At 37.9% G+C, this 144179-nt stretch overlaps 1 protein-coding gene across 1 annotated transcript; it reads left to right on the forward strand.

Annotated features, from left to right (window-relative positions):
- The first annotated feature begins 5148 nt into the window (after positions 1 to 5148).
- Positions 5149 to 101084, forward strand: KCTD8 (potassium channel tetramerization domain containing 8). Its single transcript, XM_051619409.1, has 2 exons — positions 5149 to 6039; positions 99772 to 101084. Exons 1-2 carry the CDS (start codon positions 5196 to 5198, stop codon positions 100230 to 100232), a joined length of 1305 nt encoding a protein of 434 aa, XP_051475369.1. The 5' UTR covers positions 5149 to 5195; the 3' UTR covers positions 100233 to 101084.
- Positions 101085 to 144179: the final 43095 nt, after the last annotated feature.

The following is a 144179-nucleotide window of genomic DNA, read 5'->3' on the forward strand; positions in this document are numbered from 1 at the left end:
TCTTGTATGTGTGTGCTTGTGTGTCTTTTTTTGGTCTGTTTTCCCTAATAGCTGTGAGAATCCTGATTTTTTGTTTGTTTGTTTTTATTATTATTTTCTTCACAGAAGTGGGAGGCAGCCCACTCTTAATAATTTTGGTCGGTCCACTACTACAAGTTTTACTTTATTGTCTTTCCTTTGTGGCTTTTATTAATAGTATTTTGATAGTGACAAATGTTTGGTTGGCTCAAAATCAAATGCATATTGTTATCAGTACTTAGTACTGACTTTTGCATTCACATGTGTTAATTTACTGTACTATTCCTTGGACCCTTGTCACTTTCATAGTTTTTCTTATAAAGCTACCAAAAATTTATCATTATAATAACTTCTGCAGCTTTCTTTTGGAAATACAGCCCCCTGCATGACAAAGAAATTCTATATTTATATTCTGATTTGGTTCTTCAGTGGAACATTAGGAAAAAAAGATCAAGTACACAAAGAAAGCAAAAAAAATATACAGAAGTTACAAACAAATATTAGTATTTCACTGTGCTATTTTATCTCTTGTAAAATGAATTACATAGGCAGTAAGGTCTGAAGCATGATGAATTATTGTTTTATGGTCTATATAAATACTGTTTCATACTAATGAAACATCAGTATAACTGACATGGAAGCAAAGACTTAGTATAATACTACCTCTGATTCTACATTGCATGTCAATATTTTTACACTGATCACTACTCTCATCATAGCCAATGGAGGTCTTCAAAGATTTCCAAAGTGTTTATACATCCAGTGCCAAAATGGTATTGAAACACCTCTTCTTTAGGCACTTCAATCTTATCTTGTGCAATTAAAAACTTAACTATAATCTTATACTGAAAGTATAAGTATTGTGTATTATATTTTCTCCCATAATGAAGAAGGAAAAAATCATTATGGTCGTCTCTTCCTATATTAGATAACTTACAGCAAACAGGAAAAATCTATACTGAGTTGAGTGGAGCCATAATTTGTAATACTGTAGGGAGTTCCTGAAACAAACAGTGCTGCATTAATTTCTGTGTGCTAGACTGCAGGTATATAACCACTCAGACATAAAGTGCCTACTTATCAGAACATCTGAATAACACAAACACAAGCTGAAGCCAAAGGGACCTGTGACTATGTAGACACGACCAAAATAGAGGAAAATCAAAATCCTTATTGACAAAACAGTTACAGTCAGACTGCAGCTGCTCCAGCACACGGATATGCTATTAGTACCTGATATTTCTGGATCTGATTCATAAAGCAGTAGTGGTGAGATAATATGAGATTCCTTGTTCTGGTGGCAGCAAAAAGGAGCATAGTTGCATAAAACCTGTTGCTATAGCAAGTGACCATATTATACGCTTAATGTTCAGGAGCCAGGTGTCCATGAAATATAACCTAATTTAACTCTAATGAAACAATATGGTACCAAATATATGTTTGTTCCAACAGGCTGTTCATTGTAGCAGGCTCTGGGAAATTTTTCCTTGAGAATAAGAAATGAGCAGCTGAGCGGAACATCAATATGCAGTGCTTCTATGGAGATCACTTCACATTGATCAACATTTAAAAGATGTTTTTTAAAAAAGATAAATGAGTGAAGAAGGAAAAAATAGTACATTCAAATGCTAAATACAGCCTACACTGAGAAAAGTTAGAAAAGTGTCATTGTTGTACTTGGGATACACTTGTATAACTGTTCAGGCTATTAGGCCTAATTAACAGGGAGCTAAGAGATCCTTGCTGTGGGGGTGTTTATATGCAGAGTATGCTAAATGTCAAATTTGATACATTGAAGTTAGAATTTTGTCACATTTAGGTTAGTGCAGATTCACAGAGAATACACATTTCTGCTCTGAAAAGGAACCATGAGCTTAAGTACATACCAATTCTGAGTGCTAATCTCAATGATGAAAAAGAAATTGTGCATTATTCATGGAAAAAATAAAATGATTATCATGTATGTTTGGATAAAATAATATAACTGAAATATTTTAATGAAGCTAGACTGTCTAAAAATTCCTGGGACTGTTCTTTTCCTTTTGCTTTGGTATTGTAACATAGCGTAGGTAATACTCCAGACAGCTTCTGTATGAAATAGCAGGCTTTATTTCAACTTTTGTATATGACTCTGGACCTAAAGAACTGGTCAGCTAAACCTAATGCAGCTGTTGCTGTGAATAATTCAAATAATTCACTTCAGCCACAGTATGACGGAGCTGACTTCACAGTGGTGAACTCCATAAATACTGCCAGAAAACAGATACATTAGCTATTAGCAACTGAAACTTCCAGGCCTTGAGAATAAAAACTTGCTAAATTCTTTCTTGATCAACCTGACTGACAAATCGTCTTACCAAAACGTTTTTTTTTTTCCTGAGACTGCATAGTTTTTGAAACCTTAATAACTACTAGCTATGTTTCAAAATGCAACTTAAATTGGAGCAATGAATTACTATGGACTGCAAAGAAGAAAGTTCCCTCGTTCTCAAAATCAAGTGTACTTGCTTCTTCTGATTTCAGTTCCATCAGTGCAACTAAATAACCTACAGTAATGTATGACTTCTGTGCAACCTGCCAAATTTGGGCACTCCTATGTGGTAAATGATCTCACTGTAACATTTGTCAAGCTACACATCCTTAAATATATATACCTTAAATATATATATACCCTTTCAGGTCACCAGAGAGGTTTAAGATACACTTCTGCTGCAGCCATGGGCTTCTGGAGATGAGAAAGAAATGCAATTGTCTCCTTGCTAATGGCACTGCACTGGGTACGGCAGTAGCTCAGAGCTGCTCAACAGTGCAATGCTGCAGTGTCACAGCTGGGCAGTGTTCTGGCATGAGTTGTCTTAAACATGAGCAAATTATTATTTCAAATTACACAGAAGAGAGTGGATGTGAAATGTCCTCTTATAAATCAAGAAAAATATTTCAGCTGAGTCCTCAGGAGAAACACTGTCCCCTGCAGACAAGAACAAGACTATGAATACTGTCTCATCTCATGCCTTAAGGATTTGACACTCAAGAAATACATGACAAAATGGTCAATAAACAACAATGCCCTGCTTTCTGGGTGCTCAGCAGTTTGAGTTATTTTTCTGACCTTTAAGAGTAATTTAAACAAAGTAACCAAGAAGAGAGAATTTTGCTTAGTTTCTTACAGTCATCCCCATTTCCAAAACTATTAATTGGTTTCAGTAAGTGGTCAAGATGGGTCACTGCAGAAATCTCTCCCGCACATTTGTTCTCTGCTACAAGCCCTTTAACTCCCACATAATTCTGTTTGAAGCACAACATCTCTTGTTTTCTAGGAGTCTTTGGTCACCCTTTCCAACACTCCTCATCCAATGGGTGGGTGGTAGGTATGCTCCCCACCCCTTGCCCACCACCCCTCCCCCCCCCCCCCCCAAGCATTAGCCATGCAAAAGCTAAGAGTTCTCTCTAAATACAGATTTAAGGTTTGTCTATAGCAAAAGGAGGGAGAAAGGTAGCACCATAGACTAACTCATCCCACCTGGAAAGAGGTATCTAAGATATGTGGGATGAAGTGTTGTAGGGACATTTATGTTACTGCTTTAAAAGTGATCAGTAGTTTAAAGAACATGACTAAGCTTTGGATGACTAGCGAAGGAAACTCGGTCTTTCTTGACCACTGCACAGTAGTGACAAGGTAACAGACTGAAACTCTATCTGCCTGAGAACTGACGACTTTTACCCCCAGGCCCGAAGTGACATTGTTTAAAGGAAGAACAAGTCAGGCTCCTGCCTCTGTGGAGCACAATTATGGGCTTAAACCTTAACTTTGAAGGGATCATAAAAAACAAAGCTTAAGTGTTCCCATGCACGAACCACCCAGCACAAGAACCACCCAGCACAAGAGTGACACTTAGATCTGGCACTGGTAGTCAGAGAAATGCAGTCAGGTTTAGGCCCCAAGTTCTGCTGGCAAGAGCAATTTTAAATCTCTCTTCCAACACATGGGCACAAGTCTGTACTCTGACACATTCCAGCCGCACAGCCGGAAAATGCATGCATCAGAAGTCTGCATGAAGGTGAATTGCAGCTCTGACTAAAATCAAATAAATAAATAATAATAAAAAAATACTGTTTAAATAGAGTATAGATTCAGTTGCTTCATGGCCAAGAATCCAGGCACTAATGTGTTCCAAACAAATATTTTTGTCTGGCATCTGGATCCTAATGGCAGCTGACTTTCTTTTCTGCTCTAAATCACCCCAATTCCCTTGTTAAGCTAGAGAACACATTAAGCTTCTCTGAATATCAAGATCCCAGTGTGCCATGCCCCAGCGAAGCAGCAGGACATAAACTACAGCATTTGTGTCCCACCAGGGCCTGTTAAATTTGTACCACCAGCACAGCTGACCGCTGCTTTCTTTTGTGCCCTCAATTAAATTCCCCTTCTCTCATGTTGAAAGCATGCTGGTATAGGGAAAACGGTGGAAAATGCTGTGACATGCGTCCTGTTGGATGCTACTTTTTGGACGGACGACAATCATTCTGGTAGCGCTCTGAAAGTGCCGACCGAAGCGGCACCATAAAGGAGGCGGAGAGATTGGGAGGAGACGGGGGGGACGGACGGGACTGTACTGGAAGTCTGTTAAGGGGGCGGGTGTGTGTGTGCGCGCGGGTGTGTGTATGTGTATCCGAAGCGAACCAAAAAAGCCACCTAGCCGAGGCGAGGGGAGGAGCCGGTGTAGGGGCTTGGCTCTTCCCTGCGCCGAGCCTGGCATAGCGGCAGTGGTTTGCCAAGTGACAGCTGGCTCTATCGGTTGCTCGGCCTCGGGGACAGCGCGGCTGCGGGACCTTGCGCCCCCGCCGCCGGGCGAGGCAGAGCAGGAGCCGGGGCAGCGCTCCGGTCGTGTCGGGTCGCGCCGGGGCAGCGCAGCCCAGCCCAGCCCGCCGCCAGGGCAGCGCGGGGGCGCCGCGGGGCAGGCGAGGGCCGGCGCCGCGCCCCGGGACCGTGCCGCCCGCCGCCGTGCCGGGGGGCGGTGAGAGCAGCGGCTCCGTCCAGGCGCTTCCGGGCTCGCCGGGCAGCAGGGGAAGGAGGAGGAGGAGAAGGAGGGGACGGGTGGGTGGAAGGGAGGGAGGGAGGGAGGGAGGCCGCCTTTTTTAGGAGGGAGACCCTCCTTCGCGGCCGCCCGCTCGCAGCCATGGCTTTGAAGGAGGCGGGCGGCAGCATTCTGCCCATCAGCGACATGGTTTCGGGGCCGTCGGGCTCATCGTTCCCCGAGGTGGTGGAGCTGAACGTGGGGGGACAGGTGTACGTGACAAGGCACTCCACGCTGCTCAGCGTCCCGGACAGCACGCTGGCCACCATGTTCTCCCCGTGCCGCGGTGGCTCAGCGGCGGCCCGGCAGCTGCCCAGGGACAGCCGGGCGCGCTTCTTCATCGACCGCGACGGCTTCCTCTTCAGGTACGTGCTGGATTACCTGCGGGACAAGCAGCTGGCGCTGCCTGAGCACTTCCCCGAGAAGGAGCGGCTCCTGCGGGAAGCCGAGTACTTCCAGCTGGGCGACCTGGTGAAGCTGCTCTCGCCCAAGGTCACCAAGCAGAGCTCGCTCAACGATGAGGGTTGTCAGAGCGACCTGGAGGACAGCAACTCGCAGGGCAGCAGCGACCGGCTGCAGCGGGCAGCCCTGGACAAGCGCTCGGGCTTCCTCACCGTAGGCTACCGCGGCTCCTACACCATGGTCCGGGACAACCACGCGGACGCCAAGTTCCGCCGCGTCGCCCGCATCATGGTGTGCGGCAGGATCGCCCTGGCCAAGGAGGTCTTCGGAGAGACCCTCAACGAGAGCCGCGACCCTGACCGCCCCCCCGAGAAGTATACCTCCCGCTTCTACCTCAAGTTCACCTACCTGGAGCAAGCCTTCGACCGGCTCTCAGAGGCGGGCTTCCACATGGTGGCTTGCAACTCCGCCGGCACCGCCGCCTTCATCAACCAGTATAGGGACGACAAGATCTGGAGCAGCTACACCGAGTACATCTTCTTCAGTAAGTGCTGCCCGTCCCCTATCGCCTCTATCTGCACTCCCCTGCTCCAACCCTTGCTGTCCGAAAGCAACACGTAGCTCGAGAGAAATTGGGGCTGCCCCCCACGTCCCCCTTAGGCGCTGTCACCGCCACAGTTCAAATTTTGTGCATTGGGGACGGCAGGACACGGCTGCCTAATGCCCCTTGCGGGGCGCAGCGAGGGAGCAGCTCCGCCAACTCCTTGTAGCAATCAGGGCTGCCCCCCGCCTTTTGGTGCCGAGGGTGCACTGAGCAGGACCAGCCCACCCCCCCGTTACCGTCTGCCCCCTCTTGGGTCTCCCAGAGGAGCGTCGCGCCGGTGCCGGCTCGGGGGGCTGCGGTGGCGGGGAGAGTGTCCCAGCCCCGCTGGCCATGCAGGGGGTGCGGGCGCAGCGCTGGCACCGCCGCGGAGGGCTGCGGCGCTCCCTCCCAGCGAGGCGGTGCAGAGATCGCAGCGGCGGAGCCCGGAGCAAGGAAAGGTTTTAATATTTTATCGCTGCGTCTTCTTCCCTAGTGAGCGCACTGCGCCTGGGCACGGTCTCCATGAGGGAAGGGGCAGCGAGGACACGGCCAACTTCCCGAGGAGCAAGAAAGAGTCTAGCTCCAAGGGATAAAAATTGGAAAAAAGAAAATAAGTCACTCCGTAGCCAGTACACAGATCCTAAGCAACTCCGCTAGTTGTCTGTGGGTAGCCCTAGAGGTTTCAGATCATTCGCAAATAGGAAAATCGAGTGATGATGAATGAGTTTCAGTCCGGCAACGTACGGAGTGCGATGGAGGGCACAGGCTGGGCAGTGGTTTCAGGTAATGAAGCCACACTGAATGGAGAACTCCTGCCTCCGGCAGAGATTTGTCTTTGAAAGGCAGAGGCAGCCTTAAACATTACAGATGTGTTTGAGTGTCGAGTAAGCCTGTGGAAGAGAGAAGTGTTCTCCATTCACATCTGTCTTCTGCCTCTGTGTGGTCTCACGCTCCCCGAGTGCAGGAGGGATGCTTGGGTGGAGCATCTGCCTGCCGCTGAGGGGAGGTGGGAGATGCTGCCCCTAACTTCACCAGTTGGGCAGCTGAACAGAAGCAACCTGTTTTGCATGCAAAACTGAACCTATGCATGGTATTTAATAGAGGGAAATGTGAATGGTTTTCTACTGGGAGGAGAAATTAATTAGTATGCATTTCTGTATGTTCTAGATGGTGACCACTCTGCTGAGCAGACTTAAGTACTTAATATCAGTCTTCAAAACTATATTAAAACAGTTTTTAAAGAATCATTTAATAACCTATCACCAGTCATACTTCATTAAGATGTGTAAAAATTTAGCTATAGTGGAGCTTTAGATTCTTCTGGGCATTATGAAGTATTTACATGATTATTAAATCTCCTTTCTGAGAAAAATGGATGTACTGATTTTCAGAATAGTAGAAATTCCTTATTGTTACTATCAATACACTGAAATAGCCTGTTTGCTCAGAAATAGATTAGTAGGTGCATAATTATGTGAATTTGTGATGCTCACAATGTTTGGGTTATTTTTTGTGTGTGTTATGATGAGGTTGCTGTATGGAACAGCGCTCTAATTCAGATCAGTGTTCCAAATTAATCCCTAGTGTAATACCACTGATTTGCATGGAATAATGCCAGGGATGAATTGAGTGTTGTACACCATGATTTTTGTTTTGGTTTCTAGTCTTCCTCCTTATGATGTTGTGAAAAATAAGTTAATTACTTAAATTGGTACAGTTAACTGAAAATTTATTTGCATAATGTTTATTTGTTTAATAACATTTACTTAATGTTTTGTCTTTTTTACTTCTGAGTGAAAAAAATGGCTGAGATAAAAGCAGGCTGAAAAGATGGGAAGCATACTTTAAGTTTGGTTTCTTGTTACACATTTAGCAACCTTTTTGTTACGCCTGAAGTTCTTTGCTTTAGGCTTGTGTTGGTGTTTTTTTGTGTTTGGTTGTTTTTTTGGGTTTTTTTTGTTAATTGACTAAATGTCCAATTGATGGAGCCTCTTGATATTATTATTATTATTATTATTATTATTATTATTATTATTATTATTATTATTATTATTATTATTATTATTATTATTATTATTATTATTATTATTAGCTCTGGATGGATTGGGTACTTGCTGTTGCTTTGCTGGACTGCTGCACAAGAATCCACTGAAGGGCAAGCAAACCTTGGAAGCCTTAGTGCTCCAAAGAGAAGAGCAGTCACTTTTCAATTTATTCCTTGCCACATGTCCCTGTTAACCACAGAAAAGAAGCAGTTTTGGTTGGGAGGTTGCTGGTTTCAAGAGCTCTCATGGAGAATGACCAACCCTGGACTGTGACTTACAGACAAAAATATCAAGAAGAAACACTTTGAGGTCCTTATTCTGAGTTTGGCTGGCACCTGAGACTTAATTTGGTGCTAGCAAAGAAGGAACCTAGTTTTATGTTCCACTGGAAAGAGCCCTAGCTGCATTTGCATTTGTTGCTCAAAGCAAAATTTAATTTGTGGTTTGTGGAACAGATTTCAAATCTGTTTCTAGTATCTCTCAAACTTCAGTAGGTGTTCTGAGTTGAAATTACCATCTATAACTTTTTCTTTTAAATGGAAATTACTTTTTATTTTTCAGCATTCCAGCAGATTAAATATATGTTGGATACTACACATATGTTTAATTAATTTATGGATTGGTATCTACAACGTGAATTAGTTGTTGCAGACTAGTTCTGATTGAAGAACCAGAGGTAGTGTGAAAGTGCTTACCAGGAAATAAGGTTTAAGTCTTTGGCAACATGTCCTGACAAGTACAGAGACAGACTTTCCTTCTTAGTATACTTAATTCCTGTAAAAAACATTATGTTCTTTGCCCCCAGTGTCATGCAAGCTATCACTCACTCAATGACAGCTTAATTTGTCTACACAACTACTACATGGCCAGAATTTATCTCGTGCCTTGCATTGGTGGCTTAGTTCAGAGAAGTGCTCACAGATCTATTCCATGTGTCCTTTACAAATCCTGCCTCTTAATGGTCAATAAAAGGAGCAAATTTTTGTGTGGTGGTGAAAAGGCTCTACCAGAATGTACCACAAACTTTTTCCTTTCTTTTCCCCCCGGTGATAACTTGGCTCGATGCTATTGAAGTTCTCACTCTAGTATAGGTGAAGATGACTTGGGTCAGTGAATATGACATGAAATGCATATGCAGTTTGGGAAAGAGACTCAAGCTCTTTTGCTTCTTAGTTTCAAGCTGTCATAGAGGACCACTGAATAATACCCGTTGATGTGCAATAGGTGATGGCCCTCACAAAAGTTGCTTCTAGCTGAAGACAGCAGACTGAAAGCCAGGTAACTTTGCTGCACATGGCTGCAGGCAACATAGCAGACCTGTTAGAGGGTCTCTTGTGAGGAAAGGGTACAGTTTACATTTTTAAGCTTTTTTCTCAGTATTGTTGTGTTGCCTCTGCGTGCTATTACTGTTTTTTTTCTTCTGTAGAATCTAATTGGTCTTAATGGATTTTATATTTTACATCTGCTATGCAATCTGACTTACTGGTGTTGAGAGTATTCTTTTTTGACATTCCTGTTTCACATGGGACAATTTATGTTTCCTTGTCTTTTTTAAAAAAATTATTTATTTATTTTTGTAACAGGTGACATTTTCATTAATTTACTGTGCTTATTTTCCACTTGAGATCACAGCTTTCTGAGATTGTATTTATTGCTGTGGAAATTGTCATAAACAAGTGATAATAATTTCATAATCAGTGGGGACTAAGTTGGAAGCAATTAACTTTAAAAAAAAAAAAAAAGGTATTTTGAAAAAAAACTGAGGCAAAACCCCCAAACCTGAACAAAACTACACCACTGAACCCCCCAAAACCTCACTACCACTACCAAAAAACCCCAGTCGATATTTATGTCTTTGCAATAGAAAGGAGAAGAAAACAGAAGGTGGTAACTTGAAAGATGGGGAACAAACATGTTATGTAAAACAATTTGAGGTGTTGCTCTGTGAATGATAACTCCAGTTCAACATCCCACTGGGATAGGAGAGGGATGGTGGGTCAGCATGTAACTCCAAACTGCTCTTCTAAGGGCAGAGCGGTGGGAGAGCCATGCTGCAAGAGATTTCTGTGACCTTGCTAAACTTCCATCACTGCTTGCTTGGTGGAGTTTTTGCCTTTGTGGAGTGTATCTGCTGTTTTTTAATTTTTAATTTGAAATGTGTTAGACTGAGGACAGACAGGAGACCAAGAAAAAAGTAAAATAAGGGTATTACTTCAATGTGTCACATTAAGGTAAAGTTGGACAATTAACCTGAACCAGAGCCTTAAAGATCTGAGTACAAATTTTTGGTAGTACAGGCAGACATGAAAAATTACATCAGTGTAACAAGCATAATGTAGAAAAGTTTTAGTTTTCTGACAGTATCAAGATCCAGGATGTGGTTTGTGGTAGGACTATTGAGCAAAACCCTTTAAAGAGAGTTTCTGTAGGCAGTCCTGTGACTTTGGAAAACAGACATAAAACTTCAGGATATTCTACCTAGAGTGGATTACCTGGGAACAAAGTGACAGTGTTGGAGAAGCTGACTTTGCTGGATCTGTAATAGTTTGCAGGAAAAGTGCTCTTGGTGTTAGATCACTTCATACATTTTCAAGGATTTATGATAGTAGTTGCAGGGAAATGTTTACTTTTCCACAGTAGGATGAGCAAATAGTATTTTATTTTTTCTTTATTGTCAGCATGAACTTCTAGTTATCTTCTGCTCAAGCACAAAATTTACATGTACAAAAGTTTCCTGTATAACATTGTGCCAGGCACATGATTAAAAGTTAAAACATTACTGCCAAAAAATATATATTTTGCAATATATTTGCTTTTTCAGTACGATATGGCTGGTATATCACTGCTGGTTTTCAGCGAATGCCACATTTATTATACTGTGATGAGGATTTGTGTGACAAACAAAAATTCACTAAGCATTGCATCAAGGGAGATTTTATAGATTCCCATATTATTCTCTTTCTGCCACAGTTCCACATTTAAAAGTAGGTCTCGAGAAATGAGACTCTCAGGCAGCTTTCACAGATGTAAGAAGTAGTACACTACAGGCATGAAGAGAGAAGTGGCAGAAGAAAGGCTCTCTTCTTGTTCCAGCTGAACCTCAGCATTGCCTGAACTAAGCAACCAGAAGTAATCAGTCATGTTTGTGTGTGTTTCTACTTTAAGGATGAGATCTTTGGTGAGCCAGATAACTTGATGGGCAAAGAAGGAAAGCATGTAAGGTGCTGTGCACCCGTCTCATGACTCTGGAGTCCTGGACTGTACAAGACTGGTGTGGTGCCCTGTGTAGCTTGCAGCCAGTCCTAGGTTTTCTCAGCAACGAGGCAGATCCTTGGTGTCACTGCAGGAGGAGTGAATAGCATGGCCATGCTCTGGATTTCTGCTCAGATTTTCTTTCTCCAGTTTTGGATTACTTAATTGCCAGTCACATATGATGTCTGTTACAGAGTTAAGTTGACCATGGTTATGTTTGTAAGGCTTTTTCCATGCCAGAGATGTTATTTGGTTGGTGACTGTTTGGCATGGTGTAATTGTTGAAAAAAGCTGGAGTGACTATGCCAGCTAACATCCTAACCTGGAAAGCACATGCTATTTTTATATTCAAGTATGATTTTATTTCATTTCTGCTTACAAGACCTTTCTTTCTTAAAGCAGGTGGGGAACTAATGGCACTCTCAAATCATGGCTCTTTTATAAATTGAACCACTGGAAGTCCAGTGGAAAATTCTTAAAAAACATTACCGGGCAAATTTCATTTTGGTTCAGCAAATCAAATGCTTCATGATGGATTTCCTAGGGAGGTTGTGCACTTTAGCTTGATAAAACTGCATGTTCTTTTTGATAAGAGGTAATTTATACTGTACTTTGAATTCATATATTGACTAAATGTTAGAGAAAAAGTGTCTGAAACAAAATTATCATTCTCAGTAGAATCTAAGTGCTTTTCTTTAAATGTTTTGTAAGTTTTTTTGTTTGATTGGGTTATATTTTTATTTTTAAACCAATAATGGCCATTGCATATTGGCTTTTGCCTTATATAAATTCAGGATTATTCTGTGAATTTGTTTCTTTTTTTTTTGTTTGGTCTAAATGGGATTTATCATATAAATAGGAACTAACTGAAGCAGCAAATAGTTTTGGGGTAGTCTTTCACATAAAAGTGAAATTCAAACTACATGAGTGATTATTTGGCTTCATAACTGTTTCTAGTACACATAATCCTGGTGAGAGGTAAGCAGTGATTTTTGTAATTTTCATGGCACTTGTAGAAACTAATGCCATTCTCTTTCGGTTGCATTTTATCAGGTTGTGGTAACAAAACTTGTCATGTCTGTTACATTTTGACAGTTTAGCTTCTGAAGACATAATTAAATTAAAGAGTGCCTCTTGCTGCAAGGTGTCTTTCCATTTATATTATCTCATCATTAAATATTTTCAGGACTTCACCACACGTATGTAAATATCACAGTGGTGATAATGAGAGTCTCATGTTTCTAGCAATGAGGTGAATGCAAGGTTTTGTAAATGTTTATGCAAATATTATTTTTTCTTTATGGAATAATTTCTATCTTGATACTGCCTTTCTCAAAGTTGCTCAAAACAGGAGTCAAAGATAGGGAGCAGTGTGTTTACCCCTTCTTTGTCCTATGGGGCCTGCTTGGCCATAAGCAGCATCAGAACTGCTCTCAGTTGCAGCTGGTGCAATGATTCCTTCTTCTACATTTTGCATCTGAGAATAGCTAGGTCAAAATATAGTTGTTCCCTTTCTCATTGCTCTCCATATGCCTGAAGCTTGTGGCAGGGCCTCTGAGCAAAGGAGTTGCAGAGACAGGGGCTACTGCCTCCAGGGGACTGCCACTGCCTCTGGCTGGCTGCCACCGCCTCGGGGCTGTGCACACCTCAGGCTTGCTCTGTCCTGCTCCTGTTGTGCTCCGTGTCCCTGACCTGTTTTCTGTTCCATTGACATGCACTTAGTGAATAAGAAAACTAGAAATCATTATAGAAGAAAACCTAATGGTACTTTTCTTTTGAAGGGAATACTACAACACTTTGAAAAGGTGTTGTCCATAGACAGTGTCCATAGACAGCAACACTAGTGCAAGTATACAGAACAACCATAACTAGTGCATCCAAGTAGATAAGCTACATGTTCTGTTTCAGGGACAAGGAGAGGATTGAGAAACTGAAGACAGGAGTCTTATCAATTTTTATTCATGAAATTAAATATTCCAGGACTTCACGTAGCGTATGTTCAGTTAGGTTATACATAATACACACAGAAATATGCTCTTTGCATTAGCACAAAGATGTAATTTGGAACCTAAATCAGTTTATTTTATTTTGTATATAAGTGAACAATAATAATCTTCAGATTCATTTTTATCTTTCATCTTTACTGGGTTTTAGCCTTCAGTAGTATTAACAAATATTCCCAAAGAGAGATGAGTTGGTGCTCAGGGACTCTTGTCACACATTGTTGTAAACAGCCTCCTGCAGTTTAAGTTAACAGCAAAATTACTTTACTGAACATAGAGGTTTGTAGGTTCCTGTAAGGATTACAACTATGTCAGTGTATTCCACACAAATTATTAAAAGTGTACTGTCATTCCAAAGGCTTTTTATCCGTGAATATTTTCTATATATCCCAGGTATCTCTGAAGCTCCTATTTGTTAAATGATAGGAAGAAAAAAGGCCTAGAATTGCATATATATACATGATTATATAAATTGTCTGCAAAACAGTTACTTCCATAACTTTGTACTAACAGTTTGATTAAACTAGATTTTTTTTTCCTGTCCGTTACTCAAATCCCCATTAAAACCACCATACCTGCAAAACTTCAACAGCAATGTCAATTGTTTATTTTGTGTATACAGAAGTATTACCTAACTCTTTTGCTTCTTAATCCAAGGTTCTTTCATTCGCATTGGAACTCATTAATACAAAATAAGAAAATCAACTACAAAGGGGTTAGAAGGCAGATAAAATAAGTCAGTAAAACAGAGTGCCAACAATTTAATCACTGTAATGTGTAGATAATACAGTGGAGAAAGACTAAAAATAAGCAACCCTTTTTGCTAGTTTTTCTTAATAAAATCATTTTATTTCCCTTTCTTCTCACAGTCATCCGTTTATAGCCCGTCACTTCTCACTATTGTTCTCTTCAGACAGCTGTTACTATTTCTGTTGTTATTGCCTACTGTGATTTTTGAGCTGATCTGAAACAAAGCAGAGGTATGGCTATTCTTGCCTTTCCACCTATTTTTGTCTCTTTCCAGTGCTTGGAAAGATCAAGATCACTCGTTCTGTCCTTCTAAAAATACCAGTATATAGCCTTATAAAAATGTGATCAATTTTGCTGAAGCTATATGGACCTTTGGGGGGAAAAACAACAGAACAATTCAGCTATTTATGATACAAGATAGAAGGGGACCATTGTTCAAGTAAGGTTGTCTGTCCTCTCTTACTTCCAAAATTTTGTCATCAAATCCCACTGTCTTTCTGAATGACTTACCCATTCAAAGTACTCCTTCTTTGAAGCAGGAGCTGCGAGCATCTGTATGTGTGGATAAACTGCATATTAAAAAGAGTAAACCAAAATTACGTAAACAATAGAACTAAGACCACTGTGATTTGCTGTCCTGCTTGTAATTTTTACTTTCCCAGTACTTGCAGACTTCAAATTTCTCTGTTAGCTGTCCCTGAAAAAGACGTGCATATTTATTTCTTTTAATGTTGTCATAGCACACAAACATAAATTTCTGATAATTTTATTTTTCCTATGGAATTTCTTCATGCTGTTTCTTTGTCTCTAGGGATGTAATAAATGAATATAACATTTCTAAACGTTACAGATACAGACAGACAAAGTCTATGTGTTTGTGTTAACCACTCCCCAAAATTCATCTGGAGTAACCAATAGGGATATCCTTTGGCTTCAAAATAATCCTGTAATTCTTTAAGATAGAAATAACAGATTTTTCAGAAATGTTTCGGTTACTCAGTGTGTGATACTTTGAGGACGTTGTTGACGTTTTTTAAGTTTTACCTCATAATCTGTGAAGTTTATATCTTCTATGACTTTTAGCTGCCTCATAGTGTAATCTCCACTCATAACAACACTCACATTTTTATTCCTTTAATCCTTTTGGTATTTACCTTTTCCACCTGCAGCTGAAATAGTTTGGTGTCTAAATTGGGGGAATTATGTCCCTAAATAATTGCATCTGTGATCACATTTAATTACAGGAAGAAAAAAGCACTCACGGTAGAGGAGATTAGGTTAAACACTGTCTGTCTAATCAGATCCCTCGTGACTGACTTCTGGCAGGGCTTTCTTCCTAAATCCTGTTGCTGTGGATGCAATGAATAAAAGCTGCATGGTCTGTCTAAGACCATGTCTTTAGAAGGTGGTTTTGCTTTTCTGTTTTGAGGGGTACAACATGATAAAGCCCAAATATACTTAATCCATGCCAAAAACCTGTGCAGGCCTCACGGTGCCTTTGGGTGGGCTGGGGGCCAGGCAGGGCTGTAGGGAGCTGGAGCCTTGGGGCTTGGGGACTGCCAGCCCCAGGGGCTGAAATGGTGGCCAGGGCAGGGTGTTGGGCACAATGGGGGTGGGTCAGGGCCACTATAGCCCAGCAGTGCCCCCTTAGAGCCTAGTACTGCGGTGGCCATGCCTGCTTTCTGTGAATACCAGCAAATAAGCCAAGAGCTGTGTCCTCCCAAGACCTCTGGCCCAGGCGCCATAATCACAGGTCAGCGTCAGAGCCTTAAAATACCAGGGTAATGATTCAGGGTGGGGTCTCTCACAGTTTCATGAATTTTTGTGTAACAAAAAATACATGAGAAATAGCTCATTGAGCTATTGTTATACAGGAAAAGCAAGGTGTTATTGGTCAAAGGCACCAGTAAGGCAAGAGTAGCGTCTAACTAATATTTATTCAGTGGCATGGCACACTGTGTTTCTGTGGCCATGCTGCTGAAGTGGAGTAAATTGAATAGTAATCTTCAGTTTAGTAAAGTTAATCTAAATATTCTTTGCCGTTGATTGTAAAACATGGAGGGAAACAGATGCCTGTTCTAGGCAATTGGTAACCTGGAAAAAAATACACAGGAAAAAAATGCATTTGCTTTTTATACTACATAAATATACAGAATTAATATTAATGATGTGACTGTATGCAAGTCTTTCTATACTGTCATGCTTATGATGCATAAAATATATGAAGGAGCTCGGGGGTTTGCTTAGCTGCACTTTTTGAAAACAGTAAAAATATTCTGAAATTAGACAACATGCACTATTTTTCTAAAAACTATTTTAATACATGTTTTTGGAATCAGAGGTATGCTCTGTCACCAATAGTGAGATTACTAGTAAAAAGTTATTATTTTTAATGAACCATATACCAAATCACACATGAAAGTAATATAAGTCTGAAACTGACCTCCAAATCAATGCTTGCAATCTTGAATATATTTCCAGAAAATCCAGCCGAGTTCAGTGAGACTTTCCATCTGCATTTTGAGTACCAGGCAAACAGCAGGGATGGACGATTTTAACTTTAGACTGCTCATTTGGAAAATTTAGTTCTTCTTATCATCTCTGTGACTGGCAATAAACTGCACTTGTTTCTCATCTTCCTTATCCTGTGGTTATATTGGAGACTTAGCAATACAGAGATTGATATTTTGCCAAAGTTCACTTTGATTTCTAGCAGTGGTTAGCTCGCAGTTATTAATTTGCTCAGTTAAATCAGTTTATAACAGTGAAAGCAATAGTGGTAAAAGCTATTTCATGTATTATCAACTAGTCATATTGCAAGAATATTGCAAGAATATTGCAAGTTACTGGATAAACCTGCTGGTTCAGAGAACTTCAAGAAGTTATGTGGTATTAGACTGTGGATCAGTAGATTGAGACTATTAAATGTTACATGTGGTAGCTCTATAACACTCTCAGCTTTCAAGCTTCCTAAGAGATTTTCAAGTTCCTAGATAAGAAGGAAAACATTTCCCCCATTAAGGCAGTCAGCATTGGAACAGGTTGTGCAGCGATGCTGTGCATGTTGTGCATCCTTGGAGATTTTCATGACTCATCTGGATAAGCCCTGATAACCTGGTCTGACCTCATAGCTCACCATGCTTTTGAGCAGGAGGTTGGACTAGAGACCTCCTAAATTGTCCTGTGAGTCTTTTCCTTGATGTGATCTAACTTGGCATTGGCTATTTGAACTCACTTCTCAGGAAAGGAAGAGTAAACTGCTGCAGGTAAATGAAGTAGATGCTAGAGAGCTATAAATTCTGATTATTCTGAAAATCACAAGCTTCAAAGCCTTAAATTTATGTTCTCTTTTTACTTCCTTTTGTGTCCTACTTGTAGTAAGAATTGAAACAAATGCATCTGGAGGAAGTTTCTTACAAGACTTCCTGGCCCAAATTCAAAACTATGGAACATTAAATAGGCCACAGATAAGAAAGTATCTGAAAACATGTTCAAAAACATTTTTTGATAGCACTGTGGTTGTTGATCACATGTTGCCTGAAGAAAGAAATCTCAAAAAATTAGCCAATCGCTATTACTTGAAACTCTAACAATTTTCATTTTCAGTCTTTAGATAGATTTTCCAGGTGCTGTCTGTCACAAAAGTGTCAGACCACCTTGGATTTCTTTGGATTTTTCCCCATTTGGATATTTTTCATCAATGTTGAGTTTCTTTAATGTGACTTATTTCTTTTGCTTGAGCTTTTCAGGCTCTGTATTTTTCCCCTAGCATAGCTTGAATCAATTTACATAGCAGCTGCAGAAATGCTGAACAAGAGTTTTTCTGTAGCCTGGAAAACTTAGAAAAATAAATCATAAAGCAAACATGAACAATGCTGAATTACATTTTAGTAATTCATTGCTGAATCAAAGCATAACATAATAGCAAGATAATTAATTATTAGGATATTTAAACATTAAACATATTAAATTGTTGGGTTTTTTTTCTTTTTGAAATTTTGATGTAAGAATGGAAAATGAGGCCCTAGTAACTAGTATTGTGCAAAAATGTTTCTCTTGCTTCCCCCATGTTACTGAAAAGATTACTGAAGTGATGTGTCTGGAGACTCTTTTTGTTAAAAATTCTGATACAACAGTGAACTAAAACAGAAGTATTGCTTGCACTGATTGACTCCTAATAGATAAATATATAAATATAGAGAAGAAGCATAATAAAAAGTTCTTGTGACAGCTCTTATGTCAGTTGTAGATTGTCAAAACACTTTTTATGTCAATGAAATTATGTCAGTTATGTTTGGTAATATGTTTTCTCCTCCAAAGTTATTCTCCTGGGCTGGGCATGTGTTGTTAAGGTGCAATGTATTCCATGGTGATGGAGGGATCAGGCAGATTGGTACTGATATGCTTCTTATCAGCTCACCTACATCTACTTATAGAAGGTTTCAATGTCTTGGTGATGTTAACTAGTCTGTCCCTTTATGTCCACATTAAAGATGACACAGAATTTATGTAACATTGTATTCAAAACCCAGTGCCTTGTCTGTATTTTGTTTCTGGGAGAGTGGTGGAGATGGCTTCCCTAGAGAGGGGAGGAGGATATCCTGGGGAACAGCAACCACATCCCTTCTCCTCCTCCTAAGATGGTGTGGTGACCTAGAAGCAGTGAATCATGGAGCTTAGCCACTCAGTTATTTGCATGGGCATCCCCATAATTTCAGGACTTCTATGTCTATGTCATAAGCTTTTCTTCACAACCTTGAGGGCCAGATAATTGCTTTATATTTTTAAAGTTAAAACCTGGTATTATGTATGAACATGTGAATCAGGAGCCTAATATCTACAGAGTGATGTTTCCACTATCTTTTCTGTGCCCTCTTTCCACCCTTATTTGAAGACCACCATTGGAACTACATTAGTAATTTAGCAACACACTTTTCCCAAATATTTCTGAAATCTAATATATCATAGTCTTAACTCTAAGCATCATAAATAATGTATATATATTTATTTATCTATATCTAGCAATCTAAATATTTAAAGAAAATGTATTAGGTAGATGGTGGTATCCTGGCTCTGCATTGTAACTGGGTCCTGTTATGGTGGCTTGGGTGGCACATAAGGTTCTTTATGAAAAGTGTTTTTTTCCTTACACTATTATAGAGATGCTTTGAATACTTGGCAAGATACTTTATGTTTTATAGCATCCAAAAAAAATAGACAGTTGTAGCAGTATAATTCAGAATTTTATATAATTGTCATTATTTTAAAAAAGTTAATCATATAGCTCCATGATCCTTGATAATTGTTACAATGTTTAGAATGCTGAAATTGTTTGTTTTGCAGTATGACTTGCAATACAAAAGAATTCCTAAATTATTTTACCCAAACTAAGAACTGTTTGTTTCATCTTGGTTCAAAGCTTTTTGAAGTCTTGGTATTCAGTTCAGTGATTTAATATGTATATGTAAAGATCCAGGGTATATACAGTTACCACAATAAAAATATTGATTTAGTAATCATTTGGTGTAGCGCTAAGTCCTACATCAAATACATAAGAATTATGTTATCAAGTATAGAAGATTATACTTAAGTAACTCTGCTTTTTGTATATTCTTTCTGAGTTCTGCTTTTTAAGTAGGATTTTTCCTCCACACACTTCCCTTTTAAGATTGTAATGTTCCAATCCTTATTGGATAGGAAAATAGTTTCACTGTCTCATAACTATTTTCTTTTTGCTCTCATTTTCCAGATTAGCAGTGTTTCGCCAGCATTATCGGAGACAAAAATGACCATATTTTTATCAGGATGCAGAATCTTGCTATACAGATTTTCAGAGTGATTGTTACAGCTTGTATTCTAAACAGGGGTTTTGTTGTGATGAGGGTGATAAGGAATATGCACTAGCCAAATAGCATGTAACACTTCCTTGCTATAGTTCTGGAAAGATGTGGGCTACTGTGTTACCTGAGTACTTAAAAGCCTTGACTGGCACAGTGGCAATATACAGCAAGTTACAGAAATAATAAGTAACTAAAAAATCGTAGAATCAGTGGTTTGAGTTGGAAGAGACCTTAAAGATCGTCTAGTTCCAACCCCTCTGCATGGGCAGAGACACCTACCACTCAGCCAGGTTGCTCAAAGCCCCATCCAACCTGGCCTTTAACACTTCCAGGGATGGAGCCTCCACAGATTCTCTGGGTAACCTCTTTTGGTGTCTTACCACCCTTATAGTGAAGATATTTGTAATAATTGGTCTTTATGACAACCAGGTACATTTTGTACAATTAACATATCTATGTTTCAGTGGCTTATGTCATGTGCCCTTAACCTCATCTGTACAAAGTTGGGGCAAGTGAAAAAAGTTTAGATTCTTTGTGTATTCATTGAACAGTTGTAGTTAAGTGGATAGGACACAAAACAATGAAACCTTTAGAGGGCTGTGTGGACAGGAATGTTCTTGCAGTCCAAGAGAAGATCTTCAAATAGTACAGATGCAAAACTCAAAAGTTCTGGATATTTTGGTCCTGTAGAGTGTTGTTGAAATGCTTTCCATGTAATGTGAATTAGAGAATAATGTCTTGAAATTGTAAATTTGCAATGAAATATGTGGTAGGTGAGAAAAAGCTCTTTTCTGCTAGTAAATACTTTCAAATTTTTGTTTTAGGTTCACAGAGTTACTCCAAATGAGGCTACCGGGGCTAAGGGCTCTGCTGAGCCTGTCTGACACGACACAGTTCAACGTAATTGAAGCCATTAAAGTTTATCAAGTCAGAGAGCTTCCTATAAAAGAGAGGGCTTCTGTGTGTTTTCATAAAGTAGAATGACTGATGTTCTGAATATGATGTGTAGGTGCTCAAACTCTTTGATGAAAGGCAATCAAATTTCATCTACCATGTTGCAAATACACTTTACCTTTTTTTTTTTCCTCCCCTTACTTTTTTTCCTTTTTCTTTGTTATATTGATTTTCCACACTAGATGGCAGTGCCTTAGCACTACTGCATGATAGGGGAATTGATTTAATTTGTCCAGGGGGGAAAAAATCCTTCCGTTTCATGTTTCCTTTACGTAGCTCAAAGAACTGCAGATAAGAGACTGGATTATGATTAGCCACATATAGGTTGGCAAAGGAAGATGCAAATTATTTCCCCTCATCCTTTATACAAATGAAAATCTCTTCAAGCTGATTGAACCAGGCTTGCATTGGCCGTAGGCAAGATGAACTGCGGCTTTCTCTCTGTGCTGTCCCCAAAGCATTGCGTTCATAGAAACTTCACATGAAACGCTACATTGAGTTAGAGCTGAGAGTGCATCTAGACTCTGAGCAGATTGCCTCACAGTTCTGAGCCATATGTTGTCTATACTGAGAAATCAGTGAGAGAAAAACACAGTTCCCTTCTCTTTCCAAGAAAACCTGGTGCTGGAGAGGTGGGGATGGACAGCTGAGAGATGATGGGGTGCACCTAGATAGTGTTGTGTTAGAGGTACAGGACAGCCAGGACACATACACACATCTATGAGCTGCAATGCATTCCTGGATTGTGTTTTAGGTGAAAGACTGGGAGTTTACTAACTTGAAGAATTTTAACTAACTGAAGTGCTGGTGAAACTCATAGTGAGGACTGAAGGGTGATCATGATTAGAAACAAACAGGCTCTGAAAGTGTATATGTGGCAGCAACAGGTGAAAGCTACCAGCTGGAAGCTTGGAGTTGAAATCCAACTTGAAATTAAGATACATGTTTGAAATGTATTAAAAGTATGGATGAAGTAATTAAAAACGCAGGGTTATTAATGCAAATGAACAACAATCCCTTTGTCATTTGTTTTTTGAGTCTGGAGTGCTCCTATTTTCAACCTTGTGTCCACAAAGTTGAAAAAAGCACTCCACCTAATCCTGTTTTAAACGGAGTTGGAAATGGAGCAAATATCAATAGGCTCTGCAGTTAAAATAAAATAGTCGCATAACATTACCAGGAGAAATTAAATACCTTAAAAGACAAGTAACAATAGGGGAAAGAAAGAGGCATGACATAGGAGTGACAGATTGTATGAAAAACAGCTGAAAGAAAGAAGGTTTAAAAAAAGCTTGAATAAAAATATGTCAGGAAGTCAAGAACTGCCAAAGAAATAACTTTCTCTATGTAAAATTCCTCAAGGGTCTCTTTATTGTAGGGTTTGCTCAAAAATAAGATCATTGTTTCACATTTAAGTCCAACTTATACATAACAGGAAGTAAATTTTATGCAGTGTCTTTATCTTGCTCACTGGAGCTAAACATTTTAAAATCAGGAAAGTTCTTGCCCAAGGCTGAGAAGAATACTGCCATGAATACATTTTCTTAAAATTCAGCTAAACTTTGTGTCTACTGGGACTTTTCTGCATGCAGCTTCTGCTTTATTTATATTCAGTTTTCTTGTCTTTTTTGCTACACCCTTACTGAATAATCTGGATAAAACCAAATGAAAATACAGGAAATTTTCTCTCACTGTTTTTTACTGGATCTGCTATAGTAGCTGAAATTTCATTAACACTTCTGGAAGGAAGGTAGCCCAATGGGTTGTTTACCTATCTTCTACTACAACATTCCCAGAAACTGAATCTTTTTCCAAAATACACTGCTGTTATTTGCTGGCGTTTTTTGCATGTCACATCATCCCCTGCATGATGTATTACATAATTCTGCCAGAGCAGAAGACACAGATGGCTTGCTATAAAAATGCAATGCAAATTATATTTGATAGTACCACTTAGGTGATTCCTTATTAGTTAGAGAAAGCAACAAATGGTGCTGAGTTGGAATTTGTCAGGAACATGGCCCTAGAGGTGAGTCTCATGCTTGGGGCAGTCATGTAGGAGATAGAAGTTGCCAGCTCTTTAAATCAGAGAGAACAAATGATTGAATGTAGACCACCCACTTCCCAGATTAATTTTCAAATCACCAGCTTAGGTTGTCAAGGGAAATACATGTGGACTTTTCAGTAATGGTTTTTTTTTTCTTTCTATATTAGAATATAAATATCTTTCCTTGAAGGTTTTATAAAACAGAAACTTGTTTTCCAGTTAGTCTTCTTCACGTCGGTAGGAACTGTGAGACAGAGTTGTTTGAGGAAAAAGGTATGTGGTGCCTTGAGAAAAAAAAAAAAAAAAAAAGAGTATTTATATGAAGAATACTATACAGAAATTTGAGCTTGGAGAGCTTTGTTGTTGCTTTCAGAGGGGCTGTTGTTATGTCTTGTCTTGGTGTAGTTCTTGTTCATCTTGTGGTTAGATGATAAACCAGGGTTTTCCCTTTATACACATCTTTGGGAAGTCTGAGGAAAGGAAGTCATATAGAGAGCAAGTGAATTTCTTCCAGAGTTTCAGTCTTCCTGAGCACACAGTTTCACAGACTGGATGATATATAGTATTTGGAAATATAGGGGTCCACTGGGTACCCCAGTGCTAGAGTTTCTGTATTATTAACATAATAGCATTTCCAGAGACTTTTCTGCGTAGTATGCAGATCAAATTCCAGTTAAAATTAAGAAAGGTAATTTGTACACTTTTAATATAAGTAGCAAAGGAACATGACATCTATATTTTAAAAATAATTGGAGAGTCTCATTAAAGTTTTATTATCTCATCAGTAGTTCTGTATCCATTTTCAATTTTTTTTTAACAGCCGTGCCCAACACTTTGGGAAGGAATAGGAACCCTCTCCTTTTTGTTCATGCAAGCCAAGAACACCTCACTCTAATAGATTTTCATCTTGTTCGCATGACAGTTTTGATTAAATCTGAAGAACAAATGAATGACAGGATGCTTCAAACCACCCAGATGACTTGTCTTTACTCATATCCACAATTTAATCATAAGAAGTAGGTTTGCCTTCAAGAATCAGGCTTTGTAAGCACAAGGACTACCCTTGTTTGTTAAATGTTAACACCTGTAATTCAGACTTTGTTTCCTCAAAAGGCAATGTGCCCTTCCAGACTACTTTCTTGGATTTACCTTGGGTGTGTTTTTGAAAAACAAAACCAAACAAAATGTAAAGTCTGTCCAGCTTTGATAATCTGTCCTTCATGAAGAAAACATTCAAGGTGTTTTCTTCAGACAGTGTTGCTTACAGGCAGTACTACTGATCCCCTTTCCCAATATTTTACTTGCCTCCTTCTGATTCTGAAATGTCAACTGCACAACAGGAACAACAGAGTTGCTACTCTTGCTAAATTAATCTTAGCATTCCTCTTTGCAGCTTTTATGCTGTCCAATCACTTCTTAGTCAAGTGATTGGACTTGCACTTGAATTATTCCAACCATCATCTGGAATATATCCTTCTGATTTATTTGACATGGGAAAAGTATCCTATCATAAATTCAATTTTTAATAGTTTCTCTCGTAGATAGACTTGCAAAGTATTCATTAAGAACTTCTGTTGTCCTCCAAATTATTTGCCTTTTTTTTCCTTACTTGGACCTATACAGCTTTTAAAATTTTGTTAACATCATTTTCCTGTTCAGAGGCTTATAAATGAATTCATTATCCATTCCACTGTGATACTATTTTATCTTTCTTTTCTCACTTTGATTTTTGTGTGCATTTAAAATTTTCTTTCTGTACTGTTAATTTCCACCAGTGTTTTGTCCTTGCTCTTTTTTTCTGTTTTGCTAATTACCTTTTACATTTGGTTTTTGTTTTGTTTGTTTGTTTTGTTTTTTACTTTAAAAATCTCTCTTTCCTCATACGTTTGTTTCTAAATGGAATACATGGTTCTACCAGCAAGTGAAAACTGCGTATTCATGGATTTTTTAACATGTGGTCCACTCTGTTGCTTTTGATTTTGTTTCTACCAAAGTTAAAACCTCTAAGAGACAGCAACTTGGTTATGTCTTGATTGTCTTCGTTTTCTTATCTCCATCCTGCCAGACATATGGAAAACTGCTGGTTCTCTTGTTTCCATTCCTGAACTAATCTTTCCTATGGTCACCTGCTATTCCTATGGTCACATGCAAGTCCTTTGAGTGGCATAATAGAGACAAGAGATTGGTATTTCCTCTATAAAATGCCATGCTTCCTTCTTTTTCTTTTTCTTTCAATTTATGTCTTTTAAAATAGGAGCTGAAATATGTGATTCCACTCTTTAATACTTCGTTATTTTACTGCCTTCACAAGTAAAATTCTGCAACATACTCAACATCTGTCACTTCATTTACTGCTCTTGGTTGCTGCCATAGACACAAATCCTCAGTCCAGCTGAAAAGCCACGTTGTCAGCTAGAGAGAAGGTTCAGATGCAAGTGGAGTGAGAAACTTCTGCTGTAGTCTGCAGAGCTTCTGTGAATAGATTCTGCTGGGAGATCTACAACAGCAAAATTAGCATTTTTCATCGTATAATTTTAACTTCACCAAATTAATCAGAGACAGTATGCTTAGTCAGCAATATGTGCTTATCCTTTGCTGTGTAATATGAGGACAATTCTCGTGGGATGCAGCCTTTTTTCCAAAAAAATTGAATAAAATACCTGATGTGCAGCAGGACCCCTTCGAATGTCTGTGTTCCCACAAACCCAGGCCTCCAGTGATGTTTTTCCCCCTGTACAGGCAGATGCCTGTACATGTTTGGCCTTCTGGTTTTCTGTGCTTGTTGTGGCTACTCCTGTAATCTGAAAATGCACATTTAGGTATCTCTCTCTTTTTTTTTAATTTAGCAAATGCCTATTTCCTTCAGAAGGAGAGCACGTACATCACCTTTCTGTATGAAGACCCAAGCACTGACAGGACATACTATTCAGAGGCTAGTACATGTGTTAAATTGTGGTTCCCTTAGAGCACACAAGTAGTAAAGCTTTATGCATTTTTATTTCTTAAGACAGACACACAAAAAAGGCAAAAGGATGAAATAATAGATAATAAGATTTTAGAGTCTATATTTTTGTCTATTTTGTTGTATGTTGCAGTTTTTGAACTTTCTGCCTCATTTCAGAGATTCACCACAATTGATGTAAATGTACTATACATTAATATCAGCAAAGTTAATGTGGTAGATTTATATCCTTCCCACTGTTAGAGGCAATAACTTATACAACAGAAATGCAATAATTTCTATGCTAATATTGCTACATAATTATGTAATGCATTTTTTTATCTTTAAAGATGTCACTAAGAAGTTACAGGGAAAATGGGTGATTTTACTCAACTTGCAAGTTATTTTATTTTTAAAATCATAAAAAGGCTATCCTAAAATTAATGTCCATCTGCTATTTTTATTCCCCGTCTTGTGTTCTGTGCGATTTTAGCATTGCCTCACTGTCATTTTAACTGTGAAATTGTAATATAAAGTTAGTGTTTATGGAAAATACTGTTTTCTACAAAGATGGCAAGAGAATCATGAAAGATTAAAATTCAAGGGGAATTGTTTGAGGGGGAGGGAACATCGTACTCAATCATGCCATTTCATTAGAAGTCAACAACAAAAGACATAGGATATTTATCTGGCATAATCACAGCACCATATACAGACAGCAGGCAAAACCAGATCTGGCAGTTTAATTTAAATATCCAAAATTGCTGGTTCTGAAGAACCCAGTTGCCACTATTAAAATTACTTATTTCTTACTTCGGAAGCTCATTACTGACAGTCTTCAGTTTGGGATGCTGAGTGTTGTCAGCTGCGTAGCTCACGTGTTACCACCACTCCTGCACTTCTGACATTTGGATACAGGGGATGGCTTGCAGTGGTGCTGTTTCTGCTGGGGCTGGCACAGGAAAAGTCAGCTGGTGTCTGCAGGAAGGGTGCAAGGTGCTTTTTGGAGACAAAAAAGTCAAAGCAGACATAGGAGACTGAAAACAAGAGCAGGGGTGAGAGAAAGCTTTTCCATTTTCAAAGTGGCTGAGGATTATTTAATTGATTAACTGGTATTGCAAACCCCAGGATACAATATATTAACACGTGCATTCCTGTTGAATTTGATGGACATGCCTGTTATTTTATCATCTTGGTTCCTAGTGTACTTGCTTCACTATTTGACATTTAAAGTAGCAGTTGAATTAAATCTTGTAAATGAAACATCCTCCCTAAAACATTCTGTTTCATTAGCTTCAATCCATACCTTTTAGTACTAATTGGTATTTATTTCCTTTATCAGAGACATTGACTGAAAAATCCCTCAAAACAGCTACCTGTTTTTGTGTGATACAATGAAGAAAGACAAAATCCTAATTTCCCCCGATTCTTTCCAGATCACATCACAAATTTCCCTCCATTTGCAAACCATGTATCATATCTTTTTCCTCCTTTCTCCTTACGTTTAAAATGAGTGGGGGCGTGATGTTAATTTTTATTTGAACTATTTGCCAAAAATCTTTAGGCAAATGTTGCAGGATCTCTAATCTGGTCAGAACTTTGATCTTGTAGTTGTGCATTCCCTGGCTGAAGGGTAGAACTTGTTTCCAAATATGATCGGTTTTGGCAATGGAAATCAGAAATGTTACCTCACTCCTCCTTCCTGCTTACAAAAGATTTTAAGTCTTCCTGACAGACTTAAAAATACAGTATTCTAGCAAATGAAAATAGGCTGTCTGAAAAGTAAATAGAATTGCTTGTTAGGTTCCCATAACAACATGTATGGAATATTTGCAAAGTTTGATTTCATTATGTGGTTCTGTTGTTTGGTATGAATAGATCAGTTTGGCATAATGAGTTTTGCTTCACATTTTACTGGGTTCTGAATTGACATGGCAATAGAAACAACAATCAGTGTGACGTGCAGATGAAGGCAATAGTGTTTGATAGGAATTTGCATAGACAGTTTAACTTCTCATTGTCATAGAAGTTTTATTCACCTTCTGTATTTATAGAATGGAAGATCCTAGTGAAGAAAGCTGCACCCATTAGCTTAATTTTGTTACACACCTCTTATGAAAAACAGCACAATATATAATGTTTGAAATCCTGTTTCCTTTCCATAGCTATTGCATGTCTTTGTGTTACAAAATTTCCAATCTATGTTGTGTGTTTGGCAAAATAAGGTACACCTTGTTATTCGGTTCTCTGGGAGTGAAATCTTGGAAAAATGATGTCTTGTGGAGCTGGCATTATTCCTGGAAATCCAGCAGTGGGCCCCAAACCTGCATATTCAGAATTGCTTAAGCCAGTTCTGTTGAGGAGTGTGAAGGATTGGATCCAGCTGAGGTCTGATGAGGAATCAGTCATAGTCTGATACATTTTTTACATGCTTAAAAGCCTGGCATTGTTTAGTTTGAGGAAGAGGAGGCTGAGGGGAGACCTCATTGATCTCTACAACTACCTGAAAGGAGGTTGTAGGGAGGTGGGAGTTGGCCTCTTCTCTCAAGTGAATAATGACAGGATGAGAGGAAATAGCATGAAGCTGCGCTAGGGGAGGCTTACACTGGATATTAGAAAGAATTTCTTTACTGAAAGAGTGGTTGGACTCTGGACAGTGGACAGTGGAACAGGCTGCCCAGGAAGGTGATGGAGTCACCCTGGAAGTGTTTTAAAGAAATGTAGATATAGTGCTTAGCAACATGATTTAAGTACTGAAGGGGTAAAATAGGTTATGGTAGGGGGTTTAGATTATGGTTAGACTTGATGGTCTTCAAGGTCCTTTCCGACAAGGATCATTCTATATGTAAATTAATGGGATACAGTAATAATTTTGTTTCTGTGAGCTAAAATCCAAATAATGACACTCATTATAATGTGGTCTTCAGAGTTTAGAGATTCTTGGTTCTTTCTAGTGCAGATGGATGGGAATGGAGTGACAAGCCCTTGATTCCTCTTACTGCAGAATCAGTCTTCTTTTTCTTTTTGTATATAATCCTGTATCTCCTTTTGTGGGAAAGGTAAGGTAAACCAAATATTACCCAAACATTTAATTAAAGAAAACAATATAATCAGCAATAAAGTATCACAGAGTATTAGATGAGGTGGATTATTTGCTCTCTCAATCTTAATTTAGGAATATATCCTGTATTTTAAGATGAAGGGTAAAAATAACACATTTTCTCAAGGGATCCAATGCGACATCTTTAGCTTTCTGTTTTCTTGCTCTCTGTGCAACTTCTAATTGTACTGTTTGGCTTGTAGAAAAGTAGGGTGCAAGCCTGGGAGTGACATTCCAGGCACTCAGATCCAGTCCTTTGCCTTAATAAGTAAATATACATAATTCTATTCATACATCTCTATCAATTAAAAACCACTCTCACTACTTTTTCTGGTTACAAACCACTTTAAAGTGTCCAGCCTTAGCTTTAATTGGAGTAATTTATTTATTTTTTATATGCCGATACTGCTTTAGTTTAAACAGGTATTCCTGTTCCATTATGAAGAGCAATAATTTTTTCTATGTGTTGGTTGCTAGGATGAACAAGATACCATTTTGTCATATACTATTATTGATAGTGTTGCCATTCCTCTGATCATTCTAGTGGCTTTATTTTCTGAATCTGATCCTGTTTAACTGTACATTTTCTTAAGAAAGAATTGTAAAGTGTGCATTTGATGAGATTTTATCATTGCTGTGGCATTTACACATTTTAGGATAACATTATTTTCAGAAAGCCATATGATATAGACATTAGATTACCAAATTAAGTTAGTCACATCTCTCTCTTCCTTTGTTATCTCCTAGAAATGTTTTGCCATTAGCCTTGCAATCAGTTCACTTAGTAGTATTACATTTCACCCCATTATATTTCACCCTACTTTAATTCTTCTTTTATGATATTCTGATCTTAGTTTATTGACTTCTCTGAACCTTCTACTGTCTGGAAGAGATTTCTTTATCTATTCTGTTTTATTTTATTGTGTTTTGTTGTGTTTTTTTTTCTTTAAGCTGTTGTGTCTTTTGCACCCATGTTGCAACTACACTGCAGCACTCCCAACCTAGACATCCAAGATTCTGCATCCAGAGATACAAGATAGTATGGCCAGAGTGAATGCAAAGCTGCCTTCAAAAAAAAAAAAAAAAAAATCCTTTCCATAAATTATAACTTTGACATATGGTTCTGGTGGTTACTTGAGTGGGTAGTCCAAATACTTTCAAATATTGCTTTAAATCCAATCTTGTTTGTCATACTGTGTAGATTCTTTGACAGTCAGTCTTCATTGATTTTTTGGGCATTATTTTTATAAGAATATAAATCATATAGATGTCTATATTTTTGAAAATGATAGGAAACATACTTGGGAATAGAAGCCTTTAACAGTAACTTTTGGACATCTTATATTAAGCTGATCCCAAGACCTGCTAAGATAACAAAATGAAATTCTGGGAGAAAGCATTCTATAAAAAGCAACACAAAATTACTGACTGTAGGTTGTTTTATTTTGTTGTTGTGCAGCAAAATATCAGTGTTACAATACACAAGCTTCACTTTCTGTAGTGTGTTTATTCCATCAGCAGATAATACTGTAACAGGCAGGACAGCTGACATTCTGATTAATCTCACTTTATTTTATGTACAGGTAACAGCAACTGTAGGTAAGAGCAGCTGACTGGGATTTCAGAAGTTTCTTTTTGACTGTTCTGGAGCATAAGTAGCTGAGCCACTCTGTAGCTATAAAATCTCCTTACTTTTTGAAATTGCCAAAACTACTTTAGAAACAATGTAAAAGGTGCTTTTAAAAATAAATCTAAATACTGTAAAACAAAATTCCTTACAACATGACCATCATAATCATCAGAGACAAAATCAGCAGTTTTTTAATTCTGAGTGCAATTTGTCTTTCCTCAGGAAACATCATTTTCCATTTTTAAAGTTTTTTGGAGCACTAAACCCCTGATCTTTTACTTCAGGCATTAGCAGAAGGGGAAGTGGAGCCATGATGAATGCCAAAAAGAGCTATGGTTAAAACTAGGCTGAGAATAAAAGAACAACATAACACTTACTGGCACTTATCACAGCTTGCTAATTGAAAATTGTTAGATATGGAAATCTCATCGTAAGTACAGTTTGTTGTTTCTTTCCAAGATAATTCCTTGGTTATACATTTTGGAATAATCTGGAAATTGGGCAGAGTGGCCTACTATGCGTCTGTTATATTTGGTTTTCACTCTATTACCCAATATTGTGCTTTGTCACAAAGAAAACTTCTCATCCTGTTGTGTACTAAAAGGTGTAGAGTGGTCATGTTGGGATCAGTGATGATCAGAAGTGGAAGAAGTAGCTGTGTTAGATGCCGTTTCCTATTCAAAACAGTGTTGTTTATTGTACTTAAAAAATCTAGAAAGTGCTTAATATTGTGAATGATATGTTTATTATAGAGGACTTCCTTGAAAAACAGTGGGTTATCTGTGAGACCATAATATGTAATGACATTTTACTTATAATCTCAGCATAAACTGAACTCATACAGAAGTGTTTCCCAAGTTTTTGTGGGTTTTTGTTGTTGTTGTTGTTTTTTCATTTCATTTTGTATATTCTTATTTGTGTATTACTGATAACTAAGAATCTTGCATCATGCTATTACATGTGGCTTGAATAATTTGTAACATTTATGCTTTTTGTGATTTATTATATCCTGCTCTGTGGATTGTTTTGTCCTTTAGCTTAATATAAAATTACGTTAATTATATCTTGAACTCTACTTGTTCCTCTTACTTGAAGCTAAAGATACCCATTAGAAACGAATGCTACATTTCCAACAATAATTGAGCAACAAATTCGATACCTGCTGTGAGTGTTCAGAGAACTGCTCCCAGCTGTGATATTAATATTGCATTGTTTATCAGGAAGGTAACTTGCTGAGTTATTTCAAGGTAAAGGACAGGGTTATCTCCCACTGAGATAATAGCAGCATTATTTCTTTGTACAGAAGTATTGGTCTAATTACATTTTTAATTCTGCTACTAACTATGGTAGCCGTACAGCTATATACATTAGGGTTTAAATGACTTTACATTGAGCATTTGATCCTAAATCATCCTGGTTTTCAAATATATTGGTAATTTCTTTCAATTTTTAGTCAATTATTTAAATTGAATAAGCAGCTAATGCACTGAAGGTCTGAACATTTGAACCCTGTTCAAGAGCAAGCATATGGCAAGGGAAAACTTTCCTTCACTGCTTGTAGCCACGGTTACAGGTGACATGTTTAATAAATGGACTCAGCTCATCCAGCTACAGTAAACTCTTGCTTATCTGAGGATGAATTATTCAGTCTCAAAGTTAACTGTGCCACTGATGCAGAGACATTGGAGCTGGCTCTGTATGAGCTGGTTTCATTTCAGGAAGACTGCAGGAGTGCCCAGGCTGAGCGCACAGTATGTTCTTGCCTGCTTGCCAGGTGCCAGCTAGGGGATCTCCTTGCTCCATACTTCCCAGAAACGCTGCCCTTTTCCTGCTGCATCCTTGCTTTTTGTTCTTAGGGCAAAATTTCACACGTGTATTGCATTACTTGTGGTTTTGGCTTACCCAGGTTATGCAGCCCTTTCAGAGTCTGAGAGTATATAATCGAGTGGATTGTTGCCTGCTGTTTCCTCTTTACATTTTTTTTATGTACCAATCCACTAGGAAACTATATTCAAGGTAAAATTAAAAATGCTAATTATAAATTTATAACTTATGTGTGATTTCAAAATTAGGCTTACTGCTGTGTTTTAGTAGTAGGATTCATTATCTCTTCTAGTGGCAAAAAGGCATTCCTAGTACTAACTTGGACATTTTGCTGGCCTTGAGCTTTTGACACAAAGTGAATTTAAACCATTCCTGCCATGTAATTCTGCACAAAATCGATAAGACCACACACTTCAAAACTTTGTGTGGAATAGATGCACTCTGCAATAAATAGGAAGCAGCATGAGATTTAAATTTCATAGGGTTTTATTTCAGATCCTTTTCACAACAAAGTATTGATTAAGTTCTATTTTATGATATTTTCACATCTCTGTTCAGAATTTAAAAATTCTTAGCTATTATTTTCAATGCTTTACCGTAACATGTTACGTGTTTTGAAGTGGCAATTACACACATATATCCACATATGTAATTTTTGGCTGAGAACCGTATTTTATTCTAACAGAAGGCACCATTGGCACTGTCAGACCCATTGATTCGTAACCACAAAGTCCAATCTGTGTCTTGTGATTTGGCTTCCTATTTATAGATTATATTTAGACACAGTCATTTGGGAATAGTATAATGGAAATCCATTTACAAGACGTACTCGTGTTGCTTTTAAATGAAAGTAAATGGTAAATTGTACTACTGGTAGTTTTTTAACTACCTTTTTTTTTTCTTTCTGAAATAAATTTTAAATACTTAGCATAGCCATTTATATTTGAGTTATATTTCACAATGTAAGATCTAACCAAGCTTCCATGTAATGGAAAAAGCTTTACATTTTTTGGTTACTTCCATGATGGAAATAACAATGTTTCAAACACTCTGCCCAGGATTATTCAACCTACCAGATTAAGCTTTGAAATCTTTCAGCTTCTCCCTCTGAAATGTCTATAATTGAATTATTGGTCTACCAATGGCATTACCCCTGTAATCATAAAATGTCATTTGTTTCATCAACATCATCAACTGCCTCACAGATAAAGATGACAATGTAATATTACACTCAGTGAAATTATGTGAAATAGATATCTGAAAGGTTAAAATCTACATTTTCAGCATTTCTGCCAGGGAGTATCTGAGTAAGAAAAAAAAAAAAAAAAAAAAAAAAAAAGCATTTTGAATAGTAATCTTTTCCTCTGGCCGTTAGTTCCACATGATATGCTAAAATGATAGTTGCTTTTAAAATGCCAAGCAAATTTTTCTTTGAAAGATTTCCAACTTTTTCATCTCGTATGTAGTATCAGGCTCCTGGTGAAATGGAAATAAACTGGTGCTAGTATTTTTGCCTATTAGTCCACCTGTAATTCAACCCACCTGTGCATGTCCCTGTGGACTTGGCTCTAATGTGCAGGCTGGTCTTTTTGTTACAAAGTCAGGGTATTTTTGTATTAATATATATGTGACTGTGCTTGTGATATGTTCCTAAAGGCTTTGAAGTGACTTCCTCTGTGTCTTTGAGCCAAATGGAAAATGTAAGACTTTTGACAAAAATTTCAAAAGCTTTGATGTTGCTAGTAAGACCATAGGCAGCATTTATTTTTTGAACATATGGCAATAAAGATAAGGTGGTGTTTTGTGCAAAAATCTTTAGTTTTCAGTATTCCTCAACCACTAGTAAAGGTACTAGAGTTTCTGCTATTTAAATGAACTATTTGTCTTCAATTTCCAAGACACTTTCATCATAACCTTTAGTATATTATTATATATAAAGGAAGAAATGAGGGAGGATATGTATACTTATCTCTGTTAAGAGAGCACTTCACTGGAAATTCACACTTATACATCTGCTCAGATTTTACAATTCTGACTCTTTGCCTCACAGAATGTGGCTCTGCTTGTTTTTCTTGTGCTCTTTTTGCTGTTCCAGTTGTGACCTATTTTCACACTTGTTTCAAGCAGCTTTTGTAAGAATAATAATTTTATTTGAGCTGTGTTTCCACAAAGAATGTGTCTTGCTGAGTAGCACTGTTGTTGCATCTTGTCTTTCACAACCGTAACCAGCTGCCTTTCACCTATGCCCATTTGTTTAATCTGCGTTTTCTCTTCCATCCCTACTTACAGCCTGTTAGCATTAGTCACTAATCTACCAACCTGACCCTTAGCATTCCCATACACTGTTGGTAGACAGAATTGTTTCAGTACATTTTGCACCTTTCTGTGCTCTTCCCTCCCATTAAATAGATTCCCTCCCAATCTACAATCACTGTTCTCAGCAATAACCATCCAACGTGTGTATTTGCAACTTCTTCTTGTCTGAATGTTGTAAGATTTTATCTATGTTGATATTTAAGAAGGTTTAAGTTGCTTCAGTCTGAACACAGAAAGTTGGGAAATTAGCTGTGTAAGATGTGATTAAAGACCTCACACAAGCTGCGTGCAACTGCTTCAAACCAGATGGGCTGAAGATGTACGGGAGAGCCCTAGGCATCCTTCTCAAGGAGTACTGTATCTTTCAGCATCACCAAGATGCATAAGCAGCCACAAGCATGTAAAGTATGCACACAAGACACAGAAAGCAGAGCTGCAGCTCTCTGTCTCAGCAGTTATGTGGTGAGGGTTGAACTGTGTTCTCAATGATCTCCTACACCTTATGGACACTGCCAGAGCAGATTGGTGAGCTCCACACCATGTCACCAGAAGTTTACAAGGCATGGCCAAGCTGACAGGAATAGGAGAAGCAGGGTGTGGAAAGAGGAGGGAAAAGGCAGAGGTGGACTAAGAGCTCTGGAGGACCCTGGATCATCATTCTCACTTTTTTCCTAGTCTTCAGAAGCAGCTCAAATAAAATTCCTTCTTTCTTGCACACACTTTCAATACTTGTATCTTCACCTTTAGCTGCAACTCGTTAAGCCTGCTACAAGGTTCTGTACAGGTATCTTGATTTGCTGTTAAGTCTGTTGTTTCTGTCTGCTTATTCCTGCCATGATCCTGTGCCTTTCAACAGCTAGTAAAGAGGCATGCATTGAACTCCACTCATCCCTCCTTGCTCGATAACTCTGAAATATGACTGAAATATGTGTATCTCTCAGCAGTCTCTCTCTAGTCTCTCATATCTTAGCCAGAATGTTGGCGATTGCTGACAGGAGTGGCTCTGCAGCAGATCCACAGATTTGCTTTATTAGAGCATCTTGGTGATTAACTCACATGCAGTGAAGCTCAAATAGCTGCACAGGGTAATTCCATTCATAGCCACCTTTAAATCACCACTGAGATGGCCAGTTCACGCAAAACTGTACATACTAGGTATCTATAACTTCCTATTTCCTGCTTCTGCTGCCTGGTCTGTTTGGGAGGTTTCAGGGACAATCTTTAAATCCAGTTTTACCTCTTCCATCTGTATTTTTATTGTCTCCCTACATGCTGTGTAAACTTTCATCTTGTCCACCAAAACTGTAGTCTCCCTTGCACATAAATATTAATTCCTTCTTATATGAAGTACCCATTTCAACAACAGGAGCATGTAGCACATACCTCTACCTCCCTTAGCTGTGCAGATTTCTTAGGAGACTGCACCTTCCCATATACCCCAGGCACAGCAGCAATTTTTCTTTCTTGAGTAATAACAATAAGGAGAGCCAGGCTGTGAATCAGGACAGCTCAGTGGTGGAGAAAAACTCATACATTCAACAGAGATGTAAGCTGAGTCTGTTGTAGCACTGCTCCTCAGAGATTGCCCTTGCCTATAAGTGGATATGACTTGCTGTGGGTGAGAGATCTGACAAGCCTTGATGGCCATTCTCCTTCAGGGTTTTTTTATAAGGCACTTTCAATTGCCTGCATTGTTTATTCAGCCTGATCATTTTATGGTTATAGCTTCCGTGAGTGAGTTTTTTGGCAAGGCCCTCAAATGAATTAGAAATTCAGGTCTGTTGCTGGATAAGACAGGGCCTGGTGACTCATTAGTCACACCTGACAAAGAGCAGAAACTGCTGCAGTAGGTGTTTGTGATCTTGACTCATTTCAAATATCTGCCACAGTCTGGGGGAAAAACACAGGGGCTCAAGACAACAGCTTCTTGGATGGCATCTCACATGTCACACAGAATAATCTGTCTGGTGATACATTCATTTATCACTTCCTTCTCGATATGCTTTCAAACTCCAAATATTTTTGCTATGCTGCAATGTGCCTGGTTGTTTAACAGTCTTCTTGTTTCTCTTCATAATGTTCAGGGAGAACATGTTCTGCTAGTGGTTACGTGGTGGTCTTTTCTGGAACTTGGTTGGCCAAGTTCTAGAATAACCAGACTTGCTACCAGTAAAATGGCACCATCTGGCAGTGTGTTCCAGTGGTGAATCATGAGGATGGTGAAGAAGTACTGCACAGATGAAGCACTGACCTCACAACATGTAGTTGAAGGAATGGCCAATGTAGCATTCAGTGATTCATCAGAGTGCAGTGGTGCTGGCAGCAGTACCCTCATTGGTTTGCTGAATTTGTGGAACTGAGATGCCTAGTCAATGACAGAAGACATAGGCAGAAATGTAACTGGCTATGAGATCATCTTATGTCTCGTTCTTCAGCACAGCAGGTGTAATAAGTGTCTGTAATGACACACATGAGCAGTTGAAAGAACAGCATGTTTTGGTTTGGGAATAATCTCTTTTGTTTCAAAATTATTATTGAATTCAGAGAATTCTGAATCCAAGTCCCACGATACAGAAGCACTTATATTAAGTTGCTCAATGCATCCCAGCTGTGCTGATCATAGAATCATAGAATCATAGAATCCTAGGGGTTGGAAGGGACCTCGAAAGATCATCTAGTCCAACCCTCCCTGCCAGAGCAGGGTCACCTAGAGTACATCACATAGGAACGCATCCAGGTGGGTTTTGAATGTCTCCAGAGAAGGAGACTCCACAACCTCCCTGGGCAGCCTGTTCCAGTGCTCTGTCACTCTTACAATAAAAATTTTTTTTCGGATATTCACCTTGAACCTCCTATGCTCCAATTTACACCCATTACCCCTTGTCCTATCACTGGTCATCACTGAGAAGAGCCTAACTCCATCTCCCTGACACTCACCCCTTACATATTTGTAAACATTGATGAGGTCACCCCTCAGCCTCCTTTTCTCCAAGCTAAAGAGACGCAGCTCCCTCAACCTTTCCTCATAAGGGAGATGTTCCACTCCCTTAATCATCCTTGTGGCTCTGCGCTGGACTCTTTCCAGCAGTTGCCTGTCCTTCTTGAACTGAGGGGCCCAGAACTGGACACAATACTCCAGATGCGGCCTCACCAATGCAGAATAGAGGGGGAGGAGAACCTCTCTTGACCGACTAACCACACCCTTTCTAATACACCCAGGATGCCATTGGCCTTCTTGGCCACAAGGGCACACTGCTGACTCATGGTCATCCTCCTGTCCACCAGGACCCCCAGGTCTCTTTCACCTACACTACTCTCCAGCAGGTCAGCCCCCAAATCTGATCTAATTTCCAGGCAAGCACGGTATTTCTGTGACTGTGGCAGCCCTTCATGCTGTGTTTGCTGCTTGTCCTTGGGACCACTGCTTCCTTCTCTGAGGAGCAGTGCCACCCTCCTGCTGGTCCTGCTTATTCTTCTGCGGGAATACACCCTTCCTGTCAGAGCCCCAGAGCTGGGTTTGTCGAGTGGGACACGTCTTGCAGATGAAGCTAGGGGCAAGCGTGACTTTTTTTGGTTAGCAATATGAACAAAGCCACACCAGCTGTACCTTCACATGGAGGAACTGTGCTTGATGTTATTTCCTCATAGGCCAGAAACAGTATTCTGCATATACAACAGTAGCATCTCATCTGGATATTTATACCTCAAATAATTTAAAGTTACCTTTCTCGGAGATAAAATCAGCAAGTCCAGCATTGCCACTATTGCTATTGCCTTTTTCTTTGTATTTATCAATACCAAGATTTTTCTTCATCTTTGCTTCTTTAGTCCTTACATCACTTCAGAAACTCAGCAGCAGCCTGACATGGCAAATGCTGAGTTTGGTTGTGTGCAAGCCAATACTGGGGGCTACAGGCTGTCAGGATGCTTTTGTGACTTCTCCTCCCCAATGTGGAGGGGTTTTTGAATAAGACCAAGGGCTCACACGTGGTGCTCACCTCTCACAGAGGAGCAGTCGCTGCAGGACTGTGTTTTAGAGTGGTAGTTAGATACACCCCCACCACGCTCACAAATTGCTTCTAGGACCAATGTTTACTTCGCAAATTAATCAGTTTATTAAGGGTTAACACAAACTGAGGGATGATGTTTAGGGAAAATATAAATGGCTACCAGGGATACATATATATATATGTATATATATATACACACACAGTAAGAATGTGTCCTTTAGGGAGGTAATGCAAAAAGTACTCTGCTTTTAAGGCGTTCTCTCCGAGAGAGGGTTGAGGACCAAAAGGAGGAGGGAGGAAGCCCAACGTCAGTCCTCCTGAAGAGGTCACGCTGTGTGTGCAGGTATGAGGAGAGCAGTGTGTGTTTGTTGATGTCACCCTCGAGCGGCTTGTCCCTGACGGCTTCTTTCCCAGCGGCAGCAGTGGTTGGTGGTCCTGGCAACTGGCAGCAACACGGGGGGGGCTCCGGCCCCAACCCCAGGGCTCAGGACCCCGGCAGGCTCAGTGCTGAGGCCCAGGCTGGACCTGGGGCAGGCAGGCAGGCAGGGTCACAGCACCGGTGTCGCAGCAGGGGGGTGTCCCACGCAGAAAGTGTCCGAACGGGCCTCAGAGGGAGAGAGAGACCACCTGCAGAACTCGCCGCCTTTTTATACCCCCGTGACCCACCTGTCCAGTCAGTGTCACTGTCCAGAGCCAGTGAGCATCCATGAGCCCCAAGTTAGGGCGGTGACTACCAGGGGCACAGAATGACTTGTCGGCCATCCTTTCTGTCCCGGACCACATCTGTTGTTTTGGGTTCAGTTGTCCTTGAGTAGCAAGTCTGTTTTAGTCCGTTAGCTGGGAATAATCAGCAGAAGGCCTTTGCTGGCTTAAAAGGCATTTTGTTTAGACTTACGTGGGGAAGAAAAGAACAGTTTCCCAGAGATCGTTACAATATTGTCCCCTTTATTGGTCACTTACCTGGTTGCCAGCTAGCAGCCTGTCTGGTTTTCTCCATATGTCATTTCTTGACTGGCACTGAAAAAAAACCAATCTGTTGCCAATAGTTATATTTGCTGCTTACTAATTGTCTTTTGCAATTTTTTTGAAAGTGGACTGTTTTTTATATAAATTTATGGGAAAAAAATGTAGTAATACTGTTAATATTACTGTCAGTGCTTTTTAAAAATGCTTAGCTAACAGGACTAGTAAATGATTACTATAGCTGGGCACATGCTCTATGTTAAAACAACACTATTAAATTAAGCAATATACAAAATATGGCTAAGATAGTACACTACATCACCATAAGTATATAATTAACAGTGATCCATGGTGAAGTATGTACATGCCAAGTCTTGTGACTGGTGGTTGAAAACTACAGCCTGTCCCTAAATAATAGTATCTCTGGAATATATTATATGTGCTTTGTTGAAATTTTGCTACAGAAAGCTCATTATTCCACCTGGGTATCATGTTGTCATGGTTGTTTGGAAATACTCTGAAATAAACTCAGTAGCTTTTTCCTTCTAGAAGACTAAATTTTAAGGTACTTGGGTGATTTTACTTGTTTATATACAAAATGACAGACCTAGTTGGGAATAGGTAATGGTTTCTGTTTCCGAGAAGTCTATAATGAATAAAATGAAGGGTTCTTGTATGAAAAGTACAAGATTCTTGGGAAAATTGGCAAAACATCAGATGTTAGTAACTTAAACCTATTTCAGAATTAATTTAGCTCATGGTTTAGAAAACTGGAATGCCAAGGATCTTGGGTTTAGTAGCTTTGGAGATGAGATGTAAGCTTTAGTGACATCAGTGTCACTAAAGAGCAATTTACTAAATTGTTTCAACAACAGTCTTTGTTGCCTTCATGAACTATGTTTATAAAGATTTTATTTTCATTCTGTTTACTCCAATACTGTATAGAGCTTTTTTCCTTGTGTCCTTTTTGCTATATCTTTCAATATGTAAGTGTGAACCAGCACAATAGGGAGAGAAATTGAAAGTACAAAGGAAATCAAAAGCTCACAGCTTTCACAGAATGCCTTTAGGTTTTTGAAGTCTTTCAAGTAGAAAAGTATGATTAAAATTAATTACTTTCTGGTGCTAAAATATAATTAAGAAATAATAATAGATAGCACTATATACAAAATTTAAAATTTAAAAAACAGCTTAATATATTATTAATATATAAAAATATTTATCTAGAAGCAATTTTTCAACCACATCCCAATATATTATTTTGTAGGTACACGCATATAATTTTAATGATTTGATAAAAAGGCTTGCAAGTGAGAATTGGTGGCTTTAGTTCTATGATATTGTTGCATTTAGGTCACAGTTCTAAAAAGGCTTCCTTCACTAGTAAATTCAAGCCATTGAAAGCTGGCTCTCCTGTTTTAATTTGGGTTTAAAAACCTTTTTTTTGTATATGAGCTTGTTAATTCCTCAATTTTTGCTAAATACCAACAAATGTATCTGAACTAATAGTCAAAGACATGCTGCTTATGGCTTGAACGTGCTTATGGTGAATGTTCACACTGCAAAGCTTAGACTACCTTTTAACTATCTTATCTAGGTAAGTTTTAAAGTATCTGTGTTTAGTTTTGTGTAGTTGATGGAGAGGGAAACCTCCTGAGGAACGTGGAAGAATTGAAGTTGCACGCCTGTTCTAAGATAATGAGATTCCCTCATGAAGTGTTCACTTGATTTCAACTGGGGCTAAGTTCATTCTCTCAAGGGTAAAACTTCGTCTGAATAAAACTGTGATTTTTTTTAACAAGTTTTAAGTACTTTCAAGAGGCGATATGAAACTAATCATCATGACAATGGTAAGACACTGAAACAGGTTGCCCAGGGAAGTTGTGGAAGCCCCATCCCTGGAAGTATTCAAGGCCAGGTTGGATGGGGCTCAGAGCAACCTGATCTAATGGCAGATGTCCCTGCCAGTGCAAGGGGGTTTGATCTAGGTGATCTTTAAGGTCTCTTCCATCTCTAGCCATTCTATGATGCATATGACTCTATGATAATGTTGTAATACAAAATTAACTCTTTAGCTGTTTGGAAGTATCAAAAGGGACATCTGCTGGCAGAAGCTGTCATGTAGGACGTAAACCTTGTCTTAAAGCTTATGCTACAAAAGAACAGAGTGGCTGTGCTGCATTAAACCAAGTGTCTATGTAGGCCAATATCTGTCTAGAAGAGCAGTCAGAAGCTCCTTTTTTATTCGGGAGAAGGTATTTAGTCAGAAATGCGTATGAATGGTGCAGCTACTTAGAGAGAGGCATGAAGAATAAGTAAGATCAATGTCATATAGCTAATGTCCAGGAAAGTGTGTGAATACTGGTGATCCTACAGTGATACTGCCTTTGCTTATATATAAAGGTAGAATAATATTTTGATGTTAATATTTGAAATATTGAGCCAAAAGCATAAGGCCTGAAAGGAGATGTCCAGATACACTTTGGGAAATTGTTTTGTAAACTATGTATTTTCCCTGGAATTTAATACATCTTGCCCAAAAGACAATGTCTCACCAACCAAAAGTAGACAATTTTGTTGGCAAATGATAAACTACCTATTTTAAAGCCAACTTAAATCTTTACTTACCTAAAATAATTTTGAATTAACTATTATTTAGAGATCCGTTGTAATATCTTTATGGCTTGTTCATTAAATTTTAAAATACGATAATATTTTATGTTTAAAGCAGAGAAAACTTCAAGAAACCAGAGCACATAGCTTTGTGTCCTGAAAAGAGCTGAGAAAATAATTCATAATTTATTTGCAGGATCTTAATTTTTTTTCCCCTCTGCTTTATGAATTCTTCACATGGAATAGTTTTACAGCATCAGATATTTAGATATTGAGAACTGGATTGCTTTTAAGTTGTTAGCAATTTTTAGTCAATAGAGTTCTTTGTCAGCAGTTATTTAACTCTCAAATACTTGACATGTTTGCACTGTATTTTTGTCCTTTATCTGTAACTCTGTACACCACTATTCTAGCAGAAATAGGAACAAATAATTATTTTTTGATAGATTTAGCATCTCAGGCTTCAGGTATCTCTGTTACTTCCAGTCTGTAGTTCTGAGGTCCGTGAGCAATGATATTGAAATTCTTTCATTGAAGAATGCTCATTAAAAATAGAACATAATATCTTTTCCTCTACAAATGAGTAAACACTATAATGTTTATGATGTAAGTGTAAATTATTATAAACTTAGAACAAAATTGTTATGGGATCAATGACAATATGAAAAGTAGAAGAAGATAAAAATCATAATCAAAGGATAGAGACCAGTAACAGGGCACTATAAATGCTTTTATAGAATTCGGGAGAGCTGGAATTCCTTACCCTTATGTTTTCTCCGTAGTATGAAACAGAATCAATGGTCTGAGTTGTTTATTCTCAGAGAGCAGTGGCGCTGATTAAAGTCTAGTTGGTTGTAGATAAGCATCTGACCTTGAGAATGATAAACAGTCTCCTAGATCTAAATAATATTACTATGTGCTTAAAAGTTTTCAGTGGCAATGAGATAGGAAAGGATATTAACAGTCCGCATAAGAAAAAAATTACACCCCTTTCTGATTTTTATAATGAAAAGATTTGTAAGCCTTATGTATGTAGTTATTTATATAGTATGTATCCTTTTTCAGACAGCTACTTTTACTTAGAAAACTGGGCACATAGTGTTTTTTCCCATACAGTTTTTCCACAAGCACTGAGTATTTCTTTCTTCATTTCACTGCCATTCAGATACATTTATTTGTTTTGTTCTAAATGCTCAGGGGCAAAGTGGAAAATAATTGTTTCTTGCTTCAGCTAGTTGAAAATCTGTGACTTCAGGGGCAACCTGTCTGCACTGGAAGACTTGCCCAGACCATTAGTTTGCACTTTATACCTTAATGATGATTACAGCAACATGTCTTTGTGAGGACCATTTCTAACACAAATTAACCCTAGTGTTCTTGAACAGGTAAGATTGTACAACACAAAATACCTTGTGTTACTGGTGACCTGAAATATCAGTAACATGCATGGTAGTTGTTCCTTTGTTGAAGTGCACTTAAAAACTAAACCTATTTCGAATAACCCAGATTTTGAAATAGAATCATAATCACAGAATCATAGAATGACAGGTTGGAAGGGACCTCAAGGATAATCTGGTCCAACCTTTCTGAGTAATAGTGTAGTTTAAGTGATACGGCTCAGCACCCTGAGACTTAAATCTGTCCAGTGTGAGGGAATCTACCACTTCCCTTGGGAGACTATTCCAAGGTGCATAATGGACAAAGTGACTTGTGAAGAATTAGCTGTATGAAGCAAATGACATGGTTTGCCCTCTCACAGTTAGGGAACATTTTTCAGGAAAAAGGCAGTCCTTGGCAATTGGATTCAACAGAAATGATATTAAATGCAGAGCAATATAAACCTCAAGGAACGTCTACTTATTGTTGTAGTATTTGAGAGAACCTATTTCTGAAAGCCGTATAATTTTTTTAACAGATTAAAAACTGAGTAGAAAGCTTATTAGAAATAAAAAAATTCTGGGATTTAATACTAGGTGGCAACTTACTATTTTTTTTTAAGCAAAAACTACCTGTTAAAAGAGTGTTTATGAGATAAATAGGGACATAAAAAAAAATAAAAATGAAGTAATTAAAATATTTAAAGTGCAATTATTTTCTTTGCAGATACAGGTAAAGACGTTAACAAGTTACTTTAGGGTAGAAAGCTGAAAAAGTTGAAGCAGCTTTTTCTTCTATTAATTCTTGTCATGGTCATGCATATGAGAGTGCGATGAAGATGGTACTGATGTTTTGTCCCAGCTCACTGGTTCCAGGCAGTTCCTTTGGGACCTTGCATTTCTCTAATGTGCCACAGCTGGGTCTGAGCTGGTACCATGCAAGAATAGGAACATGGGGCTATAACCAACTGACAAAAACAACTCTGTTCTCTCATGCCGTGCTGAGCCCACTTAGTTGCACAGTTGTTTTAAATGAATAAAGAAATAAAAACTCATGTTAAAGGTTTGAAAATGTGTCTGCAATTACTATAAGAGTATTACCCAGGTTTCTGTGGGTGTGTATTTGCCTAACTATTGAAACCTTGATCTCTTTGAGTATCATATGCAAAAGACCTATTTATGATTCAAATTCTGTTGTGCTTTGCACCACTGCAACTTTACACTTTGTTTCTTTGTTTGCATATGCTACTTTAATATTGGCAGAACAATGCAGCTTTTCACCCAGACCTTTTCTTTGATGTAGGACACAAAGATTATTCCATCATTAAAGAAATGTTCAGGGTGGAAAAAACCCAAATGGTTTATACACCTTGCTTCTGTTTTCAGCTGTTTGTTTTTATTATGGCTTTGCCTGCTATAACTGAAAGCATAGTGTTGTCAGCCTAATTGTTGTCAGCCTAATTGTTCCATACACCTCTTTCCCTTTTCCATAATTTTCAAGTTAAAGCACATGAAAACTTTCCTTTTGTAGGATTTCATGACACCTCATTTCTTGCCCCTAGAGCCGGATTCACCATTGTGAATAAACTTACCTACCAACAGTGAATTTTCTGCCACAGTCTTTCTATCTCTACTCCTTCCTAGCTTAATTGCTGTGAGTCAGCAGTAGGAAATTAAAATCATGCTCCATAATGAATGGAAGCTATGTTAGTACCGTATTTTTAAAGTACAGTTCAGCCTTTACAAATATAAGCTGATTTTTATGCTTTATTTTTTAGGGCCATGCTTCAAATCAAATGTTTTTTTCACTGTCAGAACTTAATGGCTTGTCATATATGACAGGTCATATCTGGGCAAGAGTTGTAACCTGTAAATAATTAGCCAAATGATCCTGTGTTTCAGATTCACTGAGATTTTTAAATATGAGCTTTACTTCTGAAAATTCCTATTATTTTTATGTCAAGTTTTTCCTGTTTGAAGTGTTCTTGCGTGATTTAGGAAATGTTGCCTTGACAGCCCATGTGGTCAGTGAGCTTCCAAGGCAAAGTTCCTATTAAAAAATTCTGACAGTGGGACATCACTTTATATAGTGACAGTTTTCTTAATGTCACAAGGATTAAATGCATGACTCAGACGTGATCCCAAAGATTTACAGTATAAGAATTTGAGTAAATTTAAGTTTGTACATGCATCTTCCCAGGATTAAATCAGAAGATTTATGTGCTGATTGCCAGATATTTACAGTAAATACTGACAAAGTATTCTACTTGATAAACCTGGTTTAATGATATGCCACCTCTAGATTTTTTCTCTTGCTTAGGGCAAAGACAATTAAATGTTTCTGAAAGGGACGTCTTAGTGTATTGCATTGCTCAACTAGCAACAAATGTGCTACAGATGGTTCTTCTGATGATTTAAAGTTTTATTCTGTCTTGAAGACAAATAAATAATTAATCTAATTATCACCTTGAAATTATCCTCTTTAATTTTCCCTTCTGTTATTACACTTTGCCCTTACTTAATTTGTTGGGTGTCAAAGGCACAGAGTCAAAGCAATTAGAATTTGTTTGGTGTGTTTTCACTGTAATTTAAGACCTGAAAGCTTTACATATCCAGAAAGACAAAAAAAAAAAACAAAAACAAAAACAAAAAAAAGCAATATTTTACTCCCCTCAAATTCTGTGATGTCTTATGCTTTACAAAGAAACCTCACCCCCACCCTGTCTCACGCAATCTTCTTCCTCCAAAAATCAAAACCAGGCTCCTGAGTCCATCTGATTATTCAGAATTTCGGCTTTGTTTATTAGTAATATTTGTTGTATCTTAAAATTATTACTTGCTTGTATAAGTTAGAAAAGATTGAGATGTGCACTTCAGTAGGATGAAAAGAGGACAATGCTGTTTCCTACTGCTTGTCAAGACTTTAAAGTCAGTGTTATTATTTTAGACATATCTTTTGAATTTTCCAGACTAGTCATTAAGTACCTAACTCCCAAGTGTAGTTCGCTTTGGTCCCTTGTCTTTTACAGATGAGACAGAACTGAAAATTCACCTATTGTCTGTTAGAATATTCTAGAATAGCTCCATTATGTATGGACACTGTATTGAGAATTGAAATATTCCATAACGTTTTCATAATCCAAAATGGTCAAGCCACTGTGGAAGAACAGTAGCTATTAGGGAGTAGATAACACATTTAGGGAAAAAGGTACTTTCGGACTGCTAGAACTAATAAGGAGGTATGTGTTCAGCCATGTGTCTCATTCTGTAGAATTGTCAAACACTGTGCTAAATTGTAAAAAAAGGTAAAAAATTTAGAGCTATATTTTTGTTGTTTCCAAAAAAAGTGTCAGGTAATTAACCTTTCTGGATTGCTACAGTTCTGTACCTTTCAGCCTCTCCCCCTTTTTTGGCAGTGTGGTGAGCTGTGAGTGGTAACAGTTACAAGCTGCCCGCTGAAAACCTTGTTGTTGTGCTCAGTTGTTTCAATGTGTTTACTTAAATGCAAGAAGAGGCAAAATTCGGCTGTAGGCATCTGGTTCTCCTTTATTTCTCTTCCTTTGCTTTTACCTACTGGCTTTCACCACGGAGGGAGTGGGGGACCCTAACTGTGGCTTAGTATTTGTCCAGGAGGCCAGGATCAGAAACTTAAAGCAACCTGCCCCCAGCAAAGCCTGCTGTGAAATTTTGTAATTCGTACTGAACTGAAACTTACTTGAAAAGTAACCATATTCATATGGCTTTGAAAACACAGGGATTTCAGGAAGACCTGTGAGCACATGGAAACAGAACTGGATATATACAGAGAAAAGAATGGTGTAAAGATGAGGTTTTTTGTAAAAGGAAATATAAAACTGAAGAAATGGCATTAGAGAAACCCTACTCAAAATCAAGGCCATTATGCACAATCCTATAAAAGAGCACAGGGGAAACCAAGTTGTCACAAATTCCTGTGATGAGTGAAATTTGAAGTAAAAATGCCAGGCTCTGAAGTCAAAGAAGGGCTTTTTCCAAAGGTAATACAATTTATTTAATATTCCATTAATGTCACAATATTGGCTCATTTCATTCTAGAAATAGAAGTGAAAAGAAATCAAAATCTTGAACTGGCAAAGTGCTGATCCTCCCATTTTTACCAAGGTGGATGGAACCCAGTCTCCTTTTCCTGACAACTGTTTAATGCCAGATTCAGTGCTTTGTAATGAGATTTCATTATATGTGCTCCCTTACTAGAGCTGGGGTTCAGATCACAGCATTTGCTTTCACAGTCTGTCCTTGCCTGTGTCAAAATGTGTACATTTGGTTCTACTCATCTTAATTGGCTCACCTGAGTTTCAATTGTCTGGAAGTACCACAAATACAACTTTTTATGGTGAATATGTGGAAGTCTGAAACGTTAAAAAAAAAAAAAATAAAAAAAAAAATCCTGAGTATCTCCATAGTCAGTGACTTTCCATAAAGTCAAAGTTCACATCATTTCAGGCAGGGTTCAGGAGTGCTGAATGAATGGTCCCAAGGCTTCCGTTGAGCCTCTTGGAAGAATAAATCTTGCCTGAAAAAGGAATGTACATACAGTTCCATTTCTGTGTAGGTTTGTTTTTAACTTGAGAACTACTCGGGGTACATCTGAAATGAGTGATGAATACATGAAGACATACTACTTTGGAAAGTTTTCCAGCCACTAAAATGCATAAAGGCATCCCTGCTCATCCGTTCATCAGTTCCATCTGCTGTTCACTAATATCAGACCTTTGGGATTTGTTTCAGAATAAAATATTAGCATAATGGACAACAAAAATACAGTGCATGTATCTACTTTAATGTATCATAAAGAAGCATCATTCACTTCTTTAGAAAATTTATAGCAAATAGGATCTAGCTTTATTATCATAAAATGATCTTCATAATAACCGTAAGTGTAATTAGATTAATTAGATATAAGATTTGTCATTTGTAAGAATCAGAAACATGTTTGGCTTGTGTTGAGGAATTCTGCAGTAAGGTTGCAGTTAGAGGGACACGATTTGATAGGTATTACTGGTTGCTACTATTATATATGTTTTTTCCAATTTCTTCACAATATGTAAATTTCCCATCTTTGGAGACACCTGATATTTGTTGCTGAATTTCGCTCTCCATCTTACAAGCTGAATAAAAGTCTGTTTCAATGAAATTACTCATCTATGGGAAAATGAATGTACTTTCTTGCAGTCTTTTTCTATTGCATATTTGTAATTTCATGATCTATAGAATTCTGCAAAGAACTTGTAACAATCTTTATTTTGTGGCCTTCAGATAGTCAGGATATCCTATGTTGCAAGCTAAGGATTCTCCTTAATAGAAGTTGACCATCTGACAAAAAGCTGACAGTGGTACAGCTAAGAATTATTAAAGTATTACAAAATTAGAAGTATTATAAAAAAGAATTAGTAATAAAATCATGAGCACTTTATGTTTATTTATCTCCTTTTTTTTAAATTTGTTGGAAATAATTGTATTTATTTAGAAGAAACTGTTAACAGTCCTTGTGTGCGTACTTTCATGGATATGTATTTCTTCGTGTAGGTGGAGACAATGAGGATGAAGTAAGGAAAAGAGTTGATTTTGCAGTTTCTTATCAGTAATACCCACAGTCATTTTATGTTTCTTCAGGTAGTGAGGTATTTTATCTTTTTTATGGTTTCAGTGGATGTGTAGTGTCTTGTATTCAGAAGACATTTCCTTTACTATGTTGAGGAATTCTGCAGTAAGGTTGCATTCAGTGAGACCTAGATAGGCTGGAGAGTTGGACGGGGAGGAACTTGATGTAATTCAACAAGGGCAAGTGTAGAGTCTTGCATCTGGGGAAGAAAAACGCCATGTACCAGTACAGGTTGGGGGCTGACCTGCTGGAGAGCAGTGTAGGAGAAAGGGACCTGGGGGTCCTGGTGGACAGGAGGATGACCATAAGCCAGCAGTGTGCCCTTGTAGCCAAGAAGGTCAATGGCATCCTGGGTGTATTAGAAAGGGTGTGGTTAGTAGGTCAAGAGAGGTTCTCCTCCCCCTCTATTCTGCCTTGGTGAGGCCGCATCTGAAATATTGTGTCCAGTTCTGGGCCCCTCAGTTCAAGAAGGACAGGGAACTGCTTGAAAGGGTCCAGTGCAGAGCCACAAACATAATTAAGGGAGTGGAACATCTGCCTTATGAGGAAATGCTGACGGAGCTGGGTCTCTTTAGCTTGGAGAAGAGGAGACTGAGGGGCGACCTCATCGAAGTTTACAAATATGTTAAGGGTGAGTGTCAGGAGGATGGAGCCAGGCTTTTTTCAATGATGTCCAGTGATAGGACTTGGGGCAGTGGGTACAAACTGGAACATAGGAGGTTCCACATAAACATCTGAATAAAACTTCTTTCCTGTGAGAGTGACAGAGCACTGGAACAGGCTGCCCAGAAAGGTTGTGGAGTCTCCTTCGCTGAAGACATTCAAAACCTGCCTGGACACGTTCCTGTGTAATGTGCTCTAGGTGATCCTGCTCTGACAGGGGGGTTGGACTGGATGATCTTTCAAGGTCCCTTTCAACCCTTAAGATTCTGTGATTTCACCATTTCAGGGAAGCAGAGCTATTGTAGAAAATCACCGTGCTTGGGAAGGGAAGAAGGGGAAAGGTAGGAAGCAGATGTCTGAGACATTGTACAGTGAAGACAGCACACAGGGAGCAAATAATTGTCATAGCATCTTCATAATCTTGTGTTACAATGTAAAGTTTGTACATGAATTGGAATAACTAAGACTGCAGCCCAGAGCTATGGCTGATCACTGTCTCCAGTAGATCATGTGACAGACAAAGCATTTGTTACCTGAGCAGTCATGTGTAGGAATGAGCACTTTTTTTCCTGTCGTGGATGTCTAGATGTCTTGTTAGCATCCTGGAATCCAGAAGATTAAACTGACTGATTTAAAATTAGATATGTCAGTTAAAATATATGAATGATTGTACTCTGTTTAAACAAGTTCTGGTAGGAAATTAAATAGTTGTATTAAAACTTAATGGAAACAGTGGTATTTTCTTTTTATATAACACTTTTTTTATATAACACACTATGAAATATGTATTTCATACCTGCTCTGGAACCTTGTATAAAAAAAACCTACTGTTTAATGAATTACAGGGAAGTTATAGTAGATTGGTACCAGTATAACTGAGGTCAGAAGCTGCTAATAAGATTTTTCTAAACATTGTGTTTAATGATCTATTAGTTTATTAGTGTATTAGATTGTTGTTTCTGTAGTATCAACTATATCTCTGTTTACAGGATACTGAGAACAGTATGGTCTGAACTGTGGGGTTCAGAACCGTTACTGTTCTCTGCTTTGGTGGCATATTATCCATTTCAGACTGTTTTAGTGGCCATACAGGCATCATGCTTTTGCAGGTGACAAATACCAGTATAACACCACATCTGTGCTTCTAACCTCAGGAGTGCTGAGGGCTTTCCTATACCTCAATAACTGAATAATTCAAGGTTGCTGACAGCTGTCATAATTTAGAGGGATGAACCCAGTTCACACCAAAACAAACACTTGGAGAGTTCAAGGAAGCCTTTGCAGATGCTCTGTGAAAGCTTAATTTGATTAATGTATAGAACAAGTGACAAAATTTAATATTAGTTTCCTGTCTTTCTGTTGTAATTATACAAATGTTCTTTTTTATCAAAACATCATTAAACTTCAATCATATATATTATGTTACGCAACAAAATGGATTATGCTAGGACTGCAAGACATTTAATCCATAAGGAAAAAGAATCTGGAGAGAAAGCTTGGTTTTGCAGGAGAAAAGCACTGGATATAGTTACAAGTTGGTTGCATGAATAATTTTTAAGTGAGGCTTCTTTTTATTTTGTCCTGCATCTCAGTGAGTACTGCATGAGAGCCCATGGAAGGCTCTTTTATTATAGCCTTATCCTATGGCAGATGGAGCTAAGAGGCATTTTGTACTGAGCAGCGTTGGCCTGTTGGGCAAACCCAGTGATCCTGTTCCTGGGCACAGCCTCTTCTGAGACATGGTGATTTGCTTGTACCTGCTTCTTGGCATCTGAGGGCCCAAGGTGTTTGATGAGTTTATAATGATTTTGTAAGTTGGGAAAGAGGAAATACAGAAAGGAAGTAATAGCAAGAAATATAAACACATAGGAGAACCTCATCATCTTTTATCTCCTTGCCTTCATAGCTTTGCTTGCAGCACTTGCTAACCTGCTTACACCATAGACTGGAGAAATGTTGAGCTGCTACAAGAGAGGAGACATATGCCAAGGGACATGTAAACATTTAGGCAGAGGGGGAAGCATTCAACTGGAAACTGTCTGCTACAATGATTGCTTTTAATTGGAATGTAAAACTAGTATTGCTTAATCCCAGGAAATAAAAAAGAAACCTGACTTTTAGGGATAAAACTCACACAAAATATTTAATTTAAATGTCATTTGATAAAGTATGTTAATAGCATAATTGCACATTAGCATGACATCTTTAATTCCTTTGGTACAATTAAGGGAATTTCATATGCTTTGTATGTATTTGAGGCCAAAACAATAAAAACCACTTCAGTTTTAATAATTTATTTTATATTAAGAAAGCAATTTTCTCCGTGTTTTGATCTCCAATGTATAATTTTATTAGAGAATAAAGATGGTAGAAATACAAAAATAAGATAGCTGTTCTTAACAGGCAGAAAGGAAAAAATGAGCAAGTATGTCAGTCCCAATTCACCACTTAATCACCACAGGCTTAGTCCATGGAAGTAATAATTGTCTTGGTTATAGCAGAAGCCACATAGCAGTTACTCAGAGCTGTTTTATTGCAACTCTTTTTAAAGAATGCATTGGAGCTTTTCCGTTTCTTACCTTCTTCAGGCAGCAGTGTTGCTATATATTTCTGGTGGTGAAGCATCAGCCCACAATATAACTGACAGTGGAAGTCTGTTTAGCACCATACGCACCTGAGAAAACAATATGGCAAGGGACTCGGCTGAAGGAAATTGATCCCTGGCTCTTCTGGCAGAATAAGTGCACAGAATATGAAAGGGCAGCAATAACCTTTCCTGTAATTCTTTATAAATGAGAAGTGATTAAGAGGTCATACATAGGGATCTCTGGGATGCACAGGGAATAGTTATATGATTAGAGATATAAATAAAGTTTAAAACACCTCCATGAATAAAAGTTAAAGCTTTACTGCTGTGATTTCTATGTCAAATTATTCACTATTTGTGATTACACAGACATTTTCCAGTTGCGTGTGAAAATTCTTGGGACTTAAGAATAGTTTTTAGATTATTAGTTGCTTAAAATTCATATCAATACCATGTTACTTGTATCTGATATTCACTTTACGAGGTCTGTATGGGGAAAAATGCGCATTTTAAACCTTAATTTCCGGATATGTGCATTCTGGTAGGTACTTGTTGTAAAACAGTTACATAGTCTCATTCTCTGTTTTCTGCTCTTTGGTTTCATTTTTGACAAATAATTCCAAAAATTATGACAAAAATAAGGAGCAAAAGCCATCCAGGTAGGATGTTCATTATTTTTCCCAGAAAAAAATAATAAAAAATTACCTAACTAAAAAAAAAAAAAGCACATTTGGAACACGTACACCTACAAATGCTTCACTGTCTCAGAAAAGGCTTACAGAATCACAGAATCTCAGAATCATAGGGGTTGGAAGGGACCTCTGGAGATCATTGAGTCCAACCCCCTTGCTAGAGCAGGACCACCACAGAATATAGGCAGGTCACATAGAAATGCATCCAGATGGGTCTTGGAAGTCTCCAGAAAAGGACACTCCACAACCTCTCTGGGGAGCCTGTTCCAGTGCTCCATAACCCTTACAGTAATAAAGTTTTTCCTCATGTTGAGGTGGAACTTCCTGTGATCTAGTTTGCATCCACTACCCCTTTTCCTGTCACAGGGCATGACTGAAAAGAGATTGGACCCTCCTTCTTGACACCCACCCTTCAGATATTTATAGACATTAATAAGATCCCCTCTCAGTCTTCTCTTCTCTAGACTAAACAGCCTCAGGTCTCTCAGCCTTTCCTCATAAGACAAGTGTTCCAGTCCCTTACTGCTCCTTGTAGCCTCCGTTGGGACTCTCTCAAGGAAGTCCCTGTCCCTCATGAACTGGGGACCCCAAAATGAGCCGCAGTTCTCCGGATGTCTTCTCACTATGGCAGAATAGAGAGGGAGGAGAACCTCCCTCAACCTGCTGGACAGACTCTTCTTAATGCACCACAGGATGCCATTGGCCTTCTTTGCCACAGGGGCACATTGCTGCCCTGTGGATAACATTGTCCACCAGGACTCCAAGGTCTTTCTCCACGGAGCTGCTTTATAGTACATTAGTGTCTAATCTGAACTGCTGCATGTTGTTATTCCTTCCCAGGTGCAGAACTCCACACTTAATCTTGTTGAACCTGACTCCTTAGGTTCCTTTTTGCCCAGCTCTCCAGTCTGTCCAGAACTTGCTGAATGGCTGCACAGCCAGTGAATCAGCCAATCCTCCCAGCTTCGTGTCATCAGCAAACTTGCTGAGGATATCCTCTGTCCCCTCATCCAGGTTATTGATGAAGACGTTGAACAGGACTGGACCCAGCACTGATCCCTGGGGAACTCCACTAGGTACAGGTCTCCAGCTGGACTCCGCGCCATTGATCACCACCCTCACTGTCCACCACCTCACCACCCCATCTCACTGGGTATATGAAACAGTGTACAATTGTTCTGAGGGTATTCTTTCACTGGAACAAAAAAATTGCCTCTTCCCTTATCTTCCTAATTTCCTTTCTCTTTTTAAGTGTAGCTGGAGATTTACTTTTCTCCAAGGTTCCTTTCATAGAATCATAGAATAATTTTGTTGGAAAAGACCTTTAAGATTATTATGTCCAATCATTAACCTAGTACATTGCCAAGTCCACCTCTAAACCACATTCCTAAGTGCCATATCTACATGTCTTTTAAATATCTCCAGTGATGGTGACTCCACCACTTCCCTGAGAGGACTGTTCCAGTGCCTGACAACCCTTTCAGTGAAGAATTTTTTTCCGAATATCCAATCTAAATGTCACTTAGCACAACTTGATGGCATTTCCTCTTTACAAAGCAATACCCACAAGGGGAAACGTCAGGTATATTCACACTTGACCGTTACCAGAAACAATATTTTAGCAAATCTAGGTGGCCAGTTTACTTCCCTTTCTTCATTCGAATTGTTCAGAAAAATCCATGTCCTTTCAACGACCTCCCAAAGGCACAGCATGCAGATAATGTGCACCTCAAGCAACATCTGCTGAAAGACCGGAAAATTCACTTCCTTCTGCATTCCCAAGGATTGTTCAAGCAGTCCAGAGACTTCTCTCAGGGCAAAAATGCAGAAGTAACAGCTGTGTTATTCAGTATCAGAGCTGCTGTTCTTCCCAGATGGGTGCACAAGAGAAGGAAGATTTATTCCTTTTTGCATCTCTGTGCAGCATCACAGAAGCCAGGAGCCATCTGACCCATAATTGCTCTTTGAAGTATATATGTAATGTAAATTCCTAAGAAGCTGCCACATTTATATTTGAAACATTATTTTGTGTCCCCTGAAATGTCTAAAAGCAACAGAAAATACAAGTCTGCATTAAAATAAAAAGCCATAAGCATTCAGATGGTTTCATTTTCAGTGTATCTTTCTCCACAAATTTTCTTATTACTTGTAATGACTAGCAAGTCAGTCAGGCAGCCTTGGCCTCAAATTGATTTTTAAAAAAGGAGGAATATTTATCTATCTATGAAATTATTCACATGATTAACAATTTCTCCATGGGACTTTCCATTTTATCTCTCTGTAAGTAATAGTAATCTTTTCTGCTTCAGAGGTAGAGAAAAGGTCATAAAACTAAGAGAAAACCTTGAGAGATTGAAAATGCAGAAGACACCCAATAGGTACCTAAGTTTTTAAAAAATAATCAAGTTTCAGATATTTATTATTTAAATAAGTACTGTTAACAGAGTAGCATGACATAGCTGTTTCTTGAGCTGTTTCAGTGTGGTAGCATCACTATAGCTGCAAATAATTTTATCCTGTCTTCATAACAACTTTCATATGCCCCCAGACCTATCCAAATACCTATTGGTTTATCAATTCAAGAACAACAGGCAAAGTTTAACTGTGTTCCATTACAGCATTTCAGAAAGACTGATAAAAAACCAAATTCATAAAAATATGAAGATTGCTCTGAGGTGAGCTAAGAATATGATCTCTGCTAGGTATTTCTGACAAATCTCCTCAGGGAGAAAACATGAGTATGAATAAATATATAATGCATAGGTTCAAAAAAAGCTCTACATCTAGGTGGGTTTTGAATATCTCCAGAGAAGGGGACTCCACAACCTCCCTAGGCAGCCTGTTCCAGTGCCCTGTCACCCTCATAGTAAAGAAGTTTTCCCTTATATTGAAATGGAACTTCCTATATTCCAGCTTGTGCCCATTGCCCCTCGTCCTGAAACTGAGAACTACTGAAAAGAGTCTGGCTCCATTCTCTTTGCAGCCACCCTTTAGATACTTATAGGCTCGAGGCTGAAGAGTCCCAGCTCTCTCAGCCTTTCATCATAAGAGAGATGCTCCAATCCCCTCCTTCTCCTCAGAACTCTTTTCCAACAGGTCCACCTCTAATCTATATTGGTTCATGGGCTTCTTTCTCCCCAGGTGCAGGACCCTACACTTCCCCTTGTTGAACCTCATAAGGCTCCTCTCTGCCCAGCTCTTCAGCCTGTTCAGGTCACACTGGATGGTAGCACAGCCCTCTGGAGTATCAGCCACCCCTCCCAGTTTGGTATCATCAACGGACTTGCTGAGGATGCACTCTGTCCCCTCGCCCAGGTCATTGATTAATATGTTGAGGAAGACCGGACTGAGTTTTGACCCCTGGGGGACACCACTGGTTACAGGCCTCCAACTCGACCCTGCATCATTAATCACAACCCTCTGTTACACAGCCAGCTCTCAATCCATCTCACTGTCCACTCATCTAGGCCACACTCCCTCACTTTCCTAATGAGGATGTTATGGGAGACAGTGTCAAAAGCCTTGCTGAAGTCAATTTAGATTACATCCACTGCTCTCCCCTCATTTAGCCAGCCAGTTATGACATCATAGAAGGATAGCAGATTGATCAGGCATGATTTACCTTTGATAAATCCATATTTACCACTCCAAATAGCTTCCTGTTCTTCAACGTATTAGAGATGATATCCAGAACAAGTCACTCCATCACCTTCCCAAGGACAGAGACAAAACTAACCAGCCTGTAGTTCCCTGTGTCTCTCCCCAGCTTTCCTGTAGCCCCCTTCAGGTACTGGAAGGCTGCTATAAGGTCTCCTCAAAGCCTTCCTTTCTGGTTCTCTCAGCCTGTCTTCATTGGAGAGGTGCTCCAGCCCTTAGATCATCTTCATGGCCCTCCTCTGGACTTTCTGCAAGAGCTCTATGTCGTTCCTGTATTGAGTGCTCCAGAACTGGACACAGTACTCCTGATCCTGCCTCCTTTTTGGTGGGACAAGCCCTAATTCGCACCTCCATAGTTGCCAAACTATCACTAACCCTCATATCTTTGCTGCCACAAAATAAATATTTATTCTAAATAAATATTTATAGATATTTATCTTGTAAATATATTTATCTTGTCTTTATCTTCAAAGTAGATAAGAGAAAAGGAAATTCATGAAGTGAAATCAGCTGAATTGCAAGCAAAATCACTTGCAGAAGTCCACCATCCGTCCACCATCTTGCCTGATAGTGTTTCTGAATATTTCCTTCCAAGCTAAAGGAACTCTGTCCATTTTTGACTCTTCTTTTGAATGGAGCTTTCTGAACTACAGCACTACAAAAGAGGTCATTCTCTGTTATTCAAATTCCAGTGGATGTTCCTTGAATGGCTTCTGAATCTTCTACGTGTTCAAGTCTCTAAAGTGGCATAAAATAGTAATTTCTCTATCTCTGTCAGTTGGATTGCTTCCTGTCCCAAAAGACAATGTTTTTACTTTAAAGTTTGGGTGGGGTTTTTTTGTGTTTTGGTTTGTTTGGTTGGTTAGTTTTGCTTGGGTTTTGTTTGTGAGGTTTTTTGTTATATTTTGTTTTGGTAGGTTTTTTTGTCAACAAGACAATCAGAACAGTAGGTTATAATTGATGTTTATATTCTGAAGACTTTATTTAAATTCAGGATTTATATGTTTATGTTTTAAAAAAATCAAACTGATGGATCAAAATCTTAGAACTAAAGTTAAGCTCTAAGTGCACAAAAAATATCAGTACTGTATACAAATAAAGTAATAGTAATTAGAATTACCATAATAATTACATGTAATGGTATTTGAAAACAGAGATAAAACTTAACATTTAATGAAGTTATATCCTTTTGGATGTTTATTAATTTTTTAACCTAAATTTATGTGGCTTTTCCTATTATTACAATGCTATTTTCTAAGCATTTTTATATGAAAAAATCTTTAAACCTATACATTATTATTTATACCTTCTAATACTTGTCCCATAATAATATATATATTTGAGATGAAAGAATATTCTTTTTAATTCTAATTTTTGTTGCTACATCTGTAATATAGTTCAGGCATGACATTTTAGTCATCTGATAAAACATAAGATTAATTTTTCTTTAAAGAGTTACTCATCAGCAAATTGACTGAGTCCTTTATTGACCTTTTTTTTAATTTTTCTTGAGATTTTAGAATCTTTAAAGACTTGCAGTTCATCATCCTAATCTTCCAAGATCAGATTCATCTGACCTTTATTCTGTGTTTAACATTACTTTAATTCTTTGATTCAGAGAATCCCATATTGTGAAATACTTCTCAACTTTTTCTTCTCCTGTCAGTCAAAAGTAATATCTGCAAACTATACTGATAAGAAAGCAGAGGTCTTTTCACAAAATTAATCTGTTCATGGACATACTGTGATTATGTTAAGATGCTCCAGTGCAATGGTTGTCTATTCTGCTTATGCAGAGTGAAGTGTGGTTTGAAATAGCTGTGTCCTGAAATAACCGGAGATCCAAGAGTTGCTCAGTCTTATCTTGCATTAGTAAGACAGTCTGACATTACATTACTGATGTTAATTTTTCAAATTATTACCCACAGTTAAATTCCTTGATTGTTTTATAGAGGATAATGAATTCTGTCAGACAGTATTTTGATCAATCTTCAGTTGAAAAAAACTGTCTACTGGCATAAAAGTGAAGTCCATTCAAATGTGTGCCATTCCCTCTGTAGCTTTTGACTTGAGAATCAAGTCAATTCTGAATTTTGTATAAGTATTTGCTTTTCCATCTTCCCTCTTTTCAGTAAAATAAGTGGATGATACAGAGCAAACAAAAGGAATTTGGGTGAACAGATTCCTTTGTTGTTCTCTGTCATGGTTATCAGGCATTTCACTGCAGTCACCACTTCTACTGTTACCTGTTGTAATAACTTGGAGTGAATCTGCACATAGGAGTAGCTCTGATGTGCCTTTATTTTTAGTCAGTAGCCTCCCTGTAATTGTTAGTTCAGTTCTTATTCTGCAATGACAACTCTGCAGTTATAATTTTGTTCAGCATGCAGAACAAAACTTTTTTTCTGGACCAGGAAAAAAAAAAAAATCTTTTCAAACTCCTCTCCACTGACTGGGTATGTATACTCACTCTTTCAAAGAGTTCTTGCAGGACAATCACATTATTATCAGTCTTTTGATGAAATGCAAAAACACTACTCAGTCCTCCACAGCCACTTGTTCTTCCTCAGGCATCCTCAAGCTGTCACAGCCATGTGTTACTGAGTATGGTAGGGGGGAAGCCAGTCTGTTGCTGTGTGTGTTGAGCCTGAAATCCAGCAGATGAAGTCTTTTAGGGTGCTAAAATAAAAGAAAGTCCAATTCAGGCTAAACCAGTACTTAGATCATCCTGGTTCAGTTTTGTGCATGACAAGAAGCAGTGGGTCTGTACTCAGAACAATTAGTTTAGGAATCTTCAGTCTCTGAAGAGATTTTTTTGGCTTAATCTTTGGCTGGAAATACCTACACTGTGCTCAAGTCCTATTCTAGATACTCATTTTCATGGAACAGGAAAGCTCCAGAAGCCAGTCCAGCTTTATCACTATGCATGCATAAGCACACATCAAAATGTCTTACAATTCAGAAACAAGTATGACCAATCAACAACCCACTTGAACCTGGGAAATGACAAACAGTGAAACAGGCTTGTTAGGGATTTCTGAGAATGATAATTCTGATTCTCCTCTGAGCACCCTACATTTTAAGCTCTCTGGAATATAGAGCAGAAGTGTCCCCAGGTTTGTTCCCAAACTTTCTGAAAGTTTACCTTAGCATTCCTGGTTCTGCAGGTGAGGTTAGATCATTGCTAGCTTCTCTTCTCTTGCAGAAGCTAACTTGCAGTGGTAAAGAAAGATTATATAGGTAGTTCCCAGGTACGATGGTAGCTCAGGTGAATCTAATTATGGGCTGTCTTCTCCAAATTCCATTAACAGACATATCTGCTTCTAGATGTTGTTGACACTAGTATCCATTTAGCTACACATTAAATCAGGAGTGGGAAAGAACTAAATGAAAAGGCCCTTTCAATTCACTTGTCACTTTAGTGCAACAGCAGTGCTTTTAGAGTGCGCTGCTTGCAGACATGAGTTTAAAAATTACTCAAGGGAAAGCCTGTGAATTGTTTAAAAAACAATTACAAATAATCTGTTTTATTTTAAAATCAGAGTTGCTGATTTTTTTTTTTATTCTTTGTAATTCAACCCGACGGTTCCCAGAATTACTTGCAAATGAATTCCACTGTGGTTTAGTACCATCAGTGGGAAAAAGAGTGTGAAGCTGAGCAAATCTCTTGCCATCTGGAATGTAACCCAAGCACCTGATAGTTCCATTCTGAGTCCCCTCAGGAAGCTTACAATTATAGAAAATGTTTAATCAAAGCTGTTATGCCAAGTATAACTGCAAAGCTGACATAGGAGAAGTTAAATGGCTCCACATGAGCTGTTCTTTTCACTAGTATTTTTAAAAGAAGGGAAGAAGAGACAATCCCAACTTTGCTTATCTGAGAGTTATTAAAATCACTCTTTTAGTAAATAGTGTCCTTTGGCTACTCTACATTATTATTGTCACTTTTGTTAATTACAGAATTCATGCTCATAGGTATATGGCTCTGTTTCATGAAGAGTGAATTTTTATTCAGTTGCTTACAAGCAAACTGATATTTGGATATTACGAATATTTTATTGGATTTGGGGGTATGAGAAAAAAATCCCACTTGAAAAAGTTCTGTATAAAACCTACTTTAAAAGTATCTCTTAAAATATTTCCTTGGAATCTATGTCCACTTCGGATGAATTTGCATTTATGAAACTGTTGGAACATAGGCTTATCATATTTAGGAATATATATTTTTTTTTTCATAACAGCTTAGAAGAGTCTGCAACATGAAGTGATTTTTTCAATAGATTTAGTTTGAAAACTGCTTGCATAAACAATCAGTTCAAAATTTATTTACTAGAATCAACTTAAAAAAAAAATTAAATGTCACTTGTTTTCAAAAAAGAATAGAATTCTAGATTTCCAAAGCAAAATATAAATTAATGAAGAAAAATATTAGTATAAGAGTAGTGATATTCAGGACTTTTTTTCTTTTTGGAATGGAATTCTATGAAGATTGTAATTTCACAACATATTAGACACACTTCAGAATATTTAAACGTTACTACTAGTTAACTGAAAATGCTTCAATAAAAGTCTGAATCTTTTAAATACTTGCTAAAGTAATGGTAAAGTGTAATATATATGTATACTGCATTTTCCTTATTCTTACATTTGCAATGTGTGCCACAAAATCTTGTGATGCTAATGACTTGGGAGTGAAAATGCTGATAATTTTATATGTTCAGTAGTATAGATAGATTTCAGCTAGACGATTCAATTAACCTATTATTTATATAGCTGTATAACTGATTACCTTTATGCAAATTTGAATTTGTGATAAATCTTAAATATTCCATAAGGTGGGGGTGTTAGATCATCAGCTGAGGCCTTGACTGCCATGTTATATCTTGTAAATTTTAAATAGGGGTATGAGAAATTCAAACTCGGGAAAAATAATTGTCTGTTACCCTTTTGCACTCTGGCGTTGATGATGGTTTTAAAAACGTGAGAAAGAAATGCAGATCCCATATTCTCAAAGTCACTAAGGCAGCTGCAGATTCGTTAAAGCTAAAGCTTTATTATGCTAACAAACTCAATAGTCCATTTTGACTGATGAATACCAGGACACACTTGAAGGACCTAGTTGGTAATAAATCCATAATCCCAGTAGTCCTACAGGTAAGAAGCAGATTCAAATGCCTCAGTACTGTCTGTCAGTTCTACAGATATGGAATCATAGATTAATTTTGGTTGGAAATGACCTTTGAGTTCACCAAGTCCAATAGCTAACCTTGCTCTGCCGATTCCACCACTAAACCATGTCCCTAAGCACCACATCTTTGTGTCTTTTAAGTACCTCCAGGGATGGTGACTTCACAACTTCATTGGGCAGCCTGTTCCAATGCTTGACAATCCTTTTGGTGAATATTTTTTTTCCTAATACCAAATCTAAACATCCCCTGGTGCCACTTAAAGCCGTTTTGTCTTGCTCTACTGCTTTTTACTTGGTAGGAGAGAACAACCCCCACCTTGCTACAGCCTCCTTTCAGGTGGCTGTAGAGAGCTATAAGGTCTCTCCTCAGCCTCCTTTTCTCCAGGCTGAACAACCCCAGTTCCCTCAGCCTCTTCTCATGAGATTTATGGTTTCTCTTGTTGCCTTAAGGCATCCTACTTAGCCTCTCTATGCATTGAAAACTCACAGAATATTAGAAGTATTGGTTGCAAGGAACCAAGATCATCTAGCTCATTCTGCTGCCTGAAGCAGGACTGTCACTAAGCTCGTGTAAGGTCAGCCTAGGTTTGTCTAGCTAAGTCTTGAAAACTGCACAGGAAAGGGTTGCACAGTTTATCTGAGCAATGTGTGGTTACGTCATCTTATTACGTTATCTGTCTCTATCATGAGGATTTTCCATCACATGTACAACTAACCGTGAAATAGCTGTGGGGTCAATCCATCTCTTCTGCTTTACAGGCATTGGAGGAGATGGCAGGTCTTGCTAAAATACTTTCTCTCAAACTAGAAATGCAGGCATAGCACCATGACTTACTTCTATAATTACTTGTAGAAAGGCAGAGGAGGAATCCATACAGAACTAGGAGAAGATACAGTAGTGGCCCTGTTTTTTTTGGTATGTAATGTTTTTTTCCATGAGGAGAAATTCAGTTGTCCCAAACAGTAAGGAAATCTTCGCCTTCATCCAGAGACAGTTTGTTCAGAAAGGAGGGAGCATGGTTAGATCCTACCATGTGGTGGATGGAGTGTACCACGTGTGCTTATTTTGAATAGGAGATTGACTGGAAATTTTCTAAGCCCTTACAAATCCCTGGGGAATTACATTGGCCTAATTAGAGCTGTACCAGAACTTCATCTACCACTGTGTCTTTCTACCTACCACTGTTTTATTTTTAATAAGCAGGCTGAAATTTCTGTTTAAGCTAGTCTAATAGCAGATATGTTCCAATGCTTTCAGGATTGCTTGCATTTCAGATAGTGTAAATTCTGAAAAGAAAGTAAAAACTTTCAGATCAGCTGGAGAGGTACATTAAGTGTATCTATATTAAAAAGGAAGTGGGCTTTAAGAGGCTTTCAGAGGAACTTGTACATCCTGAAGATATTTGGGTTAGCACTTACCTGTTGTGAAGCTGTATTTGGGAGTTGCCAATAATATTAGGTACTTCATATAATTCTTCTATTTTTACTGTCTAGAATCTGAAACATGAAATTAGTTAACTAGAAGAAGCAGAACAAAAAAACCCCACAACCCATCAGTAGTGGCTTGTGAAACTTTGTGCAAGAAAAGTGAAAAATCTCAAAGAACTGGAGTGGTTCTCTCTGTCTTTTTTTTTTTTTTTTTTTTTTTTTTTTTTTATGTAAAGCAGCTGATCCCCATGCCAGTAAGTACCCATTAAATGGTGCAGAGGGTAAATGCTATCATTTCTCTTGCATGTCTTTGCCCTTTCAGAAACTCTCCAAAGACTTGTGAAGTGGCACATTCATCTTGACTAGATGCTGCTAGGCAAATGAGAACATGTTAGAGATGTGGGTACAGATAGAAACCATCACTGGGATGTCTGCCTCACTGCATTAATTTCAGTGGCTCTTCTCATTTTCCCAACTTCAGTTTCATCTCTTGTGAGCTTGCTGGTAATTAGAGCATAAAGCTTTATATCTAGATAAACAACTTTGCAGCATTTTTATATTTTTTCTGCTCTACCTAAGACTGCTGTGTGCAAGTTCATGCATTGGAGTAAGGAAAAGGAACTTGTTTTATTTGCCATTAACAAATGAAATAAAATATCTGAGACAATGTTCCATGGTGTTGCCCACAAAAACAAAACTGAAGAAATTAATGGAAAAATCAGAATTTAATCTACTCCATTTTCCTTTGCACAATATCATCATACAGTAGTTTTTTGCTGACACTGAGACAAGACCACTTGAGCTGTTTAAGACCCCTTACATGTTTTCATCAGTAAGAGAACTTCAGTAAAAGAACCTCAACTTATAATGGAAATATTGTTTGCAGGCTGCCTCTTTGTATTTTCTAAGTCTTCTGGTTCTTCTAGTTTCTATCTTTCAGTTCTCTATTTTATTATTATTCTAATAACAATTTCTCCTAATTGGCAGTTATCTTTTATTTGTAAAATACTAGAGAAGTTCTAGGCAAAATCCTTGAATTCACCTAAAACTTTCTTGGAGTGTATGGAAATCCAGAGCCAAAATTCAATAGTTTAAAATATTTAGGCCATGATTTTCAAGCAGCATATAGCTTTTTAAAAAATACTATTACACAGCTGTAGTCTGTTATGGTGGGGATCAGTTACCTCTCTCAAGCTTACAGCTAGACACAGAAAACTGCAGTTCTGTTTTGTTGGGTTTTTTTGCCTCCATCAGCTAATGAGTAGATTTCCTAGGGAAAATCCTAAATTTTTGAGGATTCATCTTGCCTTGTCTTCATGAAATATTCTGCAATTTTAATATAACATCAGTAAGTGAAAGAGCTTGAAAATAATTATATAGGAAATCTTGACAAAAAGGAAATGTGTTTCTAACAAAGGCTATCAGAAGTTATTTTTATTTTAATACAATAAAGTATTGTTAATCCTCATCCTGCAGAAATGATTCAAGTAAAATATTCTCCCACTTCAACATGGAAATACTTGAAAATTTGTTACTGAACACTGTGTAAAGAAAAACCTCAGAAGTAGTTATCACATTAAAAATATAACTCTTTAGGTCAAATACTTTTAGAAGCAGTCTTTTTTTTTTCTGTTTTAAGGATTAAGGGATTTTGCACTGCATGAAAGAATTATTATTTCAGACCATTTTCCCTATTGCTTTTTTGATTTTGATTGAGTGTCTAGACTTGTATCTCTCCTCATGTAATTAGGATTCTAAAATGGATTTGTTTTGTGGTTCCAGTAGATAAAGATAGAATTTATCTGAAAATGATACTGTTTCTTCAAGGGTGCTCATAAATCTTAGAGAATAAAATGAAACATATTAAGACTTTAGTTAAATAAAACATAGGAAGACTTTAGGGTTAGCCTCTTGGTTTGCTTCTGTAGCATTTGCTGCTGTTCAGTTGGATGTTTTCTTAATCTATGGAGAAATACTTGCATAACTGCTCTGACAGAAGAATTTTTTGGTACTGAAAATTGCACAGGTAGAGTTGCCAATTTTTAGAAGTCATATAAAGGCAGATGATGGTGACTCTGAGGTACCTGGAGATACGTAAGCTTGAGGCCCACTGGGTAGATGCATTAAAGAGCCCCTACTCTGTGTATCTCTATTGTAAGTGATCTCTGTACCGGAATAATTTTCCCTCTTAGACCAGAGGTCTTGTGCAGATGGAACCTGCCCAAGTTCTGAGCAAGTCCAATCCAAACACTGATCAGCATTTGGCATTGCAGCATGAGCTGAATTTGGTTTAACAGAAATGCAGACTCTCAGCACAGTTCATTATCTTGGGCATGTGTTCCTCTCATGCCACAGTTTTCCATCTGATTTGGCTCGAAACACAGGTGACAAGTGCAGTGTGTGTGTGCACCTGTATGAATCAGTAGGAAATTTGCCAGTCTACCATTAGTGTATCAGTAGGAAATTTGCCAGTCTACCATTAGAGATTCTTGATCTATTACAGTGAGGCTTCACATGGGAAAATTGGCAAAGTCATGTAGTGCATTGAAAATCAATCTCAAACACTGTATTTTTGTATCTAACAATTTATAGTGCTTTGACTTTGCTGGAGGCCTGCTTACTGTATGCCCCTGGAGTTTAGCCAATCTATAATAAATCTTGAATAATAACATACTAGTAGAGTTGGAGAATCATCCATTTAAGAGTTATTAATATAATTCTGTTCAAGTTCTGCTTTGAGGCCTGTTTTGTTTGTTTCATTTCATGTTTTTGTTTGAGTTTTTGCTGCTTCTCTTCAGCAAATTCTTTCCTTGTGTGTATATTTATTGTTCCTTTAAAGTGTTTTTGCATCTCATGCTACAGCAGAAGATGTGAAGTATTTCTCATTCCACATGAAGTACAGATTAACTTCATACAGAACCCATAGACTGATCAGTTCTAACAAAATCATACTGTGTTAATCTCCTTTACAATGAAGTGGCCAGAAAAGTAACAAAATATTATTTGGTGACAGACCCAAAATGGTTATTATTAAACTTCATTATTACAATACCTGTAACCATTGGAGTTTGTAGAAATTTAAAAAAAAATAAAAATTAACTCTTTCCTGAAGTTTGCCACTTAATTTCTGTTTCTATGCTTTCTTTAAAGAAACCCAATAATAAAATTGGCTACAGAAAGATATAAGTTAAGATACATTTCTTATGCTGGTAAAATGACATAATTGCTTGGATATGTCAATTTTGGCTTGGAATTCAGTAATTTTTTTATAATCTTAATGTGTATTGGTTGTTTTCTTAAAATGGAAGTGACAGCACTAAGTATCCACAAAGCCTCTGATATAGAAGCGTATAAGTGACCTGTTGATGAATGTCCTGTATTTGGGGCTGAGGAACAGTGGGAAACAGAAAAAAGAAGTTGTCAGAGAAACCTTGGAAACAGATTCAGAGCTGTCTACCACGTTCTTGATGATTTTGGATTATAAATTATACTTTGTAATTCAATTTAGCATATTACATAGTTCAAGAGGGACAGGGATTTGCTTGAGAGAGTCTCAGTGGAGGCTACGAGGATGATTAAGGGACTGAAACACGTGCCTTATGAGGAAAGGCTGAGAGATCTGGGGCTTTTCAGTCTAGAAAGAAGACTGAGGGGTTATCTAATTAGTGTCTATAAATACATGAGGGCGGGGTGTCAAAAAGGCAGGGACAACCTCTTTTCATTTGTGCCCTGTGGTAGGACAAGGGGCAGTGGATTCAAGCTCCAGCACAGGAAGTTCCATCTCAACATGAGGAAGAACTTCTTTACTGTGAGGGTTATAGAGCAGTGGAACAGGCAGAGGTTGTGGAGTCTCCTTCTCTAGAGACTTTCCAGACCTGTCTGCTTGCCTTTCTGAGTGATGTGCCCTATTTTTTTGGTCCTGCTCCAGCAGGGAGTTTGGACTTGATGATCTTCAGAGGTCCAACCCCTAACATTCTGTGATTCTATGATGCTGTGAAAAGAAAAAAATCAGTCTATCACCTGCTCTTCAAGACCTGCCAGTCTAAACTAAAACCAATAAAATGTATTTCTTTCATAAGGTGATTAATTATAATCTGATCTGAGAGGATGCTTCCTTGTTGTTTGAATAACAAGAGTCAATTTCAATAGTACTTGGGTGAAGCGGACAAATAACTGTTCTTCCTGAGTCAGTTCTCAAGAGGACAGACTGAAGTGTGAATGAAAGTTAATTACTCCTCTTTTAATGTTTTTATTTACTTATGCTTTAATAATTCTTGATCTATCATTTCTCATTCCTAAAGTGTGAATCTCTTTTGAATTACTGTGTTTAGATAAGAACACAAAACTTAACATGTCCCTCTATCAAACACTGCTCCTTGAGAGTAAAATCTCTCTGACAGCTCTTTTGCTTCTGACTGCAACACAATTTGGAATTTACTTTGAAAAGTGCTATTTCATAGACCTCAACAGAACTATTCATTCATTTATCATAGAATCATAGAATCATTTAGGTTGGAAAAGACTTTTAAGATCATGAAGTCCAACTGTAATTTATCAGCACTATTAAGTCAATAGTTGTCTCTTATGCACCAGAAAGAAAAATAGGAGGAATTTCAGGGCAAATTAATATTTTTTCCTGCCTCGCAAAATGGAAGATGTTGAGATTATGCTGGAAGATTTATATACATCTTCATTGCTCTAGTAAACACCTTCAGTGCCTTCTTCCAGAAACAGGGTTTCTCTTCTGTCCCCTAACTGCAATTCAGTGTTTGTAGCTGTGAGGTGCATGGCATTGCTCAAGGAACAGAACAGATCCTTTGGTGTGAGTGTAGACTAAGCTCTGTGCTAATGTAATTTGATCTCTAACAGAACAGAAATTATCTCAGTAGTTTAAAGTTAGCTGAAGCTAAATAATATGTTTCTACACAACAATGCCATCACCATTTAATTTTGTATTTGATTGATGGTGGTTTTCCATACCCTTGCAATGTTTATCATCAGTTGTATATTACACAGAGTTGCTAAGGTCAACCTGATAGCTCAGTGTGGGTCACACTTTACTATTCAGTTACATCACGTAGAAAGCTATTTATTTTTTCGATCTGATGGATCAGTTACAACTTTAGTTAAGGAAGCATGATCCATGACTGGAGTTCATAGGATTCACAAAACAGGGAACTGAGAATTTGAAGCTACATGCAGAAAATTCAAACTCTCAGGGACTGCTCAGCCATAGCTTGATTTTGAAGAAGGCAAAGTACCTTTTTGGTTTCACTTTGTAGCCAGTGTTCAAGAAGAGATTCAGTATTCAGGTAATCCATTTTAGCTGTTTGTTATTTTTTTTTGTTTCCATTTGTGTTCTTGTCTCCTGACAACTTAGTGTACACATTAGCAGGTAAGTGAACTGTGGCAAGTGGTGGGATAGTGGGGAGTAATGGAGTATCTAGGATTAAGCATTATGGTGACTGCAAAAAGCATAAGATGATTGTGCTTCAGCTCTCCATCACTGCTCTAGTGTAGCAGGTGACTGGTATTCCCTGACTCTTTGTTAATAAAGCCTTCTGTGTCCATGTGTTTACAGGGATAAACAATGCTTCTGTTTCTTGAGAGGATGGAAAAATGTTACCTCTGTTTGGGTGACATGGTTCTCTGGCAAGAAAATGGTTGTATTTCAAACAGTCTCATCATGCAGGCTAAAAATACTAAAGGGAAACAGAAATTTTGATTGTTGATGCTTTTTATTGGCACAATATAGTAGCAGGCATGAAGTAGATAAATGCATGTAGGTGAGATCACTTGAACAGGATTTTAAATTGCTCTGGTTTTCTATAAAAGTGAAATAATTATTTCCAAAACATGTATTTAGAATATGGTAACTGTAAATTCCTGAGGAGCATACCAAGTTATAACTACCAGACACTAGATTTTTTCAGTCAGTGTTTGCTGCAAAAGTCAATAATTTAACTAGGATTCTTTCAATAAATTTCTATTATCAGACAGTTTTATCAACCCTTTAGAGGAAATTTTGTTATTGGTATTATTAAGTATTTTTTTAAATATTTTTTAAAAAGTTTAACATCTTTTTGGAGTATCAGGTTTTCTTGGTCTCCACTGTACAGACGGAGGTTTCTTATTTCTTCAGTTCAGCAGTTTTTTAAGCAAACAGACTGTAGCAGAGATCTAAGGACTACCTGTGCCGTATGGCCCTACCCATCACCATTGGGAAGGGTGACATCTGGATCAATAAACAGTTACAATTAATTTTATGTAAATATCTATAAACATTCTTTGTGTATTACATTTTTACTTTTCAAAGGCTTGGATGTTTAGGCAGAACATAGGCAGTACAATTTTGTTGATATAGCGAAGCTATTTAGCTTTGAACAGTCAAAGGAGTTTATACACAGCAGAGAAATTCCAGCTCACATTTTTCCACACAATTGAGTTGATAATGAACTAGTCAGCCTGTCTAAGGATAATTAGTAAGGAGAAAATAAATATCCATTTCACCAAAACAGTGCTTACTTTGTTGTGATTATTCTGCACTAGTTGTTGATAAAAGCTGGATTGAGGTCCCAATAATCAGTGTGTTGATACTCTAATCCTGTGACTCCTTTGGTCTGTATTCACTGGGGTAAGTTCTGTAAACTGGAAGGTGTTGGGTAAATATCCTTCTTCCTTCAAGAAGGGGCTTTCTAAATATTTCTAAAACTATTTTCTCATTAACCTTGTTGCCCTTTTCACTTGTAACCTTTTCTAGAGAGTACTTGATTACATGCCTATTAATGTTTTCTAATTTATTTAAAAGACATGAGACTTGAGACTTTATAATTATAGAGTCTGTATTTGATTAAAAGATTAAATGAAAATATCCCCAAACTCTAATACTTTATCATCAAAGGGTATAGCTATCAACCTTTTTTACTTGTATACAGTTGTGTCACTCAAAATGTTTAAAAAATTGAAAGTATAAAAAAGAAAACTCATATATTTCAAAGTATTAACCTTCACCTTGTACGTATAATTTGAAGTCATGGTTTTCACCCTAACTCATCCAGTCTATAAAAAATCCTTCAGGCTTCCTGTACCCTGCTTTTTTTTATTAATTTTATTTTTTAAAAAGTTTTAAAACCTTCAGAACATTAGAAAGTACTAACCTTCGTAATTCTTCTGCTTCTTGTAGAAGGATCACTATTGGGAAATGGATGCCTCATATTCAGTCACAAATTACAGACTTTACACCATGCATGGATAATATCAATTTCTCACCATGGAATGCTGATACTAGTTAGATAGAACAAATGAATGAATATGTGCCCCAAAGGAAAAGCATTATCCTGCTGAATATTTATAGGTGTTAAATTTATTTTTATTAGAACATGCTTATTCATATTATTATTCATATTATTTGGATGAACAGTCTATGAATAAAATAAATGAACTGTTATGTGTAACATTCAAAATACTTTCAACAGGCACTAAATTCAGTGTCACTTATTTTCCATTTTCTACGTAGATGTTTATTACCCACATTCCTTTGTTAGTAAATAAAACACTTCTCTTTATAGTAAAGTAGTCATGCCATATAAGCAGTGAAGTGGTGACACTTTATTGGACATGAAGTTGAATAAGGCCAAGTGCAAGATCCTGGGTAGATACAGGTTGGGTGGAGACTGGATTGACGACACCCCTGGGAAGAACTAGGGAGTATTGGTTGATGAGAAACTTAACATGAACCAGCAATGTGCACTTGCAGCCCAGGAAGCCAACCATGTCCTGGGCTGCATGAAAAGAAGTGTGGCAAGCAGGTCAAGGAAGGTGATTGTCCCTCTCTATTCCTATGAAGACAGGTTGAGAGTATTGGGGTTATTCAGCCTGGAGAAGAGAAGGCTCTGAGGAGACCTTATAACGGCCTTCCAGTACCAGAAAGGGGCTTACAGGAGAGCTGGGAGAGACTTTTTACAAGGGCATGTAGGGATAGGACAAGGAGGAATGTTTTTAAACCAGAAGATGAGAGATTTAGATTATATATTAGGAAAAAATTCTTTAGCGTGAGGGTGGTGGAACAGGTTGCCCAGTTAAATTGTGAGTGCCCCTGCTCTGGAGGTGTTCAAGGCCAGATGGGGTGGGCGGTTCCACCTGGTCTAGTGGGAGGTGTCCCTGCCCATGCAGACGCATTGAAACTAGATGACCTTTAATGTCCCTTCCAACCCAAACCATTCTATGATGCTATAATGCTATGACACATGGGACACATGGGATAGCAAAAAAAAAAATCACTAAACCAGGAGAACTTTGAAAACTTTTCTGCAGCTCAGGTTTTGGATAAACACATGTAGGTTTAGAGAAATACATGTTTTGAAGGAAATAGTGCTAAGATATGAGGCTCTCCTCATGTACACGCTGTTTCTCATTTGTCCTATTTTTATTTTTCAGATATGTTTGTTAAAAATGGTTTAATATTTTGACAGAAATGATAATTTGACAAAAGTTTTCCTCCCTTACATCTGCTACAACAGGCTGAGACAGTTGGGGTTGTTCAGTCTGAAGAAGAGAAGACACTGGGGGGGCCTTATGGTGGATCACTGGAACAAGTTGCCTAGAGAGGTGGTGGAGGCCCCATCCCTAGAGACACTCAAGGTCAGGCATGATTGGCCTCTAAGCAATTTGTTCTCATGTGAGATATCCCTGCTTCTCTGTGTCTGTGTGCATATTGTCTGCTAAGGGTGGCCCCAATGCCAACTGAAAACCAGCGTGTGTCACTGGTTTTCACTACAAGTCTGTAGAAACCACTGCGAGCCTATGAGCCTTGCCTGAGTCTGTTAGCTTGTTGGCACATGTGCTTGCTCATCCTCTCCTGTTGCAGCCTCTGAACTGGAGGTGAGCAGGCTGTGGAGAACAAGATGTTTAGAGCTACTATGGAGGGTGGTCACTAAGTGTAGCAGGTATTCAGCCTAGTGCTTTTGCAAAAACAGTGGTGAAAAGGTATTCTCTATCTGTTTCAAAAGATTAGGCTAGATGCAGAGGGAGGGTGCACACTCATCTCACATGAGGAATTTCATTAAGTCACATTCTGATCCAGGAGTTATCATGTAAATGTTAACTGGGATCACGTATTCCAGATGGTAACTTTGTGGTTTTGACAGCTCTTCTTTGAGTCACTTCTGGTTTTCCACATGCTTCTCTCTATAAAGATCCCATTCAAAAATCTTGATAGAGGAAACATAATTTATTTATCAATTATGAGAAATAGTTTGCATGATATTTACTGCTTAATTCAGGTAATCTAAAGTTTCCTGCCAGTGTGACACAGAATTCTGGTAATGCAGGTAGAAGTGGGAATGGTTGAGCGCTGCCATAGGTTGCTTAGAAGAGCCTGGGGAGTCTCCATCCTGGGAGATACTAAAAATCTGACTGGATATGGCCCTGTCAACCTGCTGTAGCTGACATTGCTTTGAGCAGGAGTTTGGCCTAGATGATCCCCAAAGGTCCCTTCCAGTCCCTCAGCAATCCTGTAAATTTACTTCAGTCTTGCTGAGGATTATGAAGGGAACCTTTAACAGTTGGCTAAACAACTGTGGATCATCCAGACACACTGTACATTCAGTCCTCTCGTTTTTGCAGCCTAAAGAGCTTCCGTTACCAGCAAATGCTTCAGAAGTACCACCGGAGGTGGCTGCTAATTGTCTGAAAACAGACTCAGTTTCGGAAAACACCAAGTAAGTTTTCTTTTGGGGTAGCTTCTATGGTGTTTCAAAGACTCAATATATGCATCAAGAGAAATGTATGAGCAATTTTCAGTAACCATCACCAAAGTGCTTTCTCAGCCAGGTTACTCTATCATGTATTGATGAAGTCTAAAAATGCTGTTTGTTTTCATTTTTTTCTTCTACATAAACAGCTTGAAACAGAATTTAAATGCCAAATTCTCTCTTAAATAGTCAATTCCCACTAGGCAAATAATTTTTAATGATTATTTAATTAATGTACAGGATGGTTTGCAAGCATCAAATTACATTTAATTCTTGCTCTGTATCTTTGTCAAAAAAAGTTCAGTGCAAGGTTTCTGCGGGAAACAAAGACTGATTTAGGTGAAAGTTAAATGTCCTTTTATCCCTCAAAAGTTATAGACCAAATTATTTATTTCATAAAATGTGAAGGTATTAGTAAGATTTAGTAAAACACTTATGAAAACACATCACCAAACCTAGGTTTAGTATATTCTAAACTGAGCAAATATCAAGCACTCTATCTCAGCAAGGTTAAATCAGCAAATTTTTCTCTACTGAACTGGAATTAGATAACCAAGCTAATTAAATCCTCAAGTTAATACCAAAAATATCTTATTTTTATGTGTATTCAAAGTGAGCCTAAGGAGGTGGCTGCATGTGTGGGTTGCAAATTCTAATTAAATAACTTCCCCAGAACTGTTTCACTGGATAATTTGAACAGGTAAGTGCTTTAATACTGCCAGAAGGCTATGCTCTAACATCTAAATTACATTCTTAAAGGTAATAATAAAAAATCCAACAAATAAACTTACATGGAGTGTTAAATCTTCCACATATATTTACCCAATAGGAAAAAGCACTGACTTTACCAAGAAGCTTAACAAAAAGCAGAAGTTTAGCAGACCTTATTTATCAAAAAGTGCCAGGTGACACGCTCCAGTATTCCAAAACCTGCATGATACCAATGTAATCATGGAGCAAATTTCCACATCCTCCCCCCCCCATGTGGACTCTCTGGCTGCTGACATAATGGTAATGCATATAACACATAGTAACCATGCAGAGGTTGCATGGACACACTTCTATTTCTATAAATTGAAAATATAAAGGACATCTCCAAATTAATAAAAACAAAATGAAGAAGAATGAGCTGCTTAAGGCATAGCAGAGCTTGGACACTTTCCCTCCCATAGGACAAGTCTACACAGTGCAGTGGAGCACATCTCCAAGCAAGTGCTGATGAAGCTTATCCAATGCCAGAAGCAATATACTTGATGCATGTTAGGGCTGCCCTGGTGCTCAGGTGTAGCACTGAAAATATGCCCTAGATAATTCTCAGTGTAATGTGTTAGCTGTCAGTAACTTAGATAGTCTCAAACTGATGCATAGCAGAGAGCCAGTGGTAGTTACAATGGTGAAAGAGTTTTGTAGGTGAGCTAAGAAAATAAATCCATATTCCTGCGTGGAGCACATCATATTAAGAACTACTTTTGCTCTTAAAGTAGTTTTGTAGACTTAATGATCCATGTCTTTTTGACTTCTAGCTTTGAGGTACAGCACTCACTATGAGATGGAGTGAAGCACATCTGGAAACACCATAGCCACAGGAACCTGTGCTTCTAAGAAGTCACAGCATATACTTTGTAAAGCAAAGTTAGTGGTTAATGGTTCAGACCTGCTCCATGTATGGGATGCCCAATCCACATCTATATCAAACTCTCCAGGACCACTTTTTCCTTGGTAAATATGGCTCCTCTTGAAAGGTTAGGATTTCACAGAGGAAATTACACTGCTGTCCAACAAAGAGAGACTTCATATTTGCAGGAAATGGACGAAGGCCAGTTAATTATTTTAAAAACACAGTACAAAATTTCCGTAACTCTATGCAGACATCAAGCACAACTATTAAAATGGCAATTATTCAACTTATTTTTACAGCAGCTAAAGAAAGTTAATTGAGACAGGTAATAACCTTCGGTTTTAAATATTTTTGATACCACATAAGGCAATCTCACACAGAGAGACACAATTTGGGAATTTACAGGATCATAAATGGAAAGTTTATTTGCTGCTGCTTTTGTCCATCGTTCACTGCTAATCACTGTTCTGGTTAGAGTTTTTACCACTGAGCTAATTTCATAGAATATTAATATACAGTTAAAAAAAGGCAAATACAAAGTAACACAAATCCACAAACACTTGTAGAACTTTGCCTCTCACTTCCTCTCCTCCCTGTAATTTCACAGAGCGTGGATTAGGACCAGAATTTTAAAAGAATATTGAGTTTTTCCTGAAAGCCAAAAAATCCAGAAACTTCTCTTCAGCCCCTCCCTCTCAGCAGTCACATCCTGTCTGTAACATTCAGACTCAATGCCTCTGTCACATTGTGGACCTGCAATTAAACAAATGGCAGATGCTCTCTATTAACCCCTCTCCCTTCCCAGAAAGGGAAGGAGAGAGAGAGAATAAGGGAGGGGGATTTACAGGTTGCAAACTAAACTACACAGCTTTAATGAAGCAGTAATGCTGAAAAGGAAAATAATGAAATATGTATATATATACTAATATACACAAAGCCACTCTCACGCTTCCCCCTAATAACACTCACATCACAACCTACACTGCAGAGCAGGCCCTGGAAAAGTCCCAGCCTGGGCTTCTGGAGTCAGTGGGAGGTGGCAGCTGGATACAGGAACACATGGATCAGGATCAAAGGCAGACAAATGGATGGAGTCCTCTCAGGTCAGTTGACCCACATCATCCCTCAAATTTATACCAAGTATGATGCATATGGGATGGAATACTTATTTGGTCACTTTTGTTCACCTGTCTGGTCCACTCCTCCCCACAGGAGGTGTGACCCCTTTACTCCTTTCTGGTTCCAGACCATAACACATTTTTCAAAACGAAGCAGTGGCCTTGGTTCTGCACACCATTCTGCAGCAGTAACTATAAACATCCAGCATTATCAGCCCTAGAAGCAGACACTGACTGAAAAAACATGTAGTTAATTTCAGCAAGTGCAGCAACTTAGAAGAGACTTAACTGAAAAGCAGAATTACTAAAAAGAAAATTGGTTCTATCCTGGCTCAAACCAGGACAGCTTGTCTCAGTGCTTAATGCAAACTGTCATAGCATAACTTTTGAATAAATGAAGACTATTTATTGTACTTTGCACATGACTAGAGCAGGTCTAGCTTTGGGAAATGGCAGTGTGTCAGTTCTCTCCTACTCTCTTTCATCAGATCCATTTTAAATAGGGTAGAAATGGTGACTATTGTAAGTATTTTGAAAAAAAAAAAGGAAAATTTTTTAAAATTAGGGGTTTTTTTCATATTTGATCACAAAGTGTGTTTTCTTTTTATTTCCATTGTGCCTTGGCCTCCACAAACCAGTAACACAAAATCTTCCTTTCTTTTGCTCCCACGTGTCCTGTGTTTCATTTGCTTTTAAAGCTTTTTAAAATGTCATATGCTCCTTTTCAGGCACCTTTTTAATAAAAAGATGAGAAGAGCCATGAAAATGCAAAATCCCATAATTGATGTCAAACTAAAAGCAGAATTTTTCTTCAGAGAGATGTATTAAATTCTATGGGCTTTTCAGTCTTCAGCATTGCAGTAATCCAAGAAATAGTGTTTTTATTTTCTCATAGCTATATCCCCTTTGTCTACTTGGTTTTTTGAGTTCAGCCAAAGTGTGTTGCACTTGCTACTCTTCTGCCCTGATCCTGCAAATGAGGTCACCAATTCATTTGCATTTTATTTTCCATATGTGCCCTGTGAACTATAGGTTTTAAACCTGTTGATAGTATGTACAGAGGCAGCTACAGGGAGCCCTGCTGAACACGGGGTGAAGCTTCAGCATCTGTGTGCTGCACACTGATTGTTCTCAGTTTCCAGAACAGCGGTGTGTGTAATCAGCCCAGTTTTCCAGTCTAGTGCTTCCCTTCATTCAAATATTTCTTAATTTTATTTTTTTTTTAATGATATCAATAAATGAGATCATAATTAAACCCTGAGTGGATCAACAGTGCCTTTAGATTTTCATGCATAATCTCTTAATCAAGTCCTAATATTAGACAGTAATCTTTTTTTCAAATCCTCTGTTTTACATGCCTGTGCTAGTTCTTAATTTACCCAGAGATTAGCTTTGGTAAACCAACCCATGAGTGTTTCACAGCAGTCAGCTGGTTTCCTTTTCAATTTGTCTTTTACATGATTTATTGCTTGCTGAGGGAGCCTAATTAAATCTAATGGTCTGCTGGTATACATCTATTGGAATATTGACTTTTTTGTCACCAATTAGACTGTATTGTCTATCTTATTATGCTGTTAGAGGGCTTTTTATCACTTTACCATATAGGATTAGGAAATGCTGCTGCTTCTGTTTCTCAGCATATTTGTTTTCAAGTAAGGTGTTGAGGTTTATTTGGAAAACAGAATTTTGCATATCAGAAGATAAATATACAGGGTAATGTATACTTATTTATAAGGGCAATGTATAAGTATATAGGGCCACCTGCATTCTCTCTCTTTCCAAAATGCATCCCACAGTTTATTAAATTAAGATTGCAAATCTGCTTTCAAGCTAGAATTGCTTTCTTCCAAACCATTTTGCAACAAGAAACTTCTAATGCTTTCAACTGTGGTATCTTGCTAAACTGCAATGCAGACTTGTTTGCAGTATTTCTTAGGCTTCTTATTAATGGAATGGGAGAAAACGAAATGCAAGTGAGTGCTAAGTCAATTTTGGACATCTGGACTCTGTTCATTGTACCAATAAAAAAACCAAAAAACACACAAACAAACCCAAAACAAACAAACAAACCCCATCAAAAACAAAGGAGCCATGTCAGAGATCAAAAGTCCCCATTTATGCACAAAAAGTCTTTTCATGCAAAAACACCATGGCCATGTGCAACCTACCTGGTGGGGAAAGACCCTGGAACACTCAAAACCTTGTCCTGACATTATGTGCAAAACAGCTTGTTGGAATTGGGTATAACTATTCCACACTCTGGGTGATCCTTTTCTTACATCTACTAGTATTTATTTACCTGTAGAGGTTTTCTTTGCACAATTCAGCCTTATGCTACAATCTGAAGATTGCCTTGTATTTCATTATTTTAGGTTACAGGGTGAAGAAAATCAACGCTGAAAATGTCAGTGCAAAGTAGTAAAAGTGAGACTGGGCTGCATAAAAATTTGCAAAATAAAAAAGAAGGCCAAATGAATTTCTGCAACAGTTACAACAGTGCTGATATCAGTAAAACTGAACTCTTTTACATAGGCACTATCCAATATTTGGATTTCTGATACAAGTAATAATAAATAATCTTCACAATATATTTCCATATTATACAACATATTTTTTTTTTTTGGGTTGTTTTGCACATACTGTGATGCTAATTAATGAGGTGCTATTCCTATCTACATTTTCTCTTAAAGTTAATTAGATATTAATGAAGAAATTATAGGCAATATAAAGGGAATTACAGACAATACAGAGCCTTACTCTGCTATGGGTAAAGTATTTGCTACATATCAGGAGATTTGCTCAGTAAGAATATTTTCTATGAACTATAGGATTACTGAGCAAAACAGCCTGTAAAAAATAGAGGATTTTAAATTAACAGGCTTCTGTGTTGTTTACATTGGAAATACATGGTAACTCAGTGATACAAAGAACATCTCTGATGTACAATGATGAAACCAAATGAAAATGGTATTGATTACTGACTGTTCCGTTAAACCAACATGGAAATTGATTTTTATCAATAGATTTGGTTATTAGACTGTAATCCAAGGTAGCTGAGGTGCCAGCACATTGTTTTCTTTGGTTATTCAGGGGGCAGTAGCCTCTTCCAGAGGTGCATAAAGAACAAGAGAGAGTTTAAACTGAAGATTTTCTGTTCCCCTTCAGCAAGATCTACCAGGGAACATCTGTCCTTGCTACTTTTTTATGTTCTTTGCATTCTACCTTTGTTGATGACCACTTGTGTTGATGTATGTTGGTATCTGCCCTACAAAAATGCTAGGAAAAGGAGATAATTGAGCATGCACAGTTATGCTGTGGTAATGTTTTGCCTGTCAGAGGGACGTGGAAGTCTAAGGTTTTTCCTTGGAATTGGATCACTGATGGTTAAGTTTAAGGTTTTTAGGATGAACGTGGAAAAAACCCTTAAAGTTCCTCTCCCGTTAACTGATACTCAGGATCCAGTGGCTGTGAATATTGTATTCCACTGAGTTGCTGCTGAGACATTTAATGGAATTAAATATGTTAAACTTTTCCCCAGAAGTGGACATAGTATACTATTTTTTTTCTAAATGGAGTATCTGATATGTAATACCAATAAACTAGGGAAATATGCAGGTTATTAACAGAAACCCAAAAAAGTTACTTTACTGAATTACAAGAAAGGTTTTCATCTGTATTTATGAATTTACCTCATAACCTGTAGCACTAATGACCCTGGAATATAATTATTTGGTTTTGTTCTAGACTTATGGCTGGCTCAATGCAAGTTGTAGTGATGATGGGAAATTACCTGTATATTAAACATACTGTTATTTAATAGTTCTTACATTATAAAATATCCTGCTTCATAATTAATTGTTGTTCTCATGATGATTTACAACTTGCATCTCAGATGCACTAGATGAAGTAGCATTAGCAGCAGAGATAGCAGCATAAACATCATGCTCCACTGCCTGCCCTGTGCTAAAGAAATGAGAGCGTGGGAGGAAGAAACATCACATTGGGAATGCTGAGACCAACAGCTATGGAAATAATAAAGCCTTATGAAATCAACATCATGCAGGCTACATATTCACCAATTATGACTGCAGGATTTCACGAAAAGGTGGACGTGCTATCAGTACTCCCAAACAGAGCTGTTAAGACAGTTTCCAAAAGATCATGAGCAGCTTATATAGTTTTACATGGAGAGTAAAAGCTGGTTGAACCCAGCAGCTCTTCTAATGCAAGTCTCATCTTGTTTCCTATGAGTGTGAAATTTGTACTGTTTGTCTGGACTGTTATTCTCATCTGGCTTTGAAATACTTTGTAGCCCCTTCTTGTCAGGGATAGCACACTGTCTTGGTTCCACCCTCATCATTTTGAGGCATGACAGAATGCATGGTGCATTTGTTTGCCTTTAAGCTGGTACACTGTGCTCTTTTACGTAGGCTGGATGAAGGGCGGAAAGTGCTTCTGCCTGGTGCCCTCACTGAGTGTCCTGGGGGTGGAAAAGCTTTACCGAGCTGCAAGGTGTTCAATTCCTGGAAAGAATCTGAGAGCCTGCAGCACAAACAATTCAAGGCAAAAGTGGTTTGTTGTTTGGGTTTTTTTCTTTTTTCTTTTTCTTTTTTTTTTTTTTTTTTTCCCTCCTCTCATCTATTCAAAACTTTTGAGAAGTACCTAGAAGGAAACTGCCTAGGCAGATCCACCCCAAAGCTGTAGCTGATTCGGGGAAACTCATCATAAATGTGGCTGGAAGACAATTCCTAGTATACTGAATTTGTACTGTCACAAGCAACCACATGTAATCCTGTTGACCAGCTTATCAGACTGCAAAACCTTGCTGTTTTGCTTGTCAGAAAGCTTCTGAATTGATAATTGGTTAAAGTCAACTTATTTTTGTACCAACACTGTAGTTTCTGTTTACATTACTTTTTCTTATTTTGGGCTTTCAAATCAACAACAAAAAATAATTTAAAAATTGAAATAAAATAAATAAAATTAATGCTAGAAGCACTTTCTTTAGCTTGAAATTGTCTTTCATAAGAGTGGGAAGCCATAATTACACACAGTTTTCTGGGTCAGGTCTTACCTTAACCTTACAGATAAGTACAATATTTCCTTCTGGGTTTGCCTCACTTCTCATGTTCTGGAATCATGTACAACTTTTTCTTGAATGACTGTATTACTTTGTTCAGAGGAACTGTGATCAGTTGGCACAACCAATTATTTCCTCTGGTTTTATTTCCACGCAGGTGCTTAAAGAAGGAATTATCGTTAATAACCTCCAAAATGCATTTTTTGCCTTTACATTTCATCCTTTTTTCTATAATTTTGGTCTTCAGCATCACTTCATTTCTTCAGAACGATAGCCTGATCGTTTCTTGGAACAGTAATATCTTGCAGTTTTGTGTAAACACAACATTTTAGCAGCAGACTTCTATGCAGAGGTCATGACTACAAATATTACATGAGACTTGTTTCAGGACTGATTCCTAGCAAAAAACACTAGTCACTTTTCTCTAGCTCAGCAATTAAATTTTCAGTGCATCTTCACCTTTCACTTACTAAGGTCTGTAGCCACCTTTGTATCAGACCCTGTATCAATCTTCTAAGTGTCTGCCTTTTTTCAGATCATTGCTGTTCAATTTTTACAGTACTCCTCAAATGAATGAGAAGTTATATTGATGTCTTAACAAAATATTTATTGCTCAGAATTCATCTTTTCATGCAGCTGCGGATTCTATTCCTATCAAAATATTTATAGTACACCCATCAGCAAGGTCCAAGAAACCCCTGGCAAGTAGAAAAAAATACATGCACAAAGCCCACTCAGAGAACTGCTGCATTTAAACACTGAAACTTCTACCTTCATATTATTTTGCAAAACACTTAAGGATTCTTCATACTTAAATACTTAAGGAGGGTAAGGCATTACTTATATTTTTGAGTACAATTCTTCCCTTAAACAGTAAGAAAATTTAATTAAATCCTGGAGTATCTCAAATCACTTTCACAGAATCACACAGAATCACTTAGGTTGGAAAAGACCTTCAAGATCATTGAGTCCAATCACTAACCCTACTCTGCCAAGTCCAGCACTTGTTTAAAGGTTGTTCATACCAAACAACACACAGGGTCACATTCATTTTATGATCACAGTTAAAATAATTTAATTTGAAGACTACTTTAATAATAACATGAGAATAAAATTAAGATAATTTATTTTTTTAGGTCTGTCTTGTACTTTTAAGATCCATGACAAAACCAGTTAGTACTGTTTCACAGCACAGAGAATAATGCTGCCACTGTTCTACATACAGTCCCAAATGAGAAGTAGCTTTTTTCTCCTTTGCTTGGTGACATTTTCTTTTTGGTTATTAAAAATAGAAAAGGACAGCTGCATACATAGATGTGCATTAACTTCATAAATTGTTAATCCTTAAAATACATGCAGGTCACGGAGGGGGCCAGTTTAATGCTGCAGACTGCAACTCAGTGACTATCACTGTTTCTTCCATCTGAAATCGTGCTCATCAGGTGATATTTCCTTCTCTATAAATTGAGCACATTCTCAGGGTGTCCCCAGATGCAAACAAGAGTTTCATTTATCTTGGAAAAAAAACTTCAAGTAAAAACAATAGACATAACTGAAATGGCTGTCCTGCTTGTGTTCCTAAGCAGAAATGAGTGGGAAGCAGGTTTGCAGCATGTCTTGAAGATCAGCACTGATGTGCCTCCTCAGAGAGCATTAGCTCCTAGCTCTTCCCTGAGAGAGCTCTCACCTTGGTCCTGATGCCCAGGCTGAGCAAGCATTAGAGCATCCAGCCTCACGTTGAACATGCTGAGCAGGCCATTTGGTCCTTCTGCCCATGTAGTCAGGGCTGCAGTGGACCCCATTTCAGGAGGTTGGCACCCATTTTCCCTACATGGATGCTTCAAAGCAGAGTCAGACAGGCACCAGGTGACTGTAGTAACCTGCAATGGTAAGCAGGATAGGAAAGGAGCACAGGGTGTTCTTGTGAATGCTTATGTCCCAGTTAAGAGCAGGATTTTGTGATTTAATTTTATCCCGTGTTACTTTAGTTAGCTTTGTCTCTGACCAGCTACTGCATGTGCTACCATTTCCAAACCTCTCTCATTCACTTCCCAGCCATATTTTTTGCTTGTGTTTTTTGTTTGTTTTGGGGTTGTTTTTTGTGGGTTTTTGTTTGTTTGTTTGTTTATTTTTAACTAAAATGCTCCATGTGCTTAGTAATCTCTGTCAAAGAAACATGGGGGGGAACCTTGAAAATTTTCATTGCTTTATGACAGGAGAATAGCAAATATCTCTAAGCTGTGTTCAGTTAGAGGAAGATTGAAAGCCACATCAAAAAATTATTTAGGTATATATGCTAGAACTTAAACAGCTAAGTCCAAAATGTCATCCTAAGAAACCTGAATTAGCTATCACTTCACTCTGGAAACACTTTCAATCTCTAGCAGACTTTCCCATTTCCCATGCTTTTAGCTTTCTGACTGTGTGTGCCTGGACCACCTCCTGACGTTGTTCTAGAAGGCAGAAAATAATTTGTCATGTAAAAATGGTAAATCCTTTCCTAGCAGCTATATTTTAAAAAACATATCTAAATACACAAACTAAACTATAAAAAATTAACCACAAGAGCAACAAAATGGTTCCAATACAAAATACTATATGATATAATTAATATAATATCACATAATATAAGGATAGAATAGAATAGAAAAATGTAATAATATAATATAATAAATATATTATAATAGTATGTAATTTTTAATATAATGTAATGTATGATGTAATATAATAATATAATATAATATAGGGAAAAATACAGGGTGATGTGGGTTGGGGGAGGAAATGTTTATGGCCCTGATTGTGTTCAGAAAATTCTGTTGAAATAGTTTCTCAGTGGAAAATATGGGTTTCGTCCAAGGTGGAAATATTTTAAGCCCATGGATCTAAATTATTTTTTTCCTAGAAAAAGTAATTGTAAGAAGAAAAAGAGATAATTTCCAAAAAGTGGTGGAAGTGAACAACTTTTAATGTTTCTTGTTTTTTTACTTCATGGATTTCCTTACTTTCTTTACATTGTTATGTAAAAATGCAACAGCTGACTTGCTGAAACGGCAAAGCTTATGTCTTAAACCAAGAGACGAAAGTCAAAAACCACTCAGAGCAAGAGAAGAAGCAATTCTGTTCTAGACCCTTTTATATATTAAAAAATGCAATACCTCCACTATGATTGGAATATTACAAATACCTGTATTTTCTGTTTTATTAACAGCTGCTGTGGACAAATTATAAAGATTCAATGGCAGGAGGTTGAAATGTGAAAGTCACAGAAGCTATTAAGTTTACTGTAAAGAATGGTCTTTTATTTTATTTTGGTTTTTTATACAAGGGTGGAATTTGTGACAGAAAACTGGTTTAAAGAATCCAGTTTAAAATAAAACTCACCTGACCAGAATAATGTACCATATTGCAGTCATCATTCCCGGTTTGTGAAGCCCCTAAGCTTGGTTTACATTTAATGTATTTTTCCTTCCTGCTCTCATTCTTTTAGTTTTTATGCAAAGCTATGAAAGCCACTCAGCTCCTAACTGAAACATTGTTCAGATAATATACTGAAATGTGAGATCGTGGTAAAATCTGTAAATAAATTTGCATCTCTCCTCTGAAGTTCTCATACTTATTCTAGTAAGGCATTTTGATTGTTTTATCTCCATTAGGTCTAAATTAGGTATTGATTAACAACATCTATATTGCATTTTTGGTAGCTAATACTCTCAATATTTGATATATGTTTTTAAAAAGCAATTGTAAGAATAATGTAAGAAATGAAATTTTCACTAAAAAAACATGGTCACCCTCTTCAGATGACTTTCTGTACTAATTTGGTATGCAATTTGCAGAAGAGCAGAAAATAAGTGTATTTTATTATTTATATTTTTATTATTTTAAAGCTTTGCAAATGTAGTTACGATTTCAAGAAAGAATGAGCTTATACAAACACATTTCAGTCTGAACTGGGCATAACACATTAACTACAAACTGTAGTAAGTGATTAAAAATCTCAGTTATGTGTATTGTGTTTCATGATAAATATGAGACATTTGTAATAAAAGGAGAATTAAGTCTTCCTACTCTTCCTTCCTACACAAAAACTAATGCTGGTTTCACCTGTCCTAGTGATCGGAGGATTACTTGGTCAGTGTGGGAAACTGTTCTTTTCTTCCCCACATAAGCCTAAACAAAATGGCTTTTAAGCCAGCGAAGGCCCCCCCAATATTGGCTCGCGACTGTCAGGGATGGAAATGTCACATGTAAATGTAATTTTTGAATGCAACTAGCTGTCACCTTACCGAAAATATTTTATAAGCCTAAAGTTGCTCATAACAGGTCTCGTGCTGTTTATGCCTTGAGTTCTGCTGCAAGAATATGACAGTTCACTGGGAAGAGTTAGGGTGAGGCAAGAAAATGTTGTAGAAAATCTTGAGGAAAGCATGGAAAAGTCAACTAGGACCTGAGTGCTCCATAGACCTATGTAGTAGATTAATCAATGACAAAGAATGGTCTTCTGAGAAATGTTATTTTCAGTTCCATCCAAATCAAATTCAGATACACTGAAGGAGCAGGGTCTTTTGTTTGGATGGAAATTGTTTATGGGTGATTTTATCTTAAAAGCAACATGGATTTTTAGCCTTGCATTGGCTCGCTTAGAAATAGAAAGAATTAAATTATATTTCTAAGAAGGGGTCTCCATTTTCTACCTCTTCCATGCAAACTTTAAGTATTTAGCTATGAAAAATACTACTTTATCTGCTTCCAGAGCATCTGCTTTGTGTTTAAAAAAATGTTTATAGTTCATTGCTTTGACCCTTGTTTCTCAGTCCCTATGTGAAACGTCTCACTTTTCTGTCAGACGTGGGTTGCTTGTCCTCACAGCAAGACCTTTGGTTGCCTGTTCTCACCTAGCCCTTATCATGTGCTGTTGCAATGGTAACTCTTAGCCCCAGCAAGACCATGGTGACTTTATTGCTCACATTCATGTCACCTCTGGTACTGCTTCTGTCTTTAGAGAGAAGATGCCACTAACATCTGCAAAAGTATTGTGTTATTATCCTTCAAAAACCTCCTTAAAACTCTGGTTTTGTGCTGCTTGCATAAGTTTTGACAAAAGAGTAGACAGCTGGAGGTCTGAGACAACCAGCCTATCTTGCTGACCAATACTGCAATTTTTTGGTACTTCCCCATCTGTTTGTCTCTTCCCATCTGTTCTTTCTAGTCTTCTTCTTAGATTTTCACTTGTTCAGGGCAAAGATCATCTATTAATTAATGATGATGCAGACCAACTACATTATGCACAATACACTATTACTAGAACATACAGTCTGCAAGGGAAATAAAATGAATATTAATACCAACAACCTCCTCAGTAATAGCAGTAAATCCTTTTTAAACTTTCCTTTTTATTTATTTATAGGATTAAGTAATAAGGAAACATTTATGTTAATTCAAGATATATAGCATCATTTCTGTCTTTCAAGTATTACCTAAGAAGTGTCTAAAGAAATTTTGCAGTCTTTCAAATACTGCTGTTAGGAATCTCTGTATGTTTTGAATTTCTGTATGTGACCAGTGTTGTCCTGTCCCCTAAGTGCTGTTGGTCCTGTCTTGTCAAAAACGTTCAGCAAGTACTCGGGATTTCTCTTAAGAACTTCACATTGTCTTCACTATACTGTAGTTGTGATCTGTGTGGTTTCACTGTTTCCCAATGAGAATTAATTTAATGAATTCAACCTTCAGATTTTTCATCTGTTTGTGGGTTTATGCTGAATACTCATAATATTTTGTTTGCATGGTATGTAATATTTTTACATACAAACAATTTGCAAACTATTTTGTTTTTTGCAGAGAACAAGATGTTTTGCATAGAGTATATTCATTTTCCTCTACATATTCAATAATATTTCTTTTACTTAAATATACACAATATGAATAAGACTGCTTTTCTGAATATATTTTCATATATTCCGTAGCTAATTACTGGGAGTGAATGCTTTGTATGTTCCATAGGGCTGATCTAGGAAATTGAACCTAAAGATACTGTGTTATTATTGGCATGTGGTAACATGCCCCATTAATTTCATATCAGTTTACTTTCTGTTTCACATACCAGTCCTTAATGATAAAAATAGATGAATGGCATTGCTATAGTTGAAATGTTAGTCTGAACTGTACTTCATGCTATGTACACAGAAGTGAGAAAGACCTCATTGATGACCATTACTGTTACTTACATAAAGATTTCAGCACTTATTTCTGGTCTTTTCAGACAATTCTTGCAGATTGAGACATTTCTGTTATTCCAGAGACCAGCGAGGAAAGGCATAAAACTATAGAAATATAATCTCAGTATATTCTGATTTGATTCCCTCTTAGTGCTGAAACCTTAGGATAATTCACTGTAAACTCTGACCCAGTTCATATAATTCACTGCTTGTTGTGTTTCCCATTGTTCTGCACTTGCTTATTGCCTAAAATGTTATAATGAGTATCATGCAAGCCTGCCAAGTTTGATGGTGTCTGAAATATTTCTTTAGTATGAGACTTTATCTGATACTAATGCCAAAGTGCATTTTGACAACTTTTCTGCTAGCATGTTTTACACATGTTCTGTAAATTCACATTAGCATTAATTTCTGTTGCACACCAGTAGGAAAGAAACCTGTAAAACTGGAAGAGCTAGGAAGGAAGAAATTAAGATTACACATTTTACCTAAACTGATTGACAAAGTAATTGATGAAGTAGTGTGAGATGATACTACACAAACAGAAACAAAAAATTACCAAGGAAAAAAATGGGTTTAGTATCTGAAATTGAATGGAAAGCAAGCCAAAAGGTGTCAGTTCATTCTGTCCCTTTTTTATTGTGGGTTGTTTGGGTTTTTTTGTCTGCTCATATGGTTAGAATAAAGTAACCACGATTGAGGCCACCATCAGTCATCAAAGAGAATAGTACTTACCAGTAAGTTGTGAATGAACTTTTCTTAAAATAAAATATCAAAAGAAAGATTCCTGAAATTGCTGTGCCATTTGAGATGGCATTTTTTTACATTTACATGGCATACATTTTTTACGTTTCCTTTTATTGAAAGTAACTATATTTTGATGAGGACATCATTAAGTCAGTATATTTAATGTATGTTTGTGTCACAAGAAGGCAAGCAAATGCTTCACATATGTTTCAAATTGCCATAAAGCATCACTGAAAGTGTAATCCCTCCCCTTGAATACTCTCTCCCATCCTTCTGGTGCCTTTTGTTCTGGCACAAGCATTTATGTGGCCATACAGAGCCACATATGACAGCTGAGAAGTTAAAACTAATTCTGTAAAAAATAAATGTGAGTGGTTCAAAGAGTATTGTTTATCTCAGTGGAAACAGATTCAGCTTCATGTTGCCTAAAACTCTGATTAGGGCTTCGTCAAACACAGACCTGGTGGCTACAAGACTATTTCACAGTTGAGCAGATGCCCAACTGATATTAATATTTACAAAGCAGAAGGCAGCTGCCAGCAACGTGGTTGACAACAGACTGAAATTCCTGATTGAATTACAAATGAATATGTCCTTAGAAGAAAGGGGAAGGGAGCGAGGAAGGGGAATGATAATATCTGGCAACATCAGAGGGACCCCCAAGAGTTGGGGGGCTGGATCAGGCAAAAAGAGTGATATAAAAGTCAGTATCCTGCCCCAGCCCAACAGCCTGCAGACTACAGCCTGAGGACATGGAATAGGAAACAAAATGGAGTCTCTAAAACCACAGGTTAAGCAGTCATTTATAGTTTGTCCTATGAATTCTGAGAGGCAGACACATCTGGAATGTGTTTCTGCAATGCAAAGATGGAGTGTCTCTCTTTTTTGTCACTTCTGCCCTTACAAAGTGATTGCAAGTGAGTTTTCAGCATTGTCTTTTTTTGTTTGTTTGTTTACTCCTTGTAACTGTAAGCTTGTGGTAGAGGTGATTTCAAGGAAATGGTTAAGAAAGAACTAAAATCATTTGCATTCTTTACACTGAGACTCTATAAAAGTGCTTGGTATCCTGGCATTGAAAGAATAAGAATGTGTTTTTCCTTTTAGCTGCAAGGGCTAGAGCGAGACCTGCAAGACTGCAGTCTGGGTGACTCTTCTAGTGATCAGCATTAATGAAGTAAACTTTCTGCCAGCAACAGTTCTGGGGAAGAAGCACTGAAGTCTTAAGGGAGTTTATAAGAGTGACATGATAACATGTCCTGCTTTTGATAGCGTTTTTCTGACTCCTTTTTCTGGTAAATTGAGAATATCACTCTAGATTCTAAAGTTTTATTAACTTTCAGATGCCAAATTAATAATTTGAAGATAATTTGGTGGTCAATATCAATTAACTCTTTCTATAAGAGCAAATGCTGCATCTAATAAGCAACTAGTAAACAGTCTTAATTGACAGAACAAAATATTTTAGCTCTTAACTCATAGCTACTGGAAAATAACCAGTCACAAAAAGGCAAATAAAATTAGTATACAGAGCTGAACATGAGCATACTTTACAATTTGGAAATTAATGAGAAGCTTATATACCAGATATTGCTGAGATGTTGCTGAAATGCAAGCAGTTGTGGCAATTTACTGTAGCACGTTAAGTTATGGAAGAGTCATAGAATCATAGAATCATTTGGGTTGGAAAGAATGTTAAAGATCATCTAGTTCCAACCCTCCAGACATAGGCAGGGACATCTCCCACCAGACCAGGTTGCTCCAAGCCCCATGCAACCTGGCCTTGAACACTTTCAGGGAGGGGGCATCCGCAACTTCCCAGGACAAACTATTCTACCACCCTCGCACTAAAAAATTTCTTCTTAATATCTCATCTAAATCTCCCCTCTTCCAGTTTAAAGCCATTCTTTTCCTTGTCCTGTCACTACATGCACTTGTAAAAAGTCCCTCACCAGCTTTTCTGTAGGCCCCCTTCAAGTAGTGAAAAGCCACTATGAGGTCTCCCTGAAGCCATTTCTTCTCCAGGCTGAACAACCCTAACTCTCTCAACCTGTATTCATAGCAGAACTGCTCCAGCCCTCTTGATGATCTTTGTGGCCCTCCTCTGGACTCATTCCAAGAGCTCCATGTCCTACTTATGTCGGGGTCTCCAAAACTGGACGCAGTACTCCAGGTTGGGTCTCACAAAGAATGGAGTAGAGAGGAAGAATCACCTCCCTTGACCTGCTGGCCACGCTTCCTTTGATGCAGCCCAGGACACAGTTGGCTTTCTGGGCTGCAAGCACACACTGCTGGCTCATGTTGAGCTTCTCATCAACCAACACCGCTTTCTTTTCAAGCTGTTTTTTATGAAAGTTGTTCTGATTTGTTATGTGTACCGATGCACACATTTTCAGATTTGGGGGAGGGGAAAAATGTTTCTACAGGTGCAGAGACAACAGTTCTGCCATTCTATAAGTAAAATGCACTTATATAAACTTGCTTTCATTGTAACCCAACTGAAACCCTCCTATCTCAAGATCAAGCTCAGTCTGGCTGCTACTAATATAGTATTTGTATTTTACTGCTATTAAACTGCTGTTAGTGAAAATTAATATAGCTTATGACCACCACTGGAAAATGCTATGAATTATCTAGATTTTACTCGAGGAAGAAAATTCTGAGCTGCTTCAGTAAGCCCTGTTTCTCCAAATAACTTGTAGAGAATCGGATTGACTCTGGAAGCTTGTGTTGTTTGCTAGGAGCTTGTTACATATTTTCACAGTATTTCTTTAGCTGGGGTAGACTTTTTAAATTTTGCTTCTGGGATTTTACAGAAGACCTTGCACTTTGTTTGCTAAACAGTGATCTCTTCAGTGATAATTAGAAGGTTTGACATCTTTGGCTGCGAAGTATTGGCCTAGTGATATAGTACTGAAATAGATGAAATCTGTTATGCATCATACACAGTGGGTGGATATTGGCAGTATTGATGGTTCCCTGAATTTCAGTCTTTTGATGTTGATTCAGCTTGTATCTTATCTGTTCCAAAACCTTGATTTTCTTCATGTGTCTCCAGCGTAGGATTAATGCAGTAGCAATCTCCAGTGCCACAAAATAAAAATATCATTTTCAATATTTGACTCTGTTTGTAGCTGGATATGAAAATTACTGGTCTTTCCTGTTATCTTTAGCTTACGTGCCAAGAAAAGACACTTCTCAGAATGACTTGAAAATTTTCAGATTAATATATTTAATAAGAAGTTGTGGACTTTTCATTAGTTTTACTGGAATGCAACAAACTGCCTGTCAGAATTTCACTGGCTCTTTTCCAAATAAGTGCTATTTTGCCTACCATGAAACCCGGTTGGAAAAGTAATAAAAAGAAGGAATATTGTTTTGTTAATTGTTCAAAACGAGATCAGGGTGAAATATCTAATAAATCCAAGTTGGACAAAGAATGTGTTATCTTCTGTCATTCATAGTACTAAAAATAGTTCCCTTTCTATATATTGATTTGTCTTTGTATATTATGAATATCATTGATGTTTAAAAATCAGCCTGGCTAGAAATAAGCAAAGACATTTTCCTCATTGATTAATTTCGTTCATTCTACTGTACGCTTTCAAGAAGTCATTTAACAGGAGATGGTGTTATATGTGACAGAAAAATATTTTTATGTTTTTGTGTTATTTTTTTTCTTTTGAGAAAAAGCACTTATCACTTACAGGCATCTGTTCCTAATCTGAAAGATGAATTGGTTCATTCACTTCAAGTACCACATAACCATTCACACACCATCGAGCTTAACACTATTAAAGGGTAATTTCCCCTGTGGGAGCTATGCCCAATACAGCCACAATCTCTGTAGTGACTTTTTATCTTTCAATGGCAGGTAAGGAGAATTAAATAAAAGGCTTCATCAAGAGTGCAATCACAGACATATTCTTCCTGTTGAAATATCCATGAAAAAGCAAATAAACACTCCAAAAAATCTTAATGTTCCTAAATATTACCAAGAAGACTACACTCTACAGCTCCCACTTTGAAACTTTGTGTTGGAATGAGAGCATGTGAGATGCCTCATGGGCTTGGCAGTAGAGGACAAGAAATATGGTAAAATTTGCGTTTCCTACTAAGTTCTGAATGTAGTAAAATGTTTCACAGTAATCAAGGAGTATACTTTGTCTTCATCTCTCATAACCACAGGGTTTTTTTTAATTTCTCATCACTTCTTTGAGTTGTCTACAATGACTCATTCAACACTCTATGATCATAACTACTGAATTCTAGCAAAGTCTAAGTCTACAGTGAGGTTTCCTTTAGAAAATACTGTTTTCACATGTTCTTCCTTAAATATTTGGGGGCTAAAGCATTCTCTGTAATGATTTTGTTTAGTTTCACCTAAAGATGGATTTTCTGGGGTTGCCATTAAAATAAGCTTTCTGAGTAAAGTACTGGGAAGTTCCAGAAATCATTCTAGCTTCCTTATTTTTCTGTAAGAAGAGACAGTATTTTTCACTTTTTCTGCTTTCACCATTTAACTGCTTTCCTTCCCAGGAATTCACACTAGACTGTACAGGCTTTATTTTTTAATTAGTTTTTTTGTAACTTAAGGACACAGTGTGCTGTCTTTGATTTGAATGGAATCACCATTAAGTCTAAACATTTTTTTTAAATGAATGCAGTTTTACACCCAGACTCACAGCTCAGAATCAGCTTGCTAGTGAAGCCAAAGTGATTTACATGCCCTGTAGCTATTAATTTAAAGCTTTGCTAGATCCTAGGCATATTTAGAAAACTATTTTGATAAAATGTAAGTAATCCAAGTGTTATTCTTCATGTCAGGGAAGTCCTGCTGAAATCTGCAAGACCTCTCTCTAGCAAGTCTCATCTGCAAGCCAAGTTGCTTGGCTTTCTAAAATCACATAAAAATCAGGTTCTGCTGAAAGTAGTGAAGTTGGTACGTCAACAGTGCTGGCCTTTTACCCAAGGGTTCAGGGCTTAGCACATTAATAAATCAAAGGCTCCGAAATACTAGTTCTCTCTTGTGCCTGAGGGAAGTTAACTCACTTCTTCCAGATGAATGTGCTTCCCTGTAGCGACTGAAGGCAAAGGCAACATTCTCTTCATTTTATTGAACCTATTCTACTTTGTGTTGACTAAAGCCAAACCTCAGTTGGGTCAAAGAACATGAAAGTCTTGAGCACTTGGCCATCCATAGCAATTCGTCACACATCTGAAAGGAAGAAGAAAAATAGGAAATGCCGAGTTTCAATCCTCCTTTCTGAAAAATGCCTCACTGTTGCATACTAAGCATTATTTAAATCAAGCCTTTAATCCCAAAAGTGCTCGGAATTTTTTTACCAGATGAGACCCAAACAGGAAACTTAGAAAAAATAAATTTTTTATATATATATAGTATATATATGTCATTATAAATATAGTTTAAGTGATTTGAAACTGCACAGCACAAAGACTCCCACACAAAGTTTTTTCCACTGAAATCTCTGCACTAAACTCTGCAATTTTTCCCTTAAGTGCAAGCTGTCAAGAGCAGAGCTTGTCAAGAGCATTTAGATATTTCTCACATTGTTTATTTAGTTATTAATATCGTTTTCTTGGGATGTTGATGATGGATAAAATTCACCCACAGGCAGAGGGGCAGCTAAGGGCCACTTAATTTCTTTGTAGGCCTGCGTGTTAGCCTTAAAATAGAAATTAAGTGGGGCATGGCCTTCCCTCTTCCCCCCCCCTCTGAACAGGACTGAGTTAGATGTAAATTGCAAATCCTTAAATAAGTAGAATTAGATTCCTTAACAAACTGTATGGACTTTAAAAAAGCTACATAAACTCTCACTGCTAAATCCAAGCTGTGGATTTAACTTTGTTTTGTGTTGTGTTAAAGAGGACAGAGTGCAATGGTCAGGAAGCCCCTTGCAAATTTGCCTGCCATAAAGCTAGTTTTAACCTACACCTCTAGTGGTAAGAGGCAAGCTGAATCCCTTGCTGGTATCAAGGAGTGATTTCATGTATTGAGCTGGGCTCTAAGAACAGGAATTTCTTCTAAAACTGGAATTATCATTAAAATGCCACAGAAAATGTCAGGGGTTTAGGGCTATCCTTTTATAGCTCTTAAAGATAATCTTTCTTTTTTTTTTTTTTAAAGTTAAATTAGACGTAAAATATTATAATTTACCATTGAAGTGTGATATTAAGCATTCAAAAGTCTGGTAATGAAAATGTTCCCACAGTAGCCATAACCTGTCATTAGATTTCACAGGTGACTTCTCTTTAAGCATTCAGTATAGTGCAATAATTTGAATGTTGGTGAGAGGTAGTAAAAAACAATAGATATGTAAAATGGCTAAATTAATAATGTGAGATTTGATTACTGTTTTTCCTATGACTTTATATTGTTTATAGTTAATTTTACTTAGCTTCGTAAGAGTAAATAATAAAATTCAATGGGAGTAATTTTATATTACTCGGAATATAATCATAGAATCATAATGTAATTTTGAGATAGAAGGCAGATAAAAAGTTCATTTAGATGTTTAACATAGCTGTGTAACAGACTGAAGGTCCTGTGTAGCCTACAAAAATAAAGGGGATTTCCCTGTGTAAAAGAATGAAAAAAAAATTGCATTTCATGTGCAACTCACATATTGCAAATATTTTCACATGTGTAAAAAATTATGAATCAAAATGCAAATAGTATTGTTGGATTAGATTCAATTTATTTTACAGATACAAATAAAAATAACTTTTCTTGTCTTTGCTGTAATGTTTCTGAGCCTTCCAATAGAATCAGTCAGTTTAAAACCCTGTTGCCTTCCTGTTTTAATTTCTGATTAAATCAGTTAAAAATATGGATTTTTTTTTTACATTATAATTTTATTAAAAATTTTACTGCAACATTTTTGAGATGTACTCTCAATAAATGTAAAGTATTTGCCAAACTTTTTTGGCTTATGCAAGAGTTAGCTCCATTTATAGCTGTGTCTGTTCAAAGGACCCCTTAATTTGATGACTTGCTTAATTCAATAGATAATACCTAGTCAAACTGTGTTTTTTCTTAAAAGTAAATTTAAAGAAACAGAAAAGTATTAAGACAAAATACCCCAAATAATTTTATTTTCACTAAAATTACATTGTAGAAAACCTCAGGATTTTGGGATTTTTTGATTGTTTTTGTTTGGTGGTTTTTTTGGGTTTTTTTAGTTGGTTTAGCTTTCTATTCAAATCAACGAACAGGGTTAATTTTATGGTGCTGGCAAGGGGATTGAAAAAACTCACTTTCAATTTTAATGTGTATTTTCTGGACCAACAGTAAAAGCTAGCATCTCTTTAAGAGATCCCATTCTTCCTGATCAAGGAAGATCATATATTGAACACCTTCAAAATGTTGGTTATGTTTTGTTTCCAAATTACTATTTTGTTATCAGCTTCAACTCTTATCTACATATCTTATATCCAACTACAACTGTTGTATTCCAGAGCTAAGTTTTTCCATTCTTCATGTCAATATAGTTGTTATTAAAAAAGTGATTATTTTGTCTGTTAGTTCTGCCAGTAAATGTTGGCAAAAAATATGTGCAGAGAGCAATATGGATGAGGAATAAATACGGTTGAACTAAATGCAATATACCTTCCTGATCAGAGAAACGTGTTTGAGATCTTTCAAGTCTACAAGACTTGGGAGTCTAGTAGCTGCTGTGGCAGAGGGGTAATTAAGGCCAGGTAAAGGGCAAGCTCACTTTCTAGTTTTCTGAGACAAAGGAAGCCATTTATTTTCAGTTTAGAGAAACTGTAGTTTTGAGAGGCTGCAGAGTCAAATTCTGTGAGAACGAAGGAGAAAAGTTGTGTTGGTTTTGTTACACTCAGCTCTGCTCAGCGGGTTCCCGCAGTGACCAAGGCCGAGGGCAGGTCTGACCCGTGCAGGTGCAGTGGCCTGAGGGGCCCAGGGCAGCCAACCTGCTCTGGCAGCCCAAGCATTCCATACCATAAACATCACTCACCCTCACTGTAAGTCAGGAAGTCTGCAGGGATGTTTGGGGCTTCTACCATGGCTGCCTTCCTGAGAGGGTCCCAGCCATCTCTGCAGTTGTCCCAGGCCGAAGGCTGCTCCTCTGCCTGCTGTGGCCATCGCGCTCCCGCTGGGGCTGCCGCGCTGGCAGCCTGGGCATCGAGCCGGCACTGCTGGGAGGCACAGCTCCCGTGCTGTCTGCACTGAGTGCAACTTTTTGTCTTACATTAGCTTTGGGGTCAGCGTTAATTCATTATTGTTATTCTATTAGCAGTATGTTTTTGTTGCAACGCACAGGTCCCCTTTCCTTTTCCTGATTCTGCACCCCAACACCCCTCCCCAAGATGGGATGGGTGATAGAACAACTGTCCAAACTGCGACAAAGGAAAAAAGAAGTGGGAATTTCAGTGTATACTGGAACTGCCTGGAGGAGAAGTTGGGGAACCAGCAGCAGCTGAGAGAGATGCTAAAAATGGCAGGAGCTGGAGCGGCAGATTGGAAGTCATGCAGTTTTGTAGTGCTATGTGCATGTTGGAGCAAGCATACTCTCTCTGAGTTTTTAAGAACTCTTCTGCACTCCTGGAAAGTCAGTAGTTTCAAGTAGACCGAGCCATTTGAAAGTGTTATTCTGGAAGGGCTGAAAAAGTCAAGTAGAGTCAGCATCCTGTCACACAATCCTGGCCACAAATGAATCTGCCAGCATAAAGGGCACTAACAAGATGGTTTCTGAATTAGACATGTAGCTAAATTAATCTGATAATCCCTGACATTGAAAACTAAATACATATGTTTTGAGAATCCTTTCTTATGTACTTATAAATTCTCTTGGATTTCAGCAGTTGGAAAATATTGTGAGAAAAACCTATCCTCTAGCATAACTGTTGCTTCTGTTGATAATACGTTATTGAGAAGGAAGTGCAGAAGCATATAAAGTGTTCTTTGTGAGGGAGGATTTGTTAATTTTTTTAAGAAGAGATGTGGGAGAAACCTGTGTTTGGATTAAAGTCATTGTGAATTTAGGCAATTCAATGAAGCATACAGAGCTCAGTGCTGTAAGGTACTGATCCAAAAAAAGCATTTAAATACCTGCCTGTTGTCAGGCTCCTGAATAATGCTGTAGCAGGAAATGGAATTTTTTGTATTCTTGAAGGTGTATTTCAGTGCTTTTTGTTAACAGTTTCTTAGTGCATTGCAAGTTTGAGCCCTTGAGAAGCAAGGATTACCAATAAAGAACTAGAAATAATATCTCAGTTTATAAAGTTACAGCAAAAAACTGGGCAGGAAAGACAGTATTAAAGAGCACATGGTGTTGCTAACAGAAAACTTTAGTTTCTTCATCATAGAGTGTGTTGTTACATTTGAAGAAGCTAAGATAGTAAACTAGATTAGGTCACAGAATCACAGAATCACAGAATCACAGAATCACAGAATCACAGAATCACAGAATGTTAGGGGTTGGTAGCCTGTCTGGCATGGGCTCGCGACAGGAAGGGACCTCTGAAGATCATGGAGTCCAACCCCCTTGTCAGAGCAGGACCAAAAACTAGGGCAGATCACTCAGAAAGGCATCCAAACAGGTCTTGAAAGTCTCCAGAGAAGGAGACTCCACAACCTCTTTGGGGAGTGTGTTCCAGTGCTCATCATAGATATTGATGTTAATGATGTTATTGAAATCAGAATAGCAATACTGAAATCACTATCTGATTAACTACTCAGTTTTATAATCACATGGTGTGATGCAAGAGTAATTCCATAATGCTGACTCTCATTTTAGCATATTCATATGGTGGCTTGAGGTATGAAATAAAATGCCAGATATACCAGAAAAAAAGGTATGTAAATCTATTTAGGAAGGTGAAAAAATATATTCACCTTCTTAAATAGAAATATGAAGGAGAAAGACAAAGGAAATTACTGCAGCCGTGTGCTAAATATTTGGGATTAATATAATGAAATAGAAAATCACTTGTGTTTTTCACTCTGAATAATGCAAGTACAAGCCCTAATGGGTTTTTGTCTCTCTTCTTTGGATCTTGATTATTCATAGGTTTCTCTAGAAATACAGAAATGTGATACTTCATCCTGGGATGCTGGTTAAAACAAAAGAAAAGCAGGCTGTTGAATGCTGCTGCTGTTAAATTATTATTTATTTCCTTTTGTGTTTTGTTTTGTTTTGTTTTCCCCTGTGTCTCATATAAAATATTGAAGTCTTCTTAGATTCCTTTGAGTCATAGAACTGCACTGTCAAAAAGACACTAGAGTGATCATATTGTTCCTGCATTCTTTATAATTGTAATTATATTTCTAATTTGTAATTCTGAAAAACAGAGTACTAAGTGACTCAAAAATCTCCTTGAAACCCTGTTTCCATAACTCAAGGTTGGGCTGTTATACCCTGAGTTTTGGTACTGGCAAAGGTGGTTAACTGATGCTGGTGGTGTTTTCAGTAAACTATAAGGATAATCTGTTTTTTTTTTAAGACATGATGTACCTAAAAGATTTGAACTCTTGCAGGATTTGTAGCAGGCGTACACCTGCCACTGAAGCCCCGATCTTCATTTTCATTTAGATGTTTAAACATCTTTGAAATTTTTCCCTGTGCCCTGGCCCAGTTCTTCTTGAATTCTGTAGGTATTTATGTGAGGTTTAGATAGTGTCCTAAGTGATGATCATGACGTTTATATGATGCCAGTATAGCATCATTGCACTTCACAGCTGAAGTTTTGAAATAAGGCTTCAGAAGTTAAAACGCCTGTGCAGATTTAGCAGCTACCACCTAATTTTCACATTTGTATACTGCTTAAGACTTCAAAGCAGAAGTGATATCTGGGGAGAAAAACAGCCTAGATCCAACTTCCAGGCACATGAAGCACTGAGCAGTGCCTGCTGATAGGCCATCAGATGGCTTTCCCTGCAGTCACAGAGAGCCTCTGTACCAATAACTTCATAACTTCCTTTTCCCTGCCAGCTTGTGCAGTAAGAGGAATACAACTTGTACTAAGGCAAGTCTGGCATAATAACTGACAGTAAGAAGTGCAGTGAAATTACTGTAGGATTTAAAAAAAAAAAAAAGCCCAAAGACTGTCACTAGTGAGTAACATCTCTGTTATTCTATGATTAATACTCCTTTTTCTGTCAAGGGCCTTCTGCAGAGTTGACATCTGCAGAGCATAAATCAGTAGACTGTTCTGGGAAGGTGAGTTAAGAGCTTCCAAAAAGATCTAAGCCCTTGGAATAATTTTATTGAAGCAAAGGCTTTTCAAGTTCTGTGGTTGTATTTTCATAATACTACAAAATCTAGCTTGAGGTGTTGGAGCAAAGTAGCTTGTTTAAACTTGCTTGAAGGGATTTCTGGTGCAGAAAATCTGTGAGCTTTGCACACATTTCATTACCTGGATTCTTAGACAGACAGTGAAATTCTTCTTGCCATTAACATTTTCAGGAGTGAGAATTTTGACAACTGTAAGACTGGACCTTCAAACTGTGTACCAGTCTGGTATAGTTCTTTTGAATGAAAGGAAAAGCCACCAATTTATCCCAGCCAAGACTCTGAGTCATGTTTTTCTGAATGGTGGCTGATCAGCTTTTTGTGTAAACCAGTACTTGCCTAATACTTTTTCTTTCCTGCTTTGCATTAGGACCCCCTCAGCGAACTGTTTCCCCCAGACAAGACCACGAAGAAAGGAAGCATGACAAAGTCTTGGACAAGGGCAGTGAGAGTGGGACTTCTTGTAACGAGTTGTCCACTTCAAGCTGTGACAGCCACTCAGAAGCCAGCACTCCTCAAGAAAATGCCACCAGCACTCAGCCATCCACAGCGCACCAGCCAAATACTCTGACTTTGGATCGTCCATCTAAGAAGGCCCCAGTGCAGTGGATGCCACCACCAGATAAACGCAGGAACAGTGAACTCTTTCAAACTCTCATTAGCAAGTCCAGAGAAACAAATCTTTCCAAAAAGAAGGTATGTGAGAAGCTGAGTGTTGAGGAAGAAATGAGAAAATGTATCCAAGATTTTAAAAAAATCCACATTCCAGATTACTTTCCAGAGCGCAAACGTCCCTGGCAGTCTGAACTCTTACAGAAATATGGGTTATAGTAATCAACTCTTTCATGACCTATATGTGGGGCATTTGATGTTCATTAAGTTGCCACTAACTTAGTGATGTCCTTCTGGCCAACACCGCCACCAGAGCTATTCCTGCTGCTTATTTCTTTCTGTGAACAGTGGATGTTGGATAGTACATGGTTTCTTTAAAAATATATATAAAAAGATAGAAACTTAAAAAATACAAAAGACATCTCATCTAAACCACTTCATCATAGCAAAGAAAAACTTGCATGGTCAAGAAAGATGGGTTTTTAACTGTAGTCAGTTGAGCTTCATTATTGTTTTGGAACTTTCCAAATAAAAATCTCAATCATCCGTTAACGCCTCATTTTATGTCACCAATGAAAATGACTCAGACTTGCTATGGATGAAGAGAAATAGGGTTTAACGTTCTATTGAACTGGTTTCAGAACTAATTCTCAACCTTATTTCAATGTTAATGCAATAAAGCAAATACCTATTTTGCATGAGCACAATATTACAAATAAATCACACGAGAACAAGAGGTTGTCTGTAGTTTGGAGAATTATTTGTTTGATACCAAGCCTATAAACGTAAAATGTCTAAGGAATTGAATTTACTTTGTTCTGGATCTGTGATTTTTTTGTGTGTACAGTGTTCTCTATGTAAGGATGGTATAAATATGCCTTATACTGTTTTATTGTTGCACCAACAACGTTCATCTATTAGTGCTTGTCAGGATTATTTCTGTGAAATGCAAACTTATGGCAGATTGTGAAAACTGGTTTGATGGTCTGAAAGTTTCTGTTGTGTTAGTTGCTAAAAATGGAGAAAATAAAAGAGACTTTAATGTATTTATTAAAAGAACCATCTGGTAGATTTTCTTGCCTATCATTATCTCTTCTCTTTTTAAAAAATAGAATCAAGCAAATTGTTATTTTTTTGTTTATCTTTTTCATGACTACTCTGCTGCGAAAGAAAAATAAGAAGAAAGAAAAAAACACCTTGTTTCAAGAGTGGGTGAAAAATATTTAGGGCAGTGCCATTTAATTGGAACCCCCATACAGACTCCCAAAGAGGAAGAGAGTTACCCTAAGCAGCAGCAGGGAATGAACTAAAAAACGGAGTGATTTTACTAATAGAGCGAAAAGCCGTTCCAATTTGTCAAGTTCATAAAAATCAGCTTAGAAACAAAATATTTAAAATATCACAGCATAGTGCGCTAAATTTACAAAAGAAAAGTTTTACATGACTACTCAACTCTATATGACAAACTTGTTTTCTCAGCACAGATACAGGAAAATCAATACCATTCTCATTACACCACCACCAAGAAGACAATGGTGGTTCAGACACCCTCAGCTGGAATGGGTAAGGACAGCTGGAATTTGCAAAAGAGCTGCTGAGTTCTTGCAGACTTGAAATTATTGCTGTGTGCACACACAGAAACACGAATACACTTTTAGAAGGGTTCATCCTCGTACACATTTTATAGCAGGAACTATGCAGTTGTGTCAGAATATCTGATGGTTGTTTTAACTGGTTTAGCTAAAGTAAAAAGGACTTCTTGTATTGTAATTTCCAGGTTTATTCTAATGCCTGTATTACTTTTCTGTCCTCTAATAGGCCACTTTGAGAAAGACTGCATACTGTAGCTCTGCAACTATTCACTTTTTCCTTTCCCTTTTAAACATATCCAGTGCTAGTTGCTCTCCTACTCAATTCATCTCCAACATTTTGTCTTTTGACACCTTTTTAACTTGGGAGTGTATATCTGGGATAAGTATAGTCTGAACTGACACAGTCCAGTCTGAAATTATTTGGCTTCTCATCTCTGCCCTTATGTTTCTTGCTTACTTCTTTCTCTGGGGCCCATAAAACCTATTACTTCTTTTGAAAGTTTTTTGCTTCTTAGACACATTTAGCATTTGCTTTTTCTCTGTTGTTTAGTCATTGGCTTTTTAGACTTGACTCAATGAAATTTCCAGCTATTTAACCATGACTTACTAACCACCAGTGGATATAATTCTGTTTTGTTTTGTTTTAGTCTAAAAATAGACTATTATTGAAAGCTTTTGAAAATGTCACACTTGGTTTTCTACTGTCCTTTTGAATTTATCTTTGTTGCACTTCTCACACCTTATGCTGTTTTCTGTTACCTTAGTTTAGGCTGTTTCCATCTGGGATGATAACTTTTAGGTTCAGACAGTATCTTGATCTTTCCCATTAAATATTGCCATTTGTTTTGCCACCTTAGTTATCCTCAGTACTCCAGCCAGTACCTGCTCATGGTATGCCTAGGTGTTTGTTTGACCTATACATCCTTTTTAATTTGTCCATATATAAATACATTTATGAGCTTTTTATTTCTTGTTTATTTTAACATACTATCTAAATTTTCTTAGAGCATTTCATTCTTGAGGAGAACAGAATATTATCTTACCTAATACATGGGCAGCATATGATTTATGATAATGTTAACTGCTTTCTGTGTCTTCACAAGGCATGTGAGTGATGTGGCAGATAAGCTACGTTGCTGTTGCTTAGCAGCCACACTGGCATCTTAGGAGGAAGTGTTTTGGGTTTGAAATTGCACAATGTACAGTGTCCTTCTTTCAGAGTGAATAAATTGGGATGTGGTGTAGTCAGAGAGAGTGGGAGAAAACAATGTCTTCAGTGAATCCTTTGGTCATGTTCTCTAATTCCCATCACGCTTTTCATCCAGTTCACCCAGTTACAGCTCCAATCCTATCTAAATGCTTATTGATCTACAGTTTTCAGATTCTAGCCTGTAACTGGGCAGAAAGCAAGCTGAGACCTTTGGCATAACAGAGTTGCTTGCGGGCAGTTAGATGGCTAAGGCTGGCATGGAATTCCCGAGTGAAGCAAGAGAGTTGGGTATTAGAAGCATACAAGGGCTTTGATTGCTTCCCTTTATCTTCCCTTTTTCTTACTTTTCTATGATAGCTGCCTTCTGTTTTTCCATTTAAAACTTCTTTTTATCTTATTTTCAGTTATTCACTTTGTTACACACAGGAATACTCTACCATAGGAATCTATGCCTTTTATTGGACTTCAGCAGATGTGGGCAGTACATTAAAGTTCCATTCCATATGAAGTTTATTATTTTAAAATGTAGCAATTTTCTTTAAAGGAAAGAAAGATCAAAACACTTACATTAGTCAATCTTAAATTAACAGGAGAGTAAATAATACATAAAGTTTGTACTTTTCTCTCCATATTTCATTTCCAATGTTCATGTTAATTTCCAGTTTTAGAGAGTTATATTTTGTAGTCATAATAACAACATATTTAGTTAAGTGTCATTAAAGACCAAGTTAATCAGCAGTTGCTATTATAAATCATAATTGAGAATTGTTTTAATATAGATAAACATTTTAAAAAGACAAAGAAGTAATACAACATGTAAATGGAGCATATTTCTGGAAGGTAAGTAATTCTCATAAAAATTTGAATTATTTATTTTTCAGAATTCTTTTTCTAAATCAACACAATCCCTTAAATCATCATATTATTGGGAATTCAGATTGGAATACATATCCCTTTATGTTTTTCAGTTGAATTCAGTTCTTAATTTTTGTCGTGTTCAGCAATATAGAATGCTATATTCTACATTATAATTAAATTATTCGGAGCTGATAAAACTCAACCAGTCTTTTTTCACAAGTAGTCTCCCAGTTAAGCTAATATTTCACAAGAGTAACATCAGCATCTGAAAAAAAAAACCAAAAAACATTTTATCATTGCCCATGTTTATTCACTATAAAAGTTGATTTTAAGACCTCATAATGGATGTTATGTGTGCCAATTGTTATATACTTTAATGTTCTAACTGAACAGATGGGCAATAGAGATACAGTTTTGCCATACAATGATGGTTACACCTTTAAAATGTGTGAACAAAGATGAGGATTACATGGAGTAATTAGTCTACTCCTGAAGGAATATTTCTGAGCCCTTCTTCCACTAACATAAATTTACCAGTCATAGAATAATTGAAATTAATTCTGAAACAGGATTTTAGAATTCACTTTGATTCACTTTGAATGCATTTTTATAATCCTAAATTATATAAAAAGCATAATTTTGAGGTCTTCCTAAAAAAAAAAAAAAAGTGCTTATGAAAAATCATTTTACTTGCTAATGCTGTCTTTGTTCAAGTAATGATATTCAAAAATGTACTTCCTACTGGAGGTGGAGAACCCAATTTAGTTTACTTGGTAATGAGAGGGCAATGGCGGGTTCCCTCTATGAGTGACTTCTGTCCTCTAACCAAGCTCTTTGGAATCCTCACAAGTTCTCAAGAAACCTTCAGCTCTTTGCAGGATCACACCACTGGTATGACTCACCATAAAAATAGTATTCACACATCACTTTATATATTGGAGGCCATCACGTAGTTTCTTCTTTTCCAGGATCTGTTGTCTAGAAGTAATTTCCAACCTGGTTCATATTTGCTGCTCTACCCTCTCTTTCCGTTGTTACTATGGATGTTCATAATATAAACTTTTACTTAAGAGCTTATCTGTTCCTTGCTTGAAGGTACATATCGAGATTCAGAAGGGACTACTACAGTCTTCACACTGAAAAATCATGGGGGAAACTGGGCACACTTGGGAGTGTTGCTAGTTTGAATAACCTCTATATGACAGGAAGATGCCATACAGCACAAGTTGGAAGGCAAAGTCGTGTCACCCTGCAGCTGGTGCTCTCTTTCACCCTGTTGGGTATCCAATACCTTTACCACTGTTCAGTCACACAATGAAGCCAGCCACAAAGATATTATTCACCAATAAATGAGCTGCTGGTGCTGTCAGCATCCAGTTTGCCATTCACACCTGCTGTGTGTTGCACTGCAGCTAAAGTGGTCATCCTGGGTCAGATATGGTGATGCTGGGCTGCATGAGGCAGGGGCAGGTAAGAGCTGTAAGAGCTACTACTTGCTGTCCTGAAGGACCAAGTCCTTTTGTCCTTTCATGCAGATCCCCAGCAGAAGATGGAGATCTCTGCTGCTGTAGCACACTGTTCCTTCTTTGCAACTGGGCTCGTGAGAGGGTGAAATGGCGTGCTGAGAAAACAGAATACAAATGGTGCCTAGAAAAGAAACTCAGCACTGACTGTGCTTCCATCTGTTTGGAGCCTGTCACCCTGGCACTCCTCAGCTGTAGGCATTAGATTGTGTAAGACACACTGGGGAAAAGCACAAATGGAGTGAGTGCAGTCTCATGATTACAAGAGAATAAATATTTGGGAATTTTCTCCTCCCCTAAGGGCTCCTCCTCTTCTTCCTGGGCTATCTCTTCTCCTCAGATAATAAGAAAGGAAAAGGGATTGTGAAAACCAGTAATAGACCAGATGGAAGTAGTGAGAATTTCTGTGCCTCTGTGTTGTATTGCCTTTTGAAATTCCTGTATTTCTTCACAATGTTAAACTTTATGTTCCTTTATATACAGAACAGGAGAATGCAGAAGTAGCTTAATGGGATTAGTTCTAAGAGCCTCTAGACCTATAATCTTTCATGCACATATTAGATGAAGTTCTAGCGTTGAGCTTCTTAAGTGTTTCAGTTAGAATGCAGCGTAATGTTTAGCAAGAAGTCACCCAAGAACAGATGAGTACCAGTAACAAGAAGTAAATTAAATTAACATAAAAGGAAGGGAGATTACAAATAGGCAATAAATAACCTTTCCAGATTCTGAAACAACTTTTAATGTTAAAATGCTATCACTCTATCTACTATCTGCTTAACATTCATGCAATTCATTAATTTGATGTAGGTCAATTCATAATGTGCCCAAAACTTAGATTCCTCATGATAAATTTCTGAAAGATTGTCGTCATAAATTTATGGTGGACCTCTTAAATCTAAATTTTGACAGCGTGCAACACTTGATGGAATATTTCTTATTCCTACTAGATTGCTAGTTTGGACTAGGATGAAGTGTAGAAACCATCAATCAATGACCCTAAAAAAGCTTTTTTCTGTTTCTTTTGCTATTTAGGTGAATTGTGTGCTTCATGTGGTATAACTTTTCTGTCAAAAGTAGCATTAGATTCAATCCAGCACAAAACAGTTGCTGACACCTTGGCCCTGAATTAGTCTGATTTATACTTACCCTTGATTTAAATTATGTTAGTAAGCTTCTGACATCAGCAGCTAAAATGATTGCTGAGTGATAGAACACTTGCCATACAGTCAAGAGATGAACTTAAAGAAGATAGGGTTAAAAATAGTCCTCTGTGCCACTGCAGATTTGGAGGCATCTCAAAAGGTTACAAGCCCCATCCCTTCCAGGACAGGGCACACGGTGCTTCTCCCTCTACACAAGGAGGGTCAGGAAGCCCTCTTGTATCCTTCCCCAGAAGAAAGCTTGATTTCACCATCTTGCAGAACTAAGCCTACTCTTTGGAAAAAAACAGTTCCTCTTTCACAGGTTTTATGATTCTCATCCTGAATGTTCTTGTGGAAACACTAAGCAGAGCCTTTTTGGTCCCTAAAGAGAAAGTAGACTTGGCTTCTATTTTTGTGGCTACAGTCACTAAATTTATGTGAACAATTACTTGGAACTTCCCAGCCAAGTGCAGGTCTATCTTTTGAAACCTGTCTTGTTATTCTCCTTGAACTTCTCCCAACTGTTCAGTAGTCTTTTGGAGAAGAAATGCCCACAAATGAACATATTCTAGTTTGGTCAGTAATGGAAGGACAGAGGTATAAAAAAAGGTTATTCCCTTCCTGCACTGTGATGGGATGTTTCCATATATACAATATACAGAATTCATTATTGCATGTGCTTTTTTACTGCCTCCTTATAATCCAAAGTTATGCTACTTTTCTTGACTTTTTTTTTTTTTTTTTTTTTTAGCATCTCTCTCTCCTGCTTACTTCATCACTCTGGAAATACACAGCCCAGATTTTCAATTACTTGTAAGCAAACCACTTTCTTTAAAAGTTCAGTTGCCTTTTGCCTTTTTCTAGGTTTCTAATTATTCGTGAGTCTTACTTTTCTTTTTTTAAAACTGAATTTAATGAACATCCCACTTATATTTATCTTAGATAATTAGGGAAAATGGCAAATAAAACATATGAGAGAGATTTTCAAAGGCACACAGGTGAGAGCCTCAGTTCCCTGTGGCATTTACTTAGACTTGGGCATGTAACTTTTTTTTCCTGTCTCTGAAAACCTCATTTATTTCTGCAGTGATCCTTGTGCCCTTCCTCTCATCTCAATAGGATCTGTCAATCATCTTTAACTGCAGATTCCCACTTCCACTCCAAGTCATTTGAATTCATTTTACAAGTAAGGTTTCTTGAAATTGAAATCAGGACTTATTATACTGTCCCATTCCCTTCATTCAATAATTCTGCAATGCTTACTGAAAAGAATGATAAAGTTTGTCCAACAAGACCTATGTTTTAATACTCTTTGTCAGTTTATTCATTCTCACTCTGTGGTAAACAGCAATTGCCTGAGCCAGGCTTTGATAGGCATCTCAGCAGGAGGCAAGCAGTGGTGCTGCTCTGTGGGGTACAGAAATGAGAAGAATTCTTACGCATAAAAGCTTTCAATAAATTAGCTGTACATCATTGCTTCTGCAAATCTACTGATGGCTTCTGCGTCCCTGTGTAAGTCTACATACAGTGAAGCTGTCATGGAGGGGAGGAGAGGAAGAAAAAAAATAATGACAAAAGCTTCTCTGTGGCTTTGAAAGGGATTTGAATAGTTTTCTCCAATCTCCAAGTACCTGGGTAGCAGAGAGATCTGTAACTGCTTAAAATTCATTTTGCCACATGATGATCTTGATTGGCTGCTGATGGACAACCTGTGGGCTAGGGGTCCCAGCTCATTGAATATCTCCTAGCTAGTACTCAGGAGCCAAGATCATGTTTGACTCTGTAGCAGTAATCATGAAACTCATCTCCTGAACATCATCAATACCCCACCTTAGAAAAAAATGGATGTGACTTCATAGATCATACCTTAGCAATGGTGCAAGTGCCATATACTACTCCCAGGAATTATGTTTTTGGTTGTGTGCCACATCCTATCATGATCTTGACTTTAGAAGATCTCAGCAGAACTGAAATATGATGCAGGACCCGTGACCAGAATTATCATATCTTGGTTTTACGGGAACTGTTAAAGGATTATTTTCAGCTGGTAAGATACAAGGTTTCTAAGCTGTACACATGCTTATGTGATTATCTGGTTGATGCTTCCTCACAGTTCCATGTATTGTTTCTTTTTCCTCTTCCCTGCTGGTGCCTCGGTCACCCAAGGATATGAATGATTATTGATGCAGTAGGCATGTGCTGATTTACTTAATACCCCAGAATGCCTATCATGATTCTTTTTTTTATTATTATTTTGCATGTGATGCATGGTTAGTGCTTTACAGTTAAGCATAAAGGCTTGTCTCCTGCCCCAAGGTAATTGAAAATGACAAAACAGGAGCTGGGACTGTTGAAATGAATGGTTGTATAAATGCAAAGAGAGTACTTGTTTTCTATTCTTTCCATTAGTATTCCTTAGAATACTAATGTTTAAACTTCATTGCAGTATGGGGCAAGATAGAATTCCTTCATACATTTTGTTTTTAAATCCATGAAACTCCTCGTGAGTTAGATCAAGTCATGTCTAGACCATGCTATTCCATCCCAAATCTTCCTAATTACCTAATATTGAGTCCTTAGATATCCCATCTGTTTGAGCACTATCAGTGCAGGGCAGTATTCTAATGCAGCTGGCAACTACTAGATCCTACACCATTGAAGAATAATAGCTGGAAGGGCATCATGTTCCTCAGAAAGACTAGGTAAACAATTAAAAAATAACATTTAACAGTTTTTTAAGCTCAGCTACCTTAAGAATAGAGACTCAGACCTCGCTGGAGACTCAAGGCATGGTCCCTCCATCTTAATGCCACACAGCTGAATTCTCCAAGTAACACCCTCCACCAGGCAGAAATACTGAGGTGGCTGGAGGCCACTTTTCTGCTCGCTGACTGCATAGGACACTCCAGCCTAAGTTCCTCAGAAACAACCTTGAAAGGCACTGCTCAGCCTCTGTGCAGTTGTCTGAGGCAACTGCTGGGCCCATCACCATCTTTGACTATTGCACCACTTGACATTAGCAAGTCCAGTTACATTACCCAAGTGCAATGTTGAATGGTAGAAAAGGTGTATTTTCCTCCTTGTAGAATCCCCCTTTCTGTACCTCGCATGCTCTGCTGTTCTGTATACAATCCAGAAGAGAAAACAAGCTACTTTTTTTTTTTTTTTTTTTTTTTTTTTACTTTTTTTGAAAGAGAGAGCTATTTATCTCTAGCAGTGGCAACGTTTTCTGGCGGTGGCATAGTGTATTGTCTGTGAGCCATGACCATCAATTTCCTGTTTTCTTCCTCCTTCCATTTCAGGTTGTAACTCCTGGACTGCACAGCAGAACCATGTAACTAAAAGCATTGCTCCCACCTGGGATTCTCAGTTTATCGGACACCACTAGAGGAGAAAGAGTGACTACTGCTACTCCCCCCACCACAGGAGAAAGTAGTTATACCCTTAACCTCCTTCTCTGTCTCCAGTGTCTTACATGGCTCAATGATGCCAACTGCGTAGTCTGCAGATTCAGCATGGAATTTGGGTTATTTTGTTTATTGGTTTGTGGTTTTTTCCCCTCTGTAAGCTTTCTTCTAGAGACATCAGCTGCAAATCTGGGCTAGCAGCCAACTTTGTATCTCCTTGAATAAAAATAACATGGAGCTAGTGGGAAGTGTAGAGAGCAAAAGATCACACAGCCGTGCCACTTGTATCAACCACACAACACTCACCCAAGCTGCAGAGAGCTGCTGAGGTGCTGCCCCAAGAAGGAGTCTTAAATGATGTCCACATAGACAGGCACCTGCAGATGCATGGCCCCTCACCGAGCAGAGCCCAGGAAGTCATAGCAATGAGCTGATCTCAGCTTCTCCTGAACTTGCAGGGTGCAGAGCTGCAAAAGGAGAGGGCTTACAGCCTCCTGCACCAGCTGGGCCTGGGTTCTTGCTGTGCTGCCATGACACCTGGCTGGGAAAGTGATCCTGCAGGGTCCTGGAGGGAACAGAAGCAAGTGCAGTGTGCTCAGAGAGCCTGACTTTCCTAGGATGAGATAGGAATCCGGTATATTCACTGGGGGCAAGCCAGCAGCGCCTCTGTGCCGTATGGGAGGGGTCACGAGAGGGGGCTTGTGGCAGCAGTCAAGGGCATGAAAATAAGCAGCAATTGCTCAGTAGGTGGATGACGAGGGCAGAATGGGAAACAAGCTGCAATTTATTCCCTCTTCCTTGCAAGCCACAGAGGGTAGAAACATGCCTCCAGAAGGAAATGAAGTTGAATAGTAGGGAAATTAAAAGAGCATTTCTGAGTTCTGCTGACCTTGCCTGCCCCAGAAAACCTTTTCTGTGATTAATCCGCCCTCTCACTGAACTGATCACTTCCTCCCAGCACAGACCTTCCCTTCCCCCTCCTTACCCATCCACTCATGATGCTTTCTTCACCAGCTGCATTTTGACTGCTTGCATTGCAGTGGTGCTGTGTATTGGACATAGATCTGTGATGGGGATCAACTGCTTAGTTCCAGCATCACTAACTGAGCCTTCTCTGACAGCTCAACAGGTGCATTCCTCATCTCATTAAAAAAAAAAATAATAAAAAAAAATAGGCTTTTGAGGGGCAGCAAAAGCTTTCCAGGATCTGGCAGATTTTATGCTGGACGAGTTGGTACTTTTTCTGGGTACAAGCCCTGGGGTGTAACCATTTGGTGTGTACTCAAGTTGGACGCATTTGGGTAATTAGGTGATGATGGATGGCCAGGTACCCGTAGGTCTAGGCAGCAGATGAGTTACAGTTTCAAAAAAAAAAACATCTGGGATGCCTGGATTTTAAGCAAAGCTGTCAGTCTGCTTCTGAACCTCCACCCATAGGCTGATATCCTGGCCTCTCTCTGTCCCCATCCCTAGGGAGGTGCATGCTGCATGGGCTGGGACTACCCCTGGTGCCCCTGGCTGCCCTGCTCCTGGCTGAAGAGATGGCAGTGGCCCTGGCTGCCCACCCCTGACTTGCTGCTCCCCAGGGAGCACCCACCATCCCCTATAATATGTATGCATGCAGAAGCTGTTCAGCTAGATACATTCTTCAAGAGAAAAATAAGACTGGAATACTAAAGTAATAAAAAATAATAATAAAAATCAGACAACCAAACAAAAAGAGCAGTCACAAAAATGCAGGAACAGCAACAAGGCCTCTGTCCTAGTACAATTGTGCCTGATTAAAAATAATCACTTTCCTGTATTTTTTCTGTATTTTTCAGGTCAAGGAATAAAAGCTGTGCAAATACCTGCCTTGGACAGTTCTGCTCACTGCTTATCTACCCTTCTTTGCATTCAAAACAGTTCATAAAAATTTCTTTCAGGAATGTTATGTGCTTAAAGTAATACAGGACAGGAAAGAAGATGCCACTCTATGGAATGGAAGCAATCAGCCACAAAATATAGCCTTTTCAAGAACATGAGAGTACAGAGGGTGATGAAATGTCAGCATGCTCTGGAAACACCTGTTTGTCAGAGAAACAAAAAAAAATAACCCCATTCTCTACCTCCCCCAACTCCTTCCCTTTTCAATTGATGTAACTACTAAGGCTGGCTTTTAAAAACAAGGGAGCTAGTAGAAGAAAAAAAAATAAAAACCTTAAGAAGTCTTATCAACAGGTAGAGAGTTAGGCATGTCCTTAGGGATCCTGAGGAAAGATCTCTTTCTGTTGTAGTATATGAAAAGTATATAAAACAAAAATGGTGAATATACATATAATAGGTTCTAAATCCTGGAACTAGCATTTGTCATTCATTGCCAATTTGTCTCTCTATGCACAAAATCTTAGATCTTTCATTATTTAGACACTGTCAAAATATCTGTTCAATATATTAGTGGAGAGGGGTCTTTAAAATTGGAGAAGAAGCATCTTAGACTCTTATTACTGTCATTTCTTGTGAAGAGCCTTAGTGTAAATGAAAATCTGGCACATTCCTCTTCATAAACACTGCCATTTATTAGCAGGTTAAGAGAGAGAAGAAGAAGAGTCCTTTTGATGAGTAGCATAGAAGATAATTAATTAGAGTTGTAATTCAGCAGAAAAGTGTTAAATTTAAACTTCAGAAGAATCATAAAGCTTAATGAATTGACCTGGAATGTGCTGGCATTTCTAGCATGGTAGTTAATTGCCTTGAATTAAATGACCTGAAATCATCTCAGGACATTAAAAAATTGAATTGTTTCACCTGACTGGTATATTCTGGGAGGAAAAGAATACATCTCTATATGAAACTATAAATAATTTATTTAATAAATTGTGTTCCACAGAGATTATAATTTTGTATCTCTTTCCATTCATTTCTATGAAGACTCAAAGGCTTCATCAAGGAGACTTCATATAATATTTTGAACTAAGGAGCTCCCTATATAAGCATTTAAAGCAAGAGATACTGAAAAGGCAGTTTTCTTTCTGCCCTTCTGTTCTCCTGTCTCACTTAACTCGCATCTCCTTTTGCTATGAGTGCCCAGCAAGCAGTCTGCCAGCTTTCACAGATGTTTGAAGACAAGGACTGATTAGTGTACTCTACACACTGAATCTCTGCTCTTCAGATTTTAATGTGTTTCTTAGATATTTAGCAGAGTTGCCTAACTGTTACACCACATCTATAAAATTAGGGAAAATGGCAGGGACATTTGGCTTAATAGATGATGAAGCTGGTACAGCTGAACTTGAGGGCACAGGCAGAAGTCTTAAGTATTGTTCTTAAAACAAAAAAATCCTAAATAAAACCAATTTTTTAAAAAACAGAACCACAAACATAGAAATAATAAAAGAGGTTCTGCAGTTTAGCTTTTGAGCCCAACTTCACTCTCCCTTTATGTGACAGTAAAGTCCAACTGACGCCATCAAGCAGCAGAAGAGAATTTGGGCCAGTGCGTAAGTACCGTGCCACACTTCATCGTGCCTTATGTTTGTTTATTTTACCAGTTCCTCTCCCTCATATGACAAGAAGAGCTGTCTCCACAGAGTTCCCTGTGGGTTCCATTCCCACTGAATCTAACTCAAGAGGCGGATTTAGTCACTGCCCTCCCCATGCAAAGTGTCTTGTAGCCAGCCATGACCTGTGCTGGCAAGTTTCACAGCCTTTGCCACCTGAAGCGTTAGAGGATATTTACTGTAATAATTTTTGTGAGCTGTCCGTTTCTTCACACTGATCAAAAGTAATGCCAGTATTTTCCCTTTTTATTGCCTTTCTCATTTTGCTGAAATCATGACCTGTGTTCACCACAGCAGTGAGTGCTGCCAAATGGCGTAAGATCACTTGCACTACAGGAATAAAAGTGTATGCAAATCTAAGGAATTGGAAAAGCAACTCAGAGGCTCAGGTGGCTTTATTCAATCAAGGTAAAGCAAACAGGCCCTGGAATATTGTGTGTAGGGACCTGTTCATCCTAAGGCAGAAACATTGCAAACACTGTGAGTCAGCACTGAAGTTCTGAGGAAGTTTCAATGTTTGTCAGAATCGGAAAGTCATCCACCTAATTAAGGACTGATTTTAAGCTTATACTTCCCCTTCATTATTATGCACTGCAAGAGCGTACTACAAACATTAGTATCCCATTATTGGTTCATAATGTGGTGCCATTACTCTATCCCAGCTCAAATTACCACTGTAATGGCTACTGGCTTCCAATAACCTACCCCAATGTGAGATTCCACAAGGGAGATGGAGTTTATGTGAGGCACCACTATAAATGTCTCATAATATGCGTAAAAGACCAAATTGCTCATAAAAGATTGAACATCATCTGAATGCAAAGCCTCTGTGCTGTCTGAAACAGATGTTTTCTTTTATGCTGCCTAGAAAGGATATATCTTGGGGATTGTTTTAATGCAAATATATATGGTCAGTTCCCTACTTCCCTTCTACTTTCCTTCCCACTTCTCCCTCTCTTTGCCTTAGACTGGATTGTGAATATGTGAAATACTGTAGGACTCAGCCTTTAGAGTGCAAAGGCAGGTGCCATCTTTTAAGGAGAAGAAGCTGCTTCCCATTCTCCTGTCACACACTGTTCATCAGTGTGATGTCAGGTACCTGTACTGCAATTAAATTTGGTTCCCTTGTCCATGATTTCTTGTCGGTCTCACTGCCACATCTTGGAGTTCCCTTCTGCTCAGTGCTCATATCAGTCCTTACAACAGGACTGATATCTGCTAAATAAACATCACACACATTCTGTTCCTTATCAAGGCCCTCTAAGTTTATATTTATTTATTTATTTCAAACTTTGTGTTTTTTCAAAAGGCTTTAATTATAATTCTCTGTTCTTATCTTTCTCTTCTTACAGTTGCCATCATGCATTAACTAAACTTTGATTGAATCATCTTTGAAATATATCCTTAGGAGCAAGGCATATTTTAAAACAAAAGATAACATATCACTGTAACAGGGACGTGCAATTCAGACTACCATTTTCTTTCACATATAATTTAGTTATGCATATATTACATGTAGGCAAATACCCAATCTATCAGGGAAAATTCTCCATTTATTTTTTCTTTCATCTCTTTCACTCTGTGATCTGCATCTCACAGTCAATAACTCCTTTCCTCCCACGTCATAGCACCTGTCTTTTCTACAGTTTTAAATGACAAAGGCTGCCTTTTTTTTTTTTTTAATTCATATACGATTTTTTTTCATTTGTTGATACAAGAGCCTATAACATTTTGTATTTTACTTTTCAGAAAACTGGTTGTCTCTCATTAAATATCCACTTCTTTGCCATCCACCACAATAAAAAAACTTCCATACTTCCTAGCATTAATACCTTTTCCATTCACAATAGTAACTTGCCTGCAGTCAGAATTTCTCTATCTTTTCCTGCATATTCCTAAGTGAGGAAAGATTGAAAATGTGCTATTAAAAATCTCTGAGAAGGACTGGGGATCATTGTCTCTCAATTCGCTGAAGTTAGACTGTGGATAAGTGAATGAAGATGTGTAGAGAGCCTATGACTGCAAATTATGTTATCCATTTCTTAAAGGAAGCATTGAGGTTTCTGTTTCCTCTGAGTCCATCCTGTCACACTGAAGTTAGCAAGAATTCTGACAGTAAGTCTTTTTGAGTTTTCATTGCCACGGGGATTGATAGATAGACAGTTATCTAATATATTTATGTGGAAGCTATTGTTTTCCCCCTTCTTTAGCAATAACTTCTGAATTTAGTGATGCTCTTACTTGCCAATTTTACCATTATCAAAATTACATGTCCTTATTTCTTTGACAGATTTCTAGTAATATACGAAACATTGCTATGAAGTAAAGATTTTATGTTATTGCATTCAGGAAGTTCTGGGAAAAGGAAGCTGCTTTTTTGCCATCAAGTAATTAAAAGGTTTTAATATTTTAATATATAGGGCAAGGGGACTCTGACTGGAATAACAATTTGTGTTTCAATGAACAATCATGTTCCTCGCACCATGTTAAAATCAGAATAAATGGAATATTAATATAGCAGAAACATAAACCCTTTATTGTAGTAAAATCATGTTATTGTTTTATAGGAATTTGGATCTTCAATCATATTATATTATATTAGAATTAAATTACATTTCTGATAAGATGGAACACAAATGTGTTAGAAATTATCTAACTTTCAAAAGGCTGTAAAGAGGCCTCTGGAAGGAATCAAAATTGTTGAGGGGGTACAGTTGTTTATTCTTACTTTGTAATTAACAGTCATTAATGACTTAGAATCAATCTGACTAATGAGGCATTGTCTTCATAAATTTGTTTTCTGTACTGTAAGGAAAAGACTGAGGAAGAACATTGAGAAAAGTTATTAAGACAGCATCAACTCCAATAATGAGACTAAGCAAAGTATATATCACTTCTGATGGAACAACTGAACAATGAACAAAACAAGAAAAAGAAGTCTTTATAAAGACAACTTACCAAAAGCCAGCAGTAGATTACAATTTCAAACTAAGACCTTTAAGAATGAAACTTGAACTCTAGACATTGTATGTGACCCAGAGGTCCCAAGACTAATGTTCTATCCCTTTCAAATTACATATTTAGCCAAATAGACTTATAGACAGTTGAAATTAGTGGGGACATGCACAGTAACTTTAGCAAGTTTTAGATCAGACCTTTGTTTTCCAATGAAACTTGGCTGATTTATGTACTGGGGAAACAACAACAGCTATAGATTGCAGAGCCCCAACTCCTACTTTGGTAGTAACTTGCATCACAAAACTAGTCAACTTTCTCTGTTTATTAATTCTCTTCATGTTATGGCAGTAGTGTTCTACTGCACATGATGAGCATCTACTCTGTTATCAGCTGTTTTCAACATCAGATACTTAAATACGTTTAGATTTGAGAAATTGTAATTTTCTTGATTGTAGACATTTGCAAAAACAATGAAGTCTGCTCTTCTTTAAATAAACGGAAAGACTTTAACTGAAATTAAAAAATATTATATAATATTAAAAGATCACCATAAAATAAATAATTTTGATGGAACAGCACATCAAGAAACAAGCAGGAATTCTGTAGACACAAGCAATTACAAACCTTGGTGTTCTGTGTTTTGCCATAAATTTCTTCCTTCTACCTTCCATGAATCACTTGCTTAGGATGTCAGAAAAGTGCTCATTGCATCACTGAACACTTAAAACTGAAGCATTTCTGCAGAGCTTGAGAATGCCTTTTGTCTTTTTCCTGGGGAGTCACTTGATATAAGATTAAAATAAAATAATAGAATCATGGAATCATTGAATGGCTTGAGTTGGAAGGGACCAGGTACAACTCCCACTAGACCAGGTTGCTCGAAGCCCTATCCAACCTGTCCTTGAATTCTTCCAGGGAGGGAGCATCCACAGCTTCTGTGGGCAACCTGTTCCTGTATCTTGTGTGTTTATCTGTTCTGTGTTCCTGTGTGTTTACCACCCTCATGGAAAAGAATTTCTTACTAATATCTAATCTAAATCTACCATCTTTCAAATTAAAACCATTACTCCTTGTTCTGTCACTACAAGCCCTTGGTAAAAGTCCCTCCTCAGCTTTCCTGTAGCCCCTTCAGGTCTTGGAAGGCTGCTATGAGGTCTCTCCTGAGCCTTCTTTTCTCCAGGCTGAAGAGCCCCAACTCTCTCAGCCTGTCTTCATAACAGAGGTGCTCCAGCCCTTTGATCAACTTTATGGGCCTTCTCTGGACTTGCTCCAACAGATCCAAGTCCTTCTTATGTTGGGGTCCTAGAGCTGAACACAGTGTCCAGAGCCTAGGGTGCATGATGAAAATTCACCATAAGAAAGTACTGCAGGTAAAACTTTAAAAGTAGAAAATTACCTTTAATGCTGTAAGACAGAGAAAAAGAGCATGAAAGCACTTCAATTAAAGCAGATAAAACAAGATGCAACTTCTTTGTGTCTAGGTACAAGGCTGATTTTGTTGCAGATTGTTTTGTCCATAATGTTCTATTATTTCATTCTATTAGCATTCTTTATTATTCCAGTTGAAAGCTCTCCAGTTTCAACATCTCGTGAACAAGTCTTAAATATAAATTTGATTCAATGTTCATATTTTTTTCTAATATGGACCCTTTTTCTAATATGGACCTTATATTTATGCATAAACAGATTTCTCTGTGAAAGACCACTTGTGAAGGTTTTCATTGCATATTTGTTGATATAATAATTCTTTGGTCTGAATAATGCTATGATCAACTCTTTCCTGAAGAAGAGGACAGTGTGTAAGAAATGCAAGAACAATATTGAAAGATTGAGATTGTTAAAAATAGTCTTCCTTATGCAATCAATTCACTTGAGACCTCTAGGTATAGTCTTTAGTAAAATCAAGTATATTTTAAATAAATCATAACAAATAAAATATAAGTTTAATATTCTGTTGCAGAAGCCTATTAAGAGCATACAACAAAAAACACCAATTAAGTTATCTATCAAAGTGGGTATATTGGAAGAATGGTGTTAAGTTTCAGGGTCAGTCCTTGCCAAATTAGGAGTCTGCAGTACACCTGAATAAATATTCATTATGTCAGAATTTTGGAAATTTTTTTATGAAAATCTATTTTTAAAGGGAGATTTCATGCTCTTGACCTGAAACTATGACTCCCAGAAATGCCTGTCTTTTTCCCATCTTCCCCACTCCTTCCGTCATACACACATACACTCCCTCTCTCAAAGGATAGCAGCAGAGTACTCTCAGACACTGGCCTTTTTTTATACCTTCGGAAAAATGCTTTAAATGTACTATATATAAAAACTCTGAATGCATTTCATTATGTCATTAATTCTTCCTGGTTGCTGTGTCTTCATTTATTATTTTTAATGTCTTCAGAAGTAATAACAGAAGCTAAATCACTTCCAAGAACCTCACTTCCCTGGTGCAGAATTTAATGCACTGGCAGAAAATGGTTTTAAAGCAAATGTTTTGACCACCTAACATTTTGGGAAACAGACTGTAGCTTTCCAAAAATAAGACCCATGAAGAACCTAACAGACTGAACTGGAGGATATGAAAAGGAGACATAAAGGAAAAAAAAAAAAAAAAAAAAGAAAAAAAAAAAAAAAAAAAAAAAAGCGCCTTTCCAAGGCCTAAACATATTCCAAGATTAGCAGGGATCACATCAGCCAGATCTGCACCAAGACACCCAAGAAGCTGCTCTCTCACCCAAGATGTGAGTGATTTTCTATAGGAGATTCTATAACAGCCTGTAGGAAACACTGAGCACTGATAATTTGCAGGTACCCAGTGGAGTGCAACCCATTGTTACTTGGATTGGAGATGCTGGACTGTTTGAATCAGAAGGGCTTCCAATTGCTAGGACAGCTCCAGGCGCAGGATGCAGCGAACAAATGCTATTGTGGTAGGGATGCGGGATATTACTGGCAAGCTACCACTGACCTTTGTGCTCTACCCAGGTGACCAACAAAGAAAAAGCCTTGCTTTCTCAACAGCATCCAGAGAAAGGGACAAGGGGATGCATTCTCACCTGTGGCATTTTCTAAATGCTCACTAGCTCTCAACTGAGAAAAAAACCTTTCTTTTTATATTTGTAGAAGCTGACATACAGAGATGATATACTCTACTCCTACACACGTAGCTGAGAAATCAATGCTAACACAGAGTCTGGCAGAGATGTACAAGGGACAGCAGGATTTCAGCAGAGATATTATGTTGCAAAATGAAGCAGCTTCATTACTTCAGGTTTGTCCTAGGAAATACAGAGGCAGGAAAGAACAAGAGACACGCTCAGGTATGGTAATCTGCTTGAGGCAAGAGCTCTTGGAGGAAACAATGTGCATTTTGAACCCACTGGACCCAAAGACAGCACAAAATATTCAGAGGAATAACTCATCATGTTGTATTTAGCCATCCCCTACCATGAGTGTGACAGAGGTCTTCCAGAAACATTTCTATTGAGACCTTCCTTGAAGGACAGTTTCGGTCTTTGGCTGCTCAGCAGTCTGACATGCTATCAGTGGACCTCTTCTGGAAGGTCATCTGAATAGACCTTTGCACACCCTCTGCAGAGGGTATAATGCCACTCTTTTGAATTTTCTGGGAATGAAGCTTGCAAACCCTGATTTGGAGCTAGTCCAAGGAAAAGATGGGAAAATAAATTTGAATGAGGAAATGTATACATATATAAAATATATTTCCTTCTCTTTTGGTCAGTCATATGCTTCAGTCATTCACAGTTCTATTGTTTGTTATCAGGACTCCCAAATTGTTCTGTCTTTTTGTGCCATTCTTCCATAGGATGACCACCATGTGCCTACCTAGGCACTTAGACATCCTCCTTCCCATGTCCTCACTCACTTTCTGAGAAAGGCAAAGGGAAAGGATCTGCTTGGGAGCTGGAAGTGAGGTGCTCTCTGCCAGTTGGTGAAAGCTTACTTAACTATGTATAAGCTTTCCTTGTAAGCAGGTAAAGGGTTGCTACAGCCCAGTTACTTTCTCTGGGTGTGTCTCTGCCCAGCCAAAGCTTATTTAGAAATCCTCCTAAGGAGGACTCGCTGCTACATAGGTTTTTAAAAATCAAAGCACCTTTTTTGTGAATCTAAAGAACTTTCTTCCATTTATTTTACTAGCTTGGACAAATCTAACAGTCTGGGACTCAAGAGGTGAACCATCAAAAGAAAAATCCCCTATTACTATTCCTGCAATGTTTAATTAAAAAACAGCTGCCTAGAATTTGCGAGCAATGAGATACATGGCTATTGGGAACACCATCATTTTTCAAATGGCTCTGACCAATGTTGTGCATAAAAGGCATTTTGTTTAGACTTATGTAGGCAAGAAGAAGAACCATTTCCCACATATAACAACAACAGTAATCTAGTGTGAATTTGGGCTGTTAAAAAGTTGAGAAACTGTATTTGGAGGGTTGTAAGGATAGATTTACTTTATGAGTTTTCTGCACAACAGATCAGAGTTTGTCACAAGCCGGTACCAGGGGGATGTTTAGTCTTATGTGGGGAAGAAAAGAACAGTTTCCCACAGAGTACAAAAATCCACCAGCTCTGGGAAGATTCATAGGACCAAAGTGGCTCAATGTATTTGCAGAATTCCTAGCTTGTAAAAAAAAAAATAAAAAAAAATTAAAGCCACTGTTTATAGGGTATTTCCTTCTCTTCTATTTTTTTTTTTTAATCCTTATTAGTAAATCCTCAACATTAACACTTCATGTCTCAATATTTGCCAGATAAAATGTGCAGAAATCCACACACACGTATGTACATGCATATGCTTAAGTTGCTATTATTGTAGTCTTCTGTTACCACTAATTTAAGCTTTTTAATGTACAGTTCACTGAGCTAGAAAAGATTCTATCAAGTCCTGAAGAAACTTTGTTGTCTAAAAGACTAGTTGCTATTAATCTTTGCTCCAGGGCAATATTTATGACAAATATTAATGTCTTTAGTGCTGACTATCCTCCTTTTAGGTATCTATGATTACTATTTCATTTTCATTTATTCTGGCACCCTGAGTATATTATATCATAGAAACATAGAATTACTTAGGTTGGGAAAGACCTTCAAGATCATCGAGTCCAACTATTAACCCTACTCCACCAAGTCCAGCACTAAGCCGTATTCCCAAAAGTGCCACTTTTAAACATATCCAGGGATGGTGACTCAACCACTGCCCTGGGAAGTATGTTTCAATGTCTGACAACCCTCTCAGTGAAAAAGTTCTTCCTAATGTCTAGTCTAAACCTCCCCTGGTGCAGCTTGAGTCCATTTCTTCTTGTTCCATCACCAGTTACTTGTGAGAAGAAACCAACGCCTACCTCTTGTCAACATCCTTTCAGGTAGTCATAGAGGGTGATGAGGTCTCCCCTCATCCTCCTTTTCTTCAGAATAAATAGCTTCAGTTCCCTTGGCTGCTCCTCATAAGACTTAAGGCCCTTCACCAGCTTTGTTGCCCTTCATTAGATACGCTCCAGCACCTTGTTATCTTTCTGGTATTGAGGTGCCCAAAACTGGACACAGCACTTGAGGTGTGACCTCACCAATGCTGAACACAGAGGGATGATCATCTCCTTTGTCCTGCTGGCCACACTAATTCTAATACAGGCCAGGATGCCATTGGCCTTCTTGGCCACCTGGGCACACTGATGGATCCTATCCAGCCACCTGTCAATCAGAACCCCCAGGTCCCTTTCTGCTGGACAACTTTCCAGCCACTCTTCCCCAAGCCTATAGCATTGCATGGGGTTGTTGTGGCACAAGTGCAGGACCCGGCACTTGGCCTTGTTGAACCTCATACAATTGACCTTGGCCCATTGACCTAGTCTGTCCAAGTCTGTCTGTAGAGCCTCCCTACCCTCAAGCAGATCAGCACTCCCTCCCAACTTGGTGTTGTCTGCAAACTTACTGAGGGTGCATTCTATCTCCTCATCAAGATTGTTGATAAATATGTTTAAAAGAAGTGGTCCCAACACTGAGCCCTGAGGAGCCCCACTTGTGACTGGGCACCAACTGGATTTAACTCCATTCACCACCACTCTCTGGGCCCAGCCAACCAGTCAGTGTTTTATCCAGCAGAGACCACGCCCAATCAAGCCACGAGTAGCAAGTTTTTCACCAGAATGTTGTGGGAAACAGTGTCAAAGGCCTTACCGAAGTCCAGGCAGACAACACCGACAGCCTTTCCCTCATTGACCATGTCATTTTGTCACAGAAAGTGATCAGGTTTGTCAAGCAGGACCTTCCTTTCATAAACCTGTGCTGACTGGACCTGAATCATGATGTATCTTAGCCTAAACATCTACACTCTCTATGAACAGCCCTACAGGATCACAACAAAACCTGTCCAGTCCAATTCTCTGTATTGGAAAGTGATTATTAATAGGTATCTCAGGAAACAGTGTTTAAGCATAGCATACTTACCCTCACAGACTCTCCGGCAACTGAGACTTTGCTGCTGGGAGATCTCCTGACCTAACTGAAGGATCATTATGTTTAATAGGTATTTATGCATCTCTTCTCTAAAACTGTCCCTTAACCCCATTATAACTTTACTTCTGCAACATCCTATAACAACATATTGCCAAACTTAGATAAATTCACACCTAGAAGTTGGAGCCATGGCCTTGATTTAAAGACTTTGTCTTCCTGCTGCAAAATACAATGAAAGTTCAAGGGATGGAATTTTTTTAGGATCCAGTACTTCTATGCCCCTCTGATTTCTGTTAAAGGGGGAGGTTAGAGTTCCTCTCTTGACCTCTGAGGAGCTTGGCTAATGGGAAGTGAGAGGCACCTAAACACCGTAGGGTAGGAGGTGACTGAGCCTTATGAGATGATGATGGGTTTCTTGATGGTTTCCTTACAACATCCAGGAGCCTCTGGGGCCCTAAAACCAAACCATTTGCATCTGAAACAAGCAGAGGGAGAAAGCAGATGCCTGTGAATAAAGTGGGCATGCTGTCACCATAAAAAAAATAAATAAGATCACACAGTACGAGAAGCTGTGTGGAACACAATTACATGTGTTGAGGTTGGCATGCCAGCTGGGGGACACTGTTAACACTAAGTGGATATAAGTATTTATCTAGGGTAATCAGAAGGGCAGAAAAGAGCTGTATCCTGTCAGAGGCAACATTCACATACACTAAAGGAGCTGGAAATTCTGATGCCTGAGCCTTTGATGGCAGATTTAAAGTCTATACGCAGTTCTTTGCTCCTCCCCTGTTTAAAAGCAGAGAAAGACTGGCTCACAGTCTCTTATTTCTTATAAATTTGAAGAATTGGGTTCACGAGGAATCTGACTACATATCCTAGTGGGCCAGATGCACAGCTGAGATAATATTGTATTCAAAATTACTGTGTGCAAGCTGGTTTATATAATCTGAATAGGAGACTGGCAAAGGCAGAATTAGGTATACGAGGTAAGGTATGTATGAAAGTGGACTTAAGTCTGTGTGGTAGTTAGATGTGTAGCATTGCATTAGTGAAATAAGTTAGTAAACCTATGCAAAGCCTGAAAAGCTAAAATTAATGAAGGGAATTAATTAGAATATAACAGAGGGTGGGGTTGCTGGGGTTTTTTTTGCTGTGTTGTTTTCTTCTTTTCAAAAGCTGTGAGGTACGTTTTAGTCTATGACTTGCTTTGAATTTTCTATTGAAGGAATCCCTTTCTATTCTGTTATTTTCACTGTCTTGAACCTATAATTGTAATTGGACATGCAATAAGATAAACCATGATGCAAATTAATATAAAAGGCGTGATGAAATAAAATATAAAGTGCTGGCCATCTAAAATAAAGGGTAGCTTAACTGGTTCCCTAAAAGCACTGGGCAGTATTCTCTGTGATCTGCCTTCCAGTATCAGTGAGAATTGTGCATATCAAATGGGGAGTAAAAGTAGATCACTTAGTGTTCACCTTCTCATCAAGTTTCACATAAACACACAACAAAACAACAATTAAATCCATTCTAACTCTTATATAGAATCTGGACCTTTGCTAGGCAAGCTGCAAAAGAAAGTAAATGGAAGACATGGCAGAGGAAAGCAATTAAATTGAAGTTGTGGCTTCTAATTAAGATGTATAGTATATCAGTGACTTAATTTCTGAGGTTATTTATTGCTATAAAAAAAAAGTCTGTATGACTCAACCTTTCAAGCTTCTGACTTTAATGGCAATTCAAAGCCCTTGACATTTCCACGGTGTGCTCAGTGCTACAGACTTTTAAGTTCCTAAAAGAAGAGAAAACATTTTTCTCTTCTTGCTTAGGGTCAAAGTACTAAACTTCCAACTCCCCAGATCCGTGTCAAATGTACATATGGATGCCTAAAGCCATAATGTGATCATCCACTGTGATTAAACCGATTATGCAGAAAAAAGCCTGTAGACTCTATACTGCTTTGGTCTGAGTTTTGTATCTGTTAGCCTATGTAGGTAATCCTGCAAAAATTAGACATTTGTAGTTTATGTTAATGACCAGAAATTAATGAATCAGGTATTGCTCCGTGTGCCTGTTTCAAATGTTAGTCTTAATATAATCCTGGTGGGCCCAGCGTGTTTTTGTGTACAAAGTAGGAGAAGCTCCAATGATGTTGACAGAAAGTTATATCTATAAAAAGTTGGTATAAAGGATACTGGAACCTAGCCACTTTGCCTTCATGCCATATGACTTTCTCTCCTGAATTTCTTGTGGCCTGAAGTTGCCTTTCTGAAAATTAATGGACTTTCTTTCTATGACTTCAGCTGGAGCAGGATTGAACCATTGAAAGACAGGTTTAATACCTCCCTGATTAATTTCATATTCCAGTAAGCTCCATTAGAAAAACTCGATTTATTCTAAACGCTGATAACACAGCATTTAGGCAGGAAAAAAAGTACCATCAATCACTTGGTGTTATCCCATTGATAACACTACGTACATCAGTGATGAACTCAGAAGGCAAGAAGATCCAGATGAATTGGTACAATTTGTGTGGTTTTTTTTTCATTTTATAAACTAAAGTGTTGCAGAGATATAAACCACTATTGTAGCTATCTTTTCTACTGTGAAACTCAAGCATATCTAAAGGCCTTATAAGAAAAAACAGGAGTAAACAACAAAGGATACATTTAAATACTTTTACAGAGTAATATATAAGAGCAGTAGTAAAGGAATTAAAGTTTAATATTATAGACTTATGATCAGAAGCCCAGCATTCAACTTTAATTTATGTGTTCAGTGAATAAACTGTGGCAATGAAATTTTGCTTCTACATACCTCAGTGGAGAACGAGTATTTGTTGTAATAGAAGCTGAGTGGCTCAAGGTTCTGAAAGTAATATGGTGAAGGGAATAGAACCTATATTGGCCATTAATATACTGACTTCCCTGGGAGGGGCGAATAGCCTTACCTATGCAATTTTCTGAGTTCATAAGACAGATCTGTCTAATCTGTCTAATCAAATGTTCTTCAAAATATCTGAAAAACATCAGAAAACACTTATTTTCTGTATTATTCCCAAACATCAAAATGGCCATTGTCCATTCAGTTACCATCTGTTGAGTAAAACATATTATATGAAGTTCTAAAAATCTGTGAAGACAGTGAAGTCATGCAAGATAGTGCATAATAATGAACACAGCAAAATTGAATGAAAAAAACCCTTTGGAAATTAAAAATTACAGCAAAATGTTCAGTTTAGTCTGTTAATTGCTTTTTGCTGAGCTTATGAAAAAGTTAAAGAGATATCTTTTCTATTTTAACATAATTTATCTTGACAAAGTATGTTGACAGTGCTGCTTGTGCATGTAATGCCATTAAAGGTAATATTATTAGCTTTTAAAGATAAAAAAGATTGTTACATCTTTCTGTGTAACCAAAGCAGTAGAATTTGCCAAGCAATTCTTGCCTCCAGCTCAGAAGTTACAGATTGATATCTACAAAAAGACTTTTAATACTTATTTAAGCCCTCAAAGTAATGGCAAAGCTAGGTTATTGCTTGGAAAAATGTTATTAGTTTGGGTAGGAAAAAGCATTTTGAATTTTTCTTTATGCAAGAGAAAACATCGCCATTAATATGTATGCATCTTAGGGCAATTTAAGCCGTTCTTATCAGCTGAGGCATTTATTGACTACAGTTGATCATTTTTACTTGTTGAATAGAATGCAGTAACTTTCATTTGGTACTGTAATAACATCAAGTTATATGAAATCCAAACAGGCCTTATGTTTATATTATGTTCCATTACACTGGAAATTATTCTCCTTTGTACCCACTGAACTTGATAAAGTAGTATGGAGATAATCTGATTCTGTTCAGCTGTTATTTGTGTCATAAAAGAGAATTCATCCACCAGAATTGGTTCACCTACACTTTTCCTTCAGTGCAGTAAGTGTTGATGAGGCAGGTGTAAGTTAAAGGGAATTAAGGTTTTCTTTCACTTCTATCTTTTTAAATTCATTTTTCTACATGTGTTTGTTACATTCAGCTAAAGCCAAGGAAAACTCAGCTCTGAAATAGCAACACTAGTGTCCTCATGACTCCAATAAAATTATTCTTTTCACGCAATAAAGGCAGCATCCTGCTTCCTTTCTCCTATTCTGGCCTTGCAATGTCAGCAACAGCAGTAATTTAACCTTTGGTGTTGCTCTAATGGACTGCAATTAACCAGCCGAATTTTCACTGGCCTCTATTGGAGTGGAATAGCACGAGGAGGGGCTGCAACACGAGCTGCTGCAGAGTGCGTGCAGGAGAAAGGCATCCCACTTCTGTCTGCATAACTACGGGCTGCGGGCTGTGCCTCTGCAATGCATTATTGATCAAACAGTTGTTATAAATAGGAGCAGCTAGTTTTGCTACCAGCACCAACCCTCAGATCTCTGAAAGCTAAGATGTAGTTAATGTATTCATATAGAACACATAAGCTAAGACTAGAAGACTGCCTACAAACAACTGTGTAAGGAAAAGAATTAACAAGACAAAACTCATTAAGAACTATAATACTTGTTAGATTAGATAGCTTTTATGACCTGCACCTCTCCCCAACATGCCCTTCTTCTGTCAACATTCAAAACCTCATTAGAGATTTGCTGAGACAAGTTGGTTCTTAGTTTGATCAGAGAAAGAAATTATACAATTCCACTAAATCTTCTGACAGTTCTGCTGTCAGGGCTGTCAGGCTGGGCTATGTACTTTACATTAAATGAAGCAGAATACAGTAGTACAGAAGGGGCTGTAAGAGTCTCTTCATAACAATGATTTATTTATTTTTGCATTTAATATGGCTTTGAGCTGTCAAATGATGCCAGGTTATTGCTGTTGTTTATTGTTTACTGCTGATATTATTATCATGCCTCAGAGTAACCATGGACTAGGATCCAATTGTTCTTGCTGACGTACACAGCTCTGCCAGGGAACTTGTAACTCAGAGTATGGTTAGTGAGCAAAGAGAGGCAGGACTGCAGCACAGCAAGTCAGCTTTACTTGCTTGAGCATGGGTAACAGCAGTGGTGAAATCACTGTGGCTTGTACTGTGGCTGCCTCAGTCGATTCGTGGTATGATCTTAAGATCTTACCCCTGTATGGCCTTGGGCTGTTCCCACTGCAGTCTGCAGTACAGCAGTGATAGTGGTTGTGGCCACGACAGATGGCTTGATGCTTGTGCAGCAGCATCACAAACATGGTATAGGACAAGGTGGAAGTGAGGAGGCAGGTGTGGAGGAAGCCGAGAGGCCTGGTATTACATGCACAGTGGTCATGGGACATCAGCTGCTTCTCTAGTAACACCTTTGTTCAAGGCTTCATGGGAAAGATGGAGATTTTGAGGGGAAGGAAAAAATACAGTGGTTATTCCTTTCAAGTCTCGGAGGCATCAGTGGAGAAAACCACGGTATACTTGCAAAACAGATATATCAAGTAGAGTCTGTAAGAGGCAAAAGATTTTGAGAAGAACAGAAGAACAAGCCAGAGAACTAGGAAGCTGAGGATGACCTGTCCAAAGAAATGGGATAGAAACATGAGTTTTGGAAAAAAATAAATAAATGCAAGGGTCCTTAGATTTACATCAAAAAGAAGAGAGCAACAGCCAAGGTTACCATCACAACCCAGCCTATATCCAACATGCTTGTTCTGCTGAACGTCTCAGATGTATCCATTTGTCACGGGCCGGTACGAAGAGCTACCGGCTGTCAGGATATTTTCGCGACTTCCCCCCCCAATGTGGAGAGGTTTATAAATGAGCCCTGAGTGTGGGATCGTTTCTTAGAGGGTAGATTAAAGTACCCCCCCCCTACCACGCTCAGAAATTGTTACTGAGACCAATGTTTAGTTTGTAAATTAATCAGTTTATTAAGGGATAACACACACTAAGGGATCAAGGTTCAGGAGAGGTGCAAACCAATGGAGTGAAAGGGTAGGAGTTGAGCCCTGTAAGAAGGTAAAAGTATGTGTGTGTGTGCGTGTGTGCCTGTATATTTACCTTCCTTCCTTAATTTGATCGTCCGAAGTGCTGGCAGGCTCAATTGGAGATCTGCAAGGGGGCCGGCGTCCCAGTAACCGGGGTGACCCCTTCCTGCTACTGGCGGGCAAGGCTCCGGTCCCGTGGCAAGTGGCAGACGCAGGCTGGGCTGGCTTCTTTGGTCCGATTCGGTCCGGGCCGGGCAGGCAGAGTTCCAGGGAGCGGGCACGACCCCCCTCGGGGCGAGCACAGGCGGCGCCCCCCTTTCTCCGTTCCTTCGAGCGCGGGAGTGGCGTCCAAGCAGGTCCAGGTGCTGCAGCGGGGTCTGTCCAAAGCAGGCAGAGAGGGCGAGCAGAGTCCTAAAAACCCCCCGCAGATTTTTCTCTTTCTTCTTTTTTATAGACCAAAGACCATTATTCCAAAAGATACCACTGTCTGAATTAGCCAATCACTATTGGCCATGTATATTTACGTTTTTAATCTATTGTTTTTTCTTCTGCCAGTCATCATAACCTTTATGTTGTTCCTTTGCTATGCACCTATCTCGCAGGGCAAGAGGCCTGCTCATTCTGTCCTTGAGTGAAGGCGTCACTCCTGTTTTGCTGGCTTGAAAGGCATCTTTTGTTTAGTCTTATGTGGGGTAAAGAAGATAGGGCGTTCCCCACACCATTGTAGAGAGTTATATCACAGCTTATTTTTTCATGACCATGTAAAATTACAAAGAGAATAGCCTAACTTACATTCATGGAGGAGTTGGGATTCTGTGTCTCTATTATTCAGCAAGGTCTTTCAGACCCCTGCTGCAGAGCTCAGACTGAACAACATCATGAGAAATAGGACTTGGGAATAACAAACATAGGTGTGTTAAAATGAGATATTAGACTTCCAGTATTTTTACTGTAATATTGGAAAAAATGTTTCTGCCATAGGAAGTATTTATACGTAGTATATAAGTGCCTATCAAGAGCAGTCAACATGGTTTTACCTTCTGTGAGGAAATTACTAGGTGGATAGATGATGGTAGAGCGATAGATGTGGTCTATCTTGATTTCAGTAAAGCATTTGACACCGTCTCCCACAGCATCCTTGTAGATAAGTTGATCAAGTATGGGTTTGATGATCAGGCAGTGAGGTGGATCAAGAACTGGTTGAAAGGAAGAAGTCAGAGAGTTGTAGTCAATGGGGCAGAATCTAGTTGGAGGCCTGTGACTAGTGGAGTCCCTCAGGGGTCGGTACTGGGACCGGTGTTGTTCAACATCTTCATCAACGACCTGGATGAGGGTACTGAGTGTACCCTCAGCAAGTTTGCTGATGACACCAAGCTGGGAGGAGTGGCTGACACACCAGAAGGCTGTGCTGCCATTCAGAGAGACCTAGACAGGCTGGAGACTTGGGCGGGGAAAAACCTGATGAAGTTTAACAAGAGCAAGTGTAGAGTTTTGCATTTGGGGAAGAAAAATGCCATGTACCAGTACAGGTTGGGGGCTGACCTGCTTGAGAGCAGTGTAGGTGAAAGGGACCTGGGGGTCCTAGTAGACAGGAGGATGACCATGAGCCAGCAGTGTGCCCTTGTGGCTAAGAAGGCCAATGGCATCCTGGGGTGCATTAGAAAGGGTGTGGTTAGTAGGTCAAGAGAGGTTCTCCTCCCCCTCTATTCTGCATTGGTGAGGCCGCATCTGGAGTATTGTGTCCAGTTCTGGGCCCCTCAGTTCAAGAAGGACAGGGAACTGCTTGAAAGAGTCCAGCACAGAGCCACAAAGATGATTAAGGGAGTGGAACATCTCCCTTATGAGAAAAGGCTGAGGGAGCTGGGTCTCTTTAGTTTGGAGAAAAGGAGACTGAGGGGTGACCTCATCAATGTTTACAAATATGTAAAGGGTGAGTGTCAAGAAGATGGAGTTAAGCTTTTTTCAGTGATGACCAGTGATAGGACAAGGAGTAATGGATACAAATTGGAGCATAGGAGGTTTAAGGTGAATATCAGAAAAAAATTTTTTACTGTGAGAGTGACAGAGCACTGGAACAGGCTGCCCAGAGACGTTGTGGAGTCTTCTTCACTGGAGACATTCAAGACCCGCCTGGACGCCTTCCTGTGTGATGTACTCTAGGTGACCCTGCTCTGGCAGGGGAGTTGGACTAGATGATCTTTCGAGGTCCCTTCCAACCCCTAGGATTCTATGATTCTATGAACTGGTAAGTATGCCTTTCAAAAAGTCATTACAGTGTCAAAAGTAAAGCTATATTTTTTGAGCTGGTCTATATTAATGAAGGCTGCTGTGTTGTTAATATTGTAGAAGTATATTAATGGAAGACTGAGTTATCAAAATAAAAAGTAAAAGTTCTAGTTCCAAAAGGGCTATTTGCAAGAAGGTGAGCATTTTTTCTGTGTGTGACAAAACAATAGCGATTTGGGGAAGAAATGAGAATAAAGTCTGACAAATATGGAAGAAAAACAAGTGGGAAAGGGTAAATTATCTTGAGATATTGTAATAAGCAATGCTGTACAATTACTGTACAATGCTATATTAATATATTACTATCCTATATACATAATAGTAAATTGTTCAAATCTGTTTAAAATGCTTCTGAAGCCTTTTATTTTTTTCATAGGGAAACTGTGTGACCAGATGAAAAGAGATGCGAGATGGAGCAATTGGAAAACCTGTTGTGTTCTGCATATTGTAAAGATATTGATACCTGGGTGTAAGGACATCTGTCTTGTGAGTGTATGTTGTTAACATAATTTTTAAAAGCTTAAAAAACAAACAAACAAACCACAAAACCCCCACCCAGATATGATAATGAGTCAGAGATAACAGAGATTATAACAGAAATTGAATCCCTCAAGTTAATGACTGACAGGACCTTGAAGGAACCACTCAGGCACTGCTTGGAAGAGGTTTGACCATACTTAGTAGATAATAAGAAAGGGGAAACAAGGTTATCATGGGTCTCATGAGAAAGAAACACTAAAATCCTTCCAATGAGATCTCTCTCTTCTTTATTTATTTATTTTTAGACAAGCTTTAAAATTTATCTCACTAAGATACATTATGAATTCAAGCCAACATCAATCAGTTCATTTCTTTGATAAGGGACAGGCTCAACACAGCACAGCATTTATAACTATAGAACATATAAAATTCAATAGGTAGAGACTAGAAACAGTCTTACTGATTCAGCAAGGGTTATCTTTGCCTAGGACACTATTATTTCCTTATAAACCATACTACGTATGACTCTTTATAATTAAAGCACATTTTATTTGCCTAGCTGGAGACTTGATAGAGAAGTTGTACTCTCTCTTAAGGAAATTGTCTGCTTTAGGAAATGCCTTTAAATATATCAAAGTAGAGGGATCATTACCTTGTCTGTGGCTCATTTGCAATATAATCTCATTTTGGCTCCAACCATCACTGAATGGTAATGGATATTGATCAGTTGTTTTGGGAGTGGAATAACAGCTTCCATTTAATGGCTGTGTAATAACATTATAATGGCTGAGACTGTGAGCAGAACATGTTCATTATTTCACACGCCATACCAGGCAGCATCAGAGACGTATTTTTGTATGATTTAATTGTGCAGTGAGTTGTCCTTTTATCCATGGAACAACAATAGTATATAGAGTATTACAGTTTTAAAATGTAATTTACAACTTACACAAATAGCGAAAATCACATTGCCATTTATAGGTCTGATCACATTTCTATTTTTACTTCTAGAAACCTGCTTGCCTTTAAATAAACTTATAGCATAGAATTTCCTTTGAAAGGTAGAAGGTACTATAAATGTAGTCATAGCAGAAGGAAAGGTAAATATCCGTGTCCTTTCAGCTGACAAATGCCTGCTTCCAGACAAAAAAAGAGTTAACTACTGGATTTAAAAAAAAATAATTAGAGCAAACTATTAGATATGTTAAAAATCAGTCTCCAAATTTATCAGACCAGACAATATGACGTAAAGTAGAAGTCTTCTGTTTTCAGTACACCAGTATGCCAAGCTTTATTAGTCACACTGAAAGCTGTGAAACAAAATATCTTTTCATGCCTTTTTTTTTCTTCATATCTTTTTCCTTGTTTTTCACATTAATTCTTAAATTTCATATTTTCTAGTTGTACTTCTTGTATTCCTTGTTTTGTTTCACTTCTGAAAAATGTCAGCCTTTTTGTAAAGGCTTCAATTCAGCTATTACCTTGACACCTGGTAAATTAAGACTTTACTGAAATATTAATGTCTTCCTTTGCACAGACTTTCAAACTTTTAGAAACAGTTTCCACTCAACATCAGAACAGAAAACAATATTAAACTGTTGTCTAATCAATTAAAATAATAATAAATAAACAATTGTGAAATTATAGCCAATATTCAAATTTACATTATGTGTGGGTTTTTTTAATTAAGCAAAAGGTTCATTTTCAAAATGAAAAAGCAATTCTTGTCTTCCCAAAATATCAAAATACTACTATGTGGTATTATTTGAAAGAAAATTTCTTGAAAAAGAGCTATGGAAATTTTTTAAGTTAGTCTAATTTCATTTTTAGAACCCTACCCTGAAAAAATGTCAAGAAGCTAAAAAATGTTTATAGTCGACTAAGCTAATGTATTTTAAGCCTGGACTTACTCAAATGTTTGAGGAAATATTCAGTGTTTTGAGAATGAAAGTTTTATCTTATGTGTCTTACAGGATGTTTGAACCTTGTGATTATGTTTTTATCACATTATTTACTCTTTCAAAGTAAACCAAAACTTTTTTGAAACTTCCCAACAAAACATGATGGTTTATACTTGTGCTTCCTGTTTTTAGTACATTTTCCTTTCTTGCCTTTTATTTTTAAATAAATATTAGGATTATATTAAAATAGTATTATCACAGAATCACCAAGGCTGGAAAAGACCTTTAAGATCATCAAGTCCAGCCTGTGACCTAACACCACGACATTGGGTAGACCATGGCACTAAGTGCCACATCCAGCCTTTCCTTGAACACCTCCAGGGATGGTGCCTCCACCACTTCCCTGGAACAGGAACAAAGCCAGGAACAAACAGATCCACTATATTTGAAGGGGAAAAAAATTAAAATCTAGTCTACAGAGGATGTCTACTGTTGGCTCTGTTTTGATTTAAAATATTAAAAGAGAGGGACAGTCACAAGTGTCATTAACATGGAGACTGGAATCTACAGAGGTATGGGAAAATTGCTATGAATGAGATGAAAAAGAGCAAAGGATCAAGATCAATAAGATGGAAGGAATAGAAAAAATGCATGAGAGTAAGACAAAGCTTGGAGGAATCTGAGGACCAGCAATCTTCCAGTTCTCAAAATGACAAAAGACACTCTTAGTATTTGTATTTAGCTCACGTATGACTAGCCTTGCACCTAATGCAAAGTTGAGTGAATATATCTCAAAATTCTCAAAAGGTGGTCATTCACCCCTCCCACACCTGCTATAGAAAAACCTGCAATGAGCTATCCATCCCATACTATGACCTGAGAAGCAACTGCTTTTATTTTTCTGTTAGATAATTTAATCACAGATCTGTGTGGTTTTAGTGGAGTAACATAATTGTTATGGTCTACAAAACTGAACGGCAGTGTTTCCATTTAGCAGTTTGTATAACTGTGAAATAGTTTTCATAGTTTAGCAGCAGCTTTTCTATAGGGACATATCTCCATCTTCATACAGCTAATTGTGAACTTATGGCCAGGGTTTTAAAATTATGTGACCATTTTAGAAATTATTATTATTTTAAACTTTAGAATTTAAAAGCATAATTTTCTGTGAAAATACCTACCTCTAATTTTCCACGACTTTATTACCTAATATGTTCCACCTGTCAAATACTCATGGAATAGCTCAGAAGAGAAAGAAAAACACATTTTATAAACATTTTGAGGATAAGGAGAACAACCATATGTTTTTATTTTTTCCACCTTCATGTCCACATAATACTTTTAAATGCTGTAAAATAGCTATTTATTATGCTATCAAAGTCCACCACTGCATTTGAAAGTGACAAGTAGATAAACTGTCAATCATGTCAGACATTACTATGCTATGAATCCCATCTTCAGCAAAATTGGTTTGACATGCACAATTATCTGTTGAGATGCATTAAGTGCACCAGAACCTTCCATTATCAGAAATTAGGCTACTTTCTGACTGTCTTCCCTGTGTAGGGCTTAAACCTCTCCTGGATGCTTTGAGTTTCCAGAGGATTTCAAGTCTAATGGAGCAGTTAACTGCAGTGTTCTTCCATGCTATTATTTTTTCCATTTCATTTTACTCCTGACTCCACGAGTTACTCACAATGTCTTTAGGCTCAAACCATATGAAAGTGATCCAGCTTATTTGGGAGCATGAGGCTAACTTTACAGGAGATATCCACTTTCTTAGTCCATAATGCCTTTTTTTGAGGAGCTAAAACACTTATATTCCTTCAGACATTACAATGATTTATGGTGCTGTTTAGTTCAAAAATTTTAGAAAAAAAAATGCAGTTTATTTGTTATCAATTTAGATAGCTTAAAATATTCTCTTTAATTTCTACATTCCTGTCTTTCATGTTTAAATATATGATTTTATACTAGCCATCCCAGCAAAATGTAATTAGCTGTCTGTATTTAATAACTTGCCAATATTTCCTTGACTTTAGTAAATTCCAGCCAGTCTCCGTTTTTAGCCATTCTATTTTCTGCCTTCAGTGTAGTAGGAGCAGCTCATTTAAGCACATTACACAGCCTTCCTTAAATGTATTCAGCATCTCCATTATAATTTATCCATAAATTAAGTCTGTGAACCTCACTTTCACATACTGATCAGTTCATGCTTTAATTTCCACATATTGATAAGCACTGCATGAAAAGGTGTGAGAGGTTTCTAAAAATAGATAAGGAGGATTTAACTGGATAGGAATCCTCTTGTTAACTGCAAGTAAGCACCAAATCAACCATACTTGCAAATTTGGTGTCAGCCTGGTAAAAACAGCATTTTACATGCTACTAATATCACTGAAGTACTTCTGTTATAACTTCTGTTTCTTAATGAGTTCTGAAGTCCTAAGAACAATCAAACCACTGCGATAATCAATGAAGTTGTCTTTGATAAGAGATGGAGTATACTTTTTGACCTCCAATGCTGTTATTTAATAGTACATGTTCTAATTGTCTGATGGTGTTTGACTTGCTCTCTACTATGCTTTTATTGCTTAGTAACCTCATGCTACCTATATGTGTAGTAATAGCTTGTGAGTGTATTAAGATAGTTAGAAGCCAAGGATTAGCACTATGAGTAGCTTGTAGTGTTTAATATATTTTTAACATCAAAACATAGTAAATACAGGCTATTACTATAAGTTAAAAAGAAGGCTACAAGCGTTGCCCGCCTGATCAGCTGAGCAGATTACTCCTTCCACAGGCTGCTGCATCATCTAAACTCAGAATGATTAGTCAGTGCCTAACTGTGTGAGCAGTCAAGGCCTTACTCTCATGGCATAGCAATAATTTATCTTAGGAAAAATATAAAAAAAATAATTTAAAAAAGCAAGAATAAAAAAGTAATGGCTTGAAGAAAAATTCCAGGGAGAAAATAAAGTAGTGGTCCCAGTTACCTGGCTTGCTTTTGGTGAGAATAACTAAATTTAGCCTTTGCAGTTGTATCCATCATTATGACTTTATTTTTAATATTTTTTTTTAATATTACGTTATATAGAGCATAACATTTAGATTTATATAAAAATAAATAATGAAGAAGAAGGGTGAAACCTGTCACCAGGAAAGTTACAACCTTATATTTACCCCTCTGAATGTCCTTCTCTTCCTACTGTTTAGAATTTTCTATTTTGACTTCTCATGGGAATAAAAAGACAAAATGCATTCAGAATTGTGGGTTTTTTTAGACTTCAACCTGCATTCTCTGTGCTTTTCAATTCTTGGTTTTGCTTGCTAGAAAGTGAATACTCACCATTGTGTCAGTTTCTCATTTTGCTCAAAAAGCATGGTTTCAGCATGATATTTCTGCAAAATTGTTTTGAAAACAAAGCTCAGCATTTAAGTCCAGTGGCTAAATCTAAATCTAGAAATAAATTAATTTCATTCTCTGTATTTTTTTATTACACAGTATAATGGGACCAGTATTGAATAAAAAGCAACTTCACATGAAGCTTTCCACCTTAGTGTGTTGATTCTAAGCCTGGGATACAGCAGGAGCCCCAAAAGAGGAAGCAATCTTTAATTTGCTTTGCTTCATACAGTTCAACTTGATTTCCACTAAAGCTGATCAAAAGGGGGAATTGAGACTCCTTATCAGCTTGGTAGTTTTGAAAATGTTATAAATTATCTCTTTTGTTATTTTTCCCCCAGTCTGGCTACAAGCCAGGCTTGGTTATCTAATATTTTGTGTCTTGCCTTAAGATTTTGAAAAGGGGGTTTTGCTTGCAAGTGTCAATGTGAAAATATTAGCCACCCTTTCTCACAAAATAGTCCTTAATGTTTAGTCATATTTTCTTCACAGTTTACCACATAAAATAGCCTTAAAAATCAGTAGCTGACAAACAAATTTATTGCTTCTGTATCTGTTATTATAATTACTCTCCTTTCAGTACACTATCCAACTTAACCTTGGTAGTAAAACCTTTGATATGCTGGGAATAGTAGAGCTCTGTCTTTATTGTTCATTTTGGGGCAAATCAAAGTATAACTTCCAAGTTGGACAGAAAGTTATGTGACAGGGTCTTGTGTACCCCTTGGTCATGTTGGGGAACATTTTCTCATCCAAATTATCTTATTTACATGATTCATCTATCCTTTCCTCTCATTCTTCTTACAAAAAAATGTACAAATTTCTGGGATTTGCTGTTGGATTTGGTCAGATATTTTACATCATAAGTGTAAATGCAGAAAAGAAGTATGGCACTTCCATTTCCAGTGGGAGCACAATCATTGATTTGTATGAGATGTTTTCTGGTGGGAACCCTTAGAAGCAAGGAAGACAGCAAAAAGTACATCAGACTTTCTTAATATATCTCTCTGTAATTGTGTTTCTTGCCCTTGGAATAAGGTTACCTAAGAATCAGCTGTGAGTGTAAGGACTTAGTATCTGTCTAAAATTCTTAATTGTGAAATCAGATTTTACAGTTGTAAGGTTGTTCAGGAGCTAGCATTTTGTGTACTTCCCATTGCTTGTAATCCTAATGAAACCAAAAGAAAACAGTCCAGGACAAAAAATCAAATTCCTAATAAAAGCAAATCAGCTTGGTTCTGAACTTTATTGCTGCCGGAACAATGCATCATTGCAAGAGCTGTATCAGGCAAGAAAGAACCATATTCTTAACATGCATCTATCTACATTGATGTTACACTCTGAGAACCACAAAGTTTTTTGTTGAAAACAGTCTGATTTTTGTGTCCAAGGTCTTGGTGTTTCCTTGTTATTATGTCACCCAGTAACTGGCTAGCTTACTGAGAATAAACTGAGCAAACTTTTCTTTCTGAAATGTTGAGGCCATAAGATATTACAAAAGTCCTAGAAAACTTGAAAGCTCTTTCAATCATATTGCTGACTTACTGCTTTTTTTCTTCCTGTGGGTAGAAGAATGCCTTAGATTTAATAAGATTGCACATACAATCTTAACTTTTTGAAAAATGGTTTAGAACAATATTACTGGAGGGTCACAATGGAATAAAACACTGTAAAAATGTATAAGTGTTTTTTTTAAAAAAAATTAAAAACTTTATGAAATCTTTCCAACTGCATTTGGCTTTTAAGAACAGTCAGGAATGATCACAGAGACTAAGTTCTGCTCTCGAGCATCCAAAGATGTTTTTATTGAAAGCTGGCAAGTAGTCACCAAATTTGCCTGATTTTTTTTTTTTCAGCTCCTGACAGAAGATTGAACTTTTGTAGCAGGACACTAGAAAATGATGAAGAGCAAATATATGCCACTTCTGAATTTATCAAACTTTAAAATAGTAATCTGTGTGAATGGAAATACTGCAATAGATTCAAGTGTATGCTGACTGGGCTCAGTAAGAATATATGAATTGCAGGTTATTTGTGATTCAAACCTGAGATTTCATTGCATCTAATATTATTTTTAAGCTGATCTGAGGGAGAACTGGAGGTTATGAAGAGTCTTTAAGAAAAAAATCTGAAGTGGAGCAGACAAAAAGCAGCACCTCTTTTTAGGAAAAAATTCAAAAGACCTATTTTAATATTTTTTTTTTTCAAGCAAGGAATAACAGTGATGTCTAAGTAATGAGATTACATTAAAGTGATGACACTTTCACTGCCTCAATTTTTTATTTTTTTTTCACAACATATTATAGATCTATTTAACTTATGGTACTGGCTCCGAAAGTGCCTCTAGTTGTTTGGCAGCTGTGATGGTGATCTGAGATTTAGAACATCAGCAAATGTGACATGGGAGGCTCCCTGAACATCTCTGATGAAAACAAAGCAAGGCTCCAAAGACACTGGAGTTGAAAGTTCAACTAGTAATAGGCATTTTTTGTCTGAATAAAATGCAGATTACATCCTGTGTGGGGTGATGTACTCTAAAAATGTGTACTACATAAACAGAGACTCAAAGACAAGGATATGGTAAATATTAAAATGGATCTATTTCAGTGTGTCTTGTAACATCACAGTTTTAAAGTTCCATTTAGAAAAAGTTCCATTTTTCAGTAACTAATCCAGAATCGAAACATGTCAAGTATGCTCTTCAAAAAGGTGCCACATGCCAAATGAAGGTATTGTTATAATTATTGCTCAGGATTTACAATCCCATTCTGTCATTTTTATGAGCTCTCCAGCTTAACTTCTTCTCACATAATTTGTCTCTTTATCTCCTCTTAATGAAGGTGGGGGACACCTTGCATTAATTATGAGCTACAAGTCAACCTAAAAGCATAACTCACAGCAGAAAATAGCACTATTTCAGTTGTTATTTTTTTTTCTTTTCAGAGAAAATATTATGTATTCTCATACAAAACTTCAAAGATTTCATTTCTCAGGTATTTGGTTTTCTAACAGAGTATCAACATATCTGTTAAAAGCAGATTTTTTTTTTTTTTCCAGAAGATGCGGGTTTGTATTGGTAAAGAAATTTGACAGGAGAATATTGATTAGTCTTGATTATTAACTATTGTACTTGAATAGTTTACATGACTGAAGGGAAATAAGTCTGCTTCAGAAAGTCTTTAAAAAAAAAAAAAAAGAATAAAAATTCCCAGAGAAATCTGTGAATTATAACATCTAAAACTTGAGTAAAAACCAGCTCCAAATACGTACTGAAATGGTTCTCCACTTCATACTGCAGAGTGGTGCTCAATTTGTTAACATTTTTCTACTGTTTCACTGCTTTTATACATTCTTATTTGTAGATTTCAAAATGGATTTTAAAATACCTCAGATATTTTTCAGTGGTGGAGCTCACCTCTCAGTGCTTGGGTGTCTTTGTTCCCTCCCCTTCCTCGCTCGTGCTTATACTGCTCATCAGCTCTCCATTTCTGACCTGGTGCTATAAAACCACAATCACTTATCTTCTGCTTTCTCAGATGCACAAGGAGAACAGAAAGTTGAGTGTGCCCGTAATTGTAGCACTTAGTCAATTCCTTTAATAGCAGTTTAAAAAAAAAGCAATGCAGTGAAGAATCCCTTGATAGAAAATATCTGTGCCTAGTCCCAAGTGGAGCCAAAGTAGATCGATGTCTTGTTCAGCAATGAAAGAGGCTCTAATAGGCACTTGTTTCAGACACCAGGTGATTATCTTGAAAAAGAACTGAAAACTAAAGTTTGAAAACTACTCAATTTGTTCCCATGACGTTCATGTGCGTATATCGAAAACAAGTATTTATATCAAACAAATAGGTCGTCTTTTGATTCAGTAATGTTCATTTTTCTCTCATGAAAAATTTGAGTCAGAGTGGTCTAATTATTGTGCTTCTCAGTCTTTTAGTTTGTCTTTACAAAAACACAAGTGTTACAGCAAACCAAGAGAAGCAAAATACAGTTTTCATGTTTATAACAGCATAAGAGAGGCTCCCAGAGTAGCTGTTACATATAGGCAGTCTTTTATGGCCTTAATTATATCATCACTGTAAAATCAGCTACTGTGTATCTAAATTCATTTGCACAGATTATGTTTTTCACCCCTGAGGAGTAATATGGTATATAGCTACATCTGAAAACTAAACCAGTGAAATTTATGTCATGGTGGTGTTTATGTTGTTGTAAAAATGACTTTCAACAAGCAATCCAATACCTAGTAAAAAGCTCTGATCAGGCAGGGTTATAATGTCATTAAATGTTGCATTTGTTAGTAGCTGCAAATATTTTCTTTCTTACTACTTAAGGGCGTTGAAAAAACTTGTTAATGAAAATGGAAATGAGCTTCAAATTAATATATATATGCTGTAGTGTAGTAACTCAGCAGTTGCTGTTTCTATTTAAACTGAAAGAAAAGTGGCAGTGAGTAAAAAATGTCAGAGATATCGGAGAAAACCCTCAACCCTTGTGGACACCAGTCTGGAATAATTTCTTGAAGGAATTGGTGGGAGTTGGATTTTGAAACATTTCAAACTCAACATGATGTGAAGAATGTAAGAAACTGTCTTGGCAGTTATTCTGAGTTTTAGGTCTGAGATCTAAAATTGTTCCTCAAACACTGTTGGACTTTGCCATGTTTAGCAGAGGTTACTTAAGTGCCTGGTAACTTCCCATATGGAAACAACTTAGTGGGAGTTAAAACTACTGTGGAAATATGTACATTTGCTGGCTGCATTTCTCTGTCATGGCAAGAGAGGAGATGGCTTACAGCTTCCTCAGGTGTATAGTTCTTTGTTTTTTTGTTTCCCTACCTGGTGCTAATTCATCAGTGTTCGTCAGCTGCAGCACAACAGAGGTGACTTCTTCTTATGGGAAGAGATCTGTGCTCATTCAACCCCTGTTGAGAGAAAAGGTAAAGCTGCTTTCTTGCAATAGTAACTCTTGGGATCAATGGCATGGAAACCAATCAAATGAGCCTCAGACAGTGACTCAAACATAACAGCATTTCATATTGCCCATGGTCTAACAGGAATAGTAGCTTGTTTTATTGTCTTCCTGCCTGAAGCAGAAGAAAAGTGTAAAAAAGCCACATGGCCTCTTGAAAGAAAAAACTTGTATGGGACATGTTGGTGAGAGTATCAGTATCAGTCAAAGGTCAGAGATGTGGTGTCTATGCAGTTGTATAAAGAGCCCAGCTTGTATTTTACTTGAGGCTGCCCTGTGAGCTCATGGCAATAACTTTAATTGCAGGTTTTGATAGTTTTGCACCACTGTAGAGCCAATGAAACTCATATTCTTCCTCTGCATGTTTTTCTTTATTATGGGAATATACTCAGGCATAAATTAGAAGTAAATTATAATACCATCTCCTAAGATAGTACCTCTGAAATCACTACTAAAAGCAATATTGGAAGGATTAAGCTTTCATTGTAGAGTGCAACATTTTTTTCTGCTCTTTGATTTTTTGATCACTATTTACTTATTGCTTCTGTACCTTAACTATGAGATATAAATTGCTACTGTGTATAGTAATCTTTTTCCTACTCTTTCTCATGGTCCTGTTGCTAATTTATCAATAGACTAGATGAGATATGGCTCAGATGAACTGAGTTGAAAAAAAATGTGTAAGACTAATGCCAGGGGAATGAATCTGAGCTGGAGAAAGTGCAAACTCTCTGATACTCAAGTAGTCACAAGCAACTTGCCATCAAAAGCAAAGCAGTCTTTAACATGCAGTGCAGAACTCCAAATATAATTAAAATTTTAATTAACATTATTGTAGAAGTAAATTATCTTACAGAGCCCAGAATCTGCCCATTCCAAAAGATACCAGAATTTGCCGTAAAAGAAAGGTAATAAAATGATAAAATTTCAGATAGGAAGCCATTAGCTGTTTCTCAGTTGAAACATCCAGGGCCAGTCTCATCTGTACCATACAAAATTACTAGTTTATTTCTTTAAATACTTTATTTTTTCTGTTTGTGGAATGGACTCAAGACCTTCCCATAGACTAAATACTTCTAATTTTATAGTCACATGAGAGTTAGTACTGGGTGCAGAGACCCAAAAAGGGATGAATTAGGGCAGTCCTATTCAGATTTTCTACCTAATTGATTTCCCAGTACTTTTCCCTACAAGGAGCAGTGAGATTGCAGAAACTTTTCAAGCAGGCTGGAGCAGAGAGGGAGATTTCTATGAACAACACAGGGAAGGTATGGAGAATGCAATAAGAGCAACAAGCACAGACAGCTTTGGTGGGTTGACCTTGGCTAGATGTCAGGTGCCCACCAAAGTCATTGTATCACTCCCTCAGCTGGGTAGGGGAGAGAAAATATAACTAAAAGCCTGTGGGTTAAGGTAAGGACAGTGAGATCACTCAGCAGTTACTGTCATGGGCAAAACAACTGGAGATAGTTTAATTTATTACCAATGAAATAAGAAAACAGTAATTACCTCCCTCATCCTTCCCTTCTTCCTGGCCTAAACTTTATTCCCTATTTTTTCTGCCTCCTCCGCTGTAGTTGCACAGGGGAACAGGGAATGAGGGCTGCAGTAGTTCCTCACACCTTGTCTCTGTTGCTCCTTCCTTCTCAGGATGAGGACTCCTCACACTCTTCTCCTGCTCCAGTGTGAGGTCCCTCCCATGGAAGACAGTCCTCCACAAACTCCTCCAATGTGAGTCCTTACCATAGGCTGCAGTTCTTCACAAAGTGCTCCAGTGTGGGTCCTTTCCTTGGGGTGCAGGGCTTCAGGAACAAACTCCTCCAGCGTGGGTGCCCGACAGAGTCACAAGTCCTGCCAGTAAACCTGCTCCAGTGTGGGGTCTCCATGGGGCCACAGCCTCCTTTGGGCATCCACCGGCTCCAGCACAGGGTCCTCCATGGGCTGCAGGAAGATATTTGCTCCACCATTAAGCCCCATGAGCTGGAGGGGTACAGGCTGCCAGACCATGATCTTCACCACAGACTGCAGGAGAATCTCTGCTCCAACACCTGGAGCACCTCCTCCTCTCTTTCTTCACTAACCTGGGTAACTGCAGAGTTGTTTCACATGTTCTCACTTCTCTCTTCAGCTGCAGTTGCTGTTAATGAACAGTTTTTTCCCCCTTTCTTAAATGTTACCACAGAGGTGGTACTGCCATCACTGATGAGCTCTACCTTGGCCAGTGGCAGGTCTGCCTTGAATCTGGGTGGCATTGGCTCCAACAGACATGGGGAAAGCTTCTAGCACCTTCTCACAGAAACCACCCCCCTAGCCCCTCTGCTACCCAAACCTTGCTATGCAAACCTAATACAAGCTGGTTTGGGGAAGGATGGAGAGATTCTGGGCATTTTTTTGGTTTTGTTTTGTTTTTGTTTGTTTGTTTTGTGGTTTTTTTGTGTTTTGTGGGTTTTTGTGGTTTTGGTTTTTTTT

This window comes from Apus apus, chromosome 4 (assembly GCF_020740795.1).
Source record: "Apus apus isolate bApuApu2 chromosome 4, bApuApu2.pri.cur, whole genome shotgun sequence".
NCBI lineage: Eukaryota > Metazoa > Chordata > Aves > Apodiformes > Apodidae > Apus > Apus apus.

Excerpts from the sequence above, each read along its gene's own strand:
- KCTD8 (XM_051619409.1), top strand. The coding sequence starts at position 5,196 with ATGGCTTTGAAGGAGGCGGGCGGCAGCATTCTGCCCATCAGCGACATG. Across the intron at positions 6,040-99,771 it reads CACCGAGTACATCTTCTTCA|GACCCCCTCAGCGAACTGTT; the intron begins GTAAGTGCTGCC and ends GCTTTGCATTAG.